The 122702-nt window shown below is 50.0% G+C and overlaps 4 protein-coding genes and 1 pseudogene across 11 annotated transcripts; 4 read left to right on the top strand and 1 right to left on the bottom strand.

Moving 5' to 3' along the window:
* Positions 1–8848: 8848 nt before the first annotated feature.
* On the bottom strand, positions 8849–16037 carry Myd88 (MYD88 innate immune signal transduction adaptor). 2 transcript variants are annotated; one of them, XM_052187002.1, is made up of 6 exons: positions 15434–16037; positions 14553–14687; positions 13994–14174; positions 13731–13822; positions 12840–13015; positions 8849–8873 (listed from the first exon to the last, which is right to left on the bottom strand). In XM_052187002.1, exons 1-5 carry the CDS (start codon positions 15759–15761, stop codon positions 12861–12863), a joined length of 891 nt encoding a protein of 296 aa, XP_052042962.1. In that variant the 5' UTR covers positions 15762–16037; the 3' UTR covers positions 8849–8873; positions 12840–12860. The 2 variants fall into 2 exon arrangements, with proteins under 2 accessions (XP_052042962.1, XP_052042961.1); XM_052187001.1 differs by lacking the exon at positions 8849–8873 and adding an exon at positions 11981–12394 and having other exon boundaries at positions 15434–16033.
* A 1087-nt stretch (positions 16038–17124) lies between these two features.
* On the top strand, positions 17125–25836 carry LOC127688409 (3-ketoacyl-CoA thiolase B, peroxisomal). The gene is made up of 12 exons (XM_052187000.1): positions 17125–17407; positions 17547–17640; positions 18508–18565; positions 19795–19874; positions 20113–20155; positions 22140–22238; positions 23257–23337; positions 24094–24284; positions 24431–24610; positions 24891–24946; positions 25056–25201; positions 25515–25836. Exons 1-12 carry the CDS (start codon positions 17237–17239, stop codon positions 25588–25590), a joined length of 1275 nt encoding a protein of 424 aa, XP_052042960.1. The 5' UTR covers positions 17125–17236; the 3' UTR covers positions 25591–25836.
* A 6400-nt stretch (positions 25837–32236) lies between these two features.
* Xylb (xylulokinase) lies at positions 32237–70865 on the top strand. Of its 5 annotated transcripts, none has more exons than XM_052186997.1 (19): positions 32237–32420; positions 33455–33537; positions 35416–35485; positions 39721–39801; positions 42455–42541; positions 43044–43172; positions 44955–45020; positions 47422–47494; positions 49843–49961; positions 53429–53510; positions 55294–55334; positions 56076–56191; positions 57011–57126; positions 57460–57533; positions 60151–60247; positions 63002–63060; positions 65176–65263; positions 66664–66758; positions 68704–70865. In XM_052186997.1, exons 1-19 carry the CDS (start codon positions 32319–32321, stop codon positions 68779–68781), a joined length of 1656 nt encoding a protein of 551 aa, XP_052042957.1. In that variant the 5' UTR covers positions 32237–32318; the 3' UTR covers positions 68782–70865. The 5 variants fall into 5 exon arrangements, 3 of the variants coding, with proteins under 3 accessions (XP_052042957.1, XP_052042956.1, XP_052042959.1); XM_052186996.1 differs by lacking the exon at positions 68704–70865 and adding an exon at positions 68105–68323; XR_007978693.1 differs by lacking the exon at positions 63002–63060 and having other exon boundaries at positions 68704–68793.
* Positions 70858–71170, top strand: LOC127689507 (reactive oxygen species modulator 1-like; annotated as a pseudogene).
* Positions 71171–83169: 11999 nt separating this feature from the next.
* On the top strand, positions 83170–117317 carry Acvr2b (activin A receptor type 2B). Of its 3 annotated transcripts, none has more exons than XM_052186995.1 (11): positions 83170–83570; positions 106748–106955; positions 107297–107406; positions 107561–107688; positions 107761–107904; positions 109163–109306; positions 109456–109604; positions 110506–110620; positions 112026–112164; positions 112250–112380; positions 112816–117306. In XM_052186995.1, the coding sequence occupies exons 1-11, from the start codon at positions 83519–83521 to the stop codon at positions 113008–113010; spliced, it is 1515 nt and encodes a 504-aa protein (XP_052042955.1). In that variant the 5' UTR covers positions 83170–83518; the 3' UTR covers positions 113011–117306. The 3 variants fall into 3 exon arrangements, with proteins under 3 accessions (XP_052042955.1, XP_052042954.1, XP_052042953.1); XM_052186994.1 differs by having other exon boundaries at positions 107537–107688; XM_052186993.1 differs by having other exon boundaries at positions 107537–107904; positions 112816–117317.
* Positions 117318–122702: the final 5385 nt, after the last annotated feature.

Genomic DNA, 122702 nt, shown 5'->3' with positions numbered 1-122702 from the left:
TAAAACATCAACCTGGATAGGGTCGCTGCGGAGAAAATGTTCCCCTGAGCAACACTGCTGAGCTCTCCAGTGGGAAGGCCATGAGCACATCTGGTTGACAGGACTTGTAGAACATCTCAAGAAGAGGTCCCATTCGGGCCAGACCTCACAGGGCTAAGGTGATTTCAACAAACAGGAAATGGAAGGACAGAATATTACAGTCCCTGCAAGGCGAAGGTGTTGCTGTAGAAATTTGTCTCAGGGCTGGAGAGATGGCTCAGTGGTTAAGAGCACTGACTGCTCTTCCTGGAGGTCCTGAGTCCAATTCCCAGCAGCCACATGGTGGATCACACCCATCTGTAATGGTATCTAATACCCTCATCTGATGTGTCTAAAGACAGCTACAGTGTACTCATATACATAAAATAAATAAAGTCTTTTTTAAAATGTTTCAGCCACTACTCCAGACCCATTTACTGCATGTGATACCTTTTTCTTGCTGCAGGGAGAAGAGTAAAAGTAACATCTAGAGGAAGTGGGGAAGGATAGGAATTCTCAAGGTGTGTACTAATAGAAAGACCAATAAGCGAAAAATAATCTGAAATTGCTGGGCTGTGTTGACCACGGACACACTACAATTTTCTTTCATTACCTTGAAATTAAATATAATTTAGAGTTTTGGACTGCCTTCTCTCTTTCCCCTTCCCCCAAGAAAAGGAACTACCAGTTTCGTGGGGAAATTTCAAGATACGGGGTCTTAATTATCGTTAGATAACACTATAGCACATTCATTAATGTGTTCTTGCTTACCTCCTTATACATGTAGATTAGTAGAGCAGGAACCTTCTCTATGAATCTGGTCATTTTGTTTCTCCTGTCCCTGACTTTCTGTGGCCTAATAGAGGTTAAAATATCATGATTTTAATGAGCAAGGAATCCAGGAATTGACTATTTGAGGCCATAAGCCCAAACGTCAGCCTTTAGAGTATCCGCATGTGAGCACTGTCACTGTCACATGATCAAGGACTTAGTCCCCCTTTTTTTCTAGAGTATGGTGTTTTTGTAGTAAACAGTAGGGAGCATTTAAGTTAGTAGTTAAGTAATTGGGCTAGAGAGATGACTCAGCAGTTCATCAGAGATGACTCAGCTCAGAAGAAGAGCACTGGCTCTTCTTCCAGAGGTCCTGAGTTCAAATCCCAGCAAACACAGGGTGGCTCACAACCATCTGTAATGAGATCCAATGCCATCCTCTAGTGTGTCCAAGGAGAACCACAATGCACTCACATGCATAAAATAAGTAAATCTTTAAAAAAGAATAGTTAAGCAATTATAAATCACAAAGCACCCTGCAGGAAAGGTATGCCGTGATAGCAGTGAGTCAGCTGTGTAAAGTGTGCTTTAAATAGGAAGTTTTAAGTATTTTTTAAACTATTAATAAAATTATGGTTTTTCTTCCACATATGCTTGTGACTCCTTTGATAATCATTTAGAGGAAGAGAGGAAAGGAAATGTAGAATGATTCTGGAACCCTGATCCTCATATCCAAATATTCACCACATCCCACCCTGGTTTCCTGAGAGTTTGGCATATTTTTCACAGGAGGAGAACCTTTTCCCCATGTTCTCAAAGGCATCCCTGTGTTGGTTCACATCCCCTCCTCCAAATCAGGCTCTGAGACTGAAATTTGAGTGCAAAGTTTACTTAGGGGAAACCTGAAGAGGCTCTCTAAAGAAAGGAAGAGGGGGCTGGAGAGATGACTCAGCAATTAAGAGCACTGACTGCTCTTCCAAAGGTCCTGAGTTCAAATCCCAGTAACCACATGGTGGCTCACAACCATCCGTGATGAGATCTAACGCCCTCTTCTGGTGTGCATGTAATAAATAAATCTTTAGCAGGGCGGTCGGGGCACACGCCTGTAATCCCAGCACTCTAGGAGGCAGAGGCAGGCAGATTTCTAAGTTCAAGGCCAGCCTGGTCTATGGAATGAGTTCCAGGACAGCCAGGGTTATACAGAGAAACCCTGTCCCAAAAAAACCAAATCCAAGAAAGGAAGAGCTGAAGGAAGGGAAGGATAATTGTTGCTGGGTGCATTAATGAGGGCTTAGCGTGTGGGTGATGGCTTCGGTCTGCTGAGTATAACACAAAAAAAAAAAAAAAAAAAAAAAACAGAACACAGCCAGACTGTGATGGCACAAGTCTCTAATGCCAGAACCCAGGAGGTGGAGGCAGGCAGATCTCTTGGTTTCCAGGCCAACATGGTCTACAGAGCAAGTTCCAGGACAACCAGGGCTACACAGAGAAACCCTATCTAGGTAAAGAAAAAAGAAAGAAAGAAAGAAAGAAAGAAAGAAAGAAAGAAAGAAAGAAAGAAAGAAAGAAAGAAAGAAAGAAAGAGAAAGAAAGGGAGAGAGAGAAAAGGAAAGAAAGAAAAGGAGAGAAGGAAAGAAAAGAAACAAGGAGAGAGAGAGAGAGAGAGAGAGAGAGAGAGAGAGAGAGAGAGAGAGAGGACACACATCTCAAAAGTGTTGTACTAAGAGACCAGAGACAAGGAAGGGGCTGGGAATGTGGTTGACAGTAGAAGTCTTACTAGCCTAGCTAACATTCATGAAGGCCAGTCTTCAGGACCACAGGAGAGGAGGGGGAAAGAAAGATGAGTTTTTTTGTTTTTTTTTTTTTTGTTTTTTTTTTGTTTTTTCAATACAGGGTTTCTCTGTATAGCCCTGGCTGTCCTGGAACTCACTCTGTAGACCAGGCTGGCCTCAAACTGAGAAATCCACCTGCCTCTGCCTCCCAGAGTGCTGGGATTACAGGCGTGGGCCACCACCACCCAGCGAAAGGTGAGATATTAACCAGGAATATCTTTTCCCTTACAGTGTCAACTCTCCCACGCCTCTACACCATTCAGTGCCTGGAAGAGCATGCGTGTGGGTCAGAGAACACACAGGCAGCCACAGATAACGTTCATGCACCAAGACTCTCAGAAGGCAAACTCTGCAACAGGCCAAAGAACATGACCTACCACCATCTATGCCTGGACTGAGAGGCTGAATGTAAAAGACCATTCACACTGTCTCACTTCAGCAGCTGTATGCCCTGAGCTTTGCTGTTAGCGTCTGCACATTGGAGAGGGAAACACAGATTTCAACACCAGTGATGTCTTGGGAAATCAGTACATAGTTATATAATTATAGGAATTCAAGGTCTATAGGTGTCTTAGTCAGGGTTTCTATTCCTGCACAAACATCATGACCAAGAAGCAAGTTGGGAAAGAAAGGGTTTATTCAGCTTATACTTCTGCATTGCTGTTTATCACAAAAGGAAGTCAGGACTGGAACTCAAGCAGGTCAGGAAGCAGGAGCTGATGCAGAAGCCATGGAGGGATGTTCCTTACTGGCTTGCTTCCCCTGGCTTGCTCAGCCTGCGTTCTTATAGAACCCAGGACCACCAGCCCAGGGATGGCACCACCACAAGTGGCCCTCCCCACCTTGATCACTAATTGAGAAAATGCCCCACAGCTGGATCTCATGGAGGCACTTCCCCAAATGAAGCTCCTTTCTCTGTGATAACTTCAGCCTATGTCAAGTTGACACACAAAACCAGCCAGTACAATAGGCTTTTTAAGTAAAACTGCTTTTAAAATCTAGAACTTAGGGGCTGTAGAGATGGCTCAGTGGGTAAGAGCACTGACTGCTCTTCCAAAGGTTATGAGTTCAAATCCCAGCACCCACATGGTAGCTCACAACCATCCTTAAAGAGATCTGATGCCCTCTTCTGGTGTGTCTGAAGACAGCTACAGTGTACTTACATATAATAAATAAATCTTTAAAAAAAAATAGTGGGCAACCCTATGAGGAATCTGATTTTTTTTTTCTCTTTCTGGCAGTTACCAGGAATGGAACCTAGGACTTCACTGATCCTGGGTACGCACTGAACCACTGAGCTACAGCCCCACCCCTATGAATATATATTTTTTTAAAGTACAATGTGTTGTCTCTGTCATGAACTGTTTTTCTCATTCCCTATCAGGCCAGGGGCTAATTAGAGACTGCTGGCTCTATCCCTCCTTAGAGTCCTTATTACATGTCACATGAAATGGGATGTCATCCCTTCTGACAAGAAGAAACAGTAACCATACCCGACTCCAGCATGCTCTCTGCTTTGGGTTTGACATAATACCCTATGGAAGAACACGTTAGGTCAGCGTGTTTGTTGATCAGCCTCATGGACTGATGGTGGAGGTACACACATAAGCTAGGAAGCTGGAGCCCAGTGAGGGACTGCCATCCTGGTGCATCCAGATCACAGACGTCCACAGGGACAGACAGCTAGGACACGCAGGACAGGTGGACAGGGAATTGTCAGGGAGAGGTAACGAGTCTGTGCCCACAGTGGCATCTCAGCATCACACCGGGCTCTGAGCTGGAGAGGGCGCCAGGTTCTTTCAACCTTGTGCCACTGCAGCTTAATTAGTTCAGGCTAATTGAATGCAAAATAGGAAATAGTTGGTTGAGGCAGCGGGTTCCTAGGTGCTGTCAGCATTGCCAACAGTACCTGTTAGAGGGTGCGGAGGCCGGAAACCCTGCCTGCTTTCCTCCTCGCTCGGCGCCCTTCCTCCTCTCAGGAACTCCTTCTCACGCGCAACCTATAGTCACTGGGCTCAAAAACAAATATATAAGCCTGTTTTAAAACTGGCCATGGTGACAGAGTCTTGTCGTCCCAGAATATGAGAAGACAGGGGCAAGAGGGCAAAGTCACCCTCCCTCTGCTGTGTAAGTGAACGCATGGTCCGGCTGGCTGTCACGAGGCCATCTCAATAGATAACAAATCAAGCCCCATTATGGTGTTTATTGTGGCATCATTCCCATGGCCTCTGCTGCTGTTCCTGCCCCCAGATTCCTGTCTTGAGTTCCTGCATTGGCTTCCCTCCATAGTAAATAACTCTGTAAGACAAATAAACCATCTCTCCAAGCTGCTTTTAATCACAGCAGCATATAGCAAGTTCCAGGACAGGCTGGGCTGGGCTGGGCTGGGCTGGACTGGGCTGATTGAGATGATTGAGACGCTGACTTTAAATACACACACACACACACACACACACACACACACACGCGCGCGCGCGCGCGCACATGTGTGTGTGTGTGTATGTGTGTGACTAAAATAGATATTTCGCCATTCTCCAGATAAACAATTTTTTTAGATTTATTTATTTATTATATGTAAGTACACTATAGCTGTCCTCAGATGCACTAGAAAGGGGTCAGATCTCATTACGATCTCATTACGGATGGTTGTGAGCCACCATGTGGTTGCTGGGATTTGAACTCAGGACCTTCCTAAGAGCAGTCAGTGCTCTTAACTGCTAAGCCATCCCTCCAATCCCCAGATAAACAATTTTAAAAGGGAGAATATTACATGCTTGCCAAAATGAAGGACAACAGAAACTCTCATCCTCTGATAAGTGGAATGTGAGTTGATGGGAGACCTTTGGAAAACAGTTTGATTATCATAGCAACTGCAAAACTATGCTTCTGCTCCGAACCCTAAACTCCACTGTACAGTCTCCAGCCAAGAAAAACTCTTGTGCGTGTATTTTAAGCACCATATCCAAGAATAGCTACAGCAACATTTTAAAGAATGGGGAAGTAAGGAAACCGCACAAGTAAAATGTGAAACTATTAAGATAATTGGTACTATATAGCAGCAGAAATATACCATAGCCATATAAAAATAGCTCAAAGGGCTGGAGAGACGGCTCAGCGGTTAAGAGCACTGACTGCTCTTCCAGAGGTCCTGAGTTCAATTCCCAGCAACCACATGGTGGCTCACGACCATCCATAATGGGATCAGATGCCCTCTTCTGGGGTGACTGAAGACAGCTACTGTGTACTCATAGACATTAAATAAATCTTTAAAAAAAATAGCTTAAAGGACTCTCAACGAAGGTGGAAACAAAGTAAAAGCACCATCAAACAGACAGAGGAACCCAGGCATGGTGGCGCAGCCCTTGTCTCAGGGTTTCTATTGCTGGGACAAAGCACCACTACCAAATAAAACAAACAAACAAAAAACAAAAACAAAAAACAAAAAAACAAGTCGGGGAGGGAAGGATTTATCTGGCCCACACTTTCACATCACTGTTCATCACTGGAAGAAGTCAGGTCAGGATCCTAGAGGCAGGAGCTGAGGCAGAGTCCATAGAGGGATACTGTCCACAGGCTTGCTTCCCGGGCTTGCCTTCCCTGGCTTGCTCAGCCTGCTTCCTTATAAAACCCAAGACTACCAGCCCAGAGATGACAGCACCCACAATAGGCTGGGCCCTCCCCAACTGAACACAAACAGGAAAAAATGCCCTACAGCTGGATCTCATGGAGGTATTTTCTCAACTAAGGCTCCTTCCTGTCTGTTGACTCTAGCTTGTGTCAAGTAGACACAAAATCAACTGGCACAGCTCTCTAATCCCTACACTGGGACAGGACAATCAGAAGTTCGAAGTTCTTGGCTACACAGCAAGTTCAAGGCTTGACTTATACAAGAAATTCTTAGATAAAATAAAACAAAATGGGAAGGTCCCTGAGATCCTTGGGGACCTGCCTTCTAGGTCCCTGGGATCTATGGGGGCCTTTCTTCTAGGTCCCTGCAATCCTTAGGGGCCTTCCTTCTAGTCCTTATCCAGCCCCTTCTCTCCTCAGAGCCTCCATATTTTCTCATCCCTCTGTAGGGAGCTGTGAGGGGATCTTCCCTAAACTCTTCAGACTCACTTCAGGTCTCAACTCTCACAGCTTCACGTCATAAACACAACTGTCTTTAAGATTAAGCTAACTCTTCCAGATTATTCCTTATTGGAATATCTCGCTCATTTCCTTAAATCTATCCTTTCATTCCCTTTTCTTAAGACTCATTTATTTTATCATATTTATCTTTAGATATAAGATATATGTATGATAAGATATATAAGATCTGAAAGCCTGCCTGTATGTCTGTGCACTGTGTATGGCCACAGAGGCCACAAGAAGGGATTGAATTCCCTGGAACTGGAATTACGGAGGGTTGGACCACCATGTGTATGCTGGAAATCAAACCTGGTTTGTCCACTAGAACAATGGTGCTCTTGAGCCCTGAGCCATCCCTCCAGCCCCTCTTTTCATTGCTTCTGACTCAATGTCCACCTCTTTAACCAGAGAGAAATCTGTGTTGTGAGGCTGCCACGGTCCATCTCCCTGGCACTATGATTCTCTTTGTAAACAGACCTAACACAAATACTAGCACATCCGAGGATAAGGCTGTCTGATGTCTCAGATGGAGTCATCTCCTGATGCCTGAGAGTCTTCCCCACGAAATGCCATTAGATGAGCATTTATATGGGACATCCATCTGCATACCTTTCCCCTTTCCCTCTATGTCATTGGTCTTTGAATCTGTCCTTTCCAAATCCCTGACCAGCTGACATACCCAACGACCACTACCCATGAGTAAATCAGATCTGGACTGTGGGACATGAAGCCATGCCAGGAAGTTTGATAAGGTAGAGTAGGTTGAGACCTGGAGACTCAGTGGGCACAGACCTAATGCCTAGGCGACTCCCAGCTCCCCGCCAGACTTAGGACATGCAGAGTCACCGGGTCTCCCACCTGCCCTACCTTACCAAACTTCTTGGCATGGTTTTACATCCCACACTGCATTTTTTTTTAAAAAACTATGTATTTATTTTATGTATGTAAGCACACTGTAGCTGTCTTCAGACATACCAGAAAAGGGCATCATATCTCATTACAGATGGTTGTGAGCCACCATGTGGTTGCTGGGAATTGAACTCGGGACCTCTGGAAGAGCAGACGATGCTCCTAACTGCTAAGCCATCACTCCAGCCCTATGTCCCACAATGCATCTCCACCTGTCCACCAAAGTCAGTCCTCACCACTGGCTTCTCAGGCCACTCCATAGGAGGCTGCCTACAAGAGCTGTCAGGTCCCTCTCTGAATGGAACCTGTGCTTTCTTTTCCTCCACTATGAGTCTTGTTCCTTTAAAGGAACGGGCAGGGCCACAGGCAGTGGCACTGTAGGTAAGAAGACATTCCTGCACCTTTGGATAAGCTCAGCACATAACGCTTCCATTGCACAATGGGAGCCTGAGGTGCCAGTCCAACTCGACAGACAGATCGGCATAGCAGGTAGCTCCTGGGAGCTCCTGGTGCGGGTGTTTAGATCAGCTGACGTGCCCACCGCTCATACTTCTGGTGTGATCTTTAGTTTCTTTTCTTTTCTTTCTTTCTTTCTTTCTTTCTTTCTTTCTTTCTTTCTTTTTCTTTCTTTCTTCAATATATTTTTATTTACATTTCAAATGAGTTCCCCTTTTCTGGCTCCCCACTCCCTGTTTAGTTTCTTTTCTTTAAGGTTGTTTGGGTTTTTTTGTTTGTTTGTTTGTTGTTGTTGTTGTTTTTTTTTGGTTTTTCGAGACAGGGTTTCTCTGTGTAGCTCTGACTGTCCTGGAACTCACTCTGTAGACTCAGAAATCCTCCTGCCTCTGCCTCTGCCTCTGCCTCTGCCTCCCAAGTGCTGGGATTAAAGGCGTGTGCCACCACTCCTGGCTTCAAGATTTATTTATTATATGTAAGTACACTTTAGCTGTCTTTAGACACCAGAAGAGGGTATCGGATCTGTTTATGGATGGTTGTGAGCCACCACGTGGGTGCTGAGATTTGAACTCATGACCTTTGGAAGAGCAGTTGGTGGGTGCTCTTACCCACTAAGCCATCTCTCCAGCCTGTGGTCTTTAGTTTCTTGGTGATGTTTGCTGTGGATTGCTGGGTTGTCACTTTCCAATGGAACATACGTGGTGTGGTCAACTCCATCCCAGAATCCCATCTTCAGGCCATTCCCAGTACCAATTACTGCATCTGGTACCAATGAGAAATAAATGACAGCACTCAAGTGGATGACTTGAGAAAAGTTTGGCAAGGAAGTTGTTATTATTATGTTGACCAAAGGCCTGGGAATGGGGAAGCTTGAAACTTTGGGGAACAATTGTAATTGTTGGTTCTTTGAGGGACGTGGTTACTTTTTCAAATGTTATTTGGCAATGATTACACAACGTCTTTTCTTCTACCTGCTTTTTGGAATAACAGTAAAAGACTGGGGCAAGTTAAAGGTGGGAGAGCGAGTGGGGAGCGAGTGTGAGGTGCACGAGGTGTGTGCGAGGTGAGCGGGGAGAGAGAGAGGGTGAGAGAGTGTGAGGAGAAGCGTGTGTGAGTGAAAGGAGAGTGCGTGTGGAGTGTGTGTGAAGTGTGGGTGAAGAGCGTGTGTGAGTGAAAGGGGAACACACCGGTGTGTGTAGGAGGGTGGGAATCGAGAAAGGAAAAGCACACAGGAGAAAAGCACAGTGTGCAGGAGAATGCAGAGTGCGTGCAGCCTCGAGCTGAGAGAGAGACAGACAGAGACAGAGACAGAGAGACAGAGAGACAGACAGCGAGACAGAGAGACAGAGAATACAGAGTGCGTGCAGCCTCGAGCTGAGAGAGAGAGAGAGACAGAGAGAGCAGCTTTAACCCTTGAAAACTTGCGTCTTTGTACTCAAGAAGTAGTCTGAGCCTGTTTACTATGCGCCTTCCAGATATATCCCTGCTTCCAGTCGAGAACTCCGACCCTGTGTCGAGCGAGGCTGGACCCCACCGTCTAAAGCCTCTCCGGTACTGGAACTCTGGGCTGGAAGGTTGACTCAGTGCTTAAGAGTGCTTGGTACTTGATGCTCTTGGAGAGGACCCACATTCAGTTCCCAGCGTCCACAACCTTTGGTGGCTGACGACCATTTATAACTCAAGTTCCAGGGATTTCAACACCCTCCTCTGACCTCTGCGGACATCAGGCATGCATGTGGTACACATGCAAACATGCAGGCGAAACACTCACATACGTTAAATAAAAAAAATTTTAAGAGATTAAAAAGCACTGGCATTCTGATAAATGATCTTCCCAGCACCTCCTCCCAACAAGGAGAGGCTCCTATCTACCAGGGAGGTGATGTTGGCGCTCCTGTCTCAGCGGTCAGTAGCAGGGTTTCAGACTAGGTCTGTCTAGTGGGAACCATCCACGTGTAGCAACTGAGGGCTTGAAATGTGGCTGCCCCCAAACCGAGATGTGCTGCGTGCCTGGGTACGTGAGAACGAGGCCAGTGGCTGTGACCCAAGGAAAGAGGAAGTGTGGGGACCACGGAGCCAAGGCCAGCTCACCACCACTTCCGTTCTCGGCCTCCTTCTTGCAGCTTCCTGAAGCAGATGCAACTGCCCTGCTTTTCCGCCTGCCGGATCAGCCACTCCTCTGCTCCTCCCAACGTACTTCAGGCTAGCACTCCCTGCCGCCCACAGCGAAGCGGCCCCGCTGCAACCTGAGCTCCAGGGCTGCAGTCGTCTGCGCTGAGCCCCACAGGGCTTATGTGACAGGTCTATTCTCCATCCTTCGCGCGCGCCTCTGGCTGAGATCTTTCCCTTAGCTCAGGGTTTGCCCTGTCCCCTCCCCCACCTTTCAGAGCCATGGAGGATACATGCCTTTGGTCCGGCCAGCATGCCTGCTGCCCAAGGCTCCACTACCTGGTTCCTGGGTGGTTCTGACTTTACTGCATTTGCATCTTGCCTCTTCTACCCCCCTCCCCCCCTAATTTCCTTTAGATCACAGCATGATTACTTTTATATTCTGCCTTGGCCTGGCCCCCATGGAACAAACGGATCCTCAAAACAACAACAACAACAACAAAAAACAAAACAAAACAAAAAAAAAAAACCACATTTCTGAAATGCAGTGGTGATCGGGAGGCAGAGCCAAGCAGACCTTTGTGAGTTTGAGGCCAGTCTGCTCTACAAAGCAAGTTCTGGGACAGCCAGACTTACATAGACCTTATTTCAAAAATAAATAAATAAATAAAATAAAACTTTTTTTTTTGGACAGAATGCCCTATGTTTCCTAAACTGTAGGGCACAAACAGTCCTGCCTCAGTCTCCCAAATAGCTAGAACCATAGGCACACTACCTTACCTGGCTCAAAAACTTCCTTCCTTGAGATAATTACAGATCCTGAGGAAGTTGGAAAGGCAGTGGGAGTTCTTACACTCCTCACATGATCTCCTCCAATCTGAGGACGACAATCCTAACATCAGTATTGTGTGTATAGCACTTGGCCATCCAATGGCTGGATATGTGTGACACCATAATCAAGGGACAGATGGTAATCTGAGGATACAGCTCAGATGACATGAACCCTGGGTTCAATCCCTGACACTGCGTACCAGGGCCCGGACGTGTTTAAGCTAAGAAAGACTCAGGCTGCTAAGTGGGAGCAGGTTCCTGCAGCTGCTGCCGCCGATGATACCTTTGGCTCCATCTGGTCCCTGCTGAAGCCTGAGCCCACGGGGCCGAGGCTCAGCCACCTGGAAGCCCTAGCAGACACCACACTATAGAGCAGGTTCTCTTATACTAGAGATTCACCGCCTACCTCTGCTTCCAAACACCTCAACACACATGCAGTCACAAGTACACTTTCTCAAAATAGAATACTTTTTATTATACATTTCACATACAGAAGTACAAAGTACAAACATGAGCCTTTCTCTCTATTGACGTTCCCGTAAAACCTATAAACAGGTGTAAGGAGACACTTTCCCCAGGTTGCCCATGAGATCATGCAAAGAGGCCTCCGTTCCTCCCCCAGACACTGAGGGGAGACCCATTTTCTTGGGGACTCAGGACCCTGGGGCGTGCCCTGAGAGAGACCATGACATCATGACTTTGTCTCCATGATAGAGAACTTGAGAGGAAAATGCAGACCGCACAGCTGGGGAGAAGCCAGCTGAGCCTGCAGCTGGTTTGTGGGGTGAAGCCAAACAGCTTCCCCCTTCTTTTTATCTTCAGTTTGCTAAGGGCCCACCCACATGCCATCATGTTTGGGGCCTCTTTCAACAGTTGGAGAAAAGAGAGGAGATATCAACGGTGATCTCATATTTTTCTTCTTTTTTGGGGGGGGGGGGCGAGGAAATAGGCTCTCATGTAGCCAAGGCTGACCTTAAACTTGGTGTGTAGCCAAGGATAACCTTGAACTCTTAATTTTCCTGCTTCTACCTCCAAAATGCTGTAACTATAGGCATGTGGCACTACCTGTAGCAAAGGCCGCCATCTTTGTCCAGGGAGATGGCCAGGCCCCCTTGATGGCAAAACTCTTCCACTCAGTTATTCTTGGGAGCTGTCCCAAAGGAAACACATGTAGGCAGACATGTGTGTACAAAGAGGCATGTGTGTACCGAGATGCGTGCACAGGCATGGGTGAGTGGGAGGAAAGGCAGTCCCAGGTGCTCAGGCCGCTCATCACTAATTTGGGTGCAGACAGGAGAGCATCAGAGAATCCGGCTCTAAGTCAGCTCATCTTCCCCTCTGCCCTGTGGGAGGAAGAAGGGAGTTGAAGGTGGATGGGGGTGGGGAGCAGCTGTCCTGGCAAGCCTGTGGTCCCTTGACAGTCAGTATGTGGTCCTTCAGACTGTGGACTGTGGTCCTTTAGCCCAGACTGTGTCTCCTAGGATAATCAGAACAGTGCCTCACTATTTCCCTGCCTAATCTCCATATCCTGTTTCTAGAAGGAGACACTGAGGCCAAAGAGGGCTGAGATGTAACCTTAACCCTAACCCCTAACCTTAACCCTATGCTATGTTGGCTGATAACCCAGCAAGTAATAATGTCACTCGAGATCACTGGTTCCATAAGAACTTTGAGAGATGGTGTCCGGATGATGTCTGGCTACTGCAGATGTCCAGGATGAATGGACCCCAGGCTCCCCACTACAATGTCAAAGGAGGCAAGCAGAAGAACACAGACAGACTGACATACCGAGGCCTCCCGGGGTCACCTTCAGGGCAGGGACAAAGCCTTGGCAAGGCGGGTCCAGAACCAGGACTTGGTGCAAGGGTTGGTATAGTCGCATATAGTGATGAACCGCAGGATGCTGGGAAAGTCCTTCTTCATCGACTTGTATTTGATAGGAATCAGTCGCTTCTGTTGGACACCTGGGGGCCAAAGGGTGTGGTATTAGGGGCAAGGTGGGGCAGGCTCAGTTCCTAAAGCATGGACTAACACCAGCTCTCCACCAACTAGGCACCCATGGTATGTCTCCACTCCAGAAAGAAGTGCGCAGGTACATCCTCAGACATCTGTAGTGCTTTGGTTTTGCATTCCTGGACTAGCATTTTATTTATTTATTTATTTGTTTGTTTGTTTATTGTATATGAGTACACTGTAGCTGTACAGATGGTTGTGAGCCATCATATGGTTGCTGGGAATTGAACTCAGGACCTCTGCTCGCTCTGACCCCGCTTACTCTGGCCCAAAGATTTGTTTATTATTATATATAAGTACCCTGTAGACCAGAAGAGGGCGTCAGATCTCATTATGGATAGTTGTGAGCCACCATGTGGTTGCTGGGATTTGAACTCAGGACCTCAGGAAGAGCAGTCAGTGCTCTTAACCACTGAGCCATCTCTCCCGCCCCTGCACTAGCATCTTTTTTTGGGGGGGGGCGGGGTTCAAGACAGCTTTTCTCTGTGTAGCCCTGGGTGTCTTGAAACTCACTCTGTAGATCAGGCTGGCCTCAAACTCAGAAATCCACCTGCCTCTGCCTCCCAAGTGCTGGGATCAAAGGCGTGCGCCACCACTGCCCGGCTGGACTAGCATCTTACAGCTATACCTCTGTGCTCTCTTTAACCAAAGCAGGCCTAAGCTTACCTGGAGACAGGCTGAGAGCAAACTTGGTCTGGAAGTCACATTCCTTGCTCTGTAGATAATCATCAGAAACAACCACCACCATGCGGCGACACCTGAGGGAGAGTGGCAAAATTCAGGCGCTGCAGTGACTACCTTTAGAGGGTGGTGTCAGGAAGGACCACATTACCCAGGTTGGACAGAGCCCAGCTAACAGGAGAATCCCAGCATCTGGACCTCTGGGTTTCATGCATTCACCCACCTACCCTCCCAGATGCCTAACCAACCTTTTCTCAATCAGCTCGCTGGCAATGGACCAGACACAGGTGCCCGGCAGGACGTCACGGTCGGACACACACAACTTGAGCCGATAGTCTGTCTGTTCTAGCTGCTGGATCATCTCCTTCACAAACTCAATATCGTTGGGGCAGTAGCAGATGAAGGCGTCGAAAAGCTCCGGCCTTTGTCCTGAGGACAGGGGACGAGGGGAACAATCAGCCTTCTGTGGAAGGCTGGAAGGAGCCCAACCTGGAGTCCTTCATCAAGGGAACCTGGTGCTTGTATCCATCCCAAAGTGATGCCCCTCCCCCCAGTGAAAAGATAACTCCCCCACCCCCAGATCAAATCCAGGTTAACTATGATGGAAGCACGCCATTACAGTCTCAGGACCACGCTGAGGCAGGACTGCTATTACCCCCATTTCTTAGATGGGGGAAACCAAGGCTCAGAATAAGCGGCTTGCCCAAGGTCCATCCATCTGCTTCAGGTATCCATGCCCTCTGCACATCACGTGTTTGAGGCAGTGGCCCGCCTATCCTACCCAGGGGAACAACACAGGGCCCTTACCCAGAGGGTCATCAAGGGTGGTGATGCCTCCCAGCTCCTCCGTTTGCGGGAAACTGCTTTCCACTCTGGCCACCTGTAAGGGCTTCTCCGACTCCTGGCTCCGCAGCTTCTCTAAGTACTTCCGGCAGTCCTCCTCTGTGGAGAAGAGACAGGGTGGAGAGGCTCCCGGGTGCCCCCAGCAGCTGCTGTACACATTCAGAATCCTGTCTTTGTGCCATGTGCCTATTTGGGCTCTGAGCCTTCTCCAGTCACTGGTACCACGGACAGACGGAAGGAAGGCTCTACAAACTAATGCTCCCATTCTGGCTGGCCCAAAATGCTCGTCCGGGAGGACTCCAAAGTCAGTCTGCCTCTGAAGCTTTATGTCACCTCGCCTTTGTAAGGATCTAGAGAATGGCGCCAAATTGGGCATCTTGCAGGGCACAGGGCAATCAGAGCGGGGAGCTGAATGTCAGAAGGGCTCAGGCATCCAGTTAGAGCTCAGTGAGGATGGTGACCCCCATCTAGCAAGGTGTACCTCACTGTGCGCGGCAAGGGGGCCGCTGTGTTGAGTGCCAGTGAGTGATGGAAGGGGCTTTAGTCTCTCATTTGTCCTGTTGATCCCGACACAACTGAGTTACCCGGAGGGGGGGGGGTGAGGGGAAGCAGATCTTGACTCTTGGTCCAAATGAAGATCTTTGCCTAGACTCTTTTCCACATCCTTTCCCTATCTCGGGGTTTATGACTCCTCTCCCAATCCCTATGCTGTCCTGTATATTGACAGAGAATTCGGCTGTCACTCTCTTCTTCCCTAGCACACCTCCAGAAAAATGTAGCAAGATTAATATGCCAAGGCCAGCCTCGTCGGCCCTTGACACAGGCCACAAAGCATGTTTCCTCACCGATGCGATGCTTCAGCTCCTCCAGTATATCCTCACGGTCTAACAAGGCCAGCATCTCTAGCAGCCTGCCGACCGACGCGCCAGAGCGCCCCTGCCAGGCATCCAACAAGCTGCGAGTGGGGTCGGGGCGCGTCTCTAGCTCTCGGATCTCCAAGTACTCGAAGCCCATCTCCTCAGCCAGCACAGTCCAGTCGGCTGCCACGGTTGTCCTCACGTTCAAGAACAGTGAGAGGCGGCGCCTTACTCCCACGTTGAGCGCGACCAAGGGTATGGAGAACATGGAGGAGTCCACGGACACGGATCCCACGCGGGGGCCTCCCGCAGACATGGCAGGCAGCCCTGGGCCCCGGTGCTGTCCGGAGCGCTCGCCCGTCGAGCTTCCTACTTCCCCTAAGTCTCCTGCCAGCCCCTCCTTCTTTCGTTTTCCGAGAAGCTCCGCCCTTTGCTAAAATCTGGAATCCGGAGCCACCACAGCACAGCCTGAAAATCAACCGACTTGTGTTTCTAACTTTTGCTCCCCTCCCCTCGAAGGTGTGAGAACTTATAAAAATCTCCTCTGGCATCCGCCTTGGCCCACCGACCTGTCCTGGGCGATCTGGTAGTGGAGGCTATGCGTGGTGACGTCAATCAGCCTTGTTTAGGACTTGAAGGAGTTACAACCCTTCCATGCAGTAATTTATATTCTAGTAATAGGGAGGGAAAGGCAGACTGGCTTCGGAAGTAGTAACCTGAAGGCTCAGTCTACCTTTAGCCATCTGATGTCACTTGTGACTATGCTTTTTAAAGGGGGAAGTACACCACCTTACCCGTAAATTGGCATTTAGGGCATCCTGTTCTTTATTATCAAGACAAACAGCACTACCTTCCGGGGATCTGCAAAAAACTCGCGGACCTATATCACCTTACTCTTTAACGTCGGGTCTAGACCCAAAGAAGATGGTTTTCATTAATTCACTTGGTTAATCTTCACTGTCAATCTCCAATACTGGGTCTCCACGCCTCCCCCTCGCCCCCTCCCCCGGGTTTAGTAGATATCCTAGGGGAATGTGGGCACGAATGGCATTATTCCAAACAGACGTAGAAGAGACAAGTGGGGCATGCTACAGTTAGAACCTGCCTGCCATTCAGCTCCTTAGTAAAATCTGCTCTTCACACCAGGCGGGAACCCAAAATTACTTTGTTTTCTGAGACGGTTTCTTTGACAGCCCAACCCGGTTGGGGCTGAACTAGGTGCCTCAACATTTTCTAGGTCCTCGGTTCTGGGTTTTGGGACCCGGGGCTGAGCACAGCAAATTCTGAGTGTCTTCCCTGGCTAGCCCAGCAAAGGGAGAAGCCCAGGCCGGGCTCCGCCTTCCACGCTGCTGAGAGCTGAGCTCAAGGGGAGGGACTCCCTTGGCTGAGTTCATCTTAGGAAACCAGAAGTTTGAAGAGCCTCCTTTCCGCATGTCTACAAAGGTTGTGCAAACTTCAAGTTACCAGTCTGCCTTTCTCGGGGAGGATTAAGAGTGCGCATTATGATTGGCTTCCGCAGGATTGGCGGGCGGGGCTTTGAATGGAAAGAGAGTCTTAAGACCGGCATTGGGCGGGGCTCAGGAGACTCCCCTTAATCTAATTGGTTGTTCTTGGAAGTAGGCGGGCCCTCTAAAGATTCCACCCTACCACCAGCATTATTATTCTACTCGGGTTGTGATTCATTTTCCGGCCTCGCGGTAGAGGGCTGTCCTGCGCCTGCGCCTGCCATCGTTTCTGTTTGTAAAGGTCTGCACCCAGAGCCTGAGCGAGTCGGTGGGTCCCACCTCCGCGATGCATCGGCTGCAGGTAGTGCTGGGCCACCTGGCCGGCCGGCCCGAGTCGAGCTCCGCGCTGCAAGCTGAGCCCTGCTCCGCTGGCTTCCCGCAGGCCTCGGCCTCCGACGTGGTGGTGGTGCACGGACGGCGCACCCCCATCGGCCGCGGTGGCCGCGGCGGCTTCAAGGTGAGGCCCCTCGGGCAGGCGAGGGGAGTAGAAAGCTAACTGCGCGAGTGGGATCCTGCCCTTGGGGGTCCAGTGACCCCAGAGTCCCAGGGTGGGGAAGCGGGAGCTGGGCTCACCACTGCTGCGCCTCTCCCTGCAGGACACTACCCCGGACGAGCTTCTGTCGGCCGTGTTGACCGCAGTTCTCCAGGACGTGAAACTAAAGCCTGAGCAGCTAGGAGACATCTCCGTGGGTGAGCTCCCCGCGGGTCCTGCACCGGCCCTTCCCCGCCCTCCTCCCCAAAGCCTCTTTCTCACCTAGAACCTGGGTTTCACTGAGCAAGATTACAGACTCCACCGATTTAAGTGGGATGGACCAAGGACCCTTTTACAGGGTTCGCCTAAGATCATCGGAAAATACAGATATCTACATTACGATACATAACAGTAGCGGAATTACAGTTCTGAAGTAGCAATGAAAAATAATTTTATGGTTAGGGGGGGTCATCACAGCATGAGGAACTGTATTAAAGGATCTCAGCATTATGATAGTTGAGAACCATTACTCTAAAGCCCAGATGTTCTGGAGACTCCAGGAGGTGGGAAAACCCTACATGGACACCTTCATCCCACCCTGCCCGAACCCCTGCTCTTTCCCTGAACTAGAATAGGGACACGTAGCGTAGGACACGGTTTTGTCCTGAGGTGCCAGCCTGCCCTTCCTCCCTGCAGCGACGCAGGGCTTGGAGGAGGACACTTGTGGAGGTGAGCAGTCACAGACTCTCACTTCCCACTCTCACAGCCCCGCTTCCCACAGCTTTCTGGCTTTGCAGTGTCTCTTACCCTAGTCTCTCCTGTTACCAGGCAGGCAGGCAGGCCCCTGCCAAGCCTGTGATTTAGAGGAGCATGCCTCAGCCCTCCAGTACCGGGCTGGTAAATGACAAGCTGTTGGGTAGCTGGCTCCCTATTTTCCAGACTCCGAACTTGTATAGCTTCACATGAGCCTGAGAAAATCCTAAAGTGATCTGGAAGAAAGATCCGGAATGTCTCCTCTCTGGATCCACAGCTGAGCCTGAGTTTGCAGAACACTGCTTGGTACTGAATAAGGTTTCTATCTACAGGCAACGTCCTTCAGCCGGGAGCTGGGGCTCTCATGGCTCGCATCGCCCAGTTTCTGAGGTAACCCTTCTACCTCCGGTGGGGGTTCTACCACCACTAACTAGTCTGTAAGTAACAGGTTATCAGATTGGACAATAGATTTCAAGTCAGCCAGAATCCTTGGACCCAACATTTCTCCTGCTTTGAAGGGTGTGTTACCTGGCACAGAACCAGGATACCCAGGGCTTTGGAACTGGAGCAAAGGTGACCAGATGTTTCCCAAAGCCATCCTGTTGTTTACTGTTCGAAAGCACGGACTCAGTCCTCACGTCACATGAGCACTTGATCAGGGCCTTTAGTTCATTTCCTTCTCGAGCAACCTGAGAGCCCCAGTTATCAGAACTGGGCTACACTCAGTCAGTTATCAGAAGCTTGAGGGTAGGGGTGGGGAGCAAAACGTAGAGTAGCTGGGGTGGGGGGGGAGCGGGGTCCCTGGTCATCTTGGCCCTCTGGGTGGGGAAGCAGTAGTTCAGGTACTTCCACGTGCAGATCGAAGACCCTTAGTCCTTCCTACCACGTGGTGAGAAATAATAGCAACAGTGCCCAGAGTCAGAGCAGGGGAACCTTCTGTCTAGAAACATGGAAAGGGCCAGACTTAGCCTCCCGTTCACCTCTCACCTGCCTCTTCATTTTGACTTTCCCTTCTTCTGCTAGCCTGGCCGCCCCCGTACACTCACTCTAACCATTCCGTCCCAATAGAGCTCTCTCCCTCCCTCCTCACCTAGCTCTGGCCAGTCACTGCGCAGACACCTCTGAAGACTGGCTCTCAAGATGAGTGGCCTTCTTGTCCACTAGGTCGCTATGCGCCTCCCTGCCACTACAGACACTTGCAACCGAGTGTGTGCAAACACGAGCCCTGCTACCTTGAGATTGGAAGCTCAGGCAGGGGAATTTGTTTGGGCCACTGGTGTTCTTCCTCTCCTTCAGAAGTTTTGGCAAAGAAAAATAGACATCACTCTTGCCCAGAAGGAGACTGGCCACCAGCCCAAGAGCTAGGTCTCATGGGCAAGGCTTCCAACCATCTCCTCAGGTGCAAGTGGCTGTAGCTACAGGGTTTGCCTGGTAGTTGACATCTTTGCATATATCTACCCTAGCATGGGCAAGGCCAGCTGTTACCCTCTGGTTTGTACACTGCTATGGGCCATAATGGGGCCCTGAAGCCTCATGGGCCCCGCTTTCCGTGAGACAGGGTCATGTCCAGGGCAGGCCGCACATCCAGCGCGCTGACTGCCATCTCCCTTCGGTTGCAGCGGCATCCCAGAGACTGTACCTTTGTCCACGGTCAACAGACAGTGTTCATCAGGACTGCAGGCCGTGGCCAACATTGCCGGTGAGTGGTGACTGCCGGGTGCCCATGAGTGTACCCTGACCTCGGTCCTTGACCCCCAGGGCCCTAGGCAGAAAGAGTGGAGGAGCACCCACGGACGTACCCCGAGCCTGTTTAGGTGCTCCAGGGTCTTCTCTGAGGCTTTGTTGAATGCACCCCGAGAACAGGGAGGGGACGGGCTGTGCAGCTCCAGGGCAGGCCCGCTCCGGCCAAGGATGGTCATGAAGTGCTTTTGTTGCAGGTGGCATCAGAAATGGGTCTTATGACATTGGCATGGCCTGTGGGTAAGACTGCCTTCCTGCTGGACCTTATTAACCAACGCAACAATCAAACTAATTTTTCTCTCCTCAGTTTTGAGGGGCCGTGATTCCAGGACTCTCCCTGCCCACTGAGACAGCTGAATAGGCTGGCCTTCCAGAAACATGTCTAGGAGTGGCCCAGGCACTGGGCTGCTCAGGAATGGGCCAGTCTCAGCACAAGCAGGAAGGGGAACTGGTCTCTGAGGTACCCCGGGGAACTGCCAGGGTAGAACATGTAAGCAAGCCTGTTGAGAAAGCACCACACTTGAGAGTGCCCCCGGGACACTCGTGTGTTCTCTTTGCCTGTAGAGAGAGGAATATCTGTTTTGGTTCTCTGAACTCAGACACATACAGAGCAGGGCATAGTGGCTTATACCTGTCCATCCCAGCTAGTGAGGCAAGAGGGTCTTAGGTTGGGAGCCATCGTAAGCCAGGGAAAGCTTTTTAAACATACATACATACATACATACATACATACATACATGCAAACATACAGACAGACACATAGTATGTGAGTACACTGTAGCTGTCTTCAGACACACCAGATGAGGGCATCAGATCTCATTATAGATGGTTGTGAGCCACCATGTGGTTGCTGGGAATTGAACTCAGGACCTCAGGAAGAGCAGTCAGTGCTCTTAACCACTGAGCCATCTCTCCAGCCCCCCAAGGACAGCTTTTATTGTACAGCCTTGCCTCCTCAGCCATTCCCTGGCCACCAGCCTGGCACTCGGGTCCATCTGCATTCCGAGGGACAGACCCCTGGGTATCTGTTCACTGTCACCACCTAGACTGCATCCCTATCTCTAGGGTGCTAGAACCTAGACTTGAAATTGTCCAAAGCTGGAAAGACAGTTAAGGGAGGCCTTGGCAGGCTTCAGAGCTAGCGGTCAGTTCTGTAGAATGCTTTTGATAGGAAGCATTGCTGGCCTATGGTCAGGTCCTGGCTGCCTGTACCGGGTTGCCATGACCTGTGTGCTGGTAGGAAAACAGCCCAAGTCCACAGAGGAGGACCATGGTGACCAAGGGTCACAGCCAGCCTGGCCATTGCTGTTCATCCTGTGTGTCACAGTGAGGGCAGCAGATGTGGCTTAAGGGAAAGGGCTGGGATCCATGAGTTCCTCGGGATTCTAGACCCAGTCACTTCAGAATCCTCGTGTTGGGAACAAAGCAGGGGGATCTCTAGGCTGCCCACACCACGACCTGACCGTCCCCTAGCCGAGGGTTATCTCTGGGGCCAGACTGCCTCGTTGTGGTCCAGGCTGGACAACTGAGGACATTCCCCCACCACTCCGACCTCACTGTCCTCATCTCTATAAAGGGACACCTACTTCATCTCTGTGAAGGTTACGAGAGGATCAGCTGGCACCATGGGGTCTGTGTCGTGTGGTGACACTGTTTGAAGGGATCTCATGCTGTAAAAGACATGGAGCTGGTGCTGGAGGCAGAAAACACTTTTGGTTAAGGTCATCCGCTGTAGTGAAGCCTAACCCCCAACCCACACACCCTCTCCGAGCCCTGGATGCCAACTCCCTGACCTTCCTCCTTCCCTGTTCGTCAGGTCTCTCTTTGATTGACGTTAACTTTATGTTTGAAGGAAATTTCTCCTTACTCCCTTTGACTTTGATATTACTGAGAGCTTTGGTCTAGCTCTGGGCATTTGCCCTGTGCTGGGGGTAGGGTGGGGTGCGTACCAGAAGGCTATGCCTGGGAACTGCCAGTTTCCTGCATCAGCACTAGGAGTGTGTCTGGTAAAGTGCTAAGCTTGAGGGAGAGAGGCTCGACTGCCTCTTAACCTCCACCTGCCTCATGGGCCTTCTGCCCCTCTCAGGCATCCTAGAGAGCGTACCTCACTCCCCGGGGCTCCCTGGATCTTTATCCCCTAGAGCTTGCCACACAGCTGTCTGTCCCTGGGGTTTCCTATGAGAGCTGAGAGCTCACTCCTCCTCCTCCTCTTGCTCCTCCTCAGGGTGGAGTCCATGTCCCTGTCTGAGAGAGGGAACCCTGGGAATATTTCCTCCCGCCTGCTGGAGAACGAGAAAGCCAGAGACTGCCTGATTCCTATGGGGTGAGTGTCCCAGGCGGCTGTGCGTGTGTCCACTCACTGTTCTGCCTGGCCTTGACCAGACAGCAGGGTGTTTCCTTCCCGCTGGCAGTGCTTAGCTGTACTTAGCTTTGTCTTCTTCCTCTGGCTGTTGTGTGCTAGATAGGAACTGGGTATGAGATTGATGCTGCCCTTGACCTCGCTTTCCTGAGGCCTCCCGTCCCTGAAAACACACACACACACACTCACACACATACACACACACTCACATTCACACTCACATTCACACACACTCACACACACATACACACACACACTCACATACACACATACACTCACACACAGACTCACACTCATACACACTCACACACACACACACTCACTCACTCCTCCCTGACTCCACAAATTTCCAGATGTAGCTCATTCTACATTACTGTGTCTGAGGTGCTGTGTCTCAGGGGAGGCAGTGGAAGTAGTCCCTAAATCCTTGGGAGGGCTCAACTGTTGTGGACTCGGGGAGCTCAGATTCTTGTACTTGCAGGAGAGGACTCAGGCCTGTGAGATACGTTGTGGGAAGTCTGTTCCATCTCGCCAGTGCTTTAGTTCGGCAGCCATGTCTGTGAGCTCTCCTCAATGTGTCCAAGCACAAGGGATTCTGGGAGGCTGACCATATGAGACCCATAGCCTGGCCTGTCTCCACATCCTGTGTGTTTCCAAGGATAGTCTGGAAGCCACTGGAGAAACTGAGGCCAGATAGTGTCACCAGCATCCTTCTGCTCTTGAATCGTGGGCAGAGATGGCACACCCAGGGGACAGTTCCTTCTGTAGGCCCCACCTTCAGGCTGCTCTTCCATCTTTGAGGCGTGAGTCTTGAGCATCTGTGGACATGGGCTCTCAGGATTTATGATGAGCCAGGAGTCCCCGGGGCAGGGCTGGAAGCTCTGTCTCTGACATGGACGCCCATGGGTGCAAGCACAGTCCTTGAGCGTGGCCCCGGCCCTCAGGCCCGCAGACCCACGGCCCCTGCTTTCCTGTGCACTAGGATAACCTCGGAGAATGTGGCTGAGCGGTTTGGCATTTCAAGGCAGAAGCAGGATGCCTTCGCACTGGCCTCGCAGAGGAAGTGAGTGTGGAGGGATGGGCTGAGGGCGGGGCTGGAGAGGGAGTGGGTCAGGCAGAGTTTTGCCAAGGGACAGACTTCATATGTCTATCTGGAAGGTAACAGTGGCATCATGATGGGTTGGGCAGATTCACTGGCTTCCCAGATTGTGGAAGAGGCTGGGTCTGGGGAGGGGCCTGGGGCAAAGCTGAGCTGCCTTCAGAGAAGTACAAGGCCTGAGATCTCTGGGCAGGCGGGAAGTGCACGGGGTCTGCCCACGGCGCCTCCTCTAGCAGGGTTCTTAGCAGAGATGAGAGAAGCAGCTAGAATCTTGTTGTCCAGCCATTAGAAGAACTTAGAGTAACATCAGAAATGAGACACTGCCCCCTAAAAGGTGAAAGGAGAGGCCCGCCTCCCCAAAGCTGACCTCTGACCTCTGTATGCATGCTTTGCGGGATGGAGAGTGTATGCACACACATACACAAAGTTAATTTTAAAAGGATGGTAAGGAGGGCCAGCATCTTCAAACTTCCTCCTCCCTTTGAGGTGATCTAGCTGCACCCCGGGGCAGATGAAGGAGAGGCTCTTAATGTCCTCAGGTATTCATACCTACCAAAAGGTAGTAGTGTCCTTTGGAATTCCTTCCAGTCAGCTCCTCAAGGGCCAGGTATTTTCCGACTCAAACCCTGAAGTACAAGTTCTTCTGAGCTGACCAAGGCTAGGGACAGGCAGGAAGGGATACCAATCATGCCTATGTCTTACTGTCCATGGTGCTGGCAGGGCAGCAAGCGCCCAGAGCAGAGGATGCTTCCATGCTGAGATCGTGCCTGTGACAACCACTGTCCTCGATGACAAGGGTGACAAGAAAACCATCACCGTGTCTCAGGATGAGGGTGTCCGCCCCAGCACCACCATGGAGGGCCTGGCCAAACTGAAGCCAGCCTTCAAGGATGGAGGCTCTACCACGGCTGGTGAGCGTGGGCCAGGAATATGGCCAGTCGCGGTGGCCTGTCCCATCTGAGACCTGGAGCTGACCAGGGTCCCTGGGAAGGTGACGGCGGGGGGCTGGCTCTCCCCTGCTCGGCCTGATGCCTCTTCGTCCCATCCCTCCTCCTAGGAAACTCCAGTCAGGTGAGTGATGGAGCGGCTGCCATCCTGCTGGCCCGCAGGTCCAAGGCTGAGGAGCTGGGCCTCCCCATCCTTGGGGTCCTGAGGTCCTATGCAGTGGTCGGGGTCCCTCCTGACATCATGGGCATCGGACCTGCCTATGCCATCCCTGCGGCCTTGCAGAAAGCAGGTGAGCTGGCTCCTTCTCATCCTGTGCTTGGATTCTTCGTGACCTGTGTCTGGGACTGGGGAGTGCCGGCTTTGACCTTGTGGGTAGTCTAGAATGAAGGGGAGGCAGGCTAGCGCCCCATACTCAAGACCCACCTGACCCTACAGTCAGCTGGGACTTGCTCTCTTGTCCCTAAAAGACAACATCAGACTCCTGGGACCTATGCTTGGGATAGGGTCCTGGGGAAGTCCGAAGTCCTGCCCAATGGTTGTTGTCAGTTCTGTTCCATACCTCCCCACAGGGCTAACTGTGAACGACATAGACATTTTTGAGATCAATGAAGCCTTTGCCAGCCAGGTGAGCCTGGGTCTCAGCGTCGCCCGGGGCCCTGAGCTGCATGGTGGGATGAGAAGAGACAGAGGTGCAGGGTGGGCGGTGGCTCTACTGCTGCTCTGGCTTCTTCCAGGCCCTGTACTGTGTGGAGAAGCTGGGCATTCCCGCAGAGAAGGTGAACCCCCTGGGGGGTGCCATCGCCCTGGGCCACCCCCTGGGCTGCACTGGAGCAAGGCAGGTCGTTACACTGCTCAATGAGCTGAAGCGCCGAGGCAGAAGGTAAGGCTCTCCGTGGGGTGTCGTGGGGGTCGTTGGAGCTGGGGTGTCTATAGCTGGGGCTCGGGAGCTGAGCACACACACAGGTGTTCTGCACTGGGAATGGAGGGGTGACACCTGCCTTCCAGAAGCTTTGCTTCAAAAGCAGCCCAACGGAGTGTCTGCCACCTGGTGTGTGTCTGTCTGGGACTCAGTTCCCACAGATTCGCTCTGCTGGCTTTGACTCTGGCCATGAGCCCTTGTTGCTGCAGCTCTGCCTGGTGGGAGCATAGTTTGGCGTTTGCCTTCGTGAGCCAACACGGGTTCTTTTCCCCAGGGCTTATGGCGTGGTGTCCATGTGCATCGGGACTGGGATGGGGGCAGCCGCGGTCTTTGAATACCCTGGGAACTGAGGCCCTGGCTGCTGGAGGCACTACCCAGAGAGTCCTACAGGGGTGTCCAGAGAGGGACGCTACAGAAGCCATCTCCGTGGGACACTCAGTCACAGCACTTTAATTTAGAACATGGAATCGATGTCGGAACAGGAGGTGGGACTGCCCGTCACGTACCCCGAGCCATGCTGAAGTGAGCACAGGACAGCCAGGCTTCAAAGCCGTTTGTACCTCTGAGGGGTGATGTAGTAAATCCGTGCTGTCTCAGTTTGGTGCCTGTCATTTCCTTCGGGGGCAGCTTTTGCCTCCTGGATTCTGTGTATAAATGGTTAAGAACCAGGGTCTCTCCCGTGAGATCTAGCTGTGTGCAGGCTCTGGAGCTGTTCAGCCCCTAGTCACTGCCCCTGCTTTCCAGAGCTGGGCCATGTGGAATTCTTCGGCGGAAGGCTGAGGCTGGGGACTGGATATCACCGGGCATCATGTACAGGAGGCGTCCCATCCTGAGAGTCTGTTTCACACAGCTGTAGCCCAGCATACCTTCCACCACCTGGACTGGGTCTAGCCCACTGCTCCTGGGAAGAGGTGCTGGGCATAGCCTCCCACAGTCAGCCTCTGCCCCCTCCCTTCTGTGGAGCTGTCATGTGATCTTTTCCAAAGGAGATACAAATGACTCTTCCCCCAGATAGAGAGCCAACAACAGGCCAAAGTTCATTCCACTCAGATCCAGCTTAATGAACCAGAGTTTGTCTGGGTTTTCTTATATGGGGAGCTTATGTTTGGTCACAGCACTGAAGAAAATAGCCTTCTCCCCTCCTCAGAGATGGGTAAACAATTTCATGTCCTCAAGGGAAGGGTGCCACCTCATGAGCCCTCTCTACCCTCCATGGTGAAATATTAATGGACCCATCTTGTGTGGCTGTCTGGAACCACAGTTGCTGAATGTTCAGGAAACCAACAACCTGGAAGATGGGGGACCCCAGCTGGGCTCGGCCCTGGGCTCCTTAGAGCGGGGGACCATGGGGCAGGTTTCCTGATGCCGGCACCACAGCAGTCTCCTGAGCTCCCCTGGCCTCAGCTGCTCCCCAGGCTTCAGCTGTGGAGTCCTGCTAGCTTGCTTGGCCGTCGCCTCCAGTCTCTGGCATTTCCCCGGGTCTGTCCTTCAACACCCGTCGCCCAAGCCAGGCTCTGACTAACTTAGCTCCATGCTGGCCTGTGACCTTCCTGACAGTGAAGCTCACCCTGACGCTCCTTGGGCCTGGAGCCACGTGTCCCTCACAGCAGTTTTGGGGACACACTGTCCCCGCCCATCAGGCCATCCCCTGGATCCGTCCAAGCAGTTGCTCTTTAGTATACAAGGCACAGGTGTCCTCTTCAGTACTGAGGGGGCACGGTTGATGGACTACCCTCCAGCCCACCCTCTCAGGGCAAGCAGGCGTGGGAACAGAGCCCAGCCAGGAGCTGTGCTCCTCCCCGGCGGGTAGGGAAGCCTGCGTGGTGTGCTTACACACCCCAGGAGCTCCCTGGCTCCGCACCATCTTTCAGGCTGCTGCATGTCCACTCCAGCACAATCTGGGGTACCTGGAAGTGCTAGTAGGGCAACAGGTGGGGGACACAATGTCACCTCACGTTATTGGCGGCAAGTGGGCTGCTCCACCTGAAGCTGTCTGTCTCCCGCTGTTCTTGCAGCTACAGAAGGTACAGGAATTCCCTCCTTGGGGCAGTCTCCAGCTTGACTGGCCCAGCCGCCCAGCACGCAGCTCAGCAGCGCCCCCTTCTGGTGCATTTGCTTCCCACGCACATGCCCTATGGGCCTGAAGGCCCAGGCAGAAGCCAAGCCCTTCCCTGCCCTCGGGAATTTGGGAACCAGAGGAGACAAGAGTAAAACAACTGCCCTTTCACTGAGCATGACCTGGACTGAGGCTGTGTGCATGGGCTGAGGACATGCGGGCCCGGCCCGCTAGGGTCGGAAACGGGACATCCAAGGCAGCGTCTCCTTCCACAGGGCCTCTGGCTGCTGTGGGGAGCTGGGCTGTGGAACATGAGTTGGCTAAGAATAGCAGAGTGGACAGGAACTTGGGCTAAACAGGGTGGGGTTAGGCCAGAGCCAACACTGAGCTCCTCATCCTTGTGTGTTTCTCAAGTGCTGGGATTACCTGCTCCTGCCTCCATCCCTCCTGGAACCACTCCTCCTCCTCCTCATCATCATCATCATCGTGTTTTTCTGAGACAGGGTTTCTCTGGCTATCCTGGATCTTGCTTTGTAGATCAGGCTGGACTAGAACTCACAGAGTGCCATCCTGAGGGCTAGAATTAAAGGCATGTACCACCATGCCTGGCCAAACCACTAATTTTTTTTTCGAGACAGGGTTTGTTTCTCTGTGTAGTCCTGGCTGTCCTGGAACTCACTCTGTAGACCAGGCTGGCCTCAAACTCAGAAATCTGCCTGCCTCTGCCTCCCAAGTGCTGGGACTAAAGGTGCACGCCACCACTGCCCAACTCAACCATTAATTATTAAGAGGAAAGATCTAAGCCAGGCACAGTGGTTATATATAAACCCAACACTTGGAAAGTCAAGTGGAGGCAGGAGAGTTCATTCCCTGAAGGTCATTCTTGAGTGCATATGAATTTGAGGCAAGGCTGGGCTACGCGCATGCGCATTATTATTCATTAGCAGCCTGTTTGCTTTCTGATGACAGAAAGTGGGTAGACCCATATGTGAGAGGAGGTAAGGGGAACCGGGAGAAGTAGAGGGTAGGGACATGTCTTAGGGTTTCTTTCTTTCTTTCTTTCTTTCTTTCTGTCTGTCTGTCTGTCTTTCTGTCTTTCTTTCTTTTTCTTTGTTTTTTTGAGACAAGATTTTTCTGTGTAGCCCTGGCTGTCCTGGAACTCACTCTGTAGACCAGGCTGGCTTTGATCTCAGAAATCTGCCTGCCTCTGCCTCCCAAGTGCTAGGGTTAAAGGTGTGACACTGCCTGGTGTCAGGTGTTAGTCAGGGTTTCTTTTCTTTCTTTTTTTTTTTTAAAGATTTATTTATATATTATATGTGAGTACACTGTAGCTGTCTTCAGACACCCTGGAAGAGGAAGAGGGCATCAGATTTTGTTACAGATGGTTATGATTTCATTATGAATGGTTATGAGCCACCATGTGGTTGCTGGAATTTGAACTCAGAACCTTTGGAAGAGCAGTCAGTGCTCTTAACTACTGAGCCATCTCTCCAGCTCCTAGTCAGGATTTCTAGTCCTGTACAAACATGACCAAGAAGCAAGTTGGGGAGAAAAGGGTTTATTCAGCTTACACTTCCACAGTGCTGTTCATCACTAAAGGAAGTCAGGACTGGAACTCAAGCAGGTCAGGAAGCAGGAGCTGATGCAGAGGCCATGGAGGGATGTTTCTTACTGGCTTGCTTCCCCTGGCTTGCTCAACTTGCTCTCTTATAGAACCCAAGAGCACCAGCCCAGGGATGGCACCACCCACAATGAGCCCTCCCCACTTGATCACTAATTGAGAAAATGCCCCACAGCTGGATCTCATGGAGGCACTTCCACAACTGAAGCTTCTTTCTCTGTGATAACTCCAGCCTGTGTTAAGTTGACACACAAAACCAGCCAGTATAGGACATGTAATCAGGATCTAGTATAAGAAAAATTTATTTTCAATAGATTTTTTTATTTTCAATAAAAGGAAGAAAAAGATTCTATCTCATAAAGAGAACGATTTAAAAGTTCTAATGGGTCTGGAGAGATGGCTCGGGTTAAAGGCACATGTGGCTCTTCAGAGCATCTGATTCACTCCTACCAGGTGGCTTGCCACTGCCTGTCACTCCAGCCTCGTGAACCCCAGGGGCACCGCACTCACATACACGTAATTTTTAAAATGAATATTTCTTTTAAAGTTCCAACCTGATTCTAATCCCAGCACTTGGGAGGCTAAGGCAGGAAGATTGATCACTGTGAGCTTGGGGTCTACAGAACGCTAGGTGGCCGAAGAAGAGGACGGAGTGACGGCTCTGTGGGTGACAGTGGGTTATTTTCTTTTTCTTCTTCTTCTTCTTCTTCTTCTTCTTCTTCTTCTTCTTCTTCTTCTTCTTCTTCTTCTTCTTCTTCTTCTTCTTCTTCTTCTTCTCCTTCTCCTCCTCCTCCTCCTCCTTCTTCTCCTCTTCCTTCTTCTCCTCCTTCTCCTCCTCCTCCTCCTCCTCCTCCTTCTTCTTCTTTTTGGTTTTTATTCAAGACGGGGTTTCTCTGTGTAGCCCTGGCTATCCTGGAGCTCACTCTGTAGACCAGGTTGGCCTCGAACTCAGAAATCCGCACACACACAGCAGGCTCGTTCCCTTTAGGAAAGACAAGCTCCTTCCCCCCAGAGCTGCTGCTTGCACACAAGAGCCCATCCAGCATTTCCCCAGCTGCAAACATTAACTTGACTTTTTTTGTTTTTGTTTTTCAAGACAGGGTTTCTCTGTGTAGCTCTGGCTGTCCTAGAACTCAGAAATGCGCCTGCCTCTGCCTCCCAAGTGCTGGGATTACAGGCATGGGCCACCACTGCCCTGCTTGGCTCAGCTTTTTAAAAGCTTCAGTGTCAGCTGCCCTTTTAACAGTAGCTACTTACTTAACCGAAGGCAGGTCCACCCCCACACTCCAACTTGGACCAGGTATGTGGTGCTTGCCCCAATAGAAACAGTTGGTCAAAATGCCATCTTCCCTCAAGACAGCTTTCCACGGATCTAAAGACTAATTTTATTTCTTTTGAATCACAATAGACTGAACATTAGGAGCTAGAGAGATGACTCAGTGCTTAAGAGCACTGACTGCTCTTCCAGAGGTCCTGAGTTCAATTCCCAGCAACCAAGTGGTGACTCACAACCATCTGTAATGGAATCTGATGCCCTCTTCTGGTGTGGCTGAGGACAGCTACAGTGTACTCATATATAATAAATAATTTTTTTTAAAAAATAGACTGAATATAGATTTAATTTCCAATATACCCCCAAGATGAAATCTTCTGCATATAAACATATTATAAAATTACAGATACATAAAACAAGTTAGTTACTGAATCTGAATTATAATGGGCTTACCTAATTCGGTGCCTAATTTCTGGCGGTCTCTTCGTTTTGCTTTTTCTGTCACAGCACTGAGGATCTAGAGCCTTGTCCCTGCTCTGCGGCAGAGCTACTCTCCCAACCTGCATTTTATGTTCAGATGGACCACTAAACTGCTCAGGCTGGGCTTGAACTCACTACAGACGTGGGTACTGGGACTCAGACCCAGCTCTCCTGTAAGAGCAGTATGTGCTCTTAGCCGCGGCCCATCTCTCCAGCCCCTCTTCTGTACAGCCTTTCTCTCAGCCTTTATGCTTAATGTCTTCATTAAAATATCTTGAAGCCAGGCGTGGTGGCGCATGCCTGTAATCCCAGCACTTGGGAGGCAGAGGCAGGCGGATTTCTGAGTTTGAGGCCAGCCTGGTCTACAGAGTGAGTTCCAGGACAGCCAGGGCTACACAGAGGAACCCAGTCTTGAAAACAAACAAACAAACAAACAAACAAAAAACTTGAACCATACTGTTCTGGGGAGAGAGTGGGGGCGGGGAAGGGGGAGGGGAGGAGTATCAGAATCTTGTGAAGCAGAGCCTCCACACCTGAGCTCAGCCCAGGCTGTCTGCTGACCCATGGGTCACAATAACAGTGGCTTTGATGCGCAATCGCAGCACTTGGGAGAGTGAGGCTGGAGGATCAGGAATGCAAGGTCAGTCCCAGCTACACTGTAAGTTCAAGGCCAACCTGGGGTATGTGAGACCTTGTTTTATAACAGTTCATGTAGGGCCACACTTGGTGTTACGGGCCTTTAATCTCAGCTCCTGGGAGTTTCTGGTGGGAGGATTGTAAATTCAAGGCCAGTCTGGGCAAAAGGAATTTTTGAGCTTAGTCGAGACTGTCAAAACAAAAAATAAAAGAAGGAAGAGAGAGAGAGTTTATTATTCAAGACAGATCTTGCTATTCCAGGCTGGCCTCAAACTCAGGGCCCTCCAGCCTCACCCTTCCAAGTACTGGATTACAGTGTAAACTACGATCCCAAATTTAATTAAGATTTTAATTTTTATTTTACTTTTTAGTTGACTCTAGGGCACAGGTCAGACAAACGAAAATCTTTGGCCTCCATTTCCTTTTTTCTTCTTTTTCCTTTCATTTATATATGGGGGGGGGGGGCATCGTCTCACTGTGTAGCCTTGGCTGACCTAGAACTTGCTATATACACCCCACTCGACCTTCAGAAGCCCACCACACATTTTACTTTGAGACAAGGTGTCTCTATTATGTAGCTCTGGCCGTCCTGGAATTCTCTTAGGTAGACTAGACTGGCCTTGAACTCACAGAGATCCACCTGTCTCCGCCTCCTGAGTGCATGTAACTACAACTGGCTTTTTCCACCCCTGGGGCTCAACAATTTACCCAGGCTGGTCTTGAACTTGAGATCCTCCTATCACAGCCTTCCAAGTGCTGGGATTACCTTAGGTCGGCGCAGGGGGTGAAACTGGAGGGAAGCCACTGCACTGCAGGGTGGGTGACCTGCACCGATTGCGACCACTAGGAGCCCCAGCCAGACGCTGTCCCACTCGCGACCCTCCCGCAGGCGGCGCCAGAGTGCAAGTCCCGCCTCGTGACTCCAGTCCAGAGTCCTGCCGGGCGTGGCGAAAGGCGGGCCTGGCGTCTCTGGGCGACGGAGCGCGGCGACAGTCTCGCAGCCACAGGACACATGGACGCACGGACCCACAGACGGGCGGCGGGAACCCCCAGAACCATGGCGGAGCGCGCGGGCCGCCGTTGTTGCCTGGGCTGGGACTTCAGCACGCAGCAGGTACGCGAGGGTCGCGGGCAGCGAAGCAGGAGCCTGGCGATGCCCTGCCAGCGAGAGGCGTCCTCCCGGAAACCGCGGGTGCCTCCCCGCGGAACCCCGAGAACACCGAGCGGGGATGGTGGTGGGGGAAGTACCCCGAGGGGTCCACGCGAGTCCCGGTTGCAGATGGCTGGAATCCAAGACACTCAGCGAAAACAGCAGAGCCCACAGGCTGGCAGAGGTGTGCGCGCACGCATAGCCCAGATCCGGATCACCACTGAGCGTCTTTACTTTACTTTCATTTATTACTTTATTTTATATTTTGAGACAGAACTTTACTATGTAGCTTTGGCTGGCCTGGATTCACTGTGTAGACTAGGCTGGTCTTGAACTCACAGTGATCCCCTGTCCGTAGCCCCCTGAGTGCTGGGTTTAAAGGAGGGTGCCACCAGGCCACACACTTTTATTTTTTTTAAAAGTAAAATGGACATAGTTTGCAAATGGACTTTGCCTGTCCTCTGCCTCCGCCAACCCCCCTTTGGCTGGCACCGGCATGCCAGGGTCTGTGATTTCAGGACTGCAGGTCAGAGGTTGGTGTTCCCAGCGATAGCTGAATGAATTAACAATTTGTCTTCCAAGTAGGCTTGGGACGCCCGGAGGCGTTCAACACGGGCCCTTGAGGAATAACCACAGTAGCTGTGAGACCCGTCTCAGACGGATGAAGACAGTGGGTTCCTGTGGGGAACATCTCATAGTCACCTTGCCCTTAGGAAGTCATGTCTGGATTGACGGTAGTCATGTCTCTGAGGACAACCTCAGAGACGAGTCTCCTTGCCAGGTGCAGGAACATGGCCTCCACTGTCCTCATTTTTTAATATTTTTTCTTCTGCTTTTCCTTTTTTGAGCATGTATGCCATGAAATTTATGTTGCTATGGTTACAATGATGCCCATTAGCCTTTGTCTCAATGCTGAACCTTGACTGAACTTACAAGCCTCCTGGACAGAGGTAGAGGCTGAGAAAATCCTATGAACCGTTTTCATAAATGCCTTCCAGGTTAAAGTTGTTGCCGTTGATGCAGAGTTGAACGTCTTCTATGAGGACAGTGTGCATTTTGACAGAGACCTTCCGGAATTTGGGTATGTACCTGGTGAGCACGTGTGGGTGGGTGGTTTGAGAGCCTTCCTAAACCATTTGCATGCATCAGCTATAATGCTCTGACTTAACCCAGCTGCAAAAGTGCAAAAGAGGTCTACATAGACCTCTGAGCATCTATATTATTATTATTATTATTATTATTATTATTATATGTGTGTGTTTGCTTGCATGTATGTCTGTGCACCACATTCCTGCTTGGTGCCCAAAGAGGCCAGAAAAGGACATTAGATCCTCTGTAACTGGAATTACAAACAGCTGTGAGGCACCATAGCGTGCTGGAATTGAACCCACTTCACTCCGGAAGGGATGCCAGTGCTCTTTGTAACCGCTGAGCTATCTATCTCTGCAGCCCCTGAGAAGCTTTTCTTTACAGAGAGTGATTTCTCCCCTGTTCCTTCCCAGTTGAATTCATTCATTCACTCATAAATTTGAGATCTGTTTTGCGCCAGGCACAATTGTTAAGTTGTTCTTGGTTACCTTCTGTGACCAATGGAAGAATATCACCAAGCTGGGCTGCGGTGGCGCAAGCTTTTAATCTCAGCACTCAGCACTCAGCAATCCTAGCACTTGGGAGGCAGAGGCAGGTGGATCTCTGAGTTCAAGGATAGCCAGGGCTACACAGAGAAGCCCCGTCTCAAAAAAGAAAGTACCACAGACTGGAGATGTTATAAAGAAAACCGTCCGTGTCCGCTCGTGCTTCTTTCAGGCCAGGGTCCAGCGGTCACATCCACCGTCTGCTTTCTTTTTCTTAAACTACTTTTGGCACGTGGCAGGTGCACACACGTGTGCACCTGAATGTATTGTCTCTCGCCTAGTATCCCTGTTTGAAATAGGGTCTCATGTGCCTCACTGTGTAGCTGAAGATGACCTTAAATTCCCTTTTCTGTTTTTTTTTTTTGTTTGTTTGTTTTGTTTTTGTTTTTTGTTTTTTCAAGACAGGGTTTCTCTGTGTAGCCCTGGCTGTCCTGGAACTCACTCTGTAGACCAGGCTGGCCTCAAACTCAGAAATCCACCTGCCTCTGCCTCCCAAGTGCTAGGATTAAAGGTGTGTGCCACTAACGCCCGGGCGACCTTAAATTCCTAATCCTCCTTCACCCCTTACTTCCAAAAATTGGAGGTTACAGCTGTCACATATGGGGTTTTTGTTTGTTTGTATGTTTGTCTTGTTTTGTTTTTTGAGAAAAAGATTTCCTTTTTATAGGTTAGCCCCCAGTTGGTAGTCCTCCTGCCTCAGCCTCCGGAGCGTAGGGATGACAGGAGAGTGCCATCACATGTGACAGGGTATAGTACACACACCTCGGCCATCAGGAATGAGTTCCAGGCCAGCCTGAGCTACAACATAAGACCCTGGAGTGGAATTAAAAAGCAACCAGTTTTCAGTGCTGAGGTCTAACCTTGGCTTCTGGGCAAGGCTTTCTCTTCTAAGATGGTACCTTCTAGAAAAGGCTTCCCCAGGGCTGGAGAGACTACAGTGAAGAGCACTGACTGCTCTTCCAGAGGACCTGGGTTCAGTTCCCAACACCCACATGGTGGCTCACAACCATCCATGACTCCAATTCTACAGGTTCTGATGGCCTGTTCTGACCTCCAAGGGTACTGGGTACACCTGTGGTACACATACATACATAGAGGCAAAACACATATATAGATGAAATGAAAACAAAAAAATGAACTGTCCAGTTTGGTATGAAAAGACTCCACGCCTTTTTCTTACATTGTTCCCTGCTTAGTACGCAACTTCTGCTTGGCACCCAAGGGATGTTGTCTTTTGTCTGGAGGCCTGTGCCACCCACCGTGGGGCAGTTCCTCAGAGCTCGGCCTGCCCGGGCCTCCGTCCCACATACCTGTTCTCCCTGCAGCACTCAGGGCGGTGTCCATGTACACAAGGACAGGCTGACGGTCACCTCTCCGGTCCTGATGTGGGTCCAGGTAAGCATAGGGAGGCTCCCTTCCCCGCACAGTGGCAGCTCTTGGGGGCATCCGTTGAGACTTTAACTCTGGGGGTAAAATAAGCCAGAGTTTATTGTTTGCTTGTCTATGTATTTACTTTTTTTCCCCCTCTAACGGTTTATTTATTATACGTGAGTTCACTGTAGCTGTCTTCAGACACTCCAGAAGAGGGTGTCAGAACACATTATGGATGATTGTGAGCCACCATGTGGTTGCTGGGATTTGAACTCAGGACCTTCGGGAGAGCAGTCAGTGCTCTTTTTTTTTTCCCCCAGTCAGTGCTCTTAACCGCTGAGCCATCTCTCCAGCCCTTACTTTTTTTCTTTTTGAAACAGAGTTTCTCTGTGTAACCCTGGCTGTCCTAGAACTCACTCTGACCAGGCTGGCCTTGAACTCAGAGATCCACCTACCTCTTGCTCTGTAGTGTTGAGATCAAAGGTGTGCGCCATCACACACGACTGGCCAGCTGTTTATGTTTTAAAGATGAGGTCTCAGCCCAGGGTGGTCTGGAACTCATTATGTGTCCAAGGATGATCATGAACTTCTGATGCTGTCTTTACCTCCTAAGTGTCAGGATTATAGTAAGTAGCTTCATGCCCAGCCTATGTGGTCCTGGAGCTTCCTGCGTGCTAGCCAAACGTTCTACCGACCGAGCTGTATCCTGACCCTATGCCTCCTTTAAAAAGACCCAGAGCCAGGCTTTCCTGGTCCCTGCCATCAGGTCAAGCAGGGCTCCAGGGTTTCAGTGTCTTCGTATTTGTCCCTATAGCATGGTCACTCAGAACATCTTTTTTTATTTTATTTTATTTTGGTTTGGTTTTGTTTGGTTTTTTGGTTGTTTTTTGTTTGTTTGTTTGTTTTTTGTTTGTTTGTTTGTTTTTTTTTGAAACAGGGTTTCTCTGTGTAGCCCTGGCCATCCTGGAACTCACTCTGTTGACCAGACTGGCCTTGAACTCAGAAATCTGCCCGCCTCTACCTCCCAAGTGCTGGGATTAAAGTCGTGCACCACCACTGCCTGGCTTTTTTTTTTTTTAAGATGTATTTATTTTATTTATATGAGTGCACTGTAGCTATCTTCAGACACACCAGAAGAGGGCGTCAGATCCCATTATAGGTGGTTGTGAGCCACCAGGTGGTTTCTGGGAATTGAACTCAGGACCTTTGGAAGAGCAGTCAATGCTCTTAATCGCTGAGCCATCTCTCCAACCACCAGAATGTCTTACAATTAACTAGACAGGCTGAAATCAACCCTAGGCTAGACCTGCCTGCTTAGGAGCACTCACCATGACCCTCCTGTGGCCAGGAGGTCACCAGATGTGGTGACCCATGCAAGGACCCATCCAACACAGACAAACACGGTGGGTCTGAGCTTGCCTCGTGCTGATGGCCCCAAAATCCTTCAGCTTGGAAGCCAGCCAAAGGCAGCATTTAGTGTGTCTGCCGAAGCACCTCTACAGCCTCTCAGGCCCATGTAACCATATCCTGAATTATTATTTATGTTTAGAAAATAGACTATTGTGAGTTCTGTATTATCTACCTGATCGTGGGTCAGACACTGGGAGAGCAGAGTTAGACACGTGACTGAAACGCATCTCAGAGGACAGAGCCAGACCCAAAGTGCTAGTGGGAGGTCAGAGGCCAGGGTCTCTGTCGAGAGGTCTCAGGGATGAAGTTAAGGGTTGTGTCAGGGTGGATGGGTGGAGACCCAGGGTGACGTGTAGAGTCAGGATGGCCACTAAACTGAGGCAGCCTCTGGGGCTGAGCTTGTTTCTGACTTTTGCCAATCCCTGCCCTCCTGTGTAAGGTTTGACAAGAAGTATTGTCAGGTCCTGGGGTGATCTCAGCATGGAGTGGGAATCTCAGGAATCATGTCTGTCTGCCATGAAATATATATAGACAGGTTTTCATGTATTCCAGGTTGGCCTCAAATACTGCGTAGCTGAGGGTAACCTTGAACTTCTTTTTTTAAAGATATATATATATATATATTTTTTTTTTTTATCTGAGTACACTGTCACTGTCCTCAGACACACACCAGAAGAGGGCATTGGATGGCATTACAGATGGTTGAGAGCCACTATGTGGTTGCTGGGGTTTGAACTCAGGACCTCTGGAAGAGCAGTCACTGCTCTTAACCGCTGAGCCATCTCTCTAGCACCTGACCTTGAACTTCTGATCCTCCCCTCTCCATCTCCCTAATAAGTTCTCGCTTGTTTTCGTGTGGCTTAGGGATGGAATCCACGGCTTTAGGTAGGGTAGGCCAGCAAGGGCTCTACCAACAAAGCCTCGCGCATCCCAGTCCGTCTGGCCACGAGGTCGCCTTGGGCTGTAATGTCACAGTCTGCTGGATGCCACCCTCCAGCCCACTCACTCCTAGAAGAAAAATTAAATAGGGACTTGACAACACATCCACTCATTCCTCCGTGTCAGGCTCCTGTGTCAGAGTCTGGCCCTAGAACCCCCTGATGGCGTCTCTGCTCCTCTGTGTCACTCGGGTCAGATCATTCAAATGGTGAAGTAGAAATGCAAATAAAAGAGAAACGGCGTGAGCTGTTTGCTTTGCTGCTTCCCTGGTGCTTAGAAGGTGCCAAGCACATTCTGAAATCCTGAGAATTCACGGTGTATGATTTCATGTCTCTAACACTTACTTAGCCAGAGTGGGCATGGTGGTGTGCACCCGGAATCCCAGCGCTTCAGAGGTAGAGGCGGGCAAGGTCAGGAGTTCAATCAAGGCCATCCTTAGCTGGGGCACAGCAGGAAGGTCCTTGCACCCACAGATCTCCAGAGAAACCGGGAAGGTTAGGCACACGGGGTTGTCTTTCCAATGGGAAAGATGAAAAACTTGTTCTTCCCCCAGAAAGCTGAGACCTGGAGTGATTAAGGGTCTGGTGATCTGCGGTATCCGTTGGCCCAGGCCATATCGAGCTCCTCTGTGTAAGACTGGAGGTAGCTAATAGCTCAAATGACCTCTATGCTATCTGTATGACTGAGACCAAGGCGGACACTTAGGCCTTGGTTCTAGTACAGGCAGTGCATATCAAGAACCTGTCTTCTTGGAAGAAACGACATGTTCACGAGTTGAGTTTCAATGTAATTAGGCTTCCTTGTACACCGGAGATTGTGTTACAGCAGGGAACTTTCCCCCCAAATTATATAGGGCTTAAATACATTAGGAATAAACCACCTGTTATTAGACTCCCCGAAATCTCATCTGGGTTGAGGAAGTTAATCTGCACTGGGCTTTCATTCTTGTCTCTCTGCCCAGTTCGATTCCCCTCCTCCCTGCTTCCCCGCCTGGATACCTTCAGGGACCCCCTCACTTAGCTACATACTGAGTGTGGCGCCTGAACTACAGTGAGGCCTTCTCTCAAAGAAACAAAAATGGGCTGGAGAGATGACTCAGTGGTTAAGGGTGCTCGCTGCTGCTCTTCCCAAGGACCTGAGTTTAGTTCCCAGTGCCCATGTCAGATTGTTCACAAGCATCTGTAACTCCAGCTACAGGGGTCTGTGACCTCTCCTGACCTCCTCAGGTGGGGACATGGTGGGGCGACATACACTCACATAAACACGTATACATGCCCATACATAAAAATACATGTTTAGGGCTGGAGAGATGGCTCAGCGGTTAAGAACACTGACTGTTCTTCTGAAGGTCCTGAGTTCAAATCCCAGCAACCACTTGGTGGCTCACAACCATCTGTACAGCTATAGTGTTCTCATATACATAAAATGAATAAATAAACCTTTAAAAAAAATACATGTTTAGCAGGGCAGTGGTGGCGTACCTTTAATCCCAGCACTTGGGAGGCAGAGGCAGGCAGATTTCTGAGTTCAAGGCTAGCCTGGTCTACAGAGTGAGTTCCAGGACAGCCAGGGCTACACAGAGAAACCCTTTCTCGGAAAAAAAGAAAAGAAAGAAAGAAAGAAAAAAGAAAAAAAAAGAAAAAAGAAAAAAAGCAAAAAACAACAAAAAGCAGACACAAAACAGACTGTGTCTTTGTGTTTAAAACAAACACAAAAAAAATGTGTTTGGTCAAGTTGACCCTTTTATTTGGCCGATGCCTGCTTGCTTACTAAGCTGTGCCAGGACTTACAGACCCTGTGTTGAGGACCCTCCTCCCGGCAGAGCCCTTGGCATTTTCTACGCTCAGGCTTGTAGTTAGAGAGCTCAGTGGTTCTGTTGAGTCATGGTGGATTCTTTCTGTTCTTCTCAGGCTCTGGACCTGATCCTGGGGAAGATGAAGGCTTCCGGGTTTGACTTCTCTCAAGTTCTAGCCTTATCCGGGGCAGGCCAGGTTTGTCAACAGCAGCTCCATGTGGCTCTCAGCGGTGGGTGGGCGCTGGGTGATGGCTCCCTATGGGGTACAAACTTCTTCCTTCCTTCCTTCCTTCCTTCCTTCCTTCCTTCCTTCCTTCCTTCCTTCCTTCCTTTCTTTTTCTTTTTCTTTTTTTTTGGGGGGGAGGGCGTTCGAGACAGGGTTTCTCTGTATAGCCCTGACTGTCCTGGAACTCACTCTGTAGACCAGGCTGGCCTTGAACTCAGAAATCCGCCTGCCTCTGCCTCCCAGAGTGCTGGGATTAAAGGCACGTGCCACCACCACCCAGCCCTTCAGCTCTTTCTATGGCTGGCCTCCTTGAAAAAGAATTCTGGGATGCTTCTATGATAAAGCATTATATATAATGACATTTTGGCCTACCTGGGATACCTGGGTGAGTCTGAGGTTAGCCTTGGCAAGTTGAAACCCTGCCTCAAATGAAATTAAACAGAGGGCTAGAGATCTAATTCAGTGGTAGAGCATTTTCCTAACACGTTAGGCGCAACATTCACTCCTCAGTATGCAATAGACAGAGACATAGTGAACCAGGGCAGATGGCAGGGAGGTATGTACAGGTCACATAAAAGGACCGGGCAAGCATTAGATGTGGATTTATTACGGCTTTGGTGGCACTAAAGTTTCTTTCTAATTCTTGGAAGAAAAACAATAAGAAGTGATCCTAACAGTGAGAGCAGTTTTGTGTGTTTATTTGTGTGTGTGTGTGTGTGTGTGTAGGTTTGGGCGTGGAGGCCAGGAGAGGATGTTGGTTCTTCTAAAGTCAGGGTTGTGGGCAATTGTGTTCCCCCACCTGTGCGGGTGCTGGGAACGGTACTTACGTTCTCTGCCAAAGCTGCACGTTCCCTTAATCGCTGAGCCGTGTCTTAGGCCTCGAGAGTAGTCCCAGTAGGAAGCTGAAGAGGTGTTCCTACTGTTGTCATCTGAGCTGGGGTGCACTCCAGTCACCGTGCTGAGCTCCTTGAGGTCTCTAGTCCCAGCGGTGATTCTGAGCTGGTGGTGGCGCTGCCAACCACAGGAGGCGCTCTGGGCACGCCCAGCTCACCCAGAAGCCTGACCTGAGGCACAACCGGACTCCTAGGGCCTCCATAGCCTTATCAGGCAGAGGGTCACCATGGCTATTCAATACATAGAACAGTGCCTGGAACATAATCAACTTTCTTAAGTTTTAACCACTCTTTAAAAAAAAGTTAGTTATGTGTGTCTTTGTGATATTATGCTGCACATGTGTGGACGTCTCAGGGATTAGACTCAGTTTATCAGGCCTAGCAGCAGGTACCCAGTTCATGCTCCAGCCTGGAGCTCCCTGCACCCAGGCTGTTTACCCACTGGCGTTCACTCTGTGTTCGTGGCCTTTCCCTTCAGCTCCATAGGTGTGTGTGAGGGTGCACACACATGTCTGCACATGTGTGTTCAGCCGACGAGCTTGGGTGTCATCCTGACTTTTTGAGACAGGGTCTCTCGATGTTCCAGAACTAAGCACATGGGCTAGGCTGGCTGCCCAGCGCCCCAGGAGCCTGTCTGCCCCCAGCCCCAGTGCTGGATCGTAAGTGCACACCACCGTCCCCAGATGACTACTGTTGGCTTAAAGATTTATTTATTTATTTATTATAAGTACACTGTAACTGTCTTCAGACACACCAGAAGAGGATATCAGATCTCAATACAGATGGTTGTGAGCCACCATGTGGCTGCTGGGAATTGAACTCAGGAGCTCTGGAAGAGCAGTCAGTGCTCTTAACCACTGAGCCATCTCTCCAGCCCCATGTCATTTTCTTAAAAAATTATTTTCTGTGTATATGTATTTTGTCTGCATGTACGTCAGATGGTTGTGAGCCTCCACATGGGGACTGGAAATTGAATCCAGGTCTTCTGTAAGAGCAGCCAGATCTCTTAGCCACCGAGCTGTCTTTCCAGCCCTCTAGATTTTTTTGAAGTTTACTATTTATTATTATTTTCCATGCATGAGTGTTGTCTTTGCATGTGTGTCTGTGCACCATATGCATGCCTGGTGCCTTCAGAGGCCAGAAGAGGTTATCAGATTCTTGGGAACTGTAGTTACAGGTGGTTGGAGCCACCATGTAGGTGCTGGGAGTTGAATCCAGGCCCCTTGGAAGAGCAGCCAGTACCTTTAAACCCTCTACCACCCCAGATTATTTTTTAAATGAGGGTTCTGAGGGTCTGAACTCAGGTCCTCATACTTGTAAGACAGGCACTTTAAAGACCAGGCCATCCACCAGCCTCTACAGGCTTCGTAATGGCCTGGATATCAGGGTTAGAAATAACCTTTATATGTGAGGCCTGGTATGCTCTTGGTGTCCAAGATGTTTGTTAAGTGAATAGGTGTCATGTGCCAGCTCCAGGTGATATGTCAGTGATGTTGGATATTAGTGCAGTTTGACAAGAGACACCAAAATACAGTCCAGTGGTTCTGGAACACTTCCAGGTGACGGGGTGGAGTAAGACACTGAGATACATGACACAGAGATGGCAGAGTCAGGCTTGAGATCTGGGTGTGCATCTGCAGGAGGCTGCCACTCCAAGGCAAGGTGCGTGACCACGTATACATGTGACTCGGGGCCTGGTGAGTAAACTGTGCTTGCCTTCCCCTCTACAGCAACACGGAAGCGTTTACTGGAAGACTGGGGCCAGCCTGGCGCTGTCGAGCCTGTCACCAGCTCTCCCATTACATCAGCAGCTGCAGGTGAAGTTGTTTTGTGACTCTGCAAAGCAGGCAGAGGGCCCCCTGTGTCCTGTGGACCCTGACACCTGGGGTTCCTCTGCAGTGTGAGAAGGCGGCACTGACAGTTCAGTGAGCGTGGTCTGCCCAGCCCCTCCTCCCCCAGGCTAACATCTCTCTGTGGGTGACCTCCCCCCATTAGTGAGCCCCTTTTTCCTTCACAGAACAAGTCTGGGCCCCCTGGTGATGCTGGGAGGTTGGTCTCCAGTTTCCCTTTCCCGTGGTTCCAAAGCTCCAGCTAGGCCTACATTTTGATGCCACCATTGCTTGATGCCTGTCTCCTGCAGCCTGACTTGTCCAGGTGCCCTCAACAGAAGAGATCCCCCCTTTTCAGGCTTTCTGGAGAGACCTCATTGACTCACAGGGTGTTCCTGGAATGACAGACAGAGTGACTGCCAGCCACAGGGTCAGGGTTGCCTGCAGTCGGTGGGGGGACAGAAGCCTGAACTTCCACTGTTTTTTCCAGAGCTGCTTCTCCATCAGCGACTGCCCTATATGGATGGACTCCAGTACTACAGCCCAGTGCCACCAGCTGGAGGCTGCCGTGGGTGGGGCCCAGGCTCTCAGCTGCCTCACAGGGTCCCGGGCCTATGAGGTAGGGAATATGCTGGGGTGGAGAATAGGGCTCTGGGAGGATGTACCTGGTGCCTACCTGGTGGTGGCAGCATCATCTGAAGAATTAGTGTAGTCCCTGGAATCGCAGTGCGGCATGCAGCCTTGGGTTCTGATCCAATTGTCCTGGGAGCTGTGTGGAGAGGGGCGTGCTGCCTCAGGCAGAGGTTCGTAACCTCATGATAGCCAGCAGGACTTCTACGTGAGGTAGTTTTAAAGCTGAGAGGAGTCAGAGTCCATAAGACCCTTAGTGTGGGGCCTCAAGGGCTTTAGCCACTGTTCCAGAGTTTGTTGTGATTGGCTGTCTTGGGTCACATGACAGTGGTATGCGTAGGGGATGGAGGTCTAGAGGCTGCTCAGCAGGTCAGAGTGCACACTGCACTTGAAAAGGGACGGCAGGTGAGTAACAACTGCGGCTGCGTGTAACCTCAGCTCCAAGTTATCCTCTTGTGACCTCCTTGGGCACCCATGTGCACACTTAGACACACACACACACACACACGCGCGCGCGCGCGCGCGCGCGCACGTGCACATTTTATCTGTGTGAGGAAGGAATGCATTTGCCTCCATCATAAAGTAAAAATAAAGGAAAAAATAAAAACGGAAGAACACCCCAAAACCCCTTTAAGCCCAGTTAAGACACTAGGAACAAGGTCTCCACAAGGAGAACGCCCGAGCCCAGCCTCTGGTGCTCCTGGAGCTGGAAGGGGGCTCCGAGCCCTGGCTGCTCTTGCACGGGACCTAGGTTCCGTTCCTATGTGACAGCTCATAGCTCCCTGTAGCTCCGGTTCCAGGGCAGTCCGATGCCGTCTTCTGGTGTCTGTGGGTTCCTGCACACACGTGGCACACAGACACACACCCAGGCACAGACACGTACGCATTAACAAAAATAAATACATTTAGAGGACAGTTATCTTAAGGACTATTCACAGAGCTGATTGGCTCATGAGAAGCCCTCCCAGGAAGCTGGGGAAGCCTTGTCTGTGGGTGCTGAGGGACACTGGGCGCCAACTGTAGTGTTAATTAATTGATAATGACCACCGCACCAGGCCTCTGCACCAAGTCCCAGCAGGTCCCCGCTCAGTGTGGCTCTCACTGTTGCCGTTGAGCTAATCTCTTCCAGCTAGTGTCTTCAGCATCTCAGCTGCCTTCTCCCTCTGCCACCAGCGGACCCACATTCCACACATTGCCTCACTACCCACTGGCTGCCAGTTCCTTTGGTTCCCCGTGGTGTCCCAAATTACCCCATAGAAGAGACTCTCAACACTCAATTAATTTGCCAATCAGATTTGTCAATATTTAAAACACAAATTCAAGACGCCAATACAATGAAAGCTTTTGCCAATATTTCTAACCTTACAATGTGTACAAAAAGCCATCCCAAGCCATGCTGTCCAACACTCCTGCCGCGACCTCCTTTTCCACGCACCTCCCAGCATCCCTCCTCCTCCCGGGCCTGTGCACCCTCCTCTACAACTCCTAGCTCTGCCCCATACCTCCCCATCCAATCACCCACTGATGACATTGGACAGGATAGTTTCTGCAGCAGCTGACTGCCTAAGACTTGATTGCCAAGAACATTTCCAGGACTCAAAGGCTATAAAGCCGGCTCTGGCATCCAGCTGGTGCGAGCGTTTCTAGATTTGGGAGTTCTTCAGAGCTGTTTGTGGTCTACGCTGTACCCAGGCCATGTTCTCCTGACCTTACTTTATGATTAGCCTGTGTAGGATCTGGGTTTCTAAGAGTCTGCCCTCTCATTCCCCAGCGTTTTACAGGGAACCAGATAGCGAAGCTTTTCCAGAAGAACCCCGAGGCCTACTCATGCTCTGAGGTGGGTAAGCCTTCACGTTCTGTCAAAACCACACTCAACAGGAGCACATCTGTGTGCACTGGCTAACGCCTCTGATGAACAGGTGTGAAATGGTTCAGAGAGGGGCTGTTGAGGTGGCTCAGGTTCCTTCTGTTGCCTCCAAGCCTGGCTTCCTGAGTTCTGTCCCCAGGACCCACAAGATGGAAGGAGAGAGCCAGTTCCCGAAAGCTGCCCTCTGGCCCCTGCACAGGTGATATGACATATGTGCACTTCTCTCAGATAATAAAGAAATATAGTAAAACAAATGAAAAACAAAGGCTAAAAAAAAAATCTGTCTTTTCTAATTTTAGATACACAGAGTGTGGGCTCTGTGCCACAGTTGTGTGCTGCAGTCGGTAGCCATGGCTGCACCACACACCGCGCTTTCCCTTCATTCAGCCCGACCCCCAGCTCACGGGTGCTGCCGCCACCTCATTCCGCACACGTGTGAGGCTGGGTGGGTCAGGGAAGGCTCAGCAGAGACCATTTTGAAGCCTGGCTCCCACAATAAACTACTTGGCAAATTCATAAGAAGAAATTATTTTTCTCCTTTTTTTTTTTTGAGACAGGATCTCATGTAGCACAGGTTGTTCTCAAACTCTCTAAGAAGCTGGGGATCCCCTGATTGGGGATTCTCCTATCTTCACCTCCCAAGAGCTAGAACTACAGTGTGTATCCCTACCACTATGTTTTATATATATATATATATATATATATCAGTGATTTTTTTTTTTTTGGTGGTGGTAGTTTTTGGAGACAAAGTCTTACTATGTGGCCTTGGATGGCCTGGCTTTGAACTTATAGAGATCCACCTGCTTCAGCCTACCAAGTACTAGGAGTAAAGGTGTGTACCACCATATCCTGCCCTTTTTTTTTTTTTTTTTTTTGATTTTTTTGGATTTGGTTTTTTTTTTTTCGAGACAGGGTTTCACTGTATAGCTCTGGCTGTCAAGGAACTCACTCTGTAGACAAGGCTGGCCTCGAACTCAGAAATCCACCTGCCTCTGCCTCCCAGAGTGCTGGAATTACAGGTGTGCGCCACCACTGCCCGGCTCCTGCCCTTTTTTAAAAAAAAATTAATTTTTTTTAAGATTTATTTATTTATTTTATGCATGAGTACCCCATCGTTGCGCTCTTCAGACACACCAGAAGAGGGCACCAGACCCCATTACAGATGGTTGTGAGCCACCATGTGGTTTCTGGGAATTGAACTCAGAACCTCTGGAAAAGCAGTCAGTGCTCTTAAACACTGAGCCATCTCTCCAGCCCCTTGACTATGGTTTTTAAGACAGGAGTTTTCTGTGTGGCCTAGACTAGCTTTAAACTCATATAGCCAAGTTTGACTTCAAACCCCTGCCTCTGCCTCAAGTGCTGAGATCACAGGACTGTACCACTATACCTGGCTGCAATTTATTATTTAACAGTTCCAGGTTTCAAACTACTCTGCAGCGTTAGCCACTGAAGAATGAAAATGCTCCTTATGTGTGCAGAATGAGGTGGATGTCCCATGGGGACTGAAGGCTCCTCTAGTCTAGGGGCCTTGGTATGAAAGTTGCTTTAAAGACACCCACTTGTGGTAACTTTGAGAGTCTTAACTTGTTTCATGTCCTGGTCACTTTCTGTGACCAAATGTCAAAGACGCAGAAGTGGAGTGAGGTATTGAGACTGTCTGAATGGATTCCAGATGGGAACCCAGCCTCCATAAGTGTGGCGTGTTCACAGGGCCTTGGCTTTTGCTGTCATCCATCATGATGGCTTCCTTGCTTTAAAGCAGCGCTACTGGAAACTCAGGCTGCTTCTGAGACTCTTGTCTTCACCACTGCTTGCTGAAGCTGAAGCTTCCATTCTCAACTCCTTGTGTGTGTGTGTGTGTGTCCACATGTTTGTGCTTGTGTGTCTCTGTGTATGTGCCCCTGTGTGTGTGCATGTGAGTGTGCATATGTGTGTGCATGTGCAGTGTGCCTCTGTGTGTGCATGAGTGTATATGTGTATGGGGGGCATGGGTGTGCACATGTATGTGCTTATGTGCCTGTGTGTGTTGTGCTTGTGTACCTGTGTATGTACAAATGAGTGTACATGTGTGTACATGTGAGTATTCATGTATATGTGCTTATATACTTCTGCACGTATAAGTGTACATGTGTATGCGTGTGCTCATGTGTGTGCTTGTGTGCCTCTGTATGCATGTGTAAGTATGCGTGTGCACGTGTGTGTACGTGTGTGTATACTTCTCTGTGTGAGCACACACACGAGTGTACACATGTGTGTGCATGCGCGCGCGCGCGCGTGTGTGTGTGTGTGTGTGTGTGTGTGTGTGTGAAATGTTCAGTAGCTTGGTTGTGTGGAAGACAGACCTCTCTCATCCTGCTTCCTTCTTTTCCAGAGAATTTCCTTGGTCAGTAGCTTTGCTGCCTCGCTGTTCCTGGGTGGGTACTCGCCCATCGACTACAGTGACGGTAAGCCTTTGAACACGCTAGTTCCCGTGCAGGGTGGCCGTGGGACTGTAGTCGCCTCATCCAGCTTAGATGCCTGTCATGCGGCTCCCGTCATTTCTGCCGTGTGACGAGCGTCCTCTTCACTCACTGGCTGAAGATGGCGAAGGCGTATGTTCTCCCTTAGCACCCGAGGGTCCCTTAGTCTGCAGTGGAGCAGCAGCTGGACTGGGTGGTCCTGGCTCAAGGTCACACACAAAGCACTGGCTCAGGGTCTCAGGCAAACTAGCAGCCAGGGTGAAGGCATCTGAAGGGTGGCAGGGTCCGGGAAGCTTCTAAAGTCCCTCTGTAAGGTCCTTGATGAGACCGTGGGAGGTAAGGATGTGTGATGAAGGGCATGCAAGGAGAGGGAGGGTGGGAGAAGGAGGGAGGGGGAGGGAAGAAGTGGGGGAGGGGGGCAGTGGGGGAGGGGCCAAGTGGTTGCTGCTTGCTTCATCCTTCTGATCACAGGATCAGCATCAAGAGTTGGGGGCACCTTACCTTGAGGCATGAGGACCAGAGGGGGGACCCTCAGGGGACTCCTTGGAACCTGGCTTACAGTCTTATTGTGTTGCTCATGCTGGGCAAATTTATAAATTCTTATTTATCTTCTTTACTTACTTCTTATTCAGCCCAGTTTGACTCTGTGAGATACAGTCTCTTGGAGCCTGGGCTGGCCTTAAGCTTACGATGAAGCTGTGGGTGACCTTGAATGTCTGACCTTTTGCCTCTGCTTTCTAATTTCCAGCCACCATGCTCGGCATTTTGGATTTTGTTTCGCTTTTTGGCTTACGGCTTTAAGAAATAGCTTTATCTTATTTAATTATTTGTGTGTGTCTGGGCACCTGTGCCGAGTGTCCGTGCAGGCTGAGGTCTTGGACCCCTCTGGAGCTGCAGGAGGCTGCGAGCCGCCTGCGTGGGCGCTGGAGACCAAAGTGGGCTTCCCACAGGAGGACGTGCTTTCAACCTGACCCTGAGCCGTCTCTCTACTCTCTGGTTTTAGTTTTATGAAACAGATTTTGCCGTGTGCCCCAGGCTAGCCTTGAACTCATTATGTAGCCCAGGCTTGCTTTAAACTCATAGCACTCCTCCTGCCTCTGCCTCTGCCTCTGCCTCTGCCTCTGCCTCTGCCTCTGCCTCTGCCTCTGCCTCTGCCTCTGCCTCTGCCTCTGCCTCTGCCTCTGCCTCTGCCTCTGCCTCTGGAGGTGTTTTGATTACAAATGTATGCCACCACTCAGAATTGTGAGCTTTTGGTATCAAAACTCTGATAAAATAGTGCCGATGTCAGCAGGGAGGGGTAGCCAGAGGGAAGTTCTTGAAAGGACATGAGCGTGAGGATATTTTAGTCCATTTTCTGTTGGCATAATAATAAGAACACTTGAGACCAGGTAACATATGAAGAATGGAAGTTTACTGGTGAGCTGGGACGTAGCTGTTTGTAGAGTGCTTGGCAAGCACAGGAAGCCCTGGGCAGTTCCTAGCACCATGTCAGACCGGTGTGTTGGCATCTGCTTGCTGTCCCAGCCTTGGGGGTTGGAGGGAGGATGGAGGATTAGAAGTTCCAGGTCATGCTCAGCTACTTAGTAAATTTGGGGTCAGCCTGTGAGATAAGACCCTGTCTTAAGAAAAATAAACAAGGATGTTTTGACTCACAGGCACTTGTTGGCCAGCTAGTGAGGCCGCCTTGTATCGTGACACCTGGAACTCCGAGTGTGTAGCTCTGCTCTCTCTGGAGAGACGGCTCAGCACTTAGCATGTGCTGTTCTTGCAAACTACCCATTGCTTCCCACCACCTGTGTCTGGTGGCTCAGCACCACTGGGACCTCCAGTGCTGGTTAGCTGTCAGTCACTCCCTGTCGCTGGCAGGCCTCGGAACAGCAGACTCTCAGGCTCCCTGTGTGCTTAGAGGCATGGGCCGTGATGCCTCTGGTTCAAAGAGGACTAAGCGTGTTCCCTTCTTTTTGTGATGACATAGGTCCAGTCACAGGGCTGGGGAGGAGGTTCAGTACTCTCGGAGAGAGGACCTGGGCTCAGTTTCCAGTACCTACATGGCAACTTTCAAGCATCTGAAACTCCATTTTCAAAAGCGTGACATTGTGTTCTGGCGTCCACGGGCGTTGTATATATGCAGACACATGCACAGACACACATGCAGGCAAGTGTCCATTCATAGAAAAGCAAGTAAATGCATCTCTAAACAGCAGACAGAGACAGATCCAGGCACACCTTTGCACCAGAGAATTAACTTTCTCTGCCAGTTTTACCCATCTCTGCCACCAAAGCTGCCACCCCTCCAGAGGTTTTTATTTTTGTTTTCTTCCTTCCTTCCTTAGGGTCTGGAATGAATTTGTTGCAGATCCAGGAAAAAGTCTGGTCCCAGGCTTGCCTGGATGTCTGCGCCCCCCATTTGGAGGAGAAGCTGGGCTCACCGGTCCCTTCCTGCTCAGTTGTGGTAAGTCATCTTTGTGGTAGAGACTTCAGTGTGGGTTTGGGTTCTGTTGGTGGAGCCCAGGGCGGTGCTCTCTCTCTCTCTCTCTCTCTCTCTCTCTCTCTCTCTCTCTCTCACACACACACACACACACACACACACACACACAGAGAGAGAGAGAGAGAGAGAGAGACAGACAGACAGACAGACACAGACAAGCGTCTTTAAGCCGAAGCTCAGCAACATTTGAAATTAGTCAGGATATCTGGATGACACAGTAGCATTCAAGTACCTGGCTAGGTTCCCAACCTATGTGAGGGATTTCTGGGTGACTGCACCCCTAAGGGTAAACATGCAGAGTGCTGGAATCCTGGGTGCCAGCATGGAAGCTTGCAGCAGGTAGGCTCTGGAAAGTAGAGATACTGAAGGTCTGACAGACTGAGCACAGGCCCTGGGGTCACACAGACTGAGACTAAATCCTGGCTGCACTCTGACCCTCCTGATTATGGCTTATTGTTGTTGTTTTGAGGCGGGGTCTCTATATAGCCCTAGATGGCCTGGAACTTGTTGTGTAGACCAGTCTGGCCTAGAACTCAAAGAGACCCCCCTGCCTCTGCCTCCTAGTGCTGAGGTTAAAGGCGTGTGCACCACCACACCTAGCTTGGCTTACCTGTACCCACCTTCCTCTTCTGGAGCAAATATTGTCTGTGTACAAGGGCACTGCGCATATGAGGTGAGATACAGTTTGTTGAGGGTTTCAGAGGGTGGTTGGGCCCAGGAGTAAATCACAGGCAGTCATGAGTGTGGGGCCACTGATTTGGAATGGATATGGGCTGTGAACACCCAAGTGCATTCTGGTTGGCAGGCCCCATTCTTGGCTGGAGAGAGGATCACACCCCAAAAGAGGGTGAGAGTTCATTTACCACAGCCAAGGGGGAGTTAGTCATCTTATCTCTTGTGCTACTGGGTGGGGTCCGCCAGTGTATACCAAGTTGTCTTGTTGAGTAGCAATGTTACAAGAGAAAAAGCAGGGGGAAGAGGAGGAGGAAGAAGATGAAGATGAAGAGGAGGGGGAAGAAGAAGAAGAAAGAAGAAGAGGGGGGAAGAAGAAGAGGAGGAGGAAGAGGAGGGGGCGGCATAATTAGGCTTCAAGCATGGGGTAGTGGCCTCCTTTGGTCTCCATAAGTTCCAGGCCAGCCATAGTGAGACCCTGTCACAGAAAAACAAACAACGAAAAAGTTGAGCTTCAGTTATCTATAAGAAATCAAGGGTCACTAGGGGTCAAGCCTCAAGTCAGCGGCTGGGCCTGCCTGTTCAAGTGTGGGTTTTAGTTTTGGGCTTTTGTGCATACACTGAGCCCCTGGAATGCCCCAGCCGTCCTCGGCCTGTTTCATGTGAATTGGAGACCAAAGCTTTGTCTAAGACATGGGCTTTGCTTACATAACGCCAAGAATGCCTCTAAGGAGTCTTTTCAGAGGCAAGTATTAGAGGATCAGGAAAAAACCGGTTCTGAAAAAAAAATGCTCTTCTACTTATTGACCAAGTGCCAATGAGAAGTCACCATGGCTTCACCTGGTGTCACCCCCATTGGAACAAAACTTTCTATGCTGGGGCCTCCCTGACTCCCGATGTGTCCTGTGAGTGTGGAGCAAGGAGCCCTAGGGGTGAGTGACGGATCCCTACTCATCCCCAGTCGTCCCCAGGGAGTCAGTCCTCAGACCCAATCCCAGCTTATAGAGGTTCCTCTGTGGCTCCGCCTTTGGGGCACCCAGGGGCTGAGGCACCCGTAGGCTCCTGCCCTCTGGTTTTCTCTCCTCTCCTAGGTCACTCCTACACATTAACCTGCACACAGGCCCCATCACACTCTAGTGTCTGAGGCAACCTAGGTCAAAGACATTTATTTTCCTGGAGGAAGGCTTGCTCTGTTGGAAATCCAAAACATTGCTAGATGGAAATTCTTTTCTTCTCCTAGTAGGGGAAACAATATCTTTAAAATGCATAATGGATCCTGGTTCCACGATGAGTCCCCTGCCATGACTGGCTGTTTTTTATTAATTTTCTTTGATGATGATGACGATTATTATTATTATTACTATTGGTTTTTCAAGACAGGGTCTCTCTGTGTAATACTGGCTGACCTGGAACTCACTCTGTAGACCAGATTGGCCTCAAACTCACAGAGCTCTACCTGCCTCTGCCTCCCAAGTGTTGGGGATAAGATTGTGCACCACCACTCATAATCATCATCATCATCATCATCATCATCATCATCATCATTATTATGAGATAGTGTCTCTGGTACCTCAGGCTGGCCAAGAACTTGCTGTGTAGCCAAGAATAACTTTAAACATCTGACCCATTATCTCTGTCTCCTGAGTGCTAAGATTACATGTACACCACCATGCCTGGTTTAGATTTTTTTTTTAGATTTGTGTGTACGAGTGGTTGCCTACATGTATGTGTGTGTGTGTGTGCATGCAGTGGCCACACAGTTGGGAAGAGGGCATCAGATCCCCTGGAGCTGGAGTGACAAGTGGTTGTGAGCCACTGTGTGGAGGCTGGACCTGAACTCAGCTCCCCTGCTGCAGCACAAGTGCTTTAACAGCTGAGCCAGCCCTCCAGCCCCTCCCGTGCCCCTCCCGTGCCCCTCCCGTGCCTGGGTTTACAAGGTGCTGGGGACATCCGTGTTTTGTGTAAGCTATCTGCCAGATAAACTATGCCTCTAATCTACCCCCATTTTCTTTTCTTTTCTTTTTTTTTTAAGATTTATTTATTTCATTTATGTGAGTACACTGTAGCTATCTTCAGACACGCCAGCCAGAAGAGGGCATCAGATCTTGTGAGCTGCCTGTGGTTGCTAGGAATTGAACTCAGGACCTCTTGAAGAGCAGTCAGTGCTCTAAACCTCTGAGCCATCTCTCCAGCCCTACTCACATTTTCCTGAGGCAGTCTCATGTAGCCCAGGTTGGCCCTGAGCTTGTGATCTAGTTCAGGCTGGCCCAAGCTAACTCTGAGGTTAGTTTTCTTTAGGACTCTGTTCTCCGGACTTGCTCATCTTATTATTCTTAGTCTAATTGCTGGCATAATAAACACATAGGAGGGGCGCTTGCTGAGTCTGTGCGCTTGCTTACCCTTGTCCTGTTACTTTTTCCTTCCACAGTGTATCCAGAATTTGGTGTCCAAAAAGTAGGTAGAGGTTGGGGATTCATGTGTTCTGACTAGCCTGAATTTCTCAAGCTCATGTGATCCTCAAGGTGGCTGACCCCAAGCCTATAGCTCTAAAACTGAACTGGGATCCTGCTGTGGAAGGATGGTGGAGCTCTGGGCTGGGCCGCAGATGCCTGCGGCACCCTCATGGCCCAAGCAGTGGAAAATTCCTTCTGCTCCAGTGACCCGGAGCCAGGAGTCTCCTGGGCTGAGGTGTGTGTGTGTGTGGTTTCGCTGAGCAGGCTGTGGTTACCTCAGCAGAACACAGCGTTCCTTCTCCCTAGGGAGCCATTTCTTCCTACTATGTCCAGCGCTATGGATTCCCTCCAGGATGCAAAGTGGTGGCCTTCACTGGGGACAACCCAGGTGAGTGCCTGGGACGGGGGCTGCTCTGCCGGGGACCGCTGGGTGGATGTACTTCCTTCTTCTTCCATACACATATACACATGCATATAATATATAAAATATATATGCACATACACACACGCATATACATATACACATACATGCACACACACATTTTTTTGAGTGGGGGTCTCTAAAGGCCTAGATCTTACTATGTAGCCCAGGCTGACCTCAGATGCTCATCAGTCCCAGCCCCAGCCTCTTAGTTATAGGGAATACGGATGTGAGCCACCACCATGATTCTTACTGGACTTTTAAAGAATTCCATGCCATCCTCTTGGTTTTCTCTCTCTCTCTCTCTCTGTGCATGTGCGTGTGTGTATGTGAACATGTGTGTGTGTGCACATGTGTGTGTATGTGTGTCTGTACACGTGTGTGGCTGCATGTGTACCCGCGTGTGGGTACATGTACACAATGTGTGCGACTGCCTGTGTAGACGGGGACAGCCCAGCTGTTTACCATTCCTCATGTGCTGCCCACCTTCTCTTTTTATGTAGGGTTTCTCACTAACCTGGAATGCCCAGGTAGACTATGCTGGCGGCCGCAGAGCCTCAGAAATGTGTCGGGCCTCCCCTCCCCAGTGCTGGGTTTACACACAGCGGATGCTGCCATGCCCAGCCCACTGCCCAGCTCCTTGATGAAGCCTTCTGCGCTGTTCTCTTTTCTCTCTGAATTCTGGCTCTTTATCTCAACCCCAGCCCGGCCCCACCACTCTCAGAGGCTCAGCCATGGGCTCGGCCTGTACTGTCTTCGTGAAGATTGACTGGTGTAAAGAAGGCAACTGTCTGCCACCCCCACCTCATTCTATCCCAGCTACCATCTCGGCTCCTCAGCCCGTCCTTCAGGACGCCGTTCTGGGGACATTTGGTCCATAAACAGTTTGCTTCTTGTGGCACCGTCCACCTTGCCTCTTCTCCTTCAAGAAATCTCCAGGCCTCTGGTTTCTGTGGCACACTGGGCCACACTGAGGAGTGTGCTGGTGCTGTTCTCCAGCCCCACAGGGAAAGCCAGCTTTTCCTAGCGAACCTTCAAAGGACAGTTAGCACTGGAGGAGTCCTCCTTCTCGGCTTCTTCCCGGGCTCATGCATTAGCCATCCTTCTGGTCACTTGATGTATGGGCGTCGGGGCTTCAGCTGTCCTGACCTCCTGTGATGACCTCTGCGCTGTCTCCTATGCTTGCGCATGTGCACAGCCTCGAGGCACTCTCCATTGCCGAGCATAGGGTGTCTGCTCCTCTTCCCATTTCTCCTCCACTGGGTTCATCCACTCTACACTGAGGGTGCACCGGCTCTGTGCTGGGTCCTCTTTAGTGCTGGGGGCATGTTAGCAAAAAGGGCAGAAAGAGAAGATGGGCGTGTCTGCAGGGTGCAGTCGCCAAAACCTCAGCCCTTCCTATGTTCTGGGTGAGCAGAACCCTCTGTGCTCCTGTCTCCCCTCCGTCTTTCCTGTCACATATGTTCTTGATGCCTTCACCTGGTCTCCTTATTTGTCTGGCTTGGAGTACCTGTCGGTGGTGGGGAGTTTGTGTTCCTGAGGGAGAATAGAATTCTCAGCCCAAATCAGGGCCTTGGCTAGAGCAGTCCACCCTTGACCCCTGTCACCTTTTGGCTCCTTAAACTCAGCTTGCTCAGCTGTGGGTTAAGGCAGAAGCTGGTGTCCGTGCTGCTGTCTAGGTGCTTACTACAGTTTGCTCTGTGGAGCCCACGAGACTCCTGCTAACCAGAGGTTTCCCTTCCATTGCCAGCATCACTGGCCGGCATGAGGCTGGAGGAAGGAGATATTGCGGTAAGGTGATTTCTTATTTTTTTTTTAAGATTTATTTTATTTATATGAGTCCATCGTAGCTGTCTTCGGACACACCAGTAGAAGGCATCGGATCCCATAACAGATGGTTGTGAGCCACCATGTGGTTGCTGGGATTTGAACTCAGGGCCTTTGGAAGAACAGTCAGTGCTCTTAACTGCTGAGCCATCTCTCCAGCCCCAATAAGGTGATTTCTCACATCTGCAGACCTTCTGTCCTGGGGACCTGGATGCTGAGTCTCAGCTGTGTGTTGGCTACTGTCAGAGGGGGTCTGTTGCCTCTAAAGTGGATGGAGGCCCACTAACTTTCATTGTCCTTTGCTGATGTCCAGCAAGATCCCTGTCTGCTGGGCACAGTGGCTGAGGGTGGGTGCAGGGCCAGGATGCTGTGAGCTCCTGAGTATGTGGGAAGATTTCTTCTGTGGCTTCTCTACATCTACCAGGGAAGTCGTTTGGGAAACCGTTACTTGGATGATTCGGTATTAAGTTCTATAAAGTCAATGATGGCGTCCATGAGAGCCTGTGTCTGGGGGGGGGGGGTGCTGACCTGTAACTCAACCAGTGTGAAGAGAGTCAAGAAAGCAAAAAGAGTTGACACTTGTCACCTGTAGTATGAGGATGGAAATGACTGGATGAGGGCTGGGTGGGGTGCGGAGCGTGTCACTGGCAGAGGACACTTGTTGGCAAGCCCCAGGCACCTCACCCGCTGCTCTGCTCTCCTCAGGTCAGCCTGGGCACGAGCGACACCCTATTTCTCTGGCTCCAGAAGCCGATGCCAGCCTTGGAAGGCCACATCTTCTGCAACCCAGTGGATGCACAGCAGTATATGGCGCTTCTATGGTAACCTAGAATTTCTAGGTTGGGGAAAGAGGGTACACACAGGTCACATACAACCAGACACCCCCACGCTATTCCTACCAAATTGCCTCGTGGGTAGCCAGGACCATGGGGACACATGTATTCTCACGTGACAGCAGAACTATCTAGGGAAGAGCCCAAGACCTATAGATCCCTAAGCTTGGGTACAAACCCCACCTCCCATGGAGTGGCTCTGGATTTATAAGTAAGGCGTTTACTTCCTAATGCTTTGGCATACCTGTTTAACTTGACCCTCAGCAAATGGTCTGGGAGACGGGATGGCTTGCTTCCCGAGAGTTCTTAGAGGAGCTATGTGCTCCGTGTCCTGGTCACAGACTTTTGATACCTGTTGGAAGCAAACTGGCTTAGAAGACTTTGAGGTGTAATCACCAAGAAGCACTGGAGAATATTCAGGTCTAGTTGGGCTACCCAGCCCTACTGAAGAGGTCATAGACGGTACAGTGGGCAGGGCCCGGCATGGATCCCCCTGTGGCAGCATCTAGCATAAGCAGATCCCAGGATAAGTGGGAGTCCAGAACCTTCCAGGATGTCCATGAAACCACAGGAGAGAGGCAGATCCTTGAGATTTGGGCTGCCTGCTGTGCCCCCCCCCCAGCCCCCATGAATTGTGGTCTAGCCTGACCTGGAGACCATCTTCCTGGGACTCTTTCAACAACCCTGGGTCCAGTCTGGGAATCAAGTTTAGTAGTCAGATCCTTGCCTAGCATGTGAGGCACCTGGGTTTCAACCTAACACCCCAAGACCTGGAGCCCAGGACTCATACTGTGTGTGTCTCCGCAGCTTTAAAAACGGCTCCCTCATGAGGGAGAAGATCCGAGATGAGTCCGCCTCCTGTTCCTGGAACAAGTTCTCTAAGGCCCTGCAGTCCACAGAAATGGGGAACAATGGAAACGTGGGTAGGCTGGGCCTGTGGGCAGGGCCAGCAAGGCTTGGAGCACCATGAGTTTGGGGGAGGGAGAAGTTGGGGGAGGGCTTTCTGTCTCCACATATATTCTCACGAGCTGGCATGAGCCCCCAGGTTCTGAGGGTCACCCATGTGGTTACCCTCGGCTGCTGCTCCATAAGCCTCCAGTGAAAGGTCAGACTCGTTCTGTCGGCTTCCCCCTCGAAATCCCTGGGGACGGCATCAGAGATGGCTGCCCCGGGATCTACTGTGGCCCGTTGCTTCTCAGTAGGCAGGCTTCTGCCCCAGAGTGCTGGCAGCTAATCCCTTTCTGGTTTTGCTTCAGGTTTTTATTTCGATGTAATGGAGATCACCCCTGAAATTGTCGGGCGTCATAGGTTTAATGCGGAAAACAATGAGGTACTTGTGCCTTTTTCATGTGTATATGCGCGGTGCGTGTGTATGTTCAGGTGTGTGTTGCCGGTGTGCGTGCTTGTGGCAGCCTGAGACTGACACTGGGAGTCTTCCTGGACTGCCTACCGTATTCATTGAGGCAGGTTCTCTCAATCAAAGCCAGAGCTTGCTCAGGTGATTCTCCATCTCCACCTTCAGAGGCTCCCAACTCGGATCCTCTTGTTACACCAAAAGCGCTGTCTTCCCAGCTCCAGACACGTTCGCTGTTGGCTTTAGAACTTCATCCGTTGACTCTGGCGTTGAGCCCCGTTAAACAACTGGCCCTCGGCTTGCTGCTTTTTAGGATACATTCTTCTGTTCATCTACGGGTGTATTCTAGAGGTGGGGTCTCAGGAGAGGTGTAGACAGGTCCTGTCCCTTCCCCAAGGAAGAATGCAGGCGATCAGATCATTCTGTGAGCTAATGTCTGTTCCTCCGAATGCTGTTGCAGGATGTTTCCTTGGTAACCATATCTTCCACCGCACCGAAGCTCTTGAGTCCTGAGGGCAGTAATTTCTTCCTAGTGGAAAAGGCCCTTCAGAAAGGCAGTGACATTTGCTGAGGACCACTGGGTTCCAGGCATCATGCTTGTGATTTCAGTTTCAACTCTGTGGTGTAGGCACCATTAGCCCTTTTTACAGATGGGGAAGTAGAGGCCCAGCCTTCATGGCCTGCCCAAAGTCACAAGGACATAGGTGGTGGAGGAAGCTCGAACCCAGACCTTCTTGGCTGGAAGCAACAATTCTCTCATTTCCGTGTGACCCCTTCCAGGAGAGTCTCTGTTTGAAATTGATTTTCTGGTAGTCACCGTGAGCTGACACCATGTTCTGGGAGCAGGAGCTAGAGGATGTTTGTTACCCCAGGGGATGTTAGAGGAACTTTTGGGGGACTCTGTAGTCACTGTAAATAGTAGGTGGACACGGATTAGATGTGCAAATTAAACATTACATATTCAGTGGAGTGCTCTGGATACAACGTGGAAAGTTTGCTGGGCGTGGTGTCACTGTGATCCCAGCACTCAGAGGCTGAGTCAGGAAGATCTCTGTGTAGTCCAGGGCAGCCAGGGCTATGTAGAGAGTTTCTGTCTCAAACAAACAAACAAAACTAGAAAATCCATCCTGGTCCTCAGGTTGGGGTTAAGTTCAGTTTCTGTTTATAGAGAAAAGATACGCATGCCTGCTCTCAAGTACACCAGTCCTATGGTCATCAAGGAGAATGTAGGGTACCTCATCCATCCACTCCGTCATATGTGTGGATGCGTGTGGGTCACGTGTGTGCCACATTGGGTCCCCTGGAACTGGAGTTGTAGGTGTTCGTGAGCTGCCATGCGAGAGCTGGGAACTAAACCCAGGTCCTCGGCAAGAGCAGTCAGAGGGGGATAGGTTTACCTCTTCCTTTTTTTTTTTTTAAAGACTTATTTATTAGCCAGGTAGTGGTGGCGCATGCCTTTAATCCCAAAACTTGGGAGGCAGAGGCAGGCAGATTTCTGAGTCCGAGGCCAGCCTGGTCTACAGAGTGAGTGAGCTCCAGGACAGCCAGGGCTACACAGAGAAACCCTGTCTCGATAAACTAAAAAAAAAAAAAAAAAAAAAAAGACTTATTTATTATATGTTAGTACACTGTAGCTGTCTTCAGACACTCCAGAAGAGGGCATCTATCTCATTACAGGTGGTTGTGAGCCACCATGTGGTTGCTGGGATTTGAACTCAGGACCTTTGGAAGAGCAGTCAGTGCTCTTAACCTCTGAGCCATCTCTCCAGCAACCCCCTCCCCCAGGTTTACTTCTTTGTTTGTTTGTTTGTTTGTTTGTTGGATTTTTTTTTTTTTTAGAGACAGGGTTTCTCAGTATAGCCCTAGCTGTCCTGAAACTCAGTCTGGAGACCAGGCTGGCCTCTAACTCAGAAATCCACCTGCCTCTGCCTCCCAGAGTGCTGGGATTACAGGCGTGCGCCACCACCGCCTGGTCTCCAGGTTTACTTCTTGATCTGAAGGCCTAGAGAAGCAGGTCCCGGCCTGGGCGTGGCTCCTTTCAGAGCTGTCTTCATGTTCCACAGCAGTCACTGTGGATACTCAGGATAAGTTCTCATGGCCGTTGTGTATCCAACATCAACTGTGCACTCTAAGCCCTGGTCACGGTGACCTTAAAACCAGGTACCGCCATACAGCCCCGGGTTAGGAAGAAGGCCAAGGTGGGAAGATCCACATGATATACAAGGTCAGAGGGGAGATGTTAGAGTCAGGACTTGAACCCTTGGCTGCCTAAGACAGTCCTGCAACGTTGCTAACTCCTCAGAGTGCCACACAGGTGAGGTGTGAGCTGTGCATGTGAGAGCCGTGTTTGCACAAATTTGCAGCAGATGACATTGGTGGTTACAGTAAGATTACTTGCACGCACACACACACACACATACACACACACACACACACACGCACGCGCGCGCGCGCAAACAACATGGGGACACACACACATACACACATGGACATGAACACCCAGAGACCCTCACTGTACCTATTTTACACACACACACACACACACACACACACACTCAGAGTCCCTCACACGGTGCCCATTTTCTGGAGACAGGTCTCAGCATTCCCTGGAGATGTGGAGATCCGAGCTCTGATCGAAGGCCAGTTCATGGCCAAGAGGATTCACGCAGAAGGCCTAGGCTACCAAGTCAGTAAGTGAGGGGCCAGCTGGATGTCTTCTGGGACGTGTGGAGGTTGCGAAGGTGGGGTGGGGTGGGTAGGAGGGCTCAGAGACAGTATCTATTCAGACCTTTCATTACAGGGTGCTATGGGGAGACGGTGGACGGCCTTGGTTCTGGGTGGGCTGAGGAAGCAACTGAGGTGCCTTAGAGCAGGTGTGGATGCAGAGGCAGGGTGGCCTGCTTCTCAGCTCTGTCACTGTTAAACTGATGGCTAGGTAGACTGACCGCACTGTAGACATTAGGAGAGGTCTTTCTGTGCCCAAACTGTATGCTAACTGCAGATAAACACCCTGAACTAATGTATTTAGTGTTTTGAGACAGAGTTTCTCTGTGTAGCCCTGGATGTCCTAGAACTCATTCTGTAGACCAGGCTGGCCTTGAACTCAGAGAATCACTGCCTGCCTCCGCCTCTTCTGCTCATGCCGGGATTAAAAGCAAGCCAACTCCATTTGGCAGTGTGTATTTTTTTAAATCCAGAAGGTCTCCGAAGCTTCCAAAAGTTTCTGAGAAATGAAATTGTGTGAGCAGTCTGCAGGGTAGGGAAGTTCGTTCTGAATGCCTGGGGGGGGGGGAGTGCTTAGGACCATCGATAACAGACATTTAGGCATGGAGGGGCGATCGCAGCAGCCCAGAGTGCCGACGGCACGGGAGGATCATAGGTAGTTGCTTAAAAAGCAATTCCTTTAGACCGTAAAGACACTTGCCCTCTTAGCAAGTTAAAAAGCAAGAATCAATCCTGCTTTGCAAACCCTGCTGGGTTCCTCTCAAACAAGACCCCCAGGTTTTAGGGGGGGTCCTTTTTCACTTTTAAGTATGTTTATAATTTGTGCACGGGGGACAGGCGCACAGTCAGCATGTGAGCAGAGTCCATTTCACTCTTTCTACCATGTGAGCTTCGGGGCTTGGACACTTGCCACCAAGTGTCTCTCAGCAGACTTTTTTATCATCATTTTTTTATTTTTTCATTTTAAAAATTTCATTTAATTATGTGTGAATGCTCGAACCGCATGGATGTCTATGTAGGGCTTGAGTGCCTGGTGCCCACAGAGGCCAGAAGGAGGCATCGAAGCCTCTGGAACTGGAGTTACAGGTGGTTGTGAGCTGCCATGCAGGTGCTGGGAATCAAACCCGGGGTCCTCTGGAAGGACCCGTGCTCTTTATCACTGAGCCATTTCTTTAGCCCTTGTTTTGTTTTTGTTTCTGTTTTTTTCCATAATTTTGGCAATGGGACCCAGGACCTCATGCCTGCCAGGCAAGTATGTTACAGCTGAGCTCTGTCTCCCACTCTCAACCAGGATTTATATATATATATGAGTACACTGTAGCTGTCTTCAGACATTCCAGAAGAGGGCATCAGATCTTTTTTTTTTTTTTAAGATGTATTTATTGTTATATCTAAGTACACTGTAGCTGTCTTCAGACACACCAGAAGAGGGCGTCAGATCCCTTTACGGATGGTTGTGAGCCACCATGTGGTTGCTGGGATCTGAACTCAGGATCTTCGGAAGAGCAGTCAGTGCTCTTACCCGCTGAGCCATCTCCCCAGCCCCCAGGGCATCAGGTCTTATTGCAGATGGTTGTGAACCACCATGCAGTTGCTGGGAATTGAACTCAGGACCTTCGGAAGAGCAGTCAGTGTTCTTAACCGTTGAGCCATCTCCCCAGCCCCCATCAAACAGGATCTCTTAAACACACATGCCTACAAGCACAAAGATGCACACACAGAGACGCTCGTCTGTACTTCTTCAGGCTGTTGGGTGGATTGGCCAGCTCAGTGTTTGTTCTTGGTCAGTCATCAGCACATTTAGTTCTAATACTGCCTAAGAATCAAAAGGGCATTTCAAGAATAGAGAACGCATGCAAATAAATAAACAAACAAATGTAAAAAAGAATGTTGTTGGTCTGGCTTTGGCATGGCTGCACATACTTGTGACCTCAGATCTATCAGGGGTTCTAGGTTATCCTTTAAAACAGAGACAGTTTAGGGCTAGCCTGGACTACATGAAATCCTATCTCAATCCCTGTCAAAGGGTGATGGAGGAGAGATGGCTCAGTGGCTGAAATGCCTGCTACATTTAGAGAAGACTTAAGGGTTCAGTTCCCTCCACTCAAGTATGACCCCAGATCTGGGGGACCCAGCTTCCTCTTCTGGTCTCCCACATGTATATTCATATACATGTCATAGACCCATACACATAGAATGAAATAAATCCTTTCAAAGAGTGAGTTAATAAAATAATAAATAATAATAATTAATGATAATAACAATAATAACAGCAACAGTAATAATAACCCTACCAAAACTTTTTATAAGATTTGGGTATGAGGCACTTATCAATAGAAGAAAACTTCTATTATTATTTTGTTGAGAGATTTTTTTTTTTCCTTTTTGGGGGATGGGGTGGGGTGGAGTAAAATAGATAATGGTGGAACTTGGAGCCTTGTGTTTGCCCTGCCAGGTGAACTACATCCCCAACCCCACATTCTTTGATTTTTTTTTTAAGTTGGTAAAGACAGTAAAGGCAGAGGGATTGTAGATACCCAGGCAACTTACATATGAGGAGCCTTGCTTGCGTAAGCCAAGCTTTGGGTCTCTCCAGAGCTCTGGAAGATCAGCCTCCACACGCCATCCAAGGCTGAAGGACATCAATGGCCGAAGGACAGTCCTTTCCGCTTTGAGAGAGTCACAAGTGTTTCAGTTCTGTTCCACCTTTTGTCTTACAGTGCCCAAGACAAAGATTCTGGCCACGGGAGGAGCATCTCACAATAAAGACATCTTGCAGGTGTGTGTGGTGATGGCCCTGTACCACAACCTCTTCCTCATCTTACATCTAGGAGCTGGGGGTCTTTCTTAATCACTCTCCCCCTTATTTGGGGGAATAAACTCTCACTGACCCTGGAGCTCATAGATTTGACTAAAATGGCTGGCCAGCATGTCCCAGGAATCAACTAGAATGGCTGGCCATCGAGCCTCAGGGATTGACTAGAATGGCTGGCCATCGAGCCTCAGGGATTGACTAGAATGACTGGCCAGGGAGCTCCAGGGATTGATTCCCCAGGGCTGGGATTACTGGCACGTGCTGCACATTCAGCTTCTTTTACATGGATTCTAGGGGTTGAAAGTCAGGTCCTTGAGCACATACAGCAGCACTGGACTGAACGAGCCAGTTGTTTTGTGACCCTTGAGGTTCTGGCTTTGATTTTCAGCACTGAAAATAAATAAATAAATAAGCTTAAGTCAGGGTTTACATTGCTCTGATAAAACATCATGAGCAAAAGATTTTAGGGAGAAAGGAGTTTGTTTCACCTCACAGCTTATAAGCCCATCACTGAGGGATGTCGGGGTGGAGCAGTACAGGATCCTACACACCGGACCTGAGACAGAGCCCGTCGATGGGGACTGCCTAGTGGCTTGCTCTTGACAGCTCGCTTCGCCTACTTTCTGAGAGAACCCAGGACTGCTTGCCCAGGGATGGCCTCACTCACATCAATCAGTAATTAAGAAAACACCTCCACAGCTTGTCCACAGGCTGAGTTTACGAAGGCAATTTATCAACCATGTTTCTGTCTTATCAGATTCTAACTTGTGTCAAGTTGACCAAAAAAAAAAAAAAAAAAAAAAAAAAAAACTTCAACAAGCCAACCAGGATATAACTAGTTAAAAAGCCGGGGCATAGACATGAGGTTCTAAGTCCAGATTCCTACCGACAGAAGATGTCTGCCTTGGTTGTGTAAACCTGTAATTCCAGCACTGGGAGGTGGAGATGGGAGGTGCAGGCGTCCCAGCTCTGAGTGGGAAGTATCCTGGCAGTCAGGGGCCAAGGAATACAACCAAGTCATACCACACAACAAACCTCACACAACAGGACAGACAGACAGAAAGACAAGAGGGTGGCTTCCTCTGCCAGGGAGAGAGGCAGCAAGGACTGGGCAGGCAGGCAGGCAGGCAGGCAGACAGACTTACATAGGGTTTCCTTTGTGTGTGTGTGTATGTGTGTATGTGTGTGTGTGTGTGTGTGTGTGTGTGTGTGTGTGTGTAGCTTTCCAAAGTGGGATTGGATGGATTTTTTTTTTTTTTTTGGCCTGATTTTGGGGCAAGCTCAGTGATTAGTGGGATATTTTTGGCCTCATTTTGGGCTTTTTCCCCCACTAGCCCAGGGGTCCAGGCCACTCTCCCTCCTCAAGGGGCTGGAATAGCTGTCACTGCCATTAGAGAAGTCTGGGCAGCAGGAGCCTAGCCATTGGCTCGAACCTCTCCAGGGGCTCTCTGTGAGCATTGGCCGAAGGCCAAATTACAGACTCTCCCGCAAACAGTGAGGCAAAGTGACTGAAGAAGACACCTGGCGTTGACCCCTGGTCTCCACATGCACTTGCACACATGAGGATTCTTCCTTCTCCACACACATGTCCACAGACACACAAAAAAGTACAGGGACCTGGACATGGAGGTGCACTGTTTTCAGTCCCAGTGCTCAGGAGGCAGCAGCATGCGCATCTGTGAGTTCAAAGCCAGCCTGGTCTAAATAGCACTACACCAGCCAGGGCTACACAGTACCATCCCGTCTTAAAAGAAAAGGCCCAAGGTATGGCTTGCTGCTTAAAGTTTCTACACTCAGGCTGAAGTAGGAACATGATGTGTTTGCGGTTAGCTTGGTTACATAGCAAATTTCAGTCTGGCTTGAGCTATATGGTAGGATCTTGTCTTACAAAAGGTCTAGAGTCAGCCTGGAGACAGCAGCCCTTCTCTAAGGTCTTCCTGTCTCATCACCGGCTCCGGTGCTAAAGGCAGTGGTGGTTGGATGGAAGGCACCAGAAGACATGAGGAGAGAGCAGAGCCTAGAAGGTTCCTAATGATCTGAGCAAGAACTCACCCGTTCCAACTTCTGTGTCCCTCCCAGGTGCTTGCAGATGTTTTTGGGGCCCCTGTGTATGTCATAGACACCACCAGTTCAGCCTGTGTTGGCTCCGCGTACCGAGCCTTTCATGGTAGGTCAATGAACGGGGCAGGACTGTCTCACGAGTGTGTAAGCACCACTGGGCTGAGGAGCGTGGGAAGGGGGGAGGGTGAATTCCCTGTTGAAAGACACCACGATCTCAGGACTGTTAGCCTCATTTTTATGTCCCCTACTCCAGCAAGAATGAACCCCTGCTCTTTGTATGCTCCAGCTGAAGTGGAGAAAGGGAGGCAGGATTCAGGCCTGGATGAGGCCTGTCCAAGTCAAACTCTAAAGAGAGACCAAAAAAGACCGCAGGGCATGCTTCAAGGCAGCCTAGTTGTAGGTCTGTACAGCCAGCAGAGATGAAGGTGGTGGATAGAGTCCTGAATGGCAAGACGTTGAGGCAGTGGTGAAGGCCTCAGAGCCAAGAAATCCAGAACCATGGACAGCTCCCAGAGGCCCTGACTCTGCTGGCCGGCTCCCTGAAACCCCAGACAGTGCTGGGAGACAGTTAGTGAGGGTTAAGGCTAGACTCCTCAAGCAGGCTGCTTACCCTGTGACCTGTCGCTAGGGAACTCCTGGCTGTCAAGTGCATGAGGGACTCCACCCTTTCGCCAAGGGGTTCATTCTTTCCCTGTGAACTCACTCCTTAGCACACCCACTTAAACTTGAAATTTCTTTCAACACTGAAAAAGAAGGGTGGGGCGCTGTCCTCCTAATAAGGAACCTCTACCCTCATTCCTGTTTCTCCTCCAACTCCAGCAACTTCAAGTCAACTTCATTGGGGAATTTACTTCCAATGGGACTTTTACTTCTTACCCAGTGCTGGGAACTGAAGCCGGGGCCTTGTGTTTGTCTGTGCCTGTATCACAAGCCTCTTTCTCCCCCTCTCTCTTTAATATACTTTTTGTTTTGAGATGAAGTCTCACCACGTTGTCCAGGTTGGCTTGTAACTCTGGATTCCAGGTGAGCCTTCTCAGCTGTGTATAACAACAACGGCAACAACAAAAGTTACCCAATTTAAATATTTTTTTTTTCAAGACAGGGTTTCTCTGTGTAGCCCTGGCTGTCCTGGAACTCACTCTGTAGACCAGGTTGGCCTCGAACTCAGAAATCCGCCTGTCTCTGCCTCCCAAGGTGCTGGGATTACAGGCATGTGCCACCACCGCCCGGTTCAATTTAAATATTTTTAATAAGCAATTTTGCTATCAGTGACTTTTAGTAACTCTTCTGGGCTGGGCGACTCCAGTTTAAAGACATGGGTTTTCTTGTGTGGTGCTGGGTGGGCATCTGAGTCTTGTGCAGGCTGAGAAGGTGTCATCCGCTGAGCTGCCCTGCCTTGTGGATTTTTTTTTTTTTTGCTTTTTTTTGTCACCATAGCAATGTCTGACATACTCAGTTAACATCCTCATGTGACATACACCCATGTGACTGACCTTTCCCCTCTAGGCCTTGCAGGAGGGACAGGTGTGGCCTTTTCTGAGGTTGTGAAATCAGCACCACAGCCCTGCCTGACTGCCACCCCCAACCCGGGAGCTTCCCAGGTGAGAAACCTCTGGATTTTCTCTTAGCACTTGCCTTTCAATCTGTCTTGGGCCTTTTTTTATTTAAGAGGTAAGTTTTTCTCTCTTCACCTATATTAAACCTGCTGTACTCAACCAGAGTGAAATCTTACTTCACTGCTCACTCCCATCCCCAACACACACACACACACACACACACACACACATACATACACACATGCACACACACACATGTACACACACACATGTACACACACATACACACACACATACACATATACACACACACATATACACACACACACACACACTCCTCTCTACACACAACCCACAGCACTTGGGCTTTGAACCTAGGGTCTCACTTATGTGAAACATTCACTTTACTACAGAATTACATCCTTGGCATACAAAAATACAAAAGAAACCAAAGGTGCTGGGGACTGAACCTAGGTCCTCTGTAAGATCAATACATGTCTTTTGTTTTTTGGGGGTGTAGTTGGTATTCTCCCCTTTCCCGGTTTCCCTTGGGGAACCCCCATCCCATCCCCCTTGCCCCGCTTCTATGAGGGTGCTCACCCACCCACTCCCGCCTTCCCGCCCTGGCATTCCTCTACACTGGGGAATCAAGCTTTCCCAGGACCAAGGGCCTCTCCTCTCATTGATGTCCAACAAGGCCACCCTCTGCTATGCATGCTGCTGGGGCCATGGGTCCCTCATTGTGTACTCTGATTGGTGGTTTAGTCCCTGAGCTGGGGGAGGGGGGTGTCTGTTGTTGATGTTCTTCCTATGCAGCTGCAAACCCCTTCGGATTCTTTAGTCCTTTCTCTAACTCCTCCATTGTGGACCCTGTGCTCAGTCCATGGTTGGCTGCGAGCATCCCCCTCTGGATTTGTCAGGCTCTGGCAGAGTCTGTCAGGTTTTAACCAATACACACACCATCTCTCCAATGCCTCAATTTTTCAAATGTATAAACAGAAACAAAATTATTCTTTTTGTTTTCTTTTGGGTTTTTTTTTTCTGTTTGTTTTTTCAAGACAGGGTTTCTCTGTGTATCCCTGACTGACCTAGAACTCACTGTATAGGCCAGGCTGGCCTCTGCCTCCTGAGTTCTGGATTAAAGGTGTGTGTTACCCACACCCATCAAACAAAATTAATTTTTCATTTAATCTATCCAAAGTATCATCATTTTTGTTGTTGTTGTTTTCCGAGACAGGGTTTCTCTGTATAGCCCTGGCTGTCCTGGAACTCACTCTGTAGACCAAGCTGGCCTCGAACTCAGAAATCTGCCTGCCTCTGCCTTCCAAGTGCTGGGATTAAAGGCGAGTGCTACCACCGCCCGACTTTTTTTGTTTTTTTTTTTTTTTTAGGTATGTGAATATACTGTTGCTGTTTTCAGACACTCCAGAAGAGGGCATCAGATCCCACTGCAAATGGTTGTGAGCCACCATGTGGCTGCTGGGATTTGAACTCAGGACCTCTAGGAGAGCAGTCAGTGCTCTGAACTGCTGAGCCATCTCTCCAGCCCAAGTATCATCATTTAACACATACTGCTTAGAGGAAATAGTGATGTCATAATTCTCATTGGTTTTGCCAAGGTTTGTGAAATTTGGAATATGTTATATAACTATATATATAGTTATATATAGTTATTCATAAATTTTTATTTATTTTATGGGTATGAGAGTTTTGTCTACAGAAATGTTTATGCATCATGTGTGTGCATGGTGCCTGAGGAGGCCAGAAGAAGGTGTTGGATCCCCTGGAACTGGAGTTACAGACTGTAATGAGTCACCCTATGGGTACTAGAACTCAAACCTCAGTCCTGAGGAAGGGTAGTCAGTGCTCTAAACCACTGGGCCATCTCTCCAGCCCCAGAATTTACGTTTTTAAACTTTGAAGCTGTAAGCAGCCGTAAGGATCGCTCCCCCTCCCCGTTATATCTATATTGCTCTTTCTGCCTGCCCAGGTCTATGCCGCCCTTCTCCCTCGATATGCTGAACTGGAACAGAGAATCTTGTCCAAGGCCCAGAGGCCTCTGGAATGAATTCTTCCGGCCAGGACACCCTGCTGCCTCCCCGTGCACTAGTCCTTGTGCTTGAAGGCTCCGCTGTGCTCTGTGGAGCACTCCCGTCCTGTCCTGGACCATCCTGAAGCCATGACTCCTTGGGGACATGTGGACTGCATGTCCTGGGATGGAAAAGCAATTTCTCCTTTTCTGTCTTTCATTCAGGAGAACACTGTGGGGTATGGACACCAAAGACAATCATGTTCCCCTTTCAAAGGGACCAAATCGCAGACTAGGGAGAGACAGTCTTTTCCCTGACTCTGACCACGCCCCCTTCCTTACCTTCAGTCACCTTCCCCATCCTGGGACCGCCCCCTCCATCCTTCCCCAGCAAACCTCTCTTGCCTATGACCCTAGCAGCTGTCTCCACCTTCTGTTTCTGCAGGTGTCTTCCCAGGGCTCTCTCCTGTCTGCCTGTCACCTTCCCTCCCTATACGCACCTGCTATTACTTCCCACTCCAGATGACCTGGTGAATAGCCTTCCTTCCCCTCCCCCTCCCCCACCCAGAGACTGCCTGACTGGGGTTGCCCTGGTGACCTGGCTGGGCATCTCCCAGGCTAAACACTTACGGGTTCTTCCATATTTCATTGTAGTTCACATGATGTCATAATTGTGTGTTTAGAGAAGTTTTTAAATTCTGGCTTTCTTTTTCTTCCGGGTCTCCTCTGGGCTGCCCTCAGTGGAGCTAAGGTGACCTTAAGCTTATGATCTTTTTACCACTATGCCACCACACCTGGTTTTATGCAATACCAGGGATTGAACCCATGGCCTCTTACATTCTAGGTAGACACTCTACCTGCTGAGCCACACACGCCCAGCCTGGGTTTCCTTTTTCCTTGACATACTTTGTGACTCTCACTTCCACAAATCCTACTATGTTTGAGCTGTGCCCTCCCTCTCCACCCCGTTTTACTTTTCCTGGTGATCTCACACCGGGGTCACCCCCTAGAGTTTCCCCACTGCGACAAGACAAGGCCGGGCTGAACTCAGGACTCGTTTTAAACCAGACCACTGGATCTGACACAGTGGCAAGATGCTGCAGACAGGTGTGAGACCAGGATCAGAGCAGTGACTGCTGGGAAATCAAAAGGACAGAGCACAGATGGAAAGAGAGTTGTGTCTAGACATGAGGTCCCTTGGAAGACGAGGTGTATGGGGGGGAAGAAGCAGTGAGCAGCCATCTTGCCAGAGCAAACCCACAGCGCAGAGGGAAATGGCTGCTGGAATGTTGCTTGTCACAGAGGTTTTACGCTACCAACAAGCCGCAAAGGCTTCAGGGACCACACAACAAACAGTTAACCACGAAGACATTCCAACAGATCTCACAACAAGCCGGGCAACTGTAGATGAAAAGGCCACCATAGGTGACAAACTGCAAAACAAATCCGACACATCTGGAGACTTCCATGACATGTCAGAGAGGAGGGAGACCTAGCAGGAAGTTCAGGGAGGCACCAGAAAGGAAGGGAGGAGAATAAAGACAAGATCCCTCTTGATGTTTAGGACTTTCCAAAATAAACAGAATTTTGAAAACACCTAAAATCTACCTTTCCCTGCTTCCCCTTTGTCTGGGCAGGGGTTTGAACCTGTGACTTTGAAGATGTTGGGCAAGCCCTCTCTTACTGAGATGTACCACCAGCTTCACAAATATGTTTCAAAAGAGTCTACCTTGTAATTTAGATATGGTCTAGCAGTGTTTTGAGATTTGTATATCACTGACCCAACATCAAAAGGCTTAGACCATAAAACAGAGTTGGTGTGGGTGAAGGGTGTGGGGAAGGAGGACGTTTGGTGGAGAGATGTCTCGAGGGTTAAGAACACTGGCTGTTCTTCCAAAGGACCTATGTTCTGTTCCCAGCACCCACACGGCAGCTCACAACTATCTGTAGCTCCAGTCCCAAAGGGATTTGATGGCCTCTCTGTACTCCAAGTGACACACAAAGCCGGAGAACAGACATATAAAAGTTTAGAGGAAACCGTAGCATAAGATTCCAACATACATTGTGTAATAAATCACATTTCGGTTGTGCTGAGCGATCTCTGCGGAGAATGAGATGCCGGTGGTGGTGGTGGTGGTGGTGGTGGTGGTGGTGGTGGGTCCCTACGGGCAGTCCCAGCCCAGGTGCTTTAATGGTGTGAAGATGGGCTTTGTCATGGGTTGCACCATGGGTGGGAATGGTGGCCGGGGCGCTGTTGAGCACCTTCTCCTGTCTCAGGATCGGAAATGGGGTCAGAAGCTGATGGGCAGCATTGGGAAATTATGATGCAGAGTGGCAGCACCTTTGGCAATTTCATGGCCATCGGAATGGGCATACGATGCTAATTAGGGCGCCGGATGCCCTGCTACACCTAAATTTCCCCATCTATTTTGACCCTTGTACAATAATAAAATTTTTTCTTCTCATTAAAAATAAAAATAAATCACATTTTGTAAGGTAAAGGTAAAAGTGAAGTAGTCAAGACCAAAAGATGCCATTCTTTTTCAGAAAGGTCCGGCTGGCGTCTCCTCAGGGAGAAACTTTCTTGTGGTACATCCCGACAAGTGTGTTGTGTTCCGTGTTCACACCTAACAGAGCTTAGATTTTTATTATCTATTATGTATATGTGTTATATATATATAATGTGTGTGTGTGTGTGTGTGTGTGTGTGTGTATACACTGTGGCTGTCTTTACCAGAAGAGGGTATCAGGTCCATCACAGATGGTTGTGAGTCACCATGTGGTTGCTGGGATTTGAACTTAGGATCTCTGGAAATGCAGTCAGTGCTCTTAACCACTGCACCATCTCGCCCTAATGCATCTTGTTTAAGTTAGCATGATTGGTCTTGAATGGGCTCGGGGAGCGGTTAGTGATGGGCAGGCAGGATGGGCGGGCAGGAGCCTTTTAAACCTCTACTACTTTTATTATCACCCCTGACAAAAGGCCACTCAGTGGTCCTGTTCTTATCTACATTTCCCAGGATTCCTGGGAAAGTATGGCTTTGTGGACCCAGGCATTTTTTTGTTTTGTCATTATGGGTGGTTGTGAGCCACCATGTAGTTGCTGGGAGTTGAACTTAGGACCATCCAGTAGAACAGTCAGTGCTCTTAACCGCTGAGCCATCTCTCCAGGCCAAGGACCCAGGCATTCTTACTTAGTAAGGCTTTGAAGCATCTTGGTAGGACCAGGGCCACAGCCCCCACCAGACTCGACAAGACTAGGAAAGGTCACTGAATATGCAGGCAGGCACCCTGGAGCATTTTCAAAGAATGAAGAAAAATATAAGAACTAGTGAGGGGGCTCAGTGGGTAGAGAGGCTTGCTGCCAAGACTTCAGATCTGAGTTCGAGCTCCAGGGTCTACATGGTGGAGGGACACAACCAACCCCGGCAAGTTGTCCTGTGACTTTCACACTTGTGCTGTGGCAATGAGCACCCCCACCCCTGATGTAAGTGAAGGAGAAAAGTGTGCTTGGGTCTGTACCCAGCTAAGCCGTCGAGAGTTTCAGTCACGCCTCAGCGAGTTTGCTCACTGTTCCTTGGTGTGCTCCTAAAGACAGCTGCCACGGTACTGGGAGACGAAGGGAGACCCTGACGTGGAAGAATGTCAAATGGCACTGCTGGGACAGAGTTATCAGCTAGCACAGGACAGGGGGTGTGTCCGCACTTGCTTTCTCTTGTTCTGAAGAACACCACGGTCAAAGGCAATGCAGTGGAGGAAAGGGTTAATTTCATCTTCCCTTTCCAGATCACAGTCATCCCCAAGCAGACACCGTGGAGACTTGTTATTTACTGGCTCCGTTTCAGACTCACACTCAGCTATGTTTCTTATACAGCCCAGGCACACAGGCCTAGGAATGGTGCCGCCCTCAGTAGGCCTGTCCCTCCCACATCAACCATCAATCAAGACACTGTGTCATGGACATGGCCACAGGCCCATCTGATCTGGGCAGCCCCTCAGTTGAGAGTCCCTCAGATGACTCTAGACTGTGTCACATTGGCAGCTGAAGCCAACTTGGACAGGAAAGGAGAAATGGGAAGCACAGAGAGCTCATTGTTACATTTTGAGGAGTTGGTAATATTTAAAACTGAAAAGCAAATACTTGAGGCTTAAATAATGAAAAAGGAGAATTGAGCAATAAAATTATTAAGCGCTTCAAAAGGCATTAGTGTTTAAAAGAACCTATAGAATCAGTATAATGAAGAGTTTTTAAAAAGCAAGAAAAATGAAATCTCGGCGCTATGGAGATGTGTCAGCAGGTAACGGTGTTTGCAGCCTGAGTCTGACCCCTGGTGATCCATATGCTAGGGGAGAACTGACTTCACAAGTTGTCCTCCGATTTCCATATAGGTGCCCTGGTGCATGCAAACCCTCATGTACACACAATAAATAAATCTTAACAAATGCAAATTGTCCTCAAAGACAAGGCAACAGATCATATAACCAGTAATACATAGTAATTGCAGCTTTGTGCACACAGTAAGCAGAAGTCCTAGCATGAGTCCAGTCGGTAAATGTGAGAGCCCTTAATCCACCTACTCAAAGAGAAAGAATTTCCAAACACTGTACAAACCAATGCATTCCTGTGTTTAGAGGAGACATGCACAGGAGTGGAGGTTCAGAAAGACTGAAGAGTGGAATGGTCCCCAACAGTCCATACACAAAGCTCACAGAAAGCAGAAACCACAACATTCATCTCACTGTTCAGAACTGAAGAGACATAAAGAGGGACACCATTGTGTTGAGAGCTTCACTTCACAATCATGGTGTGCCAACCATCAGGGCTACAGGCTCAGCTATTTGCTTTGCCAGTCTGCAATAACATTCTGGAATCCTCTGCCTGGGCCAGAATCCTGTGTGCTGTCTTCCTTTCCCGTTGGCTGTGACCTGTCAAAGCACGTGGCGTTTGTGCAATAGCAGCAGGGGAAGCAGACTGCTGGAAAGAACAGAGTTTTAACACACCACTGTCCTCTTTAAGGCCGAGGGAGGCAAAGCTACATGCAGGTGGTTTCTACAAAGTATACTAAATGTACACTGAATGTTCTACTTTGTGTGTGTGTGTGTCTGTACATGTGTATGGCTGGGTGCATGTGTGTAAGAGTATATGTGTGTGTGTGGGTGCATGTTTGTATGCATGAGTACATGTATGTGTGGCTAGGTACATGTGTGTATGAATGCATGTGTGTATGAGTACATGCATGTATACATGGATACATGTCTGTGTGGCTAGGTGCATATGTGTGTGAGTACATGTATGTGTATAGGTGCATGTATGTGTGGCTGGGTACCTGTGTGTGTGAGGGCATGTGTGTGTATGGATGCATGTATGTGTGGCTGGGTATATGTGTATGGGTGCATGTATGTATGCATGGGTTTATGTATGTGGCTGAGTGCATGTGTGTGTGTGAGTACTTGCTTATATGGGTGCATGTATGTGTGGCTTGGTGCATGTGTGTGTGAGTGTTTGTGTGTGTGTGAGTGAATGTGTGTGAGTGCATATGTTTGTGTGAATGCATGTATGTATGAATGCATGTGTATATGCATGGGTGCATATATGTGTGGCTTGGTGCATGTGTGAGTGCATGTGTGTGTGTGTGAATGCAGGTGTGTGCGTGTGTGTGAGTGCAGGTGTGTGTGTGAGTGCAGGTAGGTATGTGTGAGTGCAGGTGTGTGTGTGAGTGCACGTGTGTGTATGAGTGCAGGTGTGTATATGAGTGCAGGTATGTGTGAGTGCAGGTGTGTGTGCTTGTGAGTGCAGGTGTGTGTGTGCAGGTAGGTGTGTGAGTGCAGGTAGGTGTGTGTGAGTGCAGGTGTGTGTATGAGTGCAGGTGTGTGCATGAGTGCAGGTGTGTGTATGAGTGCAGGTGTGTGTGAGTACAGGTGAGTGTGTGAGTACAGGTGTGTGAGTACAGGTGTGTGTGTGAGTACAGGTATGTGTGGGTACAGGTGTGTGTATGAGTGCAGGTATGTGTGAGTGCAGGTATGTGTGAGTACAGGTGTGTGTATGAGTGCAGGTATGTGTATGAGTGCAGGTGTGTGTGAGTGCAGGGGTGTGTGTGAGTGCAGGGGTGTGTGTGAGTGCAGGTGTGTGTGTGTGAGTGCAGGTGTGTGTGATGCAGGTGTGTGTGTGATGCAGGTGTGTGATGCAGGTGTGTGAGTGGTGAGTGCAGGTGTGTATGAGTATAGGTGTGTGTATGAGTGCAGGGGTGTGTGAGTGCAGGTATGTGTGAGTACAGGTGTGTGTATGAGTGCAGGTATGTGTGTGAGTGCAGGTGTGTGTGAGTGCAGGTGTGTGTGAGTGCAGGGGTGTGTATGTGATACAGGTGTGTGTAAGTGCAGGTGTGTGTGTGATGCAGGTGTGTGTGATGCAGGTGTGTGAGTGGTGAGTGCAGGTGTGTGTGAGTATAGGTGTGTGTGTGAGTGCAGGTGTTTGTGAGTGCAGGAGTGTGTGTATGAGTGCAGGTGTGTGTGTGATGCAGGTGTGTGTATGAGTGCAGGTGTGTGAGTGCAGGTGTGTGTGTGAGTGCAGGTAGGTGTGTGTGATGCAGGTGTGTGTATGAGTACAGGTGTGTGTGAGTGCAGGTGTGTGTGTGAGTGCAGGTAGGTGTGTGTGATGCAGGTGTGTGTATGAGTGCAGGTGTGTGTATGAGTGCAGGTGTGTGTGTGAGTGCAGGTAGGTGTGTGTGATGCAGGTGTGTGTGTGTGAGTGCATGTGGAGGCTGGAGCTCAGGACTAGCTTGGATGAATTACTAGGTACCTTCTGCTTTCTGTTGGAGAAGGGGCCTGGCCACGCAGCTCCCAGGGAGTCAGCAGTCTCCCCTCCCATCCGGCCATCACTGGGATTTCATGCACATGCCGCCAAACCTGGCTTTTAATGTGGGTCCTGAGACTCAAAGTCGGGGCTTTTGCTGTGAGGCAAGCATGTTGCCAATTAAATTATCCACCTACTCGCACCCCTGCACAAATACCCCATATTGAAGTAGAAATATGTCTATTCTCCTACATAAAAACTTATCATTTCGAGTGGGCAAGATGGCCAACCAGGTAACGAACAGTCCACACTCCCAAGCCTGGCGACCTGCAGATGACTCCCAGAAGTTGTCTTCTGATTACCACAGGGGCATGGTGGCGTGTGTTTGCACACACACAGAGACACAGATATAAACATTTTAAAATGCCCATTTATTGCACCAGAACGAAAACATGAAACATCCACTATGCCTGGGTATAAGAAAACCTTTTTTTTTTAAAAGTCCAATTTGGAGAGCCGGGCAGTGGTGGCGCACATCTGTAATCCTAGCACTCTGGGAGGCAGAGGCAGGTGGATTTCTAAGTTTGAGGCTAGCCTGGTCTACAGAGTGAGCTCCAGGACAGCCAGGGCTACACAGAGAAACCCTGTCTCGAAAAAAGCAAAAAAAGCAAGAAAAAAAAAAGTCCAATTTGGAGAAAAAAATTAAACTCCTAGCAAAAGATAGGTATTTAAAAAACAAACAAACAAACAAACAAAAAAAGGGAAACAAGTCTCAGGCATGCTAACACATGCTTTCTACCCAGTTCTTGGGAGGCAGAGGCAGGTGGGTTTCCATGAGTTTGAGGCCAGCCAGGGCTACATAGTAAGATTCTGTCCGAAAGGAAATAAAACAGAAGGAAACAACAACAAATTCAGAACTGGAGAGATGACTTGGTGGCTGGCTAGTTAAGAACACTTGCTGGGCTAGAGAGATGGCTCAGCAGTTAAGAGCACTGACTGCTCTGCCAGAGGTCCAGAGTTCAATTCCCAGCAGCCACATGGTGGCTCACAACCATCTGTAATGGGATCTGATGAACTCTTCTGGTGTGTCTGAAGACAGCTGCAGTGTACTCAAACAAACACACACACACACACACACACACACACACACACACTTGTTACTCTTCCAGAGAACCCTATTTCAAAAAGGTGTTTCATTTATTTCGTGTGTGAGTATGGGCACACCCATGCCACGTACCATGTGGTGCAGAGGGGGAAGGCAGCGTGCAGGAGGTGGTTAAGAGGCTTTTACCACGCTGAGGTAGGTGGGTACTTGCTGCTGCAGCAGACCACACACATGTCCAGAGATACATGTTCGCAAGACAGCTTCACAGTGAAAGCCATGGATCTACATGTCTGGTTCTTTTCTGTTTTTAAAGATTTATATTTTTCAAAGTTTTATTTATTTATTTATTTATTTATTTATTTATTGCTTTTTCAAGACAGGGTTTCTCTGTGTAGCCCTGGCTGTCCTGGAACTCACTCTGTAGACCAGGCTGGCCTCAAAATCAGAAACCCTCTTGCCTCTGCCTCCCAAGTGCTGGGATTAAAGGCATGTGCCAAAAAACAAAAGGCATGTGCCACCACTGCCTGGCCAAAGATTTATTTATTATTATTATTATTATTATTATTATTATTATTATTTTGCTTTTTGGATTTGGTTTTTTCGAGACAGGGTTTCTCTGTATAGCCCTGGCTGTCCTGGAACTCACTCTGTAGACCAGGCTGGCCTCGAACTCAGAAATCCGCCTGCCTCTGCCTCCCAGAGTGCTGGGATTACAGGCGTGCGCCACCACCGCCTGGCTGATTTATTTATTATTATATGTAAGTACACTGTAGCTGTCTTCAGACACACCATAAGAGGGTGTCAGATCTCATCATGGATGGTTGTGAGCCACCATGTGGTTGCTGGGATTTGAACTCAGGACCTTCAGAAGAGTAGTCAGTGCTCTTCCACTGAGCCGTCTCTCCAGCCTCAAGATTTATTATTTTTATGTTTTGTGAGTGTGTGTTTTGCCTGTATGTGTTTGTGCATGCGTGTGCATTGCCTGCTGAGGCTACAAGGGTATGTTGGCTCCCTGGAACTGGAGCTAGAGACCTTGGGAGCTGCTATGTGGGTGCTGGGAACCAAAGCCTGGGTCTCTGAAAGAGCACCTTGGTGCCACCTGTCTGGATCCAGTCTCTTTCTGTGTTTTTTGCAGTGGGACTGAGGAAGGTCTGTCCCAGTGTCCCCAGCTGTTGGGATGCCTTTATGTTTTCCACAGTATTTCTTAGCTGTCTAGGACTCTCTTGTCCCACACAGTGCTTTCTTTCTTGTGGTTGCATGTCCTTTTGCAGCGAAGCTGGCTCACGCAGTCTTTATTGCTTTGTCCCCCACTCCAATTCCCATTTGCTTGTATTTTGGAGAAAACCTTTATCACTTTGTCTTATTCGAAACGTACAAGGATTTCCTACATTTTCTTCATGTAGCTGTTTAATATTTTGAGGTGGATATTTTCAAAGGTTCAAACACCACGAGGCCAACATCCTAACCATTATCTCTTCAGAATCTAATTAAAAATGTTATGAGCCACATGTAATTTGTCATGGTTTTGTTCCTGGCTCTGCAATAGAAACATATGTTAAAAAAAACAAAACAAAACAAAACCAAACCCACCACACTTCTGTGTCAGCCTATGTCCCTGAGTTATTATGGTGACTGGAATTTGCCTGGTGACCCCTAATGGACATGTACTGAGAGGAAGAAATAAATTTTGTGGTTTTAAACCATTAAGGTTTGGGGATTTTTCCATTAGCAGAACACAACCTCACTGTTCCCTCTCATTAGTGTCACCTTCCTCCCTGATCCGATTCATTCAGCTGACCTCAAGGTCGCCACCATTAAATTAACAGAGGGGGTAGAATGAAGACCTGTGGGGTCAGGGAAGGAATAAATGGAGTCAAGCAATGACACTCTCACTGGGCAGTGGTGGCGCACGCCTTTAATCCCAGTACTTGGGAGGCAGAGGCAGGGGGATTTCTGAGTTCGAAGCCAGCCTGGTCTACAGAGTGAGTTCCAGGACAGCCAGGGATGCACAGAGAAACCCTGTCTTGAAAAAAAACAAAAACAAACAAACAAAAAAACCCAACCAACCAACCAAACAAACAAAAAACCAAAAAGTAATGATGTCCTCTGAGATCACTGCCTAAGAAATAACAGTTCCACAGGAGCTGAAGCTGGGGTGAAGCACCCAGATAGCTTGCTCAGCATGTGCAAGAGCCAGGTTTGAGCCCCAGGGATGCAAACATGAGTAGATATTGGAGAACAGTAATACTGATAAAAAGATCCACAAGCTCTCCCTCCCTAATGTCATACAGAGAACGATCCTTCTGGAGTGTGGGCCCCAGGGACTCCCTTGCATGTAGTTAGAGCATGCATGTATGTGACTGTGCCTCTCAGTGGCTGAGGGACGCTGGGCCACATCTTTTCAGCTGTCTTCAAGTAATTCTGGTAGTTTATGTTGGGGTTGAGGTGTAGCCCAGCAGGATCAACCCCCAGAACTAGTCACCTCTTGTGCAGTTTCTGCCATGACAGAAACACTAACAAGCAGCTCTTTCACCTTTTCACAATTTCACGGAAAGATTAATTTTTACCACAGGCTTGGCAACAGCCTTTTTCTTTGTTATTGAGGCTACTTAAAGGGGACACGCCTCCTCTTTGGCTCATCTGAATTCTCAGCAGCAGTACTTATAGAGTCAGGTCATCACTGGGAGAAATGCAGATTCTTTGAGCACAGCACCATGATTCCATGGACACCGATCTGATAGCCAAGATGGGCATTAAGATGCCAAAGAGGGCTGGGGAGGGACCGGAGAGATTGCTCAGTGGTCAAGAATGCTTGCTGTGGAGTGGTGGAGCAGAGTTCAGTTCCCAGCCCCCACACTGGGTGATTCTCAACTGCCTATCTCTAGGCCCTCTTCTGGCCTCCACAGTCACTTGCACACTAGTGTACATACACATAAATAAAAATAAATCTTAAAAAAAGAGAGACCAATGGGTGGGCAGCAAACACATCACGGAGGCTGGGGACAGAGGTAGGACTCCGTTGTGTCCTGAGAGGGTCAGAGAAGACTGGCAAGAAGTTATCATGCCAGCCAGAGTAGCTAGCGGTTTGAAAGTCCTAACTTAAGAAAATTAATATTTAATGTTTTGGGCTTTGTTTGACTGTTAGTAACTGAAAAGAGAAACCACAGATAAAGGGGAATTACTATAATATAATATAATATAATATAATATAATATAATATAATATAAGCATCTTTCTAATTTTATTTTTAAGTGTGTGTGTGTGTGTGTGTGTGTATGCATACACAGGTATTTGTAGAGGTCAGGAGAGGTAGTGTTCTTGGGGTTGGAATTATAGACATTTGTGAATCATCCAGTCTGGGTTCTGGGAACCAAATCCAGGTCCTCTGCAACGAGTGCTTTTTAGCACTGAGCCATCTAATCCCAGAGTCCCATCTTTTAAAGATTCACCTCAGTTACTATTTAGAACATGTACTAGGACCAGAGAGATGGCTCACTAGGTGCCAGGACCTGCTGCCAATCCTGAGGGTTTTAGTTTGATTCCCAGCTCCCACAGAGTAGAAAGACAGAACCGATCACAGGTTGTCATCCAACCTGAGTGTGTTTAGGCTTTCTCTCCTTTCTGTCTGTCTGTCTATCTGTCTCCTTCTCCCTAACACACACACACACACACACACACACACACACACACACACACACACACACATACACACATACACATACACTTTAAATAAATAAATACATAAGTAGAATATAATAAAATTCTTATATAAGATGCACTTAGCAACATGAATGGATAATGATGACAGCTAATCAGCCCATCGGTCTACTGCTGTTGAAGCTGTCCAGATGTGAGATGTAGGCTGCTGGTCCAGATGTGAGCTGTGGGCTGCTGGTCCAGATGTGAGCTGTGGGCTGCTGGTCCAGATGTGAGATGTGGGCTGCTGGTCCAGATGTGAGATGTAGGCTGCTGGTCCAGATGTGAGCTGTGGGCTGCTGGTCCAGATGTGAGATGTGGGCTGCTGGTCCAGATGTGAGATGTAGGCTGCTGGTCCAGATGTGAGATGTAGGCTGCTGGTCCAGATGTTAGATGTAGGTTGCTAGTGGCACAGGGTGTATGAAAAAATATGGCTGGATATTGGATACACATCTGAGACATGCTGGTTGATTGGACATTCAAGGGTGGCTCAGAAGGCTTTGCTATGAACAACTGACCATGCTATTGATTCTGACAGGGATAGATGGGGAAGAGCAGGCTAATGGGGGAGAGCATATGGAAGTTCTCTTCCAGCTAGGTAAAATTCAGAATGTCAGATAGGCTGCTGAGTGCAGCTGTGAAGCTAGTAGTTCAAAATATGAATTGGGATTTTCTAAAAACATCAGAATAGCATTTTGATGTGTGGCCATTTTGGTTAAGGCTAAGTGACATAAGACCTGGTATGGTATAGGAGCTGGGGATGTGGCTGAGTAGCTAGGTCAGCCTAAGTGCAGGAAGCCCTGGGTTCGGTCCCCAGCAATACATACAACCAGGCATGGTGGTACAAACCTCTAATCCTAGCCTTTGGGAGATACAAGGCAGGAGGATCAGAAGTTTGAGGTCATTCTTGGCTGTGTATTGAATAGGTGGCCAGCCTGGGCTAGTGTGAGATACTTTAGGCTCAGCACCCCTTCCCCCAAGTCCCTCACCTAAGACAGAAGAGTAGAATTAACTAGTCTAATTTTTGACATATGAATGAATGATAGTTTGTTTTTTTTCCCAATATGAGAAAGATAACCAATGCTTTCCCTAGTACAGTGGGTCTATCGCTGTGAGCTTGTTTGAATATGTTTCTGCCGCTAATTAAGAAGATGCAAAATCGGGGCTGGAGATATAGTTCCGCTGCTAGTGAGAGCTTAACGGCTCTTGTAGAGGACCTGAGTTTGGGCTCCAGAGCCCATGTGGAGCAGCTACAGGGCATCCTGTGTCCTCCTCTGGCTTCACTGGGTACCTGTGTGTACGTTCACATATTCCCACACAGACATACATATATACACCCAATTAAAAATAAATAAAACGGGTGTGGGTGGTGACACACGGCTTTAATCTCAACTCTCAGAAGGCAGAGGCAAGCAGATCGCTGTGAAGTTTGAGCCCAGCCTGGTCTAGAGCGAATTCCAGGATAGTCAGAGCTACATAGGAAGACCTTGTCTCAAAAAATACCAATAATTAAAAAAGAAAAAAAACGCCAGATAAACCATGGGTCTGGAGAGATGGCTCAGGGGTTGTTGCTCTTGCAGAGGACTCAGGTTCAGTCCCCTTCCTACCTTCAGTTTCAGGGTATCTCATGCCGTCTTCAAACCGCTAGGGCACTAGGCATACTCATCGAGCACATAGATACAGAAGGCAAGCACACACATTCGATCAAAAAACGAAAGAAAAACAAGAAAAGTCCCAGACCGACAGAGAGCTCAAGGCCATCTGAGGATTACATAAGGAGAGAAAAGAGACAACATTTAAGAGCAAAGGTTGTCAGATAAGGTGCAGACCATGGTCTCAGCTTCTTGGGAGGCTGAGAATCCCTGCCTCAAAACCAAAGCCGTAGCAGTAGGAAACTCTATCCAAGTCTTGGAGGGGTTTACAGCATCTCTTTCATAAGGGAAGTCCAAGTCTCAAGCAAATGAAACGACCCAGGCTGTGGGTACCACATTCCTCCTCTCTGCTCTTGCCGAGGCAGGAGGAAAGTATCTGAGGATTCTATAGCATTTTTTCCCCCGGAGTGGTGACTGGCTCTTCCAGTCTAGCTGGGAGGCTGAGCACTCTCACATGCTCTGATTGTATAACGATTGTGGAATCTGAAATGGAGGAATCTGGTGTGTGTGAAAGGAACAGAGACGTGTTCTGAACAGATCTTTAAGGGGTGGGAGGAGTGCTGAAGGTAAGATGAAGGATGTGGGACTGCTGAGGATCCTTCGGGAAGCAGGTCACCAACAGTTCTTTCCCACCTGCAGCTGCTCTGTGGGTCCTCCTCTTCTTGGAGGTAACTGTCTGTGTGATGTGGGGGAACCGCTGTCAATTCAGAATTCAGCGTTTTTCTGTCAATTAATTAATTAGTCCATATATGGGAGCTGGAGGACAGAGGTCCTAGGTTTTGGGGTCCAGGAGCTACCCACTCACTCAGGGGTCTCAGAGGAGCGTGCAACCCGTAGCGTGGGATCCATAGCATGGAGCAGGCACCAGTCAAGTGGTGGGCAGTCCAATCCCACCAGCTCCTAGCGCGCGCCCTGCTTAGCCCTAGAGCCCGGTGCTGCGTGCGCGCTGTCTCCAGAGGGCGCGGGCTGGGGGGCGGAGCCTCGGTGTTGTTGTTCCTCTCCGGCCCCGCCCCCAAGGGGGGCGCGGACCACGCGGCCGGAGGGCCCGCCTCCCCTCCCCCTCCCCGCCCAGCTCGCCCGCCTCTTTGTATCCAACATCCGGGTTTCCCCGCTGGCTCGGCTCCGTGGCCACCGCTCAGGAGCCATTTTGGACTCGGTTCAGCTCCCCTCCCCCACCCCCACCCCCCGTTCATGGCCCCTCCGGACTCGGCCCCTGCGCCCGGGGCCCGGGCCCAGCCCCGTTGCGCCATGCCCGCGTCGGGCGCGCCCTGGCCCGCGCCCCGCCGCCGCCGCCCCCCGGCTCCCGCGTCGCCCCATAACCCGGGCCGCACTGCGCGCCGCCCGCAGCGGCCCTGAGCACCTATCCCCGCACGCTGCCTGGGAACCGAAGCGCAGAAGCGCGCGCGCCTGGAAGCGAGACCCAGAGAAGGAGCGGGAAGCAGAGCGCAGCCGCCGCCGGGCCCTGCGCGCCCCGGGAGCGCAGCGCGGCCCTGCCCGCGGGCTCCGGGTGTCCGCGGGGCGGCGCCGCGGAACATGACGGCGCCCTGGGCGGCCCTCGCCCTTCTCTGGGGATCGCTGTGCGCCGGTAAGGACCTGGCGCGTCGTGGGGGTGCGGGGACCTGGGGCGCGCGGTGTTTACCAACAAAGGGCGGCCCCGCGGCCTCGGCGCCGCGCCACCTGCCTGGGATCGGGGTCGCGCGGGGCGCTCTGCTCGCGATCGTAGAGGCGAGCTTGCCTGTGCTGATCCTCTGCGCGATTCTGGCTCGCAGAGGTGCTAGGTGATGAGGGGACCTGGAGCGTCAGGGTTGGGGTTCAGGTTCCGCGGGCGCGCGGACCCCAGGGATAGAGCGAGGAAAACCTGAGCGTGGGGAAGGCGGCCAAGCGGGGCGGGCATCTAATCGGGGGAGGCTGCGTTGGGGCTTCTCGTCCCAGAGAATCACAGGTGTCGCAAAGCTAAGCGGACGGCTTTCCATAGCCCGCCCGGAGTCCTTTGCACCCCGTCCCGCCACTCCGCGTCGCGATCCTCATGCGAGTGGCTCCTACCTGCGCCCGCTTTTCTTGCAGCGGGCCGCAGATGCGCCCTCGTGGGACCGCTTTTGTTTTGGGCAACTGGGAGTGGAGAAGGGTTGAAGAGGCGAACCAACAGGTCTCAGATCGGTCCGGCTGGCACGTGGCGGGCGTGAGTGACCTGCGCTCAGCTGCGAGCGGCTGCGGGCTGTGGAATGCTGGTGCGCGTCTGCTTGGGACTAGGTGTGGGTGTGTACGCACGAAGTTGTGCTGGGAAAGCGCTTTCTCCTTTAAAGCCTAGGCACTGATTTTTCTGTCCCGCTGGTGCTGAAGCGTGCTCAACTTTGTAGGAGCTCCGGGACGGGTTTAGGGCAGTTCTTGGAAAGGTGGACAGTCGGGCATTGAGACTCCAAAGAAAAGATCCGTGGAGATTGGGACGGCTGGTGCCCGGTGGCCGGGGCTCTGGGTCCTGCGCGTCTTTGTTCCCAACCCCCATTACACATGCAGCTCGGGTCCCCTGCCGCCCGAGGTGGCAGCAGCGCGGAGTCTGGGAAACTCGCGAGGGGCGGGGCCCGGAGTGAAGGAAAAGGGCTGGGATCCCCTTGCAGCTGCGGGGGTGGGTATCCCAGATGGCCATTTCACCCCCTCACTGGGATCCTCACTTTCAATCTTTTCTATTAAAAGCTAGTGAAGGTTAGCAGTTAATTCCGACCTGTAGAGTTTTTGTACGAGCCTGGGTGCGGTGGAGCATGAGTGTACGAATCAGAGAGAGGGCAGAGATCATTTCTTTCCTACCCGAGCCCACTGTTGGGAAGCGGACTCAGTGCTGTCCTGGAGTGGTAGAGGCAAAGTGAACATTTTGTTTCTTTCTGCCGTTCTCCGAAGTGTTGCGCATGAGACGTTTCTCCTCGAGAATGAGGGCCTGGAAGTGATGGGAAACAGTGGTCTGCTCTGGGGAGGGCAGTGTCAGGCTGATCCCACAGTACGCAGCAGCCCTCTAGCTGTCCCTTGACTGCCAGGATTTCTGCTCCTGGACATGTGCCTAGACTATTTTTACTTTAGGTTTGTTGAAAGCATCTTCTTTTGACACTATGCCTCAGACTAGAAGTCTGTACATCACTGCTCCAGCATGTCCCAGCTTGGCCTCACCAGTCACCACTCCAGTGAGAATGGATCCCTGGTACTGTGTCTACTCACTCTGCACTGTTTGGGGGCAGTGAATAGCAGAATACAGAGGCAAGTGTTTTGACTCAACCTGTGGTTCTGCCCCCGGGAAAGATAGAGTCACCTGTGCTGTGGTGACTGACTTTCTCTTTTGAGGAACTGGAGGAGAACTTGGAAGGGTTGGGATAGACCTGGCCTTCCTGTGCCTCCGGCTTCAGAGCTCTTTCCTTCATGTTTCTGGCTTGATATTCAGAATTACTCAGCTCGATGGTGAGAAGAAGAACTCTGCATACTGGTGCTGCCAAGGGGCGCACGAGTTCGACAGATATATTCAACTTAAAATTTCTGAGTAGTCTTGTTAGTAAAAGAAAGAAATAGCTGTGTCTTTAGTGTATTCTGGCTGCTTTAATACCACAAGACTCGGTGGTTCAGACAGCAGTGTTGGGGCTGGAGAGATGGCTCAGTGGTTAAGAGCACTTGCTGGCTCTTGTAGGGGACCCAAGTTGTAGTCCTAACACCTGCTAGTGGTTCACAGTCACCTGAACTCCACTTCCAGGAGGGTCCCGTGCTATCCGGCCTTGGAGAGTACTAGGCGTATATGCGGATGGATACACAGACATACTTGCAGACAAACAAGATACAGTTAAAATAGCCATATGTATTTAAAAATCAGCAGTGGTTATTTTAACATAGTTCTAGGAGCCAAAACGGTTCAAGGTGCCTTAAGAGAGTCAATCCTACCGTAAGGATCCCTTCCTCATGGTCTAATCCACCTTTCACTGTTTTAGAGGACCCATTTCCAAAGACCTTCATGTTATTATTGGTGTTCAGGACTTCAACATATGAATGTGGGGGGCGGAGGCTTGCTCTTTTTCATCGTTGGGTAGAATTAAGTTAACATGAAGATTTGGTCATTTCAACATATATCACTATAATTAATGAGACAGGAAAAAAAATTTTTTTTTCCCGAGACAGGCTTCTGTGTAGCCTTGGCTGTTCTGGAACTTAATCTGTAGACCAGGCTGGGATGGAACTCCTAGGACTCCTGCCTCTGCCCTCTGTGCACCCTGATTAAAGGTGTGCGTCACCACTGCCTTGCCCTGGTTGAGACATGAAAAGAATTTTAATTATCTTCAACACTCGGTACTCGTTTTACCCTTTACAGAACACCTCAGTTCCAACTTTGCACACTTGAAATCCTCTGTTGTCACATTTGGCAAAGCCGATGCCGTATTACACAGCACTGGCTGAGGACAGGCTGGACCGATGCTGTAGCCAGTAGATAGGTCTGGAAGTCTTCACAGATCTGAGGCTGGCCCACTCTGCCCTTGGGAGGCTGGCGTTTGGCCTTGCCTTGCAGTGGGCATCAGGCATTCTGTTCTCTGACATCTGCTTGTCTTTGGGGTTCAGAGCAGAGAACTCTGTGGGGTGAAGAGTAGGAGCTGTGTGCTAAGACTGGTCTCAGCAGGTCCTTACTGCCCAGAGGTGTTCTCACAGGGCGACCACTGACACCAGGATGTTTCTTGTCCGTTTTCTCTGGGTGGAGGTGCCTATGAGTGACCTTTAGTCTTCTGGTCCATTGCAGTGGGAGAGGACAAGGGCTACAGAGTCATGGGATTCCCTCCCCAGAGCAGATGTTCTCTGCTGTCTGTTGATCTTCCCAGGCTGCCTGCCTATCAGGTGGGCGTGCCCCTTGGGAGGCGTAGGTGCCCCCCCCCCCAGGCTCCTACTGAGCAGATGTGATCCTTGCCTGAGAGAAGACTTGAGGCCAGAACCCTTTGGGTGTGTCTTGCGTAGGTAGGCTTGTGTAGTGTACCCCTATGCTGCTTTTCCGGGCACCCAGAATCCGCCAAGTCTCTGGCCTCGCCCTGGCGGTTCCCTAAGGCCTTCTTTTGCTGAGAGTGCGGGGGTGGGGGTGGGGGGTAGGTGTGGTTGTGGGTGGGGGGTAGGTGTGGGTGTGGGTGGGGGGTAGGTGGGGGTGGGGGTGGTAGCCCCTTTATCTCTTGTCCTTCTGCTCTGAGAGCAAGAAAACAGAACTCCAGAAAATATAAATCAGGGCTTACACGGGTGCTTGCACAAGTGTGTGCGTGTCTGTGTGTACACATGTGTACATACATACATAGTGTTGCACATCCTTTGTGGGCTCTGTAAAATCCCAGCTGCCTTGCAGTCAGCCCTACCTTGAGGCAGATCCACAGCACATCAGAGCCTGAGTTCAGAGCCAGCTCCTAACCTATCACCGTGGCCTGGAATCCAGTGGGTTGAGGGAGAAGAGCAAGTCTGGATCATTCAGGACCATTCGTATTTTCAGTCATACTTCCTTCCCATCCATCCATGTGTGTGTGTGTGTGTGTGTGTGTGTGTACACCTGGGCATGCGAATGCCTGTGTGTGTATATACCTGTGTGTGTATATGTACCTGTGCATGTGAGTACCTGTGTGTGTGTGTATACCTGTGCATGTGGGTGCCTGTATGTGTGTGTGTGTGTGTGTGTGTGTGTGTATACCTGTGCATATGGGTGCCTGTGTGTGTCTGTGTGTGTATATACCTGTGCCTGTGTGTATACCTCTGTATGTATGTGGGTGCCTGTGTGTGTGTATGCCTGTATATGTATGTGGGTGCCTGTGTGAGTGTATACCTGTGCATGTGAGTACCTGTGTGTGTATACCTCTGTATGTATGTGGGTGCCTGTGTATGTGTATGCCTGTGTATATGAGTGCCTGTGTGTGTGTGTGTATACCTGTGTATGTATGTGGGTGCCTGTGTGTGTGTATACCTCTGTATGTATGTGGGTGCCTGTGTGTGTGTATACGTGTGCATGTAGGTGCCTCTGTGTGTGTGTATACCTGTGCATGTGAGTGCTTGTGTGTGCATATACCTGTGCACATGAGTGCCTGTGTATGTGTGTGAGTGCCTGTGTGTGTGTATACCTGTGCATGTGAGTGCCTGTGTATGTGTGTGAGTGCCTGTGTGTGTGTATACCTATGCAGGTGAGTGCCTGTGCATGTGTGTGCCTGTGTGTGTGTGTGTGTGCCTGTACATGTATGTGGGTACATGTTCAGTCTAGAGAGCATCATCAAATGTCTTTCACGATTACTACCCACCTCATTTTTTCTTTTAAAAGTATTTTGTATTAGCTTGTGGGCGTGTGCCACAGCTCTCTGAACAACTTGTGAAAGTTGGTCCTCTCCACAGTGGGTGCTGAGAAATCAGACTCAGGTTGTCTGGCTCAGGAGCCGGCAAGCCGTTACTGCTGAGACATCTTGCTGGCCCTCACTGTTTTTGATGCAGGGTCTCTCTGACCCTGAAGTTCACCTTTAAAGCAAGGATTACGGATGCTTACCACACTGTGTGGCTTCTTGGGTGGGGGGTGCCGGGTATCTGAACTTTGGTCCTTATTCTTGTGTGGACGTGCTATCAGCTGAGCCGTGTTCCCAGACCGCACTTTAGGACTTTTTCCTGGCTGCATGGGCCTTTCTAGAACAGGGTTTCCCAAACGTTGGCAGATACTGGCATTTTGCCCCCGTGGATTCTATTAGGAATGTTGGTGACAGTAGGGAGGCAGGCCTGCACACTGCAGACACTCAGCTGTGTCTCGGACCACGGCGAGTGGAAATGACTCTTGGCATCTCTGAAGGTAGGGGTGAAAACATGCTTCTGTAGGCTGAGAGCCAGTGGTCTAGAACATCCAGCCTTTACTGGGGTACACAGTTGCGGGACATGAGGGTAATGGTCCAGTCCTCTTTCTCCCTCTGGAGTCAGGATAGGGAGCTGGGTTCTCCCTCAAAGCTTAGATAATTCCTGCATCTCTGAACCTCTTGGAGTTTGTATTTGGTTTAAAATCAATGGTCCAGCGGACCGGCTGCCACGGAAGAGAATCCTGGCGTCCTTGAGTTTTCCCAGAAGTGGTTCAGGTTTCAGGGAGGCGGCCCGTTGTGGGTGGCCGGGCAGCCTGCCTGCCCGCACCCGCCCACCTGCTCTGGCCTTTGCCTTGAGGCTGGCACTTCTGCCTCTCCCTCCCGCAGAATGTCAGGAAGTGCCTGTTGTTGGGGCTCTGCCTGCCTGACACCCCCTCTCTACTCACCTGGGATCTGGGTGAGCCCGGGCTGTACCCGTCTGCCAAGCCTGGGGGTCGTAGCAGGATCCTGGCATGCCCTTTCCTCCCAATGGGCCTGCCCTGTGGCGCTCCGAGGAGCCGCGGCGACTGTGGGCTTGGAACTTCCAGGCCCAGGACGCCAGGGCAGGGGGCCAGCCTCACCCCAAAGGTGAGGTGTCTCTTCCCATAGGGCTTGGGAGGTAGGTGGTGGGAGAGCCTTGTCTAAGAAAGCTGTCTTGCTGTAACCTGTGACAGACACGGCGGGCTTCCACAGAGGCCGGTCTGCTGGCCTCTGAGACTGGCAGCTCCCTGTGGCTGGACCATGTCCTTTTTATGCTGTGTTATGTGGAGGATTGTTGGGGGACATTTCTTTCAGATCCCCAACTTAGAGCTACTTACTGGTGGGGCATCAGGGTGGATACAGTTCTTCTGACAACTATTTCAAGTTCTCCACAACACTCTGTGAAGTGTTGCTGAGGCGAGATTTCCCAGGCCCACCTCTTCCACATTCTTTTTTCCCCCATGACGATGTGGTTGCTTTCCTAGAATTCCTGGGTCTGGCCCTTCCTCCCATGCCGTCACCAGGTTTTTGCTGTGGGCCAGACACCCCTTATTCTGTGCCTTTTTTGTCTCATTGTTGACCAGACTTACAAATGAGCCATAGGCCCAGAGGTGGTTGCTCCATGCAGGTCTATTGGTGCTGCTTCTGGGTACCCAGGTTTTAAGGGTTGGGAGATACTCCTGTCTTCTTCAAGTAGGGCCTTAAGGTCGGTAGGATGCTTCTGACAACGGTAGGGATTGGAAGTCCACAGATCAGGCCCGCTGGGGATTGTTCCAAGGGTCAAGGGTGCCTCCTCTGCATGGGACTAGTCCTGGCTTCTGGCCTTGGACGATTCTGTTCTTTCCCATCATGCTGTGCACACACATGTGCCGTTTTCCAGACCCTCTTGGGGCTTGGCAGCTCAGCCTGGTGTTTTCATTCATGGACATGTGACGTTGGAGAGAACACTCAGTGCACTGGGCAGGTCTGTTGCCCTCCTCCCTAGGGAATGTTCTGGAGGGGCCTGGCCTGCTGGACAATGGGGCTGCTTCTCCCTGGCTTGTTTCTGGGCTACAGCTGAGGAGTTTTGTGAGGCAAAGTCAAAGCTCCTGTTTGTAAACGTGTTCCTAGGCGACTATTTCGGTGCTACCTCTGAGAACTAAGGAGGCTAAAATTAGTTCTGGGGAGGAAAAGGAAGGCTGTTGGAAACTCAAGCCCTTGGCTTGAAGGTGGAGGAGGCTGTTTCCCGGTGTTTGTGGCTGAGTCTTTGGGAGGTGTGAGCAGACCAGCTGTTGTCTGTCCATCTGAGTGGAGGGAGGGGAGGCTGACTGCCCTTAGGCCAGTGAGGCCTGGGCCAGTGAGGGAGCAGGCGGCTGACTTGGGAGCTGTCTGGACTGCTCATGCCAGGGTGGTTTTTTTTTCTTCTGGTCCTGCAGTGGTCCGAAATGTTTCCAGGTGTGGAGACAATGCTCTCTAATGTCCACCCGAATGCCAACTCTCCTCACCTTCTACCTCAGACCCGATAGTTACCTGCCCATTGATTTAGAAACTTCCCTTGAGTTTTCAGAGCCCTAGGCTGGCAGCCAGGGGTTAGGAAACATTTCTCTTGGATATTTGGGGAGATTTCCTTTGTGAGTAAATTTGAAGTGGGGTTCAGTAGGAGTCTTGTCTATGGCCCAGGCCCCTTGGGAGATCTAACATCTCTGCACAGAACATGTGGGTCAAGGTTCATCTACCAAGTGGCTTCCAAACTACAGGGACACAGGGTTGAGAAAGGTGAGTGACCCCTGCTTGAGGCAGGGTCTAGGTTTGTTTCCTCTAAGCTGAAAAGCTTTGCACACAAACCTTTTACTCAGGGGTCTTCTGGTTAACCTCTGTGGGGAGCAGAGGTCACATGAGCCCTATTTTCTTTAACTCTTTTTAACTTTTATTGAATTTATAGCTGTTTAAATAACAGACATATAGTTAGTTGCAGAAATTTAGCTGTCAGTAGGTACAACCAAGGTCTCAAGTTGGGTGTGGGAGAGCATTGCATGCCTGTGATTCCTGTTCTTGGGAGAGGCAGGAGGATGAGGAATTAAAGGTCCTCCTGGACTGTGGAGACTGCCTCAGAAACAAACAGATCAGAAAACAAAAATGTAGGGTCTCCTGAGTAAGCTCTCCCCGTTAAAAAGTGATTTGTGTGTGTGTGTGTTTGTGTTTGTGTGTGTGCACACACATGCCCTTGTAAATCCTTGTGTATCATGTACAAGCATTGTCCACAGAGGCCAGAGAGCCTGTCCAATCCCCTTATGGGTTACAGGTGGTTGTGAGCTGCTTGATGGGGGTGCAGGGAACGGAACCCAGGTCCTCTGCAAGAGTGGTTAACCGCTCTTACCTACTGAGCCATCGCCCTCCCCCCTCCATACCTTTTTAAGATCTCATGCAATCCAGTCTGTCCTGGAAGCATCCTTGCAGGTCTTGAACTGCGATCCTCCAATCTGCACTTCCCAAGTGCTGGATACAGATGTGCTTCACCACATACGCTTTCTGTAGTACTGGGGATGAAGCCTAGGGCTTCATGAATGCCAGGCAAATGCTCTCCCGGTGGAGCTACGTCCTCATCTCTCTAGGTAAGGCTTTTGTGGTTAGTACATATTCCTCCCCAATAGGGTAACTGTAGGTAATATTTAGGTAATAAGATGGTGACGACGATGATGACGATGGTGATGACAACAACAACGATGATGACAGTTTTATTATTTATTTACATTTTTAAGATGTGTAGTGTGGCCGGGCGGTGGTGGTGCACACCTGTAATCCCAGCATTCTGGGAGGCAGAGGCAGGCGGATTTCTGAGTTTGAGGCCAGCCTGGTCTACAGAGTGAGTTCCAGGTTAGCCAGGGCTACACAGAGAAACCCTGTCTTGAAAAAACCAAATCCAAAAAAAAAAAAAAAATGTATAGTGTGTGTGTGGTACCGTGGCGTGCATGTGGAGGTCAGAGGACAGACAGCCTGTGGGGGTTGGCTTTATCTTCCCATCTTATTTTGAGAGCCTAGCACAGATTCCAGGCTTGGCAGCAAGTGCTTTTACCTTTACCTTAGTTTTTTGGTTTTTTAGCCCCTTACTGGTGCCACTGTTGAATGTAGCTGGATTTTGCTACTTTGTGAGTGCCTCTCTTTTCCACCCTTTATTTCACACCCTATCACTAGATAGGAGAGAAAGGATACAGGGGGAAAAGGAGATAGAGATCTCTGAATCTGATTTCTTCCTTTTGTTTCTTCTTTTGAGTATGACTACTAACAAACTGAAACTTACCCTCACCCCCACCCCCAAAGGACCAACAGCCACTGACCTTGCCTCTTGGGGCCCAAGGGTTTATTTATATACCCTCTGAAAAATTCCCAGAGTTCCAAAAGTCACACAATTGCAGAAACTATCTGTGGCCAGTGAAACCATACCTCTGCTAGAGCATGAGACAAATCATAGTCAACTGCTGCAGAAATCGGAAGCAGCCCCATACCCCCACACCTGGGATTAAAATGATAACACATATTTCTGTGATTTTTAAAGAAACCAAAATTCCAAAATTGTCACTTTGTTCCCCCTCTTCTGATTTAAGCCATTAATTGTGCTGTGTGTACTGGGAAATTGTAAACAGGACATTTTCAGTGAACTAAGTGCTTTTCGGGTCAATGGTCCAAGGTTTTCAGAACTCTCTGGCTCTTTCTGCAGGAGCCATTTTGCCTTTGACGTAGGGAGACAGTAGCAGCTGAGCAACACCATCACCTTCTTGCATAAGTCACAATTTTAATTTCTCCTGTGAGATCTTCATCTATAATTTTTGGATGCAATAATTTTGGATGCAATAATTTTGGGAAGTCAGTCTACGCCTTCCCAAGATCATTCCTACAATCCCTGAGGGCAAAGGGCCATGAAATCCAGTGGCTCTTTTATGACATTAGAATTAAGGGGATACAGTAAGATGTTTATCACTGGCTAACTCTAGAGCCCCACTGCCTTCAGTAGCATGCATTGAATCTCCAATACCAGTGGAGGTTTTTCTGTCTGCTTGTCACTCCTTGGCTGCGGGACCTCAAGCTAGGCCCCCAAAGCTACTTCCTTGTGGTAAGAAATGATTTTGATTATCTCTTCTGGACCTATACTCTGGTCCAGTGCCAGCCCTTGTCACATCAACTGCATACCCCTGGAAACCTAGGCCTTCTTTCTGATTTATATTTAGACGAACCATTGCCCTTAGGGATGCCTTGCTCACAATTTTGTTTTGGTGACCATATTTCCCACAATTAAAGTACTGGGCATTTTGAGATCTAAGGTCTCTTTGATATCAGAGAGCTCCAGCTCTAGCTTGATCTGTGCTGTTAGCACCTGGCACATTATCAGCCATATCCCTCCTCCACTTGTCCTCAGGTGCTGTTCACACCTTTAACGGTCTAACGACTTTTTTACGTCTAGTATTCGAAACACCAAGGTGTCCACCAACACTTGCCTTGCATCAAGGTCTGATGCATCTTTGTTTACAGCTAAAACTAATTTTTTGTGTAAAAAAAAAAAAGTCCAAAAGTCAGTGATAGTGCCTCCCGAACCTTGTATAATCTTTGTTAAATGAATCTTCCGAGCCTTGTATAGTCTTTGTTAAATGAGGTGGATTGGCCCCCCCCAACCTTGTCCCAAGCTTAAAGCCAGGAAGCAACACTGTCCTATAGTTATGTCATCAGATTGAATCTGTTCTTGAAAATCAGAGTACCACCCTTCATCCAGCATCCTGACTTTTACTGTATCCATTCTCCTCTATTTCTCTGTTCTGTTCGCATCTTCTTCCCTCCACCATATTAACCATACTGGCCTCCAGTACAGCTGTTACCAATCCCTTCCAGTCTTGGAAAAATAATTGTAGTTTGAGTAGCCCAGTTACTTAGAATGTGTTTCACATAAGGAGAGTGCATCCCATATGAAATCATAGACTCTTTAAAAACCGCCCTAGATCAGTCATTTCTGTAGGACACCATCCTGTCTCATCATAACCTTAACAGGCATATGCTGACTGTTGAGAAAGCTGATGGTGATCTTGTAACCTGGGCCACCCCTCCTCCCACTCTGGCGGTATCATCAGATTGTCCTGCTTTTTCAGCTTTTCTCTGTCTGACCTGGCCGCCCTCTGCCAGTTTCTTTCTTCCAGTAGGAAACTCCTGCTCTCTTGCTCAGTCTCTGGGACTGAGCCTGTGCTCTCTTTTCTGGTGCTTGTTGCCTCTCCAGAGCTTCCATCTCCACTTTTGCAGCACCAAAGCTGCAACCTGATCAGAAACTCAGAAACTCGCAGCGGAGAGTTGGCAAGGATTCTTTTTAATATTTCCCGCAACGCAACAACAGTAAACTTTTTGCTGGACTCTTAGGGAAAAAAATTCGTTCCTTCATCCCCTGCTGTTTCCTCTATGGCATTTAAAATCAAATTTCACATTTTTTTTTAAGTAGAAAACACAAACTTTATTTTAATAAGAACCTAGGTTTGCGGTAGGGATGGGGACAGTAACTGGGGTCGAGGTAGATGGGGTAACTGGTGCATGTCCGTAACGATTTCTCGCTCAGAGGCTGTATTGTCCAGAATGAAGCCCACAGCCAGGGAAACGGTTTGGTTGAAGGAACCTCGTAGATACTTAACGTACTGGTTCAAGGGTCAATAGCTGATCGAGGGTCAATAGCTGATGGAGCAGAGATGGTCTAGAATTGTTGAGATATCGCCCAAGTGTGTCAGGGTCTGCAGCAACATGGTATTCAGCGACTGGGAAGCAACCTGTGGTGGGGGTGGGGGGCACATGGCCCTGGGAAAAGCTAGGAGGCTCATTCGCGGTCTTGTGTCATGGTGGAGGGTTGTCGACAGGCTAAGGAGCAAGGGTAATTAGTGCTGCAGACAGGCGCGGTAGTAGAGGAGCTGAGCTGAGCGAAGTCGGAGGCAGGGTTGGCCTGGGTTCCCCTGAAGCCAGTGGCAGCGCAGCTCCTACCCAAATTCCTTTTTTTTTCTTTTAAGATTTATTTATTTATTATATATAAGTACACTGTAGCTGTCTTCAGACACCCCAGAAGAGGGCGTCAGATCTCATTACGGATGGTTGTGAGCCACCATGTGGTTGCTGGGATTTGAACTCCAGACCTTTGGAAGTCAGTGCTCTTAACTGCTGAGCCATCTCTCTCTCCAGCCCAGACACTGACCACTCTTAAAGGATCCATACTGGTGTGCCAGCACCCACAAGGTGCCTCTCAGCCATCTGTGACTCCAGCCCCAGGGGATTCAATGCCTTCTTCTGACCAGGCATTCCTTATACTGCACAGACATATGTTCAGGCAAAATAATGATACACAAAATAAAATAATGACTTAAAACCTTTTTCTGAAGATGGAGAGTGAGGTTACGAGTGAGATCTGGATGTGGCTCCACAGACCCCATGCACTTGTGCAGTCAGCATCCAGATCAGCTCTCCCAACTCCCTGTCTCAGTGGGTCTCTGGACCACAGCCAGGGCCTGGTAAGTACTAAGCATGCTCCGAGCCATCTCAGCCCATGCTAGTTGCTGCATCCATCTCTCAGGGTAACTTGCTACTTTCTTTTTCTTTTTAAAAAAGATTTATTTATTTTATGTATATGAGTACACTGTAGCTGTCTCCAGACACACCAGAAGAGGGCATCAAATCCCATTATGGATGGTTGTGAGCCACTACGAGGTTGCTGGGAATTGAACTCAGGGCCTGGGCCATCTCTCCAGCCCCATCTTTTGCTTTCTTAATAGGGCAGGAATTAGATCACCGTGATTGATTGATCAGTTGATTGACTTTTCAGACAGAGTCTTATAGCCTAGACTAGCCTGGAACTCACTGCATAGCTCAGAGGCTGACCTCAGATTTGTGGTGAGTCTCTTGCCTCTGCCTTTCAAGTGCTGGTATTAAAGGTTTGGGCCACCATGCCTGCTTTACTCATTATAATAGCCATGAAAAATTCTCAAGTGTAGAGATAGACTGTTGGCCTCCTGTTGGTGGGCTTTTTGATTGTATGTCATTATTTTGCATTTTAATAAGCACTGAAAGTGACAGGTGGCAGCAGTAGGTGCAGAAGCCAGGTGACTTCCAGCAGAGCGTGGGTTTCTAGAGGTCTAGACTTCAGTGTCGACCCTGTAAAGTGCTCGGCCGCAGAGGTTGAAGCATCCACACCTGGCGGAGGTGCCAGCATCAGAGACTGCTTCTGGGCGTCACCTTTACCCTCTTTGGGGACTGTGGCAACTGCAGAGGTGGCTGAAGAGCTTTGGGGAGTGCCACTGCCTCAAGGCACAGTGTGTTGACAAATGTTGGTGTGGCAGAATTCTGATTGCCATACAGTTTTTTTTTTTAAGATTTATTTAATTATTTATGTATTATATGTAAGTACACTGTAGCTGTTTCTCAGACACACTAGAAGAGGGTACCAGATCTCATTATGGATGGTTGTGAGCCACCATGTGGTTACTGGGATTTGAACTCAGGTCCTCTGGAAGAGCAGCCAGTGCTCTTGACCTCTGAGCCGTCTCTCCAGCCCTGCCTAGCTTCCATTTCGTGGTTCAGTTACCCTCATTTAAACCCACTTGTCAGGCCCTGCTCGTGGGTTTCAATGACACGGACTTGTGGCAGTGTCTCCAGTATGCACAATGCCCCAGTTGGCTCTTGCACATCATCCTGGGCGACAAACACTATTTGTGCCTTTGTCTGCACTGTAGACTCAATGGAAAAACCACACAACACTGCCGACTCATTCAGGAGTAAGATGCCGATAGGCTTGATGGGAGAGACTTCCCTCTTCTTGGCGGGAAGGAGGCTGGCGGCCACTTGGCCTCTTCTCTGTGCACGCCCAGAGCTTCCTCATGGCTGCTTCCCTCTCCTATCTGCTGATTTATTTCTCTGTTGTTGTTTGAGACAGTATCTCTAGACCAGGCTGGCCTCCAACTCACAGTGATCCACCTGCCTCTGCTGGGATTAAAGGCTTGCACCAGCACGCCCTGCTCCTCTACCTGTCTAAATATAGACATACAGAAGGTTTATGTTTTAATCTGTGGATGCTGTAGGCTACATAGATGAGTCTGTAATATTTAGGAATAAAGATGATAGTTGAAAATGATAGTTTTGGGTTGTATTTTGGAGTGGAAGTCACTTTGTTACTGCTGAGGCAGGGTCTTACTATGTAGCCCTAGCTGGGTGGGGGGTAGGGGGGACTCCCAGAGATTTGCCTGCCTCTGCCAGGTGCTAGAAGTAAAGGTTCAGGCTACTTATCCGGAAACTACTATTTTGGGGGTTTGTCTTGGGGGGGTCTCTGTTCCCATTAACATTTTCTGTGGGCTGTTTTGTATAAGCTGGTGGACTCTGTCTTTCTCTCTCTTTTCTTCCTCCCATTCTTCACTCCATTTTGAAGTCCTAAGGCTGTTTTACAACAGTCTGAGGGCATGCAGCTGTAAATCTCAACAGCCACACCTCGCGACAGCATTGCGGCGTTCTCTGCCGAGGTTGGCAAGGCACAGCATGGTGGGAGGGAGCGTACTGGGAGCATCCCCAGAAATGGTTCAGTGTTTGAAACACAGGTGGAAGGAAGGGAAAGCTCAGAATCCAGGCTGTTTCGGTTCCAGTGTAGACGGGACCTTCCTTGCTTTGGTGTACACTGTGGTCCTGAAGAGTGGCAGGAGGCTGGGTAGAAAGCAGATACAGGGGATACAGGGTCTCCTCTTCCACTCACCAGGGCCAGTCTCTGCTGAAGGGACCCGGAACAGGCCAGAGCAAACAGGCATCTCTGGTTGAAGGCATCATGTAGCTAAGGAGAGTGAAGATTTACAGACCGGGACCAGGCGCTCCCCACCCCAGTCCCCCTGCTGAGCTGTAGTATTCCCGAGCCCCAGACAAAGTTGCCTCTCTGCTTTCAAAACACTTGCATTAGTTTAAATAATGCTAATTCCAACATTCTGCCCACCCGCCCTCCCTCCCTCCATGCTCATCTTCGGCTTGTGTCTGGTCACAGTGGATCTGGATCTCTATCCCCTCAGACAAGCCGAGGCAGCTGCTGGAATCTCAGCCCAGGTCCGTGGGGCTTGTTTGGCCATTGGTGTAGTTCTAGGGTCAGCTGGATGGTCCAGCGCCTTGCTGCCTTCCACGCTGGCCTGGTATGCCATTCTGAATTTTTTCTGATCACCCAGAACACACCTATCAATTGTGTCTCTGTTTGGAACTTGAAGTTTTGTTTTCTGTTTTACTCCTGGTTTTCGTCCTGGTTTTGGTGGCATCTGCCCTCCAGGACATTAAAGAAATATTAATTTTTAATTGTGTGTGTGTGTGTGTGTGTGTGTGCGCGCGCGCGCGTGTGTGTGCACGTGTGTGAGCCTGTGCTTGAGTCCTTTCTGAGAGCAGAGCATGCTCTTAAAGCTGGTGGTCTTCCTCCGTGTCGACACGTCAGTACTGTTTATTTATTTGTTTATCTATCTAGAGACAGGGTCTCACTGGGTCATTCTGTGTAATCCTGGTCGCCCTAGAACTCACTGTGTAAACCAGGCTGGCCTAGAACTCATACAGATCCAGTTGCCTCTGTCTTTGTCTCCCTAGCACTGGATAGGATTAAAGGTCTGTACCCCTACAGCCAGGTGCCAGTACATTCTGATAAAGGGCAGATGGAGGGAGATTCTGTTTCTGTTTTTAAGATTTATCAATTTTATTATTTTATGTTTATGAGTGTTTTGCACGTAAATGTGCATGTCTGGTGCCCATAAAGGTTGCAAGAGGGCATCATATCCCCTGGAACTGGAGTTATGGATGGTCGTTAGTAACCATGCGGGTGCTGGAATAGAACCCCGGGGCCTTTTCTGGAAGCAGCCAGTGCTCTAACCACTGGGCAACCTCTCCAGCCCCATAGGTAGATTCTTGTATTCTTGTTTTTCTTTCTTCTGCCTTTGCAGTTCTCGGACTATGGTGAGTGGAAGCATTGTCTCCCTGTGGTCCTGGAGTCACAGGTCAGAGGGTGCTGAGGGCCTGGGTTTGGTGGAAGCATTGTCTCCCTGTGGTGCTGAGGGCCTGGGTTTGGTATGCTTCCTTTCCAGTGTGGCTCAGGCCTGCGGTAGCTCCTCCTTTCTGCCCGGTTCTGTGTTACGCCTCTAGGAATCAGCTTGGCTCTGTGGGTTTGGGGCAGGGCTACCTGCATCCGTGGCCTGGGCGTTAATGAGCCCACCTTCTGCCTTCTTACACCATTGTTTATGGAGACATCTAGTACCATCGAGTGCCAAGGCTCCGATGCTTCTGTAGTAGGGATCATACTGTCCCGCTCTGGCCGCGGTCCATGAAGGGCTCTGTGTGGACAGTTCCCGCATCTCCGTCTGCTCTTCAGCTCCAAATCTTCCTTTCTGTAGGTCCTTTTACTCCTTGAGACTTGTGCTTTAGGAAACTTCCCTCTGCAGGGAATTGGGACATGCCTATAACCCTCACCTGGAGGAAGCTCTCCAGTGTTCTTCAGGAATCGCAGGGCCGCCCCCTGTGCTGTGGAACGGTGGTGCCAGGGACTCGTTTATGAAGAGTCTGGTCTAGAGGTGACATGAGATGTCTTGGCTTCCTTCTGTCACTTTGGAAAGTGTTCTTGGACTGTCTGAGGCGTTTATAGTGGAAGAGCGAGCTGGAAAGCCCCCATGGAATGCTGAGGAAAGTATAGTGAGCGTCCTCTCTCACACAGTGTAGCCAGGTAGCTGTGTGGAAGAGTGCGGACACCAGGGGCTCGTGCCTCCACCAGCCTCAGGCGCCCATCGGGACCACTTCTGGCTCTTCCAGAGGACCCGAGTTCTGGTCCCAGCAGCCACACCTGGTGGCTCTCAAACTCCTGTAGCTTCAGCTCCAGGGGCTCTGATGCCCACTCCTGACGGCCTCCACGGCACCAAGGGAACATGCACTCTTACACACACATCTTGCAAAAAATTGCTCATTCCTGCGGTCTTGCCAATTTCCATAATTAAGAGACAGGTGGATTCAGCAGATGTGAAATTGAGGTTAGGGTCCTTCTGTCCTAAGGCTTCCTTGCTGTCTTGCCTTTTGTGAGGGCATGCAGCCTGTGGCTGACAGAGCAACCAGATAATAGAATTTGTCTCAGCCAAGAGGAAGGGGCAGCGGGGCAGATGCAGTTCCCTCTGAGACTTTGTAACTACAGGGAGGAGGGTGTTGGAAAGAGCTGGCTCTGAGCACACACCGCTTTTGTGGAGGTCCAGACATCATGGACACCTGTGATCCACGGGGGTCCAGAGCTTCTGGCCTCAGTCACCTGTCTATACTCACCTGTCTGACTGGTCTTTGCTACTTTGTGGGTTCTTTACTGCACCCTTTATTCCCCACCCACCTCGGCCCCTGTCTCACCCCCTGTCGGGAGATAGGAGAGAAAGAAGATAGAAGAGAGAGACTGACAAACTGCAAACAACCCTCCTGAACAACCACCAACCCCACATCGCCTCTCGAGGGCTCTGGCATTGATACCCCTCTGAAAAGTTTCAAGAGTTCCAAACATCACACAATCGCAGAAACTATCTGCAGCTGGCAAACCCAGGCCTCTGCTGGAGCAAGAGGCAGATCATAGTCAGCTGCTGCCAGTGGTTCAAAGCAGTCCCGTAGTCCCCATACCCGGGAATCAAACTAAACACACTTTGTAATATTTCTGTGTTTTTTAAAGAAACCAACATTCCAAAATTGTCACTACACACTGCACTAATACATACAAGTTGCATGCCTTTAATCCCAATATTCAGGGGCACACACAGGTGAATCTGAGTTAGAGGCCAGCCTGGTCTACAGAACAACTTCCAAATGGACAGGGCTACACAGAGAAACCCTGTCTCAGAACAAAGAAACATACCAAAACTAAAGAAATAATAGTAATAATAATAATAAAAATAAAGTAAACTTTAAAAAGTAAGTTAGGTAGGGATTTGGAGATACCCAAAATATAGAATGTAAAATTGACCTAGGATGATGACTGAGGTGATGGTCTAGTGATCAGGGACATTTCTGCCTCTTCCAGAGGACCTGAGTTTTGTTCCTGGCATGCTTGCAAACACACACGCGCGCGCGCGCGTGCGTGTGTGGGTGTGTGGGTGTGTGTGTTCCTTTTTCTTTTCTTGGTGCTGGGCATCAGACCTTGGGTTTCATGCATACTTTTTTGCAAGCTTGGTACTGTCCTTGACAGGCAGAAGCAGAAGAATCTCTGTGAGTTCAAGGCCAGCTTGGTCTACTTAGCGAGTTTCAGGACAGCCAGGGCTTCAGAGAGAAACCCTCTCAAAGTAGAAAAATTAAGTAGGAGAGATGCACAGATTAGATGCAGTAAAAGGAAGAAACAGTGCTTTGGAAGGGAGATCTTAAGGAATTACCAAGTGACAAACTAGGACAACATGAAAAGGGCGTGGCGGGTGATGATGAGAAAAGTAGAGGATGCAGATACTAGCGTGTTGCTGCTGCTGGAACAACACAACACCATTGCTACACCCCACACTGGACGGTTTATTAGTGGTAGAGGCTGGTAAAAGAGTGTGGCTCTTAGCTGGGTAGTGGTGGCACACGCCTGTAATCCCAGCACTCTAGGAGGCAGAGGCAGGCGGATTTCTGAGTTCGAGGCCAGCATGGTCTACAGAGTGAGTTCCAGGACAGCCAGGGCTACACAGAGAAACCCTGTCTCGGAAAAAAAAAAAAGTATGTCTCTAAGGCTCAGGGCGGACCGTAGTGCTGCCCTTTCCTGCAGTAGAAGGGGCTGGGTGGGTGCTGCTCAGGACTTACTAGTTAGTGATGACTGACGCACTCTGAGGAATCCTTACGTGAAGTAAGGGGCCTCGTGAGCCCATTATCTCTTAGGAGACCCTCATCCCACCTGTCCAACCTCGTCGAATCAGGGGTTAAGTTTCTAATAGAAGTCTGGGTGTGATGACACCTAGCAGGAATCCAATGGATGAGACGGGATCACAAGTTTGAGGCTGGCCAGGACTATAGAGCGAGATTGTATCCTAAAAAAACAAGCAAAGAAGCAAAACCTACATTCATAGCGTTTGGGCTCCCATAACTCTTGTTATGGCTTGCATGTGAAATGTCCCTGTGGGCTCGTGTGACCGAACACTGTTCCTCCTGGTTGCGGATGTTTTCAGAGCTTCTGGAGCCTTTGACAGTCAGGGCTTAGCTGGAAGAAGTGACTTACTGCTGGTGGCCCTAAGTTTGATAGCTCAGCCCTACTTCCAGCTTGTGCCTGCTTCCGGAAGCACCCCAGCGGGCGAGCAGCCTCAAGCTCCTGCCGGTGGATGTTGCTGGTAGCCTCACATTCCTGCCCTCAGATTCCTTACTCCCCGCAAATGATGAGCCAAAATAAATCCTGAAAATATAGCTAATATACCTAGTTCCAAGATCCCACTATAGCAGCAAAAAAACCAGTCCTGGCTGTATAAACCACAAATAATGTTTTAGAGATGTATACAGACAGCAAAAATATTGAATACTGAGTATAAACTGGTAACAGTTTATTCCCATGAGGATTTCATATTAATGAAAATTGAAAGGTGATGGAGTTAATCAACGCTTCAGGGAGAGGTGGTGGAAAGGCAGATTAACGAAGATGGAGAATCTAAGGTACACTTCAAAGACTAGCTAATGCTAGAACAGAAGGAGACCCGAGCTTCCAGTCTCAACTGGCCACGGAGGATATTTTAAAAGGTAATCCGCGTTGCTCAGTGGTTAGCTTGCATGAAGTGCTGTGTTTGATCAACAGACAAAATTGCAAGAAAGAAAAGAAAACAAAGAACAAATGGAGATCGGAATAGAGGAAATACAAATTTAATCATGAATGCGTTAGGACTCATGTCTGGTTTTAAGGAAGAATTGTAGAAAGTTAAAGTGGGCAGAAAGCTTTAAAATGAAAGTTGGAAGGGAAAGATAAGTTGGAAAAACACAAGAAATGTTCTAGGCTTGTTAGCATGAGATAGACATACTCCCTCCTCCCAGACACGGTTTCTCTGTGTGGCACTGGCTGTCCTGGAACTCGCTCTGTAGACCAGGCTGGCCTCAAACTCAGAGATCTGCCTGTGTCTGTCTCCCAAGGGCTGGAGTGTCAGGGTTAAAGGTGTACACCACCACCGCCTGAACAGAAACGGTTACTATGCAGCGATAAGCTTGTTACTACTCCAAGAGCACAGAAGCCTCCCACAGCGGAAGGAGAACGTACCTGGCCAGGAAGTGGGAAGAAGGCTGTCTGGTGTTCCCAGGGGAGCTCAGCGGAGGGCGTGACTCCGCGGGTGGGCTGCTCTGGGAAACTGGGCCAGCTGTTTTGGAGAAGATTTGGCAGTAGTACTAAGTCAAGCTTGCTTAGACTCGCATTTCCAGGGCGAGAGGGAATGCTCTCCAAGGCCGGGAAGAAGCTATGTGGTGACTTTGCTCACGTGACAGCTGTACCGTGAACCAGGTGAAGTCACACCGGCAGCCCCAGCGCTCTGAAACGTGGAATTTCAGGGTGTGGCCTGAAAAGAGCCTGAAGCTCTGCTTCAGTTAGTTCTGTCATCTGTGAAGTGGCCCACTCAGGGTTCTCTTTCATCGAATAGCGCCTGGGGTGTGGCATGGGCTAGCTAAGTGCCAGGTGGGTGTCAGCCTGGATGACACGTCAATACAGATGAGGCCAAAAAGCAGACTTAAAATGGGTTGGTCCTCCAGAGTAAGGATTTAAAAGAAATGTATTTTGTGGGTATTGATATTTTGTGTGCATGTGCATGTGCACCGTGTGTATGCATTGCCCCTGGAACTGGAGTTACAGGTGGTTGTGAGCCACCACGTGGATGCTGGGAACCAAAGCCATTTGTTTCAAACCAAAGCATAAGTGCTTGTAACCACTGAATCATGCCTCCAGCCCCACGGCGAAGGATTCTAAGATGAACTGTAGGCACTTGACTGGTTCTTTCTTCCCAGTCTGCCAGTGCAGGGTTCATGCATAAGGTGTGTGTGTGTGTGTGTGTGATGCTCTAGTCTTGCCCACCCTTTCTCTTCTGTAGGTTCCCCGTCCCTAGCCACCCTGGTTGTGGCCCTGGGGACTGCTGGAAATGTAGCTGTGTAGGGTTCTGTCTTGTTGGGATAGGTGGGGAGGCAGGGCCGGTTGGGGAGACTCCTGACCTGGCTGCTGGGCTGTGGGCGACGGGAGGCCTTCATCTATTAAAAGGCTCTGTGGCCTTGTGGTTGGAATTTTGCCATATGCTATAAATAGCCAGTGTGAGAGTGTGAAGAAATGGAGCCAGAGAGGAGAGAGGAAACGGAGGCCCCCAGGGTCTCCAGCTGGTGGTAGCCTGGGTGTGGTGTGGGAGGGGTGTGGAATGTCACATGGGATGCAAAGCTGTAGACAGGCTTGGTGTGAGGCCTGGGCTGGAAGGATCCCCACGACACTAGGAGGCAGGTGCTGTCAGTCACCTCTCTGAGAGTGGCTAGGTGACTTGCCCCAGGCACACAGCTGTGAGGTGTCCCCGGGAGCTGGAGTCTGGCCAGCTCAAAGCCTGCTCTGCGGGGTTGGCTGTGGGCAAGTCTGGTCAGTCAGTGGCTCTGGTGAGCCTTCATGTGGCCCTCTCAGGCTTCTCAACTGGGATCCTGTGGTAGTGCCAAAGGGGCTGGTACCTGACACTGGCCTGTGGGAGGAGCTAGGCCAGGCTCAGGCCTACTCTGGTGTTGCCCTTGTGACTCCAGGGGCTGATTGTAGTCTGCACGGAGGTGGGGTGGACAGCACACATGAAGTCCTAGGTTCCATCCTCAGCATCTATAGCAGGTGCCTTGCTTCATGTTGAAGCCATCCGTCCTTGTCTCCTCCCTTTCAAAGTCTTTCACTAACCAGCATACCCGCAGCCCTCGACCCATGGTCTGTCCAACCCATCTGTTACGTGTGAACTCCCTCTGGCGCTCAGCGGCCCAGCGGCCCAAGGTCGGCCTTCTGGGCTTGTGCGGGAGCTGGGCATCTGGGAAGCAACTGGGATGGACGCGTGGGAGTGTTTGCTACTCGTACACTTTGTGGTTGTCTCAGAGACTCCTCAGTAATATGGCTGCTACTATGCACTGGGACTCCAGATGGGGAGATGGAGCTGTGTCCTCCTGGACTGGGTGCTTCACTTAGATCGACTGCCTGTTCCTGCCACATGGAGCCAGGGCTTGTAGGCACTCTAAGTGCCACCCTGGCTCCTGGCACTTGTCCGGGCTGTTCACCGGATTGCACTCGTTTCCTTAGAGTCACACCCACAAGCTAAAGCCCTGTGCTTGAATAAGGTCCTGCTTGGAAGAAGCCAGTGCGCAGCCTATCTGAGCCCTGCTCTGGATACCGGGACCCTTTTGGGCCAGGCTGAGTTCTAGCCACCTGGCAGGTTGTCACCACGAGTCAGGCCCTAGGCCAACATGACCCGGCATGGCTAGGGCTGAGGCTGGGTTCTGCCATTCTGACTGGGTAACATTTTGACCTTGGGGGTCCTACCTGGGGCCTTGAGATTGGCATCTTGCCCAAGGCTGGGCCTCCCTGAAGGGAGCCTCTGCCTACCACGGTGAGCTGTTGTGAGTGTGGCTCGGATCTGCTGTCTTGAGGATGCTTCTTCCTGAACAGCCAGTCAGTCGGGATCCCTCCGTCTGCACTGGGCCCTGGGAAATCAAGCAGTGTTTATCATTTAGCACCCTGCCAACCTCGGGTCAGGTGGGAGCCCCCTTCCTGATGCCCCTCTGGCCTCAGGTGGGCTATTGGAGAAAGCTGGGGTGCCAGTGGATTGAGGTGCAGCAAGGCTGAGGCAGTGCTGATTCCCCCTAGGGAATGTGCATAAGGTTGCCAGCGAGGTAATCAGTGCCACACTCCCTTCCACACCCCTTCCGTGGGCAACGTTGGCATTTGTGCACTCTTTCCCGTCCTACATCCAAAGGGTTCCTGGGGTCATAGTGGGCAAAACAGGCTGGTGGGGTCGGTGTGGCTTATCGGTGGGGTTGATGAGAATGGGGGAGTGGGTGGATGTAGCGGTGATGACTGGGTGTATACAGCCATCTGGGTAGACCTTCTTTGGGAGAGAAGAGATATGTGAGAGTGGATGGGGCGGACCTGTGGGCGTGCAGCCAGACCCAGCTGGACCTGCAAGCAGCTTAGCCGTCCTGTCTGAGAAAAATGACCCTTGGTGACCCCGGGGGCTTACCTGCAAGCTTAGCTGTTCTACAGCACTGGAGCACCAGCTAGAAAGAGTGCGCAGAGCGCAGGGAGGACCGCCTACAGGCTGGTGTGGGCAGGGAATGGAGGAACTCTAGCCCGGTGCTCGGGAGAGGTGTTGATGTGTGAGTGGTAAGGGGGCCAGTATTGAGGGCACAGGGGTGGGTTGGCATCTTCAGCACGGTATCGTCCCCAGGACTGGTCACAAGTCACCGTGCTGAGCCGTGCTGAGCCTCTCTCCTTTCTGGGGCGCAGGTTCCGGGCGAGGGGAGGCAGAGACTCGGGAGTGCATCTACTACAACGCCAACTGGGAGCTGGAACGCACCAACCAGAGCGGCCTGGAGCGCTGCGAGGGGGAGCAGGACAAGCGGCTGCACTGCTATGCCTCGTGGCGCAACAGCTCAGGCACCATCGAGCTGGTGAAGAAGGGCTGCTGGCTAGATGACTTCAATTGCTACGACAGGTACTGGGGGAGGGGCGGGGGAGCGGCAGGTACAGGGCGCATGCCCGCTGCCGCAGCTACTGCACTTGCCCCACCCACTGATCTCAGAGTATCTTCTGAGGCACTGCCCAGGACCCCAACCTCCCCCCCCCCCGCTCCCCCCCCCCCCCCCCGCCCCCGTTCTGGTCGCTCTCCTCAGCTCGGGCAGCATGGGCAGCATTTCAGCCTTCAAGGGACGTGGGTTCACCTTACCGCTGCTGATGTTTCTGATGTTTCTGAAGCTGCTCTGCCTGGGGGGAGGGGCCCGGGAGAGTCTTGCCATCCCTGCTCCGGAGTTTGTAACCGGGACTCTGGGCCTTCAGGCAGGAGTGTGTGGCCACCGAGGAGAACCCCCAGGTGTACTTCTGCTGCTGTGAGGGCAACTTCTGCAACGAGCGCTTCACCCACTTGCCGGAGCCTGGGGGCCCAGAAGGTGAGGGGCCTGTGGGAGGAGGGTCTACCTGTGGCACTCTGGAGCCTGTGGGAAGTGTTTGCAGGGCCTACTGGAGTGTTAGAGCGGGCGGGCTGTGTGACACAGGACTCCATGTCCATGTGTCCCCCAGTCACGTACGAGCCACCCCCGACAGCCCCCACCCTGCTCACGGTGCTGGCCTATTCGCTGCTGCCCATTGGAGGCCTCTCTCTCATCGTCTTGCTGGCCTTCTGGATGTATCGACATCGGAAGCCTCCCTATGGCCACGTGGACATCCATGAGGTGAGGCAGCGCCAGCGTGGGGCGGGGAGAAGGGATGGCGGTGCAGACTCCTTGAAGCCCTTGCTTTTCCAGGACCCAGGGCCTCCGCCCCCATCCCCTCTGGTGGGCCTGAAGCCACTGCAGTTGCTGGAGATCAAGGCTCGTGGTCGCTTCGGCTGCGTTTGGAAGGCTCAGCTCATGAACGACTTTGTGGCTGTGAAGATCTTCCCACTTCAGGTGAGCCTTTGGGGTCTCCAGGTCGTCTTCTCTCGTCGTGGTCCAAGCTGGAGTCTCTTCCCCACAGGGCAGTCCAGGATTCTGATTCAGTACTAAGAGTCCATCAGAGGATGAGGTCAGATACTGCCCGACTTTGACCCAAGTTGGTTTTGGGTTTTGCCATTACTTCCGTGTTGTGTTATGCAGTTTACGTTTTTTGTTTTTTAAGACTTATTTATTATATCTAAGTACATTGTAGCTGTCTTAAAACACACCAGAAGAGGGCGTTGGATCTCATTACGGATGGCTGTGAACCACCATGTGGTTGCTGGGTTGGAACTCAGGACCTTCAGAAGAGCAGGCAGTGCTCTTCACTGCTGAGCCATCTCTCCAGCCCCAGTTTAGTTTTTTTTTTGGAGACAGGATTTCAATGTGTAATGCAGGCTGGTGTAGAACTTCTCATGTAGACCAGACACAGGTCTATATGACACAAAAGTCTACCTGCCTCCACCTCCCAAATGCTGGAATTAAAGGCGTGTGCCACCACACCTGGCTCTCTGCTTTTTACAGTTCTTTATTTTTCTTTATTTTTATGTGCGCAGGTGTTTGGCCTGCATGTTTCTCTGTGTCCCACATGCATGCCTGGTGCCTGTGGAAGCCAGAAGGGAGCGTTGGGTCCTTGAGACTGGAGTTACAGTTAAGAGCCACCTTACGTGTGCTGGGAATTGAACCTGGGTGCTCAGGAAGGGAAGACAGTGCTCTTTACCTCAGAGCCTTTTGCTTTTTAAAGTTTTTTGAGATGCGGCCTCTCACTTAGCCTGGAACTCTCCCGTTTGGTAGACTAGTTGGCAAATAAGTCCCAGGGAGCCTCCAGATCCACCCCTTCCTGCTTCCAGCACTGGGGTTACACTTGGCTTTTAGGGGCCGGGATTCTGCACTGGGGTCCTCACGCTTGCCTGGGAGGCTCTTAATCTCCAGAGCATCTCCTCGGTCCCAGAGTTTGGTGTTTGTCATTATGATATACTCAGAGGCTTCTGACGCCACGCAGCCATGCAGTTGGGTGCTCAGGGTACTTAGCAACCAAACACTTGCTGGCTGATGCTGGCTGACAGCTCACTCAGCATTTGTAAACCAGGTGCTGGCCTCAGCCACCCCAGGGATTGACTGCCATTGGCCTAGTTCTCCAAACGCGCTAGGAAACCAGGGGCTGGGGATGGAGTAGGGCATGTTGTTGGGGTGGCTATGACTGTGGCAGGGCTGAGCCGCCTCCCTGCCTCAGGACAAGCAGTCGTGGCAGAGCGAACGGGAAATCTTCAGCACACCCGGCATGAAGCACGAAAACCTGTTGCAGTTCATTGCTGCGGAGAAACGAGGCTCCAACCTGGAGGTGGAGCTGTGGCTCATCACAGCCTTCCACGACAAGGTGAGCTCCACCCCAGAAAGATCCCAGGGTGAGAGAGACACGCTGCCCGTTCTGCACCTTTGCACTGGGACGTTCCTGCTGGGCCTGGGTTGGGTTGCACCCTGTCCTGCGTTTGGAGCCTTTGCCCACAGTCTGCTGCCTTCTCTTAGGGCTCCCTCACGGATTACCTCAAGGGGAACATCATCACGTGGAACGAGCTGTGCCACGTGGCAGAGACGATGTCACGAGGCCTCTCGTACCTGCACGAGGATGTGCCGTGGTGTCGTGGCGAGGGCCACAAGCCTTCTATCGCCCACAGGTACCTGGTTAAGGAGCCCCTTTGCACGTGTGCTACAGTTGCGGAGAGTGCCTCTGCTTCCTTGAATGTGCCTGCGGTGTGTCAGAGCCTTCCTGTGTGCTGGAGATAGCTAGCCTTCCAGGCCAGGGTTCTTGCGCCCTCTGCTGGGCACAGGAGAAAGTGCTGACTCTTACTTTGGAGCGCTTCAAATCTTCAGATTGTGGTCAATAACTTTTTGCCTTCTTAAAAGGGCTCTGCTTCCCTGGTTCTGTAGGTTATGCTTGCTGATGCCTGCTGGTACAGAGTACATGAGTTTCTATGTGTCCTCATGATAACATTAGCTGTCCACTATCCCCTGGGGAACCCTACTCTAGATGAATGAGATTTAAAAAGGCAAATGTTAGGGGATTGCAAGTGTTTAACCTCACACAGCTCGGGATTAGGATCTGTTAGGATTTCTGATGCACATGTTTGTTTGTTTGTTTGTTTGTTTGGCTTGTTTGGCTTGTTTTTTAGTTTTTCCAGTCTAGGCAGAGTTGAGAGCCTGCACCCTCTCCAGTCCTGCCCTGCTGGTGCTGCTTTAGCAAACTGATTCTAAATTCTTGTTCATATTCCAAACGTTGTAAACTCAGGAGACTTGTGTGCCAAGCCCTGCGAGAATTTTTGGGCTGGCTTTTAGTACTGTGGTATAGGGTCTGCCCAGCTGCCAGGGCAGGACCTGCTCTAAAGGCCCTGGCAGAGCCTTCTAGAACTCCCAAGCTGTTTTATATCCTGCCCCACAGAGGTGGGTCGGTTTGACCTGGGAGCTGCAGGCCACAGATTCTAGGACTGTGAGAGCCATGCTGGGAGGAAGACCATGATCAGTCCTCTCCAGGTGGGCTGGGTCTTGTCCTGTGTGTCAGTCACCTCTCGGTCTCCACAGGGACTTCAAAAGCAAGAATGTGCTACTGAAGAGCGACCTCACTGCGGTGCTGGCCGACTTTGGCCTGGCTGTTCGGTTTGAGCCCGGGAAGCCTCCAGGGGATACCCATGGACAGGTAAGGAACCTGGGCAGTGGGAGGAGGGGCTGGCACTCAGTTAGAGTGACTGCAGAGCTACCCGGGACCTTAGGAAACCAAGTTCTTGACTCAGCAATAGAGAACCCAAGGCCTGGAGGTCGGTGAGGTTTCCTCCAGCCAGCCGAGGAGCCCAGGCTCGCCATTTGGGCTTCAGTAACTCCTTGTATTTCAGTTCTTATCTTTCTGTTGTAATTTTATTTTTCCAAAATATAGTGTGTGTGTGTGTGTGTGTGTGTGTGTGTAAGGAAGTCAGTTGTTTTTGTCTTTTTTCCAACATGTGGGTTCCTTGGACTGAACTCGGGTTGTGTGGCCTGGCGGCAAGCACCTTTAATACTGAGGGACCTGCTCGCCCTCAGTTGTAGCTATTAAGTGAGATTAAAATAGAAAGAAAGATGCTGAGAATCCCAGGCCATGATAATTAGGCCGGCAGTCATCCTAGGAGAGTTTCCCTGTGGTTTAAACATGTTCTCGATGTTTCTCGGCCCTTTGGTTTTTGCGTGTTTACTTAGCGTGTGCATTCCTGTTTCCACATGAGTGGATTATCTGGGCCTGGAGGCCTGAGGTAGCCACTGGGCATCTTCCTTGCTCACCTAAAACGTTGTCGATTAATACTGAGCTCTTTGGGGCTGGAGAGATGGCTCCGTGGTGAAGAGCACTGTCTGCTCTTCCGAAGGTCCTGAGTTCAATTCCCAGCAACCACATGGTGGCTCACAACCATCTGTAATGAGATCTGACACCCTTCTCTGGAGTGTCTGAAGACAGCTACGGTGTACTTACATATAATAAATAAATAAATCTTAAAAAAAAAAATACTGGGTCCTTTGTTTAGACCCAGAGCTCACCAGTTAGTGTAGCCAGCTTTCTCTGGGGAACCCATCTCTGCCCTCCGGGTGCTGGTGTTGCAGGCAGGCTGCATTTATGTGGGTTCTAAATATCCAGACTTTCATCTTCACCCTTGAGTGACAGGGGCCTTAGGACCTAAGCCATCTTTCTCTTCCTCTCCCCCTTGTCTGTCAGAGGGTCTGTCTGTGTGTTATTCAGGTTGGTCTGGAACGTTTGGTTCTCCTGCCTCAGCCTTCCGAGTGTCTGGCTTTGCTCTAGGCACCTTCACAGTAAAGGCTCTGCGTAGCTTGTTTGGGATGTTCTAGGGCCTGCACTAAGCTAATTAGGGCTGTCTAAGCGCTGCCTCCAGCTCGTGATAGCGTTACAGTTATCGTCAGATAGAATCTTAGCTCTGCTTAGACAGGATGGAGCGGGCTTTGGCGCCAAGGCTTCGTGCTTAGCATTCCACTCTTACCCAGCCTGATGTACCTCGCTCCTCCCAGCTCAGTGTGAACTTGACTCAAGCTGGTCTCTGGAGATCCAGTTCTTCACCTTCCTGTAGGTCGGCACCAGACGGTACATGGCCCCTGAGGTGCTGGAGGGAGCCATCAACTTCCAGAGAGACGCCTTCCTGCGTATCGACATGTACGCCATGGGCCTGGTGCTGTGGGAGCTCGTCTCTCGGTGCAAGGCCGCAGACGGTGAGTGGTTTGGCGACTCTGGGCACCCTGGGTTGGGGGCTTGGAGCTAGGCCTTGGGTGATCCCATCTGCCCCTCATCACTCAGGGCCTGTCGATGAGTACATGCTGCCCTTCGAGGAGGAGATTGGCCAGCACCCTTCACTGGAGGAGCTTCAGGAGGTGGTGGTCCACAAGAAGATGCGGCCCACCATTAAGGATCACTGGCTGAAGCACCCGGTGAGGGGACTGGGCTCAGGAGTCTACAGGGGTGTAAAGGGGACCTGCCTCGGAAGGCTGGGGCCGGGAACGAGGAGGGAAGGCTGCCATGGTCCCTGGATTCCAGGGACAGACTCGGAAACGCTGGGCAAAGCTTTGCCTTCGGGCTTTGTGTCCTGGGTCCCCAAGTTCCAAGGTGAGCAGCTGCATCTGCCTGCGGGGAGCGGGAGTTCCTCTTCCTGTGGTGAAGTTTAGCGAACATTCTCCTTGGCTCCATGGGGTGACCATGCGGTGCGAGGAGAGGAGTCTACAATTTGCCACCTGCTAATTTACCTGTAATGTCTGTGCCCGGGCCATAGGCCCTTCCTGATGCCCTGACACATACTGGCCGGCTGCCTTCTCTAAGCAGTCCTAACAGGGTCCTTTCCTCCCTCCCTCCCTCCCTCTCCTCTGCAGGGCCTGGCCCAGCTCTGCGTGACTATCGAGGAGTGCTGGGACCACGATGCAGAGGCTCGCCTTTCTGCAGGCTGTGTGGAGGAGCGGGTATCCCTGATCAGGAGGTCGGTCAACGGCACTACCTCGGACTGTCTCGTCTCTCTGGTGACCTCCGTCACCAATGTGGACCTGCTCCCTAAAGAGTCCAGCATCTAAGCCCGGGGACACTAGTGTCTCTCCAGACTCAGTGGATCTGAAGAAAAAAAAAAAGGAAAAAAAAAGTTGTGTTTTGTTTTGGAAATCCCATAAAACCAACAAACACATAAAATGCAGCTGCTATTTTACCTTGACTTTTATTATTATTATAATTATTATAATTATTATTAATATTATTTTTGGATTGGATCAGTTTTTACCAGCATATTGTTCTACTGTATCGCAAACAGCGGACACGTCAGCAGGCGTTGAGGTGCTGAGCTGTGAACGCAGAAGCGGCGCCCTGCTGAAGAGCCTCAGCCACCTCCTGTCCCGCGGGATTCTTTCCCCATGCTTTCTCTTTGTTGTCTCAGAATCTGTAACACAAAGAAACTCGTCTCCTGTCTTAGGAAACTCAATGCTGCAGTTCTCTACGAGAGGAACCTTTGAAGACTGTTAACACGGACACACCCTTCCTCCGAAGAGGGTCCCCCCACCCCCGCCCCTTTATTTTACGTTTCTCCCATTTCAGGCCGTGAGCGTAGGAAACGGCAGACGCGTCTTCACGGGTGTCACGGTGCCGTCCTGACCCAACGACAGGGAGACAAGATGGGGGGGGCTAGTCTGAGGCTGGAGGGGAGGCCGACGCCTCTGGGCAGGGTGTGGAGCAGAGATACACTGGACTTGGGCACATTTGAAGCAACACCCTTGGCTGTGGAGGCTGCTTTCTCAGGTAACAAGGGATTGAGGGCAAGGACTTTGTGGAGGCCAAGCAGTAATAATAGCAAGCACAGGATTTGGAGAAAGTCCAAGAGCAGGGGCCAGGCTGCCCCACCTGCCCCGTTTCTTCCCACTGCCGGCGGAGAAGACACAGCTTTGCTCTCCTATTAGGACCAGGTGAGGGCTTGGCAGTTTATGACACTGTAGATCTCTTTCATGGAGGAAATACCGACCTGCAGTTTCCTCTTGGCCGTTTGGGGAGATGCCTGTGGTGTCCCTTGCCCAGCGTGGATGGGCCAGAGGATCCCGTGGGGACCTTGCCAGCCTGTGGCTGTGGCTTGGCCCCATGCGGTGTGCGTGGCATTACCGGCTCCTTTCTAAGGCTGGTGGACGCGGCTTTCTCCAGACCCTTTAAAGTGGTGCATATTCTAAAACTGTGTTTCTCTCACGCCATGACCTTGCTCCGGACAGTGAATGTTCCTAATGCTGCTGTTTCGACATTGGAATTTTTTTTTTATTTATGAAACATGCTAAATTTTTTTTTCTTCAGACAGAACACACACATCCACATATATATTATAAACATGCTTTGCTGTGTGGCTTCCGAGGTTTAAATTTTAAAAAGTTAAAGAAGTTAACTTCACGACCACAGAACCACCTCAAACCAGAAATACCTCAGAATTTTCTACTTGTGTATGTTTTATTAATTATATATTTTGTTAGTTGTGTTGTCTTGTAGGAAGTATATTTTAATGTAAGTTTGACTTTTATGACAAGGAAGTTTAAAAGAAATAGAGAAAAAATAAGAAAAAAAAAGTTTGTGTCTCCTAGTCAGTACCGTCTTCGTTTGATAAAAGCTCCCTTGTAAATAATTGGCGTCAGCTGTAGGTCGGCTGTCTGGGTGGAGTCAGGCGTTCATCACTCTGGTTTAGACTGTATCATTTAAATTGCACATCTCCTGACTTTGAGGGTAAGTAGGCCGCTTCCTCCAGATTGCTTAGAGGTCCTCTGGGTGGCCCTCGGAACAACACGCCCACTCGGAACCTGGTGGTAGCACCGCCCTCAGGCCCACCCGAGGTGACTGTACTTGACACTAAATTCTCTCAGCAGCAGGCAAGTGTGTCTAGGGGGGGGACACAAGTACATCTGGGGGGTGTATGGCCGGGCGCCCACTCCCTCAGCACGGTGTGTGTGGTGCCCTGCCCGGGGCGTCCGGGGTTGGCTCTTTTCTGCGGGTGTTTGTGCACTGCGTGCTGAGGAAGGCCAGCTGGCTCACCTCCTCTCACACCTTGGTCTTTGTTTCTGTAGGTCAGTGTGGGCTGGCTGAGGAGTTAGGGGATGCGGCCTCTTGTTTCTTCAAGCTCTGTCTGACCCTCCCTCCCTTCCTCCCCATCTGATTTTGTGCCGTGGTATTTTCTTGTCTCGGGAATACTTGCCGCTGGATAACAAGTCTTAGAGTAGTTATTTCCTTTTCCATTCTTTTCTTTAAGGAGCTTTAAGTATTTATTGAAAGTGCCATATATCTCCTTTCTTTAGCTTTCTCCTCAGGCAGTGGGGGACACCTCTACTTCTGACCCTTAACAAACCAACCACTAAGGAATGTAGCTCTTTCTCTACAGGAGTGGCCCAGTCACCAGTCACATACCGGGCCAAACACTAAACCCAGCTCCTCCTCTGTGTGATCTTAGGACCCTGGGTGGTTTTTCTCTTGTGTTGTTGGTTGTCAGAGCATCCTGGCCTGGCTGAGCTCTGGTGTGGGACATCCCAGTGAACCCTGTGTCCAGTCTCAGCAGTGTCCTTGTCAGACCTTCTTGTCAGAATGGATCGACAAGATGAGGTTCTTGTTTGGTGTGGCCAGGAAAGGGGGGAGTTTGAGTGCTGGTGTCTCTGAATAGGGGCTGTACACTGCCTCTTGCCTTCAGGTAACACACCCAGCTGCTCATAGCTGGAAGGTGGGCGACATTCCAGGGTGTGGCCCGGAAACTTAACTTCCTTCCTCCCTCCCCTCCCCTTCTTTCCTTCCTGTCTCCCTTCTTTTCCTTCTTTCTCCCTTCTTGTGCCCAGTTGAGTCCCGGGGCCTCTGCCTCGCACTTGCCCACACTTGTATCTCTTCCCCTCTCCCTTAAGCTTTCTTGAAGACCGAGGAAGTCCCTGTGGGTGGGAAAGGATGAGACTTGTCAGGGGAGAGAAATAGCTAGGGGTACTTCTTCCTTCTCTCACTCCAAACAGGCTCCCTTGACTACAGGCCTTGGCAGGGAGTGTCCTGGTTGATGCCGGTGACAGCGAAAAGTCACCTGTTTCTGGAAATGTCTGTGAGTCAGAGAGAGACAAATCGAGTGAAGATATGCTTACTGACAAGGTTGCCAAGGGAGGCTGTCAGCTTTCTTTAGCATATGGACTAGCTTGGGCTAGCCTGCGCTGGCCTGGTACCATAGACACCAGACGCAGGGAGAAGTGCTGGACCTTCTGCTCACATATTCACAGCAAAGGGTGTCTCTTTTGCTTGCCACTGGGCTCCCAGGCTTGCTGGGCTGGCCGTCTGGACAAGGCTTGAGCTGCCTCCAGCAAGGCGTGTGATCCTGTCTGCTCTGGTCTCCCTTCATCCCTGGCATTGACCGTGCCTTTGACCCTCTGCCCTAGGGCTTAGGCTGTGTGAAGGATTTTTCCTGGTGGCCAGCCTCCATAGGTATTTAATGGTTGCCCTGTGCTCTTTGGCTCAGAGAACCTGTCATGTGGTGGTTCCTATGCTCAGCCACTGAGGCAGAGACGTGACTGTCCCATCTCGAGCTGGACGGCTGGATGGCTCTCTCACACACAGAACTTTACCTTTGTAGTGTGTGTGAAGTTCCTGGTGCATCCCGGTGGATAGGAGACGGTCCTGATTGCGTTCCCTAAGTAACTAATAGAGTAACAGCTTGTTGCACTGTAAGTTGAGGTCCTGCCGTTGTTCTTAGGATGTGGTTCATTAGACTAGTCCCTGACTCTGAGGAGTTTCCAGGTCACTCTGCTTGGTCCCCAGCATCAGCTATTGCATCTTTTTTTGGGCTTTTGACAACACAGCTTTGGAAATGATCAAGCCTGGTCCACATTCCGGGCAGGACTAGTGAGGACTATTGTCCCAAAAGTGTGGTGTGCCCTCACTAACAGGAAGTGCCAGGAAGGGACGGTGTCCCAGGGGTCCCTTTCTCTCAGCTTGCGTGACATGAATTTCCTTCACCCTAGGCTGTTTGTAAAGGCTAAATTGATACATACTTGACAGCTAGCTTGTCCAGCCTTAAATGGTGATGAGCTTAAATCTCAACTAACAGTATTTTAGATAAGTAGGCCCAGTAACTCAGGAATCTAGATACTAAACTCTTCATGCATTCAAGATTAAAAATGCCTAGTTCTTTACACACAGGTCTGGGTAGTTGGTTTGTAGCCAGCAGCCCTCCTGTGAATGTACCCCAGACCTTTAGAAAAACATGGAAGAAATTGATTTTTTGAGATACTAATTTAGTTTTATAGGAAAAAGAAACTGAAGGTCAAAACACTCCCTTAGGAATCAACTAGTTGGTTCAACCACATTAGGAAAGAAAGAAAGAAAGAAAGAAAGAAAGAAAGAAAGAAAGAAAGAAAGAAAGAAAAAGAAAGAAAAGAATTTAAGAGGCACATGAACTATCATATCAGTAAATATGCCCAAGTTCTTTTGTGGGTTCCTTGGGACCGTGCTATTTGGACCTGTCTGATTACTGTGAACTACTGTTGGGCTGACAGTCTGAAGTGAGATCAGGAATGTCTGCATCTTTTTCCCCTTCAAACCGAGCTGTGGTATTTGCATGCTGGCACCTTCCAGGTGTGAAGGAAGCAAGACTTTGCCCTCCTGGTGCTCCGTGGAGCTAGCTCCTTAGTGCCCAAACCAGCGCCATTTCCCCCACCCACGGCAGCACCGGGCCATGATTTCCCTCAAGAATTAAAATTCACGTTCCTCAGATGCCAGTGTGGGGTAGTGGGCTCTGCACTGACTGCTCTCGGCCAGTGTCTGTACTGTTTGGGCTGAGTTAGCGTGTGCAGCTGTGTGGGTGAATGTGGTGTACTATTCAGACGGAGTTCTGGACATGTGCAGAAGACAGTTACCGCATACATCTGTAGACTTTGTGCTTTTGAGTTTACAGTTGGGAGAAGTGTGACCCGTTAGTTTTTCCAGGCATGTGAAGGTGGGTTTTTTGTGAATGAACAAGCATTGCCTCAAGTCCTGGGGTGCCCTCCCTGCACAGGCTCCTTCCCAGCTTCTGGTCACTCTACACCAGTGTTGTTAGATAGCATTGTAAATAAGAGTAAGTTATATAACAGACGCCACTTGAAATTTTACTTTAAGAAGTCTATAGCTCCACATATATTTAGTTATATCTCTTGACAGATTGCCTCCACGCAGTATGGAGATTGTTTTATACCACAGATTATTTTTATAAACTAGGGAGTTGAGGTGAGAATGTGTCTGTAACCCAAGCCACTGAGCTTTACCGTCAGGATTATGTGCGTGCCTACTGGAGCAGAACTGGGAGCTTAGATTTAGGGCATGCATGGGTTCATGAATACACTGGCGGCCTGGAGCTGGCTTATAGGTCCCCCTTTGGCAGTGGTATCTCTGTCCTGCTTCTTGCCTGTGGAGAGGCCAGTGGCTGGGCCAGGCAAGGGGCCTGTAGTGGGTTTGATTTCTGCTGAACAAAGGGTTCTGAGGCTGAAAGTTGGTCAGCTCCTTCTGTAGGAAGTCGTCCCGTGAGTTAGGGAAGTCATCCTGTGAGTTAGGGAGTTGTAGACAGAGGCTGAGTGCCCCACACCTAGAGAAAGATTTGGGCTATAGAAACCATTGAAATGGGGATCAGTGGCTGAGTTCCACTAACCAGAACTATCTAGGACCAAACTGAGTAATTCTTCGGAAACAGCGGGGCACGTGGATAGCATGGTGGAATTAAGTGGAGCAAATTTTGCCCCTTTTGGTCAGGGCCATCCCAGAGGCTGCTTTCTGCTCTGTTGAGTCAAATCAGGAACCAATGGAGGAAGCTCAGAGCCCCAGTCTCACAGCAGGATTTCTTTCCAATTCCTGAAGAGGGATTCTGTAAAGGCCAAGCCAGCCATGGCAAGATCTGAGGCGCAGCTACAGGCCTGTTCCTACATCCTGCCTGCTGCTACACATCTACACTGGATGGGGCGACTCTGCTAAGAGATCCTTAGTGTGTCAATCCAAACCCGCTGTGCTCTCTCTCTGTTCACCCTGGCTGGAACGCTGTTTTACGCTCTGTTCCTTTCTACCTGGGATCTAGATTCCAGACCCAGCTGCATCCTTATAGTATCTCCATCCCCTAACACACCACGTTTGTTCCCCATAAAAAAGCACTTCTGTGCTTTGTAGCCGCCTGTTTTGGAATACAATTCTGTTGTGCCTGTTTTCTGTCACCCGCCCCTCAAAAGCAACTGCTGTAAGCTTTTTTCTATTTTGTCTTTCCTAGACCTACCCCTTTCCCCCAGGCTCCCTTTTTCCAGCCCCAATTTCTGGATGCACTTGTGTGATCCAGGTACTTTAAGAACCAGTTACCTCAGACCCGATGTGGAGCAGTGTCACCATCTGACCCTCTTGATCCTGCCGACTCTTACCATACATGCAGGAGGCCCTCAGAGTGTGGACACTAACTTGTTTTAAAGCAAAACTCTTCCCAAGGATGGAACCAGGGGCTTCTGGCAAGCCTGTCCTGGCACTGCGGTGGGACTGGTCAGGAGTATCATCTGAGCGGTGCTTCCTGTGCGTTCTGCTGTGTTCAGTATTTTCATAGTCTGGAGAGGCAGGGCAACCTAACCGGCTGGTCTCGCATGCAAATCAGCTCCAAAGATGAGCTCTTCCCAACACATTTCCAGTCGCTAGAGCTCAGGTGTAAAACATTCCTTCAAACAGCAGGGTAGAAGCGCCCCCCCATCCACTGCCACACGGCATTCTGGGAAGATGTCTGTAGTATACATTGCTATGGGATTAGGCCTTGTGGGATATGGCTGCTTGTCATTTTGATGTATTTTAAATAAATAAATATATATATTTTTAAAGAGCCTTTTTTTACCAGTTAAAAAGCTTAATTAACCAGCTGTCACCACATCTGAATTGTTTCGTCTCTGGGGCATCGATGGCAGGCAGAGACTAAACGCAGTAGCTCAGCTATGAGTTGCCTGCCCTGAGCTGTCCCGCTGTCCTGCTGACCGTGGGATACAAGAGCCATTGTGTTCCCGGTGGGTGTTTGGTCTCGGCCTCGCTTAACGGACTGTAGTCCTTAGTCCTCATAAGTGCTTTCGCCCAAGTGGGGTTTTCCCAGAGCACTGCCACGAACTAAGTGTATGAGTTTAGCCAAATAATTTCTCCACAGGCAAAAGCACTATTGTGGAAATTTTGAAGAGACCAGTGTAGGAAAAACTAGTTGCCCAGGACGCTGTCTGGGAGCAAGCAGCTGTCGCTCGGGCACGGGCAGGACAGCTCATCTGAAACGCTAGGCCGACCTGCAGGGGTGCAGTTGTTAAAATGCCAGCAGCTTGCTTGCCCAAATCTCCCCCCACCCCCCACCCCAAATTCTGTAAAAGTGCAAAGAAAATTGAGTGGTACTGGAGATCCGCAGGGAGGGTACCGCAGATTAGAGACACACGTCTAGGCTTCAGTTCATGCCACAGATGCACACGATGCCGTTTTCAACTGTATGAGAGAATCTGCTTATGAACCTGACCGCGCCCCGGTGATGGCGTCAGAGGCCAAGGTTTTCACACGTTACTATCTCTCCACATTTGTCCTCGAATCTGAGTCGCATTTATGCAGTACTGTCAAGTTAACTTGCATCGAGTTTGATGTCAATTCCCGTGAAGAAGAGCTTTTGGCACGTGACAGACAGTGAGTTACAAAACACAGCAGAGCACAGAAGTTTTTTGCAGGGAAATTTTGGAACCAACAGAAAATGTCACTTTTTAGTTACCATCTTATGTATCTGTTTTACCAGCTATTCTAAATTTGTACATTATTTGGAAGGGAAACCTTAAAGCTTGTGTAACTTAGTGGAAATGTGTGTGTCGCCCTTGGGATGGGTAGCTAAGTCTCACTAAGCTGTGTTATCTAACTTGTATATATGAATTGTAATTAGGAGTTTGGATTCATCTGTTTCTCACGGTTTAAAATGACGAGTCATTGCAAAGTCTGGAGATGTGACTAGTCTATGATTTCAAGCTGTAGAAATGAGGAAGCTCTCTGAAATGCTAAAACTAAGATTCTAGTTTGGGGCTCAGATTCGATTAAGTACTGTTTGTATGCCAGAGTATGTGAGGTGTAAATGTAGTGGGGTACGTTTCACCCTTGTAGCTGTAAAATAAACATTTTGTAGAACAGAAAATAGCTTGTACTACTGAATTAACAAAAGTTATACTAAAGTATCATGTCTTAAAAAAATTATATATATATATATATACACACACACACACAGAGTTAAGCTTGTTGCTGTTACCCTGTCTGGATTTGAAACATGTGCTGATATATATAACACACACACACATACACACACACACACCCCTATAATGGCCTGAAGCAGACATCCATGTAACTACAGCTGCAAAACGCAAACACTTTGGAAAGAACATTGTACCATAGTTCATTCATTTGCGTGGATCTTTGCTCCTTTTTCCAGTGGTAATTTTAGAAACGAGTGTCAAGTGTGAAATCAGATCTGCTAAGTTGGGGTTCTGCTGCTGAATTCTGCACTGGGTCCCCAAACAAACCGATGTGAATGTAGTTTTTCCCCTGTGTGAAGGAGCAGTCACACCCCCAACACAATAGGAGGAAAAGTCTAGAAGTATCTCAAGGTTTATCTTTTTGTATATGAAAATAAATAATAATAAATAAAATAACCTTGTCTGTCTTTGTGTGTGTGTGTGTGTGTGTGTATTTCTGCATGTGTGTATCTGTATGCCTTCTATGTGTGGATGCCCAGACAGGCCAAGACTGGTGATCAGATCCTCTGGAGCTGGAGTTACAGGTAGTGGTGAGCCGACATATGGGTACTGGGAATTGAACTTGGGACCTCTGCAAGAGTAACAAGTGCCCTTAACCACTGAGCCATCTCTGTAGATGCTTTTAAAGATAAATTATTTCATTATTTATTTATTTTGAGGCAGGGTTTCTCTTTGTAGCCCTAAATGTCCTGGAACTAGGCTGGCCTCAAACTCATGAAAATCCACCTGCCTCTGCTTCCCAAGAGCACCACCACTGTCCGGCATTTTTTACTTTTTTAAATTATAGCAACTCATCCTGTTTCCCCACAACCCCCTTTATGTCTGTCTGTCTTTCTGTCTATCCCTCCTTCCCTCTTTCTTTCCCTCCCCAAGATAGGTTTCTTTGTGTAGCTCTGACTATCCTAGAGTGCACGCTATAGACCAGGCTAGCCTGGAATACTGAGACTTTGCCTGAGTGCTGGTACTGAAGGCATGTGCTGCTAACTCCCAGCCTCAGTTTTTATCTTTAAATTATGTGGGTGGTGGGGTGCAGTGAGAAGAAGGTGTCGGATTTCTTGGGCTGGAGTTACAGGTAGTCATAGCTTCCCAACATGAGTGCTGGGAACCGCACTTGGATTCTGTGGTTCTGGTCAGCCTGTGGGTCCTTGTTTGATAGACATGTAGACCAGTGCCTTGTGGGACCAAGCACCATTCTTCCGCTTCTGCCAGGTAGGCTAGTGAGATGGTTCAGCCGATTAAAGATACTACACAAGCTGGAGAACTTGAATTTGGTCCTTTGGAACCTACATAAAGGTGTAAGGGGAGAAACTTTATACTTAACCACCAGCTGGTGGCAGGCTGTATATCCCAGTAATCCTGGTGGCACTTGGTAGATGGAGTCGGGATGACCAGGGGCTCAAGGTCATCTCCTAAATGGACTATTTCTGGGGCTGAGGGTACGTTCTTGGAAGGCAGGAGGATGTTTTCTGAAAGCACCCGAAACC

The sequence above is a fragment of the Apodemus sylvaticus genome, chromosome 7, assembly GCF_947179515.1.
Source record: "Apodemus sylvaticus chromosome 7, mApoSyl1.1, whole genome shotgun sequence".
Lineage (NCBI taxonomy): Eukaryota > Metazoa > Chordata > Mammalia > Rodentia > Muridae > Apodemus > Apodemus sylvaticus.
The sequence above is the reverse complement of the archived record's forward strand: the minus strand, read 5'-3'. Positions and strand labels throughout refer to the sequence as shown.

Coding starts and splice junctions, on each gene's coding strand:
- Myd88 (XM_052187002.1), bottom strand. CDS start 15,761: ATGTCTGCGGGAGGCCCCCGCGTGGGATCCGTGTCCGTGGACTCCTCC. Junction 14,175..14,552: donor CACCCTTGATGACCCTCTGG/GTAAGGGCCCTG, acceptor CCCTGTCCTCAG/GACAAAGGCCGGAGCTTTTC. Junction 13,823..13,993: donor AGCGAGCTGATTGAGAAAAG/GTTGGTTAGGCA, acceptor ACTCTCCCTCAG/GTGTCGCCGCATGGTGGTGG.
- LOC127688409 (XM_052187000.1), top strand. CDS start 17,237: ATGCATCGGCTGCAGGTAGTGCTGGGCCACCTGGCCGGCCGGCCCGAG. Junction 24,611..24,890: donor TGCGGCCTTGCAGAAAGCAG/GTGAGCTGGCTC, acceptor ACCTCCCCACAG/GGCTAACTGTGAACGACATA. Junction 24,947..25,055: donor ATGAAGCCTTTGCCAGCCAG/GTGAGCCTGGGT, acceptor GGCTTCTTCCAG/GCCCTGTACTGTGTGGAGAA.
- Xylb (XM_052186996.1), top strand. CDS start 32,319: ATGGACGCACGGACCCACAGACGGGCGGCGGGAACCCCCAGAACCATG. Junction 55,335..56,075: donor TGGAGGAAGGAGATATTGCG/GTAAGGTGATTT, acceptor TGCTCTCCTCAG/GTCAGCCTGGGCACGAGCGA. Junction 60,248..63,001: donor AGGCCTAGGCTACCAAGTCA/GTAAGTGAGGGG, acceptor TTTGTCTTACAG/TGCCCAAGACAAAGATTCTG.
- Acvr2b (XM_052186993.1), top strand. CDS start 83,519: ATGACGGCGCCCTGGGCGGCCCTCGCCCTTCTCTGGGGATCGCTGTGC. Junction 110,621..112,025: donor CAGGGGATACCCATGGACAG/GTAAGGAACCTG, acceptor ACCTTCCTGTAG/GTCGGCACCAGACGGTACAT. Junction 112,165..112,249: donor TCGGTGCAAGGCCGCAGACG/GTGAGTGGTTTG, acceptor CTCATCACTCAG/GGCCTGTCGATGAGTACATG.